The 143,489-nt window shown below is 48.2% G+C and overlaps 1 protein-coding gene across 1 annotated transcript; it reads left to right on the top strand.

The window, feature by feature from the left end:
- The first annotated feature begins 60,332 nt into the window (after positions 1–60,332).
- Positions 60,333–115,570, top strand: CAPN13 (calpain 13). Its single transcript, XM_062210173.1, has 21 exons — positions 60,333–60,530; positions 73,769–73,841; positions 74,837–74,952; positions 80,743–80,879; positions 85,940–86,114; positions 87,174–87,248; positions 91,589–91,674; positions 95,322–95,396; positions 96,777–96,922; positions 98,615–98,757; positions 102,652–102,663; positions 104,817–105,019; positions 106,061–106,097; positions 106,454–106,510; positions 109,544–109,601; positions 109,698–109,756; positions 110,798–110,866; positions 111,882–111,957; positions 113,963–114,091; positions 114,940–114,995; positions 115,544–115,570. The coding sequence occupies exons 1-21, from the start codon at positions 60,333–60,335 to the stop codon at positions 115,568–115,570; spliced, it is 2,007 nt and encodes a 668-aa protein (XP_062066157.1).
- Positions 115,571–143,489: the final 27,919 nt, after the last annotated feature.

Raw genomic sequence — 143,489 nt, 5'->3', positions numbered from 1 at the left:
TGTGTGTGTGTCTGTGTGTGTGTGTGTGTCACTCTGCCTTTCAACTAAATCTTAAAAAAAAAAAAAAGTGGTGAGGCATGAGAGCTCTCCCACCATTTGAGGGTAGGGCAGGAGTTCAGAGTGATGCCAGGATTGGGTAGTTACAGGGAGAGGGGCACTCTGACCACAGTCAGTAGGGAGAGGGACAGTGATGCTGGCGGACTGCTCACAGAGAACCACCTGATTTACTATCTAGAGTGAGCTCGTGGTGTCTGTATGCCCACTGACCCATGCATGTGGCATACTCCATAGTGTGAGCCATGGGGTCCCTGGGAGATCTGCTCCCAGCACTCAGAGTGTGGGTCTCTGCAGTCAGACCAGGCAGGTGCCCAGGAACCTAGTAACAACCTATAGCCTCTCTGCTCCATAGCCTCTGCACAGAACTCCCATAGTCACAGGATGCAGGGATCCATAACTGACTCTGGGAGCTGCCCCATCCTTGGCATGAGGTGCCTACCATTCCCAGAGTCAGAGCAGAGCACAGGAAATCGAATCTGGAGCTTTGGTGGGAGGAGAGCTGGGAAGAAATGTGTCTTCTCTTCAGGGATGCCCTGCCCCTGCTGGCTCCCCATTCTGGACTCAAATCTAGCAGGGGCTGTGGAATTCTCTCTCAGTGAAAACTGCCAGTGACGTGGGCCTCAACAGCCTCCTCTCACCTTGCCCTGGGAATATAGCCATTCCCAGCTGGGCTCTGGTCTCGGGAGTCTCTGGCCGTGTGCAGCTGGCTACTGCTGTCCTCTGTCCTTGCTACCACAGAGTCTCTGTTCTGTGTTCCCATTCTCCACTGACAGTTTGTCTCAATCAGTCCCCTGTGAACGAGGACCTTCCTTGGCTCTCCGGCATCTTTCTGTGGCTGAAGTCGGTGCGTCTTTCCACTAGTCGGCCATCTTGGCTCTTCCCCCAAAGTTTTTTCATAATACACATTTCCGTGAGTGTTTTGAAGAACACCACCCCACCACCACATAAAGCTTGCCACACACTGCCACACATACACATAAAGCTTGCTGTATCTTTCTGTTCTTACCGAGTGAAATCCATGGTATTTCCTCCAAGTCTTCTGGTAGTTTTCCAATGATACTTTATTATGGTCACATAATAATATGGAGTGTAAACGAACATAATCTATCCAGTTTGGGGCCACTGTAAACACCAGGAGCCAATTCAGTAATATCATATATCTATATGTGTGTTTCTATTTCTTTAGAAACCGTTACTTTTGTTTATGAGAGATACAGTTAAAGGTAGGATTGCTAGGTCAAAGTATATATGCATATTCCACTTTGACTATGACTTTGTCTAAATAAGATTGGAGTCGGCGAACTCAAAAGGCTTCCATAGCCTTAGCAATTCATGACAAAAACCTAGGGTGATTACTGACGCCATAAACAAAACTGTCAATTTGTTAAGTTCAATAACAGGAGTCACTGTGCACTTACTCCTCATGTAGGATCTCTGTCCTTAATGTGTTGTACAATGTGAATTAATGCTATAACCAGTACTCAAATAGTACTTTTCACTTTGTGTTTCTGGGTGGGTGCAAACTGTTGAAAGCTTTACTTAATATATACTAGATTTATCTTCTGTGCATAAAGATAATTGAAAATGAATCTTGATGTGAATGGAATGGGAGAGGGAGCGGGAGATGGGAGGGTTACGGATGGGAGGGAAGTTATAGGGGGGAAAAAGCCATTGTAATCCAAATGCTGTACTTTGGAAATTTATATTTATTAAATAAAAGTTTAAAAAAATTAAAGAAAAAAAGTATATATTCATAAACTTTGAATATCAGTAGGTATTACTTGCTTGCTTCCAACATTGCTGTAATTTCATGATTGTCCCAACCAGCAATGTTTGAGAGCATGCTTTAGTCCCCACATTCCTGCCAATAATAGATACGATAGTTCTTTTTGATTTTTCCCACTCTGGTGGGTACAAAAAGATCCCTCATTGTTATTTTAATTTGGATTTCTATGACTGTCAGTGACTTAAGCATATTTTGTGTCATTTGCATAAGCCCTCTACAAAATGTACTTTGATATAATTTGCTCTATTGTGAGTTATTTTTTCATCAATTTATAATTTCTCTTTGTAGTACAAAAATTAACCCCTTAACTACTATCTGGATTATAAACTTTTTCTTATAAATCTATTGTTCATCTACTACTTCTATTGCATACATATTTTTGCCAAAATACATAAACTGAATTTTTGTTGAGATACAATTCACATATCATAAAATTTCCCATTTTAATTTTGTACTATTCATTAGTTTTTAGAATATTCACAAGGTTGTGCAATCTTCACCACTAATTCCAGAAAACAGACTCATCACCCTGAGGAAACCCTGATACCCTTCCCCCAGCCCCAGAAAACTACACATTTGCTTTGTGTCTGTGCTTTTTCCTATTCTTGATCTTTCATAGGAATGGAATCATGTACTATGTGACCTTTGGTTTCTGCTGCATTCACTTAGCATAATGCTTTCATGATCCTTTCATGTTGTGGTATGTATCAAAATTTTATTCGTATTAATAACTGAATCATCTTCTGTTGACTAGAAGCACCATATATTGTTTATTCATTCATTAGTTGATGAACATCCAGGTGCTCTACTTTTTGATCTGTTGTGAATTTTGCTGCTGTAAACATTTGTTTACAGCTTTCTGTAGAAGCATAAATTATGTTCTTATATACCAAGGAGTAACATTGCTGGATCATGCATAAGTCTATGTTTAACTTTTGATAAACTGCCAGATTAGCCATTTTCTAAGCTGCTGCATGATTTTACGTTTCTAAGAGCAGTGAATGAGAGTTCCAGTTTCTCCATGCTTGTCATTGTTCATCTTTTTAAAAGTATAGTTGCCATTTTTTAAAAGATTTTTTAAAAATCTATTTTAAAGGCAGAGTTACAGAGGGAGGAGGAGAGAGACAGAGACAGAGAGATACCAATCTTCCATCAGCTGTTTCACTCCCTAAATGGCTACAACAACCAGGGCTGGACCAGGCTCAAGCTAGAAGCCAGGAACTTCTTCCCTGTCTCCCACGTGAGTGCAGGGGGCCCAAGCACTTGGGCCATCTTCCGTTGCTTTCCCAGGCTCATTAACAGGGAGCTGGATTGGAAGTGGATCAGTTAGAACTTGAACCATCACCCATATGGGAGGCTGGCATCACAGGCAGAGGCTTACCCTGCTCCACCACAATACCAGCACCACCATATTTTTTTTCTTTTTTTTTTTTCTTTTTTTGACAGGCAGAGTGGACAGTGAGAGAGAGACAGAGAGAAAGGTCTTCCTTTACCATTGGTTCACCTTCCAATGGCCGTTGTGTCCAGCGCACCGCGCTGACCAAAGCCAGGAGCCAGGTGCTTCTCCTGGTCTCCCATGCAGGTGCAGGGCCCAAGGACTTGGGCCATCCTCCACTGCACTCCCGGGCCACAGCAGAGAGCTGGACTGGAATAGGGGCAACCCGGACAGAATCCAGCACCCCAACCGGGACTAGAACCTGGTATGCCGGCGCCACAGGCGGAGGATTAGCCTATTGAGTTGTGGCGCCAGCCGCCCCACCATATTTTTATTAGACATTGTCTAATGGGCTTTCTTACAATGAGTTTGCTCTCAGAACATAAGCATTGTTAAAATTATTGTTAAGTAAAAGCCAAAATGAGAAAGGAAAAGGCTCGCATCAAGATCATTGTTATTGAGCATGTATATTTGGGCATGTTCACCAGTACTAGCCATCTGAGCTGTGGCAACAACCAAAGAACCATTATAAGAATTGAGGAGGAGACTGCTGGTATGGGAGAGGGTTGCTGCAAGCATGCATGGGTCTAGGATAAACTGAAAACTAACTATTATTGAGATACCACCATTGACATCTCTCTATGGAAATTTGATACAAGCAAGTATTATCTGACTATCATTGATTCCCCCAGGACACAGAGACTATCAAAAACATGAACACAGGCATACCTCAGACTGACTATGCTGTCCTGATTGTTGCTGTCAAAGCTGCTATTTCCAAGAACAGGCAGATCATGAGCTAGCACTTGTGGCTTACACCCTTGGTGTAAAACAACTAATTGTTGGTGTTAACAAAATGGATTCCACTGAGCCACCCTACAACCAGAAGAGATGTGGAGGAAATTGTTAACGATGTCAGCACCTAATTTAGAACATTGGCAACAACCCTAACACAGTAGCATTTGTGCCAATTTCTGTTTGGAATGATGACAACGTGCTGGAGCCAAGGACTAATATGCCTTGGTTCAAGAGTTAGAAAGCCACCTGCAAAGACGGCGGCAATGTCAGCAGAACCACACTGCTTGAAACCCTGGATTGCCCCTTCCCACTAACTTGTCCAATTGATTAAATTAGTGGCATTGGTGCTGTCCCTGTGGGCCAAGTGGAGACTGGTGTTCTCATACCTTGCATGGTGGGAATCTTTTTGGCTCTAGTCAATGTGACAAGTAAAGGCTGTTGAAATACAAAATGAAGCTTTAAATGAAGCTCTCCCTGGAGACAACGTGGGCTTCAATGTCAGGAATATATCCCTCAAAGATGGTTGTGGCAGCATTGCTGGAGACAGCAGCAACAACCCTCCAATAGAAAGTGTGTGTGTGTTGAAAGCTCTTCTGACAGTTCTCCTCTGGGTTATGCTGCAGTTTATAATAAGAGACAGTTGCTCTGGGTGTGATCAAAGCAGTTAACAAGAAACTCGCTGGTGCTGGCGAGGTCACCAAGTCTGCCCAGAAAGTTCAGAAAACTAAAGGAATATTATCTCTAACACCCTCTACCCAGTCTTAATCAGTGGTGGAAGAATGGTCCAAGAACGCTTTGTCTCAGTTGGTCATTTAGATTTTTTTGTTTTGTTTTGTTTTGTTTTTTATTTATTTATCTTTTGACAGGCAGAGTGGACAGTGAGAGAGAGACAGAGAGAAAGGTCTTCCTTTACTGTTGGTTCACCCTCCAATGGCCGCTGTGGCTGGCGCACTGCGCTGATCTGAAGCCAGGAGCCAGGTGCTTCTCCTGGTCTCCCATGGGGTGCAGGGCCCAAGGACTTGGGCCATCCTCCACTGCACTCCCGGGCCACAGCAGAGAGCTGGCCTGGAAGAGGGGCAACTGGGACAGAATCCGGCGCCCTGACCGGGACTAGAACCCAGTTTACTGGCGCCACAAGGCAGAGGATTAGCCTATTGAGCTGTGGTGCCGGCCGGTCATTTAGATTTAATAGTAAAAGAGGTTTTGGGCCCGTCATCGTGGCGTAGCAGGTAAGGCACTGCCTGGGCCATCAGCATCCCTTGTGAACATTCGTTTGTTTCCTGATTGCTCTGCTTCCAGTCCAGCTCTTTGATAATGGCCTTAGAAAAGGAATAGAGGATGATCCCAGTATTTGGGATCCTGCCACCCATGTGGGAGACCCGGATGAAGCTCCTGGCTCTTGACTTTGTCCTGGCCTGTTGGAACCATCTAGGGAGTAAATCAGCGGATGGAAGAGCTCGCTTGCTCACTCTCTCTGTTTTGTAAATAAATAATTAAATCTTCCAAAATAAATAAATAAATCTTTAAAAATAGTAAAATATGGATTAATGATAATAACAAATCATAAAACTCCAGAAAGAATGAATGTTGAGTGCACTGTGTGTGTGTGTGTGTGCATTTGAGAAAGAGAGACTGAGATTTAAATTATTAGTTACTAAAATCAGTACTTTTTACAACTTGACCTAAAATCTGACACAGAATTTTGAGACCCATTACAATAAAGTTTAATGAGAATAAATAAACAAGTGACTAAATGATCACTGGGTGTGCCCTGGTATCACAGTTTGGTTTTGATTCACATTTCCCTAATAACTAATCATGTTGAGCGTACTTATTGGCCACTTGTATATCTTTATAAAAGATACCTGTTCGATCTTCATCCATGTTAAAATAGTTATTAGTCTTTATTATTGGGTTGTAATACTTTATTTTATGGATAATAGACTCATCACATGTATGAATGCAAATATTTTCTCTCACTCTGAGTTTTATGCTTTCCTTCTTGTGAGTCTCCTTTGAAGCACCAAAGTTTATCATTTTGATGAAGAATAGTATAGCTACTTTTTGGTTGGCTGTGCTTTTGGGATCATAGTTAAGAAAGTATTATTTCATATACTAAATTGATCTTCTGTATACAAAGAGAATTGAAAATGAATCTTTACATGAATGGAAGGGGAAAGGGAGGGGGAGGGGGGAGGGTTGCGGGCGGGAGGGAAGTTATGGGAGGGGGGAAGCCATTGTAACCCACAAGCTATACTTTGGAAATTTATATTCATTAAATAAAAGTTTAATAAAAAAAAAATAAATAAATAAAAGACAGAAAAAAAAAATTCAGCCCACCAAAAAAAAAAAAAAAAAAAAAAAAAGAAAGTATTATTTCATCCAGGATCCTGAAGACGTGTATCTGCATTTTTTTTCCCCTAAGGAACTTAGAGTTCTAGCTTTTACATTCAGATCTGTGATCCACTGTGAGCTAACTTTTGTGTTCCTGGTATTAGGTGGGATTGCAGCTTCGTTCTTCTGCATGTGGATGTCCAGTTGGATCATTGGTTGTATGGACATTCTGCTCACACTTTGTTTTCTTGGCACCCTGATTGAAAATCAGTTGGCCAAAAACTTCTGGGTTTCTTTCTGGACTGTCACTTGTATCCCATGAAATAGAAGTGTGCAAAGCAGGCATCTTGATCTTGTTGCTGATTTCATGATAAAGATTTGGAGCTTTCAGTTTGAAGTGTTTTAGATACAGATTCTTATAGATGCCATTTATAAGACTGAGGAACTTTGCTTCTGTTACCAATTTGTTGCTGGCCTTTATCACTAAAGGATATTGAATTTTTTAAGTGCTTTTTCTGAATCTCTGGAGCTAATCATGTGGATTTTGTCCTTCATTCTATTAATATGACATATTGCATGATTTGATTTTTGTATGTTAAACGAAGCTTGCATTCTCAGAGATAGATACCATTAGGTCATGCGTGTTATCTTTTTTCTGTGGTGCTGAATTCAGTTTGATAGCATTTTGTTGGGAATTTTTGTTTCTACATTCAAAAGGGATATTGGTCTGTCATTTTACTGTGCCATCTTTCTCCAATTTTGTGTTTGGAACTCATTGGTTTGAATCCCACCCTTGTAGCCAGTTTTCATGGTCGGGGTCTGATGATAATTAACCAGCTCCCCCAGAAACAACTTCTCCTCCTTGTCCAGTTCACACAAAAGATGAGTCAAAATTTGTTTTAACAATGTTCTTACAAGATGGGACGCAGGAGGAAGCAGGTGGCATGGGCCAGACACAATCAAGGGGTCAGATGACCAAGTGACTGAGACAGTCTCCATCTGAGGACCATTTTCAGAGTTTGGGGGAGTCTCCCTTCTTTCTTATACCTGCGCTCAGTCTTGGTGCACGACCAAAGGGTTTCTTTCTTAAAAGAGTTTAAGCTATTTGTGTAAGGGTCAGCTTTAGTGTAGGTATTATCAAAACTGCGTATGTGTTGAGGTGGCCTTGTGTCCTGGAAATCCCTGGGCCATGTTGCATCATATGCTTAGTGATATATAGTATCAGTCCTGCAATATATTTGAGTAGGTCCTATGATCATTTTTAATCTTATAGCCACCATATTTCTCTTACAGACAGCCATGCCAGTATTGTCCTCACATAGGTCTCAGAATTAAGTGGCCTCTCCTCTTCTATTTTTGGAAAAGTTACAGGATTAATTAAAGAGATAAAGGGTTAATGCTGATTCTTTAACATTTTCTTATTTCACCAATCAGGCTTTTGACCTGGATTTTTCTTTGTGGGAAGGTTTTTCATTGCTAATTCAGTGTCTTTTTATAGTCTATTTGGAGTTTCTATTTCTCTTTGAGTCAGCTTCCATTGTGTGTACCTTTCTAGAAATGTTACTTAAACAAAGTTATTTAATTTGTTGTCTGCTGTGGTTTGAATGTGGCTTCTTCCTCAAGGGTTCACGAGTTGGAAGGTTTGTCCTCCTGGTGGTGGTATTGGGAAGTAGAATGGAAATTTTAAGAGGTGTGGCTAATGGGGGATCTGTAGGTCATTGGGGATTAGGGTAGTCATGTGACCTTGGGATAGTTTGTGTGAGAGAGTTGTTATGAGATGACAAGCCGGCCAGTCCCCAGTCTCTGTGGCTCTGTCTGATCTCTCACTTCTGCCTTCGTATATGATCTCTCTCTTTTGTTGTATGCTGCTGCCATGAAGCCAATGGCCATGAGGTGATGCAGCTGGGGAGATGTGTCTGAGACTATACCATGCTGTTAGAATTTCAGCCTCCAAAACCATGAACCAAAATAAATTCCTTTTCAAATTGCTCATTCTTAGGAATTTTATTATAGTAATAGACTATATTGGTCTATAATTGTTGTTAATATTCCTTGATTATCCTGTTTGTTTCTCTAAGGTCAATAGCTATATCCCCTTTTCACTCCTCATTTTATTTGTTTGAATCTTTCTCTTTCTTTTGATCTGTCTGGCTAAAGGGTAATCTATTTTGTTGACTTTTTCCCTGAAGAACCAATTTCTTGTTTAATTGATTTTTTTCTGTGTTTTTAAACTGTCTCCATTATTTCTATTCCCATCTTTATTGGTTATTTCCTTCCTTCTGCTCAATTTTCATAGTTTACTCTTCAATTTTTAGTTTCTTAAGGTGTAATTTTAGGTATTGATTAGAGGTCTTTATTTTTTAATATAGTACTTCATGGTTATACATTTTTCTATAAGCACTTCTTTTACTGTATCCAATACATTTTAGAAACCTGTTTTCATTTTCATTTTTTTCTTAAAGTATTTCCCTTATTTCTTCTTTGATCCATTGGTCATATGCATGTGTTGTTTAATTTCCACATATTTGTTTACTTCCTTTGCTCACTGATTTTTATTTCATTCCATTGTGGATGGAAAACATACTTGGGATGATTTAAATCTTTTCAAGTGTGTTGAGGCTTGTCCTATGGCCTTAAAAATTGTCAATCCTGAAGAATGTTCCACATGCCTTTGATAACAATGTGTACTCTCTTTTGGGTGGAATGTTCTATAGATGCCTGCTGGGTTTAGTTGGCATAGTGTTTAAGTATTCCGTTTCCTTGTTGATACTCTATCTGGTTCCTTTGATTATTGAAAGTAGGGTACTGAAGATTCCAACTATTATTAAAATCTCTGATTTTTCCTTTTAATTAATCATGTAATAGGACTACTTTTTAAAATCTGTTCTACCCATATCTGACTTTTGAATGGAGTTTACTAATTCATGTTTATTGTTTCATCTATTTTCATTTATTATAATTACAAATGAGATATGATTTATATCTACCTTATGGTTTCCATTTTGTGCATATATTCATCTTTTTAAATAACTTTTCTTTCATTATTGTTTACTTTTATGTTAAATAGATATTTTCTTATGTACTTTTTAGTTCCCTTGCTGATTTTTTACCAGTTATATTTTTAGTTATTTTCAATGTAGTTGCCCTGCTGGCTGCAGATGCTAGTTTGTGCTGTGCCTATAGGTTGTTGAGTTTTGTGACTATTGGGTGAGAGAAAGGGAGATAGAAACAGAGTAAGTGAACATGATGTAACACTTGCTATTCTTAAAAAATTTGGTCTCCTTTCTTGCATAATTGTACCCTAGATTTCTGCAAGCCTTTGGTTAATTTCCAGAGCTTTGAAAAAGTTAATTCTAACAATTTTATTGGTTTTCTTGGAAAGTCCTACTGATTTTCACGGATATCTTTTTTAATGCATAAGTTAATTTAAATGTGTATTTTTATATAAAGTGAACTTGTATATAGTCAAACATGTCTACACTTTGTTTTATTCATTCTGGATATGTACTTTTCATTAATAAAATCCCCCTTGCCTTAGACACTAACCTTCAAGTATGATACATAGAGATATAATTGCATATATTAATGATATGTTATATTTGTGTATATATAAGCATATAATACATTTATAATAAATGCAAAGGGAGGCATGTATGTATATATAAATATACATGTATGCATACATTTGATTTATTGATGCAATGGTACCTATTTATGTAATTGATATATAGTAAAATACTGGTATAATGGATTATCTTGATAGATTCTCTCATACTGAAAAACCCCTAGAGTAAAATCTGCTTAATCATAATATATTATTCTTTAGAATGTATTCAGATTCTATTTGCTTTATTTCATTTAGGATTTTATGCCCATGTGAATAAATGATACTGACATGTGGTTTTCTTTCTTTGTTTTCATCAGGTGTGGCTATTAGATTTATAAGGGGAGTTTTCTGTTTCTTGATATCCTCTGGAATAGTAAAGTAGCATTGTGATAGCTGATCCTAAGAAGTCAAACAACTCAGCTTTGAGGCCTGGTGGTATTTTAATGCTACCTCACTAATTGGGTTTTTGGTTTCTTCCCTAATAATTGATCCAATCAAGATTCCCATTCTTCTGAAATCTATTTTTTGTAAGATGTGATTTATTTGGAATTACTGCATTACCACTAGGTTTTAAACATTACTACTATACAATTCAGGCGTGTAAGGATGGCCTGTTTCTCCTTTTTAATCTTTTTTTTTTAAAGATTTATTTATTTGAAAGGCAGAGGCAGAGAGAAAAAGAGAGGTCTTCCATCTGCTGGTTCACTTCCTGTGACCGCAATGGCAGGAGCTGTGCCAATCCGAAGCCAGGAGCCAGAAGCTTCTTCCAGGTCTCCCTCGTGGGTGCAGGGGCCCAAGCACTTGGGCCATCTTCTGCTGCTTCCCCAGCAGAGAGCTGGATCAGAAGTGGAGCAGCTGCAATTCAAACCAGCACCCTTATGGCATGCTGGCACTGCTGGCAGTAGCTTTACCCGCTACGCCACAGCACCGGCCCCATCTCCTTTTTAATCTTGTCTTTATGCACTCTTTCATTGCCCTTAATTAGGCTTGTAAGAGGTTTGGCTATTCAGCTCATTTTCTCCAAGGATCAGATTTCTAATTTATTTATCCTATTTTTTAAATTTCTATTTCACTGATTCCAAAGAGAACATTAAAAGAGATTACTTACTAGCTAGCTACCAATGAAAAATATAAAACCTCATGCAAAAATAATATGAGACACAATAAAAGCAGTACTTTTAATTATTAAAGACAGGCAATGAAAAATAAAGGAAACAAGTGCTCATTTTAAACTAGGAAAAAAGCAGTAAAATAAGCCAAACAATCAGGAAAAATGAATCAACAAAGAGAAAAGTTGAAATGAAAGATATTTCAAAACCCAAGTCTTCTTTGAATATGTCTTTTCTTCCCAACTACAAGGTGTGCCTAGGGTGTGGCACCAGCAGCCATCCATGTCTTTTTCCCTATGGGCCTTTTACCCATCAGCTGATACTCTGACTCTCTACATGACCCCAAAACCATAATTGCCTGTAGTTCCCCAAATATGTTCTCTTCCTTGCCAGAATTTTATTGCACATACTGCTGCCACTCTTGAGAATGAATCCTGGCTTTTCCCACCTGGAAAACTCCTTTGTTTTTTAACAGATTTCTTTATTTGTTTAATCAAAAGGCAGAGTGAAAGAGAGAGAGACAGGGAGGGAGAGAGGGATCAATCTGCTGATTGACTTCCCAAGTGTCTGCAACAGTACTGGCTGAGCCAGGCCAAAGCCTCGAGTCTGCAATGTCATCCAGGTCTCCCACACGGCTGGCAGGCGCCCAAGTACTTGGGCCATCCTCTACTGTTTTCCAAGGCACATTAACAGGAAGTTCGATCAGAAGTGGAGCAGTTGGGACTTGAGATGGCATTCAATGTGGGATGGCTACATCACAGGTGCCAGCTTACCCCACTGCACCCCAGTCTGGGTCCCACTCTTTTTAATCTTTCAAAACCAATATTTATTTTAGATTGATTTTTTTTTATTTGAAGGAGAGAATGAGAGATAGACACACATATTTATGCACCTCTGTAGGAAGTTTCTCTTACTTCTCCACCAGATAAAAGCAACTTTGCTTCCTCAGGGTTATGTCTGTACCTTTGTGTTCTTAGTCCCTTTTTTCACCGAACTTGTGTCTGTCTCTCATAGAAGACTGTGCGCACTTTGAGGACATGAACTGTATCTTGCTTTTCCCTATAATGGCCCCAAATCAGTGCCTGGGATGTATTAGAGGATCAAAATGTCTTCATGTAATGAGTGACCGCAGGCCAGGGCTGTACTGTCCCAGTTACCCCAAGCCCCTTTTTTGCTAGAATTCTCCCTTAGAAAACAAGCATTGAGAACAACTTTCGCTTTTCAGGATTTTTGGCCTGTTGTACTCTTCGGCAAAATGTCTTCTGTTCCTTCCATGTCAAAGAAATGGATAAACTCATTGTTCTCAACAGCCTTCTTCTTTCTTTTTAAAAAGATTTACTTATTATATTATTTATTTGAAAGGCAGAGGCAGAGAGATAGGTCTTCCATCCACTGGTTCACGCAGGTGCAGGGTCCCGAGAACTTGAGCCATCTTCTGCTGCTTTCCCAGGCACATTAGCAGGGAGCTGGATTGGAAGTGTGGCAGCTGGGACTCAAACCAGTGCTCCTATGCGATGCTGGCACAGCAGGCCAGGGCTTTAACTCTCTGAGCCATAGTGACTGCAAACAACCTTCTTATCAATGAATAATTAAGCAGCTAACTCTTTTCCTGCTTTTTGTTGGTGTTCAGACCACATTTCCCTTGTCAAAATCCTTGCTCTTTTTACGTTCTCCCTTGATTCTAGGATATCTTTTTCTTGAGTAGATACTCTGAATTACTTTTAAAAAAATTTTTTTATTAAAGACTTATTTTTTATTTATTTAAAAGGCACAGTTACAGAGAGGCAGAGAGAGTGAGAGTGAGAGTGAGAGTGAGAGTGAGAGTGAGAGTGAGAGAGAGAGAGAGAGAGAGAGAGAGAGAGATCGATCTTCTATCTGCTGGTTCACTTCCCAAATGACCACAACAGCCAAGGCTGGGCCAGGCTGAAGCCAGGAGTCTGGACTTCTGGGTCTCCCACATGGCTGCAGGGGCCCAAGCACTTGGGCGTCCTCTGCTGCTTTCCTAGGCATATTACAGGGAGCTGGATCAGAAGTGGGGCAGCCTCGTCCTGGACTGGTGCCCATATGGAATGCTGTCATAGCTTTACCTGCTCTGCCACCATGTGTTCTGGATTTGTACCCCTCTGCATAACGTTCATTCGTGAGGCTCGGTGTCTCCATTCTTTTTTCTAAATGACCTCATGCACTTCCTTGGTTTCAGTGTGTGGTGCTGGATTGAAGACTCCAGTTCCTAGCCCCTACACTGAGCTTGCCTCATGAATTCCGAGTTGGCACTTGAAACCACCAGTTCACCAGATGTCCCACGGGGACCTCAAGTGCAACTGCGTGCTGCTGCTTCAGTGCCTTTTCCTTTCTGCGTCCTCTTGCTTCAAGAGCGGATGGGAGGCTGATGTTACGGTGCAGCAGGTTAAGCCACAGCTTGCAACACTAGCGTCCTATATAAGTGCCAGTTTCAGTCCTGGTTGCCCCATTTCTATTCCCAATCCCTGCTAAAACCCCTTGGAAGACCGTGGAAGATGACCCAAGTACGTGGGCCCCTGCCACCCACGTGGGAGTCTCAGATGGAGCCCTGGCTTTGGCCTGGCCCACCCTCAACCATTGGAGTCCTTTGGGAAGTGAACCAGGACACAGAATATTTCTGTGTGTGTGTGTGTGTGTCTTTCTCTCTCTGCCACTCTTTCTTTCAAATGAATAAGATAAAATTTAAAAATAAAAAGAGTAACTATTTCCCAAGCCACTCCACCTGTAAGTGGTATCACCTTCATCTGTCTCTTGCCCATTGCCCATGTTGCCAGATCTTGTTTGTGCCTCTGAAATGCCTTTCAGATCTCTTCCTCTGTCTTCCCATGGATCTGGCCCTACTTTCATTCTCCTCTTTTTCTTAGATTATTGTGATAACATGCTAATAGCTTTCTCAGCATTCAGAGTGTTTCCATCTTATATTTCTTTACTTGGCATTAGTTCTTGTTTTAGCTCTAAAATAAATCTGGTAATGTTTCCCCCAATTAAAAAAAAAAAAACCCTTGGTAACTCTACTACTTAAAAGATAAAATTCAGATTTCTTAACATGGCATTTAAGACCACCCACACTGTGTGGAGTTTATATCGTTTAAGTTCATGTCTAGTTTCTTCGCTCTTGCACCCCCTGCTGCAGGCACACGGGCATCTCCATTTTGTAAGCCTCTTACTGGTGTTTATGTTGAGCTGTCTGATCTCTGTCTATCTCTGTCTATTACTGCTGTGTCCATGGTGACCACAGATGTGTCTGGCAGGGAACAGGTGACAAACACTTTTCCGTTCTTCCTTGTTTTTGCTGTTCTCTTTACTTGGAGATGCTCTTTCCTTATTTTCTTGTTGGGAGTGTCTCTTCACTCATCACTGAAGACCGAGCCCAAATATCCCTTTCTCTATGAAGACTGACCTGCACACATCCTCCCCCAACTTGAATGATTTCCCATCTCTTACACCTAAAATATTGCCTTCAAAATGTCATTTTAACATCTTCTTACTGTGGTATAATTATTTGAATGTCTTATTTTGCTAGATTTGAACTCCCAGGGAGGAGGGGAATTAGTCTTCTTTGTGTGTTGTTTTTCTTTTCTTTTTTTTTTTAAAGATTTTTTTATTTATTTGAAAGTCAGAGCCACACAGAGAAAGAAGGAGAGGCAGAGAGAGAGACAGAGAGGTCTTCCATAGGCTGATTCACCCCCCAAGTGGCTGCAGTGGCTGGAGCCGCGCTGATCCAAAGCCAGAAACCAGGAACTTCTTCCATGTCTCCCATGCTGGTGCAGGGGACCAAGGACTTAGGACATCTCCTATTACTTTCCCAGGACATAGCAGAGAGCTGGATCGGAAGTGGAGCAGCCGGGACCCCAACTGGTGCCCATATGGGATGCCGGCACTGCAGGTGGTGGGTTTACCTGCTACACCACTGTGCCAGCCCCCTTCATGTGTAGTTTCAAACACTGAACCTCACAGGGCATAGCTAAGTTCTCAATAAATAGCCTAGCTGGAAGAAATTAGGGTCATACTTCTGGCTTTGGATGGTGTAAAATCTGTCTCCAATTCAGATGCAGCACCTCTCCTACCATGGACGTCTATTTGGAAGTCACCTGTCATTTGAATCACAGAAGCCTGGTATGTGGGAAAGGAAGGGGAACCAGGTGTCCCAGCTGAAGTGACTCACCCAAGACAATGCAGCAGGGACAGGAGGCGAGGCTAGGGCAAGGTCAGCTGCCTCTTTTAGGCCAGCATCTTGTCCATTTCCCTCCCCAGCCCCACCCCATTCTCTGCATCACCTTCAGTTATTTCCATAGAGGGGAACAGTGGAGAGCAAAATATTAGGGAGTGGGAGGGAATCCGTGAGTCAAGGGGTAATACCATAAGTGTGTGTGTGTGTGTGTGTGTCTATGTCTGGATCTTTCTCTGTGATTCTACTTAGGATCCTAGACTGCACTGAACTCCTGTCAGTTAGCAGTGAAGTCCATGACCTTGAAAGAAGCTGTGAGAAGAGAACTCACTGCTCCTGGCTGTTCCCAAGTAATTCACCTTCTAGAGAATGCCCAATACCTACCCAACCAGGGCTATGGCGCACTCGGCCATAGCAGAGTCCAGGGAGCCTTAAATGTCACTGTCAGCAGGAACCTAGATCCCTAAACATGATGGAGAAGAATTAGCCTGAGTCTTCATCTCACTTCATCTCCTTGGTAGACAACATCCCAGAGACAGCCTCTGGCCCCTGTCCTCCACTGGCCCACTGTGGCCCAGACATAGAGCAAAGAATAATTCAAAGGGATGTCAACTTTAAGCTATCCTCCAATATCAAATTAAAAACAAAACAAAACTGCTTAACCCTCAATGGACGTGGTTTTATTGTAATTGCTTGGAATTTGAATAGCGTGCCGTAACCATCCTCATAAATTGGACTTCTTTAGATTTATTAAGCTATTTATTGAATGGTGGGTAATAAACATTCAGGATTAACAGCTCTGCAACTGCTCTGTGCCTGTTACATACAGAGTTGCTAAACTCCCATAAAATAATTATGAATCAGTTACCATGCTGACAAACCATAATTGTCAAAAGTTCAGTGCAGACTCGGGGCCTTATTTAAAAGTTTGTTCTGGTTTGCAGCTTTGAATCTCATCTGCCTGACTGCAGGCTCTCTCTTTCCTCTCATTCTGCTTTCTCCCCATCCCTGCTCCCATCTCCCCTCCCACCCTTCCTTCCCCTTTCCTTTACTTGTAAGACACAGAGGTGGCATGGTCTGCAGGGAAGATCGGGGGTGTGGGTCTGAGACATGCGAGCTCTCTGTGGCCTCTGCCGTCCACGGCTTAGGAACACCGGGTGAGTCCCTTCCCTTAGTCTTCACCCTCAGCCACCAGTCTGGAGGGATGCACAGCAACAAGGAGACTTTAATTGAAAGATTTATTTATTTGAAGGGGAGAGTCACACACACACACACACACACAGAGAGAGAGAGAGAGAGAGAGAGAGAGAGAGAGTTTTTCAATATCTTTCATCTACTGTTTCACCACTCAAATGATCAGAATGGCTGGGGCTGGTACAAGCCAGAGGCAGGAGATTGGAATTCCACCCAGATCTTCCTTGTGGGTGTCAGGGTCCCAAGCACTTGGGCCATCCTTTGCTGTCTTCCCAGACACATTAGCAGAGAGCTGGATCCTAAGTGGAGTGGCTGGGACTTGAACCAGTGTGCTGCTATGGAATGCCAGCATTGCAGGTAGCAGCTTAGCTTGCTCTGTCATGATGCCAGTCTCACCAGGAGGCTGCTGACCACTTTGGGCCTCCTTCTCCTGGCCTGCTGGTGCTGCAAGCTGGGTAGACACCAGACCAGCACTCTCATACCCCTTCCCCTACCTAACTGCTCAGCAGAGCTGCCTGGGCCCACCGCCTGTCAACTTGATCACCATGATATCTTATTACCTGGGACCCTGGTATGACTTGGATTTTGATTCAAATGAGATGAATGTATTTCTTAACTGTATAAACTGTCCATAACACAAAAATTACCATTTGAACTATTGGAAGTGTGCATTTCGGTGGCAGTAAGTGCATCCAACGTGTTTGGCTGCCATCACCATCATTCATCTTGCAAAACATTTTCATCTTACAAAACTGAACCTCTCTACTCACTAAGTATTAACTCCCCACTTCTTCCTCTCCCTAGCTCCTAGCAAACACCCTTTTGTTTCTGTGTCTGTGATCTGGGATACACAGGATATGTAGTATTCCAGTAGTCCTTGAAGTATCATTCCTAAGTGGAATCATATGGTATTTGATTGCATATGACTTGTATATTTCACTTAGGGTGATGTCCTTGAGATTCATCCATGCTGGAACCTTGTCAGGTTTTTCTTCCAATTTTCTGTTGTACACAGAGACCACATTTTATGCATGCAGTTTTCCAAAGACAGACTTAATGCTGCCTCTGCCTTTGGCTGTTGTAAATAATGCTGCTGCAAACATGGCTGTGCACATATCTGCTCTACTCCCTGCTTTAATTCTAATATACTTGTAAGTGGAATTGTTGCATCATAAGATCATTCTCTATTTAATTTTTCAAGGAACTGCCATACTGTTGTCCATAGTGGTCAAAATATTTATATCTTTTCATTAGTTTTAAGGGTGATATATATGCTTTATGGACATATTGGGAAATATAGAAAAGTCTGTAGGAAACAAATAAGTCATAATACCACCATTTATATTTTGAAATATTCTGGGTGCTTGCACCATGGTGTAATGGATAAAGCCACTGCCTGCAGTGCTGGCATCCCATATGAGCGCCAATTAGAGTCCTGGCTGCTCCACTTCTGATTCAGCTCTCTGCTATGGCCTGGGAAGCAATGGAAGATGGCCCAAGTCCTTGGGCCCCTGCATCCACATGGGAAGACCTGGAAGAAGCTCCTGGCTCCTGGCTTCAGATTGTTCCAGCTGCAGCCATTGCAGCCATTTGGGGAGTGCACTAGCGGATAGAAGATTCTCTCTCTCTCTCTCTCTCTCTCTCTCTCTGCCTCTCTGTAACTCTGCCTTTCAAATAAATAAATCTCTAAATAAATTTTAAAAATAAAATATTCTGTACCATCTTCTTTCTTGCAACAACTACATTTATAGTTTTACCTGATTTTTTTCAAACAATTATTGAGATAGTTTTATTTATACAATATTTACTTTTTATTTAACACTGCATTATATACTGAAAGCATTTCTCACTATTGTTAAATATTGTGTGCTTGTGAATTGATACACAGTGTTCTAGTATATAAATGAGCTATTATTAGCCCAGTCAATAGAAGTCTCTCTTTTTTTTTTTTTTTTGGACAGGCAGAGTGGACAGTGAGAGAGAGACAGAGAGAAAGGTATTCCTTTGCCATTGGTTCACCCTCCAATGGCCGCTGCGGCCAGCACACCACGCTGATCCGATGGCAGGAGCCAGGTGCTTCTCCTGGTCTCCCATGGGGTGTAGGGCCCAAGCACTTGGGCCACCCTCCACTGCACTCCCGGGCCACAGCAGAGAGCTGGCCTGGAAGAGGGGCAACCGGGACAGAATGTGGCGCCCCGGCCGGGACTAGAACCCGGTGTGCTGGCGCCGCAAGGTGTAGGATTAGCCTAGTGAGCCGCGGCGCCGGATTAAAAGTCTCTTTTAAAATTTATACTTACTTAGAATTATCTTTAATTTACAGAAAAGTTGGATGATAATTATTAATATAAAAATAAATATCTGAATTTCAATTTTTTTAGATTTTCTAAAATTCAGAGCATCTATCTTGCACCCATGTCCCTTACCTCTTGAATTAAAAAACAAACCATTATTTTCAGTTTTAAGAAATACAGAGGAAAACCTAAAAGCAAAGGAAAATAACTTCTAATGTTTGTCTAAGATAATTATAGATTTTGTTTTGTGACTCCTAGTTGGTTGTTATTTGCTTTTTAAATTTTTGCTTAATTGATGTAAAAGTATCTGTACTTTTGTCTAATTATTATCCAACTGTGTGTGCATTTGCCATCCTTCAACTGGCATGGCTTTCGACCATGAGCCCAGGGGCGAGTATCATCATTCAGGATTGGTGTGGTTCGCGGAAGCAACGTGCTTCCCGTCGTCTGCGGGCAAGTGCTCTTTCTGAAAGGTCCTCCCCGTCCCTTCCCTGCCCTACCATTTCTTCTCCGAAATCATTGCCCCTGTGGCTCCCCTCCTCTTACAAGCTTTCCCTAGATGATCTTTTGACAACACCTCACCACCTAATCTCTTCCTAACCTAGGGAGCAGTTAAACACGCACACACACAGAGACACAGAACAGAAACAGGAGAACATTGCAGAGTGCATTCTACAAATGATCCTGAATGTGAGTCCTGAAATATCAACCTTCCTTCTGTTCGTGTTCTCCACAGCCAAGTTCTCAGGGCCGTCCTGCAACCACCTGGCATCATCACAGAGGGACACGGGAGGACGTGGAGATGGGAGCCGTGCAGGTTACCAGTGCTAGTTACATGTTCTTTCCTCAGGACCCAACATGGTTAAAACACACATTTTAGGGGCTGGCACTATGCTCACTCGGTTAATTCTCCGCCTGCGGTGCCAGCATCCCATATGGGCATCGGGTTCTAGTCCCGGTTGCTTCTCTTCCAGTCCAGCTCTCTGCTGTGGCCCGGGAGGGCAGTGGAGGATGGCCCAAGTGCTTGGGCACCTGCACCTGCATGGGAGACCAAAAAGAAGCACATGGCTCCTGGCTTCGGATCGGCATGGCTCTGGCTGTAGCGGCCATTTAGGGGTTGAACCAATGGAAGGAAGACCTTTCTCTCTGTCTCCCTCTCTCACTAACTCTGTCAAATAAAAAAGGAAAAAAGAAAAAAGGAAAAAAAAACATACATTTTAAGAGTCATTTTAGAAATGGAGTGTTGCCCTTTGGAAAATCTGAATACTAGATCTCTATCATAACGTAAGCAATCACTTTCCAAGCTGCATCCAAATTCAGTCCTGCAACGTCTTACAAAATCTCTTCAAATAAAAACTTTCCTCCAAAATGTTTTGAACAAATACATCACAGGCCTTGGAGTTACCAAGTTTAGACTGGGTCCTCTTTAAAAAAATCTGCTATTAATGTTGCTACAATCTTCATTTTCCCATAGAATTTTGAAACCCAGAGAAATCCCCTCTATCCTGTAGTCCTTACGCAATTTTATTATCTCAGGAACAGAAAAAACAACCACAGCTTTAAATTTTGCTGGTCCCGGAAGGATCAGGATCAAACTGTTGGTAGGGCCTGCTACGATGAATCTGGGAGCCGGACTTGGAAGCATGAATTTAAACAGTGAAGGCAACATCAACAACAAAATGCATCTCTATTTTTCAAAAGATTTATTTATTTATTTGAAAGGCAGAGTTACAGAGAAAGAGAAGCAAAGACAGATCTTCCATCTGCTGATTCACAGCCAAATGGCTGCAACAGCTCAGGCGATGCCAGGAGCTAGGAGTCTCTTTCAGGCCTCCCACATGTGTGCAGGGATCCAGGGAATTGGACCTCTTCCACTGCTTTCCCAGGCATATTAGCAGGGAGCTGAATTGGAAGTGGAGCAGCCGGAACTTGAACAGACACCCATCATGGGATGCTGGCATGGCAGGCTGTGGTTTAACCTACTGCACCACAGTGCTGGCCCCCAAAATGCATCTCTGCCAACCAAATCAGTATCTGTCAGAAATATCTGATATCTGGTGTTTGGGGGCTGCCATTGTGGCACAGAGGGTTACGCTGTGGCTTGGGATGTCCATATCCTGGATCAGAGTGCTGATTTGAGTCCCAGCTGTTCCACTTTTGATCCAGCTTCCTGCTAAGGTTCGTGGGAAGGCACAGATGACGACCCAAGTACAGTTTTTGTCTGAAAGTCTATTTTGTCTGATATGTTTAGCTGCTTGCTTTTGGTTTCCATTTGCAGAGAACACTTTTCCATCCATTCAACTTTAAGTCTGCATATGTCTTTTCTGGAGAAATACGTTTCTTGCAGGCAGCATACCATTGGGTCTGCCTTTTTTTTAAACTCATTCACTCAGTCTTTATCTTTTTTATTTTTTTAAGATTTTATTTGTTTGTTTGAGAGGTAGAGTTACAGACAGAGACAGAGAAAGGTCTTCCATCTGCTGGTTCACTCCCTCAGATGGCTACAATGTCTGGAGCTGGGCCAATCTGAAGCTAGGAGCTAGGAGCCAGGAGCTTCTTCCAGGTCTCCCATGCGAGTGCAGGAGCCCAAGCACTTGGGACGTCTTCCTCTGCCTTCCCAGGCCATTAGCAGGGAGCAGGATCAGAAGAAGAGCAGCCGGGACATGAACCAGTGCCTGTATGGGATGCCGGCACCAAAGGCAGAGGCTTAGCCTAGTACTCCACAGTCAGTACCAGTCTTTATCTTTTAATTGGGGAGGTTAGTCGTTAACATTCAAGGCTGCTGTTGGAAGTAGACTCAGTCCTGCCATTTTATTGATTTTGTTCTGCTGTCTTAAATATCTTTTGTTCCTTAGTGCTGCTCATCTTTGAGGTTGGGTGATTTCCTATAGTGATGAGCTTTCATTCTTCCCTGTTTCTCTTTAGAGTACCTGCTCTTCCAGGGGGTTTATGCTTCCTTGTGTTTGCATGGTGGTGGTTATCTGTATTTTGCTTCTTACATAAGGCTCCCTTCAGCATTTTTGTGAGGCTTCTCTGGTTTTTGATGACATATCCCAGAGGGCAATATGCCCTGTGCAGGAAAAGCTGAGTGTCTTGACCTGCTGTAAGGCCAGAGTTTGAATGAACTCCTGGATCCTGGAATCCAGGAGCTTCTAAGTTGCATACATGGTTTCCTTCAGATTCCTCTGAGCTGCTTCAGGGTGTGTGTCTAGGGTAGGAGAGAAGTGAGGGAAAATCTGATGGGGAAGCCCAAATTCATAAAAACAGATTTTAAAACTCAATACTGCAGTACTATTGAAACCATGGTTACATATACAAACACATAACACAAAAATTGACCACTCTAATGTAGTTTTTATCCATTACAGGTGTGAAGTGAGATCTTGTGTTTATGATTTACATTTCTCTAACGAATCATGATAAGCATCTTACTTTTGTGTGCTTATTTGCTATTTGCATACCTTCTTTGCAGAATAGCCAGTTCAAGTCTTTTGCCCATTTTTAAAACAGGAACTCGTTTTAATGAAATGTTGTTTATTTACCTGAGCTTCCAATTAAGTATCACTGGTTAAAAATATGAAAAAGCATATTTAAAACTGATTAATAATGTATTTCACCTAGCATCTTCTGTGCTGGGGCCCTTCAGCAGGGCTGAGCCAGCCATGATAGTACGGCTCTGCTTTACCCGCATGTGCCTCCCCTGGTGATAAACACCTATGATTCCACGTTGCTGTCAATCATCAGGGCTGATGTAGTGATGTGGTAATTTGCCAGCTAAGTCACTGTGTTTGACGGTGTGTTCACAGATGAGAACTTCAAGACACTTTCCTGGAGACAAAGGTATTTGAGGGGAAAAAAGGCAATTCCAATCCAGGGGTCCTTGCTGCTTTGTGGGTTACAAGATACAATGTGCAAGTCACAGAAGGAAAGGACAGGAAAGGAGGGTGACCTGATCTTCTTGTCTCCATGACTGGGCCTGGCCAGACCTCATCTCTGACAGCCAGGTGTCCTTGAACCTCTTCTTACTGATAAAGAACTCAAATGCTGAATGGAAGGAACTGCAGATAAACCTTGGTGCAAAAGAGGAAATGAACCTTTTCTAGCATTTGACCCATCACTTGCCTGACTTAAGCTCCTCTCCTGTCTCTCTTGCTAATATCCTCTGTCATAGAGTCAAACCAGTTTAGCTTGATGCCTTAGTTAATGGCACTTGGGAGCTTATTCAGGTCTCTGAATGATGCTTGTCTTTGAAAAATCAAGGAGGAATAGAGAAACATGTCCAATCCCACTTTTATGTTGACATTCTCACCTGAATTCTTCTCTCCTGGTCTGGAGCATCCTCTTTCCCCGAGCCAGGGAAGCCTCCTGGACACCTGCTCTTCCCAGGTTATGCCAAGCACAATGGCTGGTTCTCAGGTCATTGGCAATTGCTGAGATTACAATGTGCCCTTAATGATGCAGTTTGTCTATGAGTTTCCCAGTGTCAGGGTACAGGCTTGGCAAAAATTAGTGGCATGGATGACTTTGCTTCCTCCAAGAGGGTCAACATTGCAAACCCTTTGCCCGACAAACCCTCTGTGACTTTCTTGGTTGCTGTGGCAAAGCAGCTGAGGCCAAGGGGCCTGAACAACAGGGCCTGCTCCCTCTGACTGTGCTGGGCAGTAGCTGTTCCAGCCTCTCCCGGAGCTTCTGGGAGGAAGCCTGTGGCTGTGTTAACTCTGGTCTACACATGACATTCTCCTCTATGTGTATCTGCCTCCATAGATAAAGAAGCTGCTCCTTACAACATTCGTCATAGCAGACTAAGGCATACCCCAGAGGCCTCATCTTAACCTCCACAAAAACCTTATTTCCAGCTAAGGTCCCCTTCTGAGATTCTGTGAGTTAGATATCTAGCATTGGGGGAAGGCGGGATGCACTCGAGCCTGCCACACTTGCCAGCAGCAGGGACAGGATCTTGGATCTCTGGATTCCGACAGGTCAAGTGCTAGCACTTCAGTAACCTATCTGGGTTCCAGCTCTTACCCCGTAAAACACAAAGGGGTAGGACAAGGTGAACTCAAGACCTTTCTGGTCTCCAGTCTCTGAGATTTAAAACTGTTCTCTTACATCAAAATATACCCATTTGGTGCCCAATCCCTGTGGTCCTTGCTCCCCACTAAAAATTCTCTTAACAATGGGGTAAACATGTGAAAAACAATAGAACTGAAAGAGCAGGGGCCATCTGAGGTAGGGGGAGGTTACGAAGACAGATGAGGCTTACTGGGGTCCATGAAACCCCCTTCTCCACTACCCTGGGCCCCCACGTGCTATTTACAGTTTCTGATCCCCTAAGACATCCACATGCAGCCCTTTAGCCCCAGCCCTGGTGCCTGAGCCACAGTCTCCTCTCTTTATCTCCCCAGGGAAGCCACTTATGCAGAACAACCAATGTTGTCCCTGATGATAAAATTATCCTGCAAGGGCTGGGAAATCCACCCCACACAGCAGGCAGCCCTCCACTGACAGTGCGCTGGCAGCCAAGTTCTGCATGGTGATTAGCCCAAGTGTCTGGTTTCCAGCTCCACACACAGATGTTCTGAACCTGGCTGAGTGAGATGCACACCCAGCTTCCCGGCCCCACCAAGGCAGCCATCGTCTGTGGGAGACCCCAGTGGGAGGTCTCCTGTGCATGTCACTCCTGTGGGAGTGCATTCCCTGCCCCCCTTTCTTTCCTTACCCCATTCCCTGCTCATTGTAGGAAAGCTCAAAACTATAGAAACATGTAAAGAAGACATTTTTAAAAATCAGCCACAATCTTCCCATACAGAGGAAATTACAGGCACTTTTTCCTAGAATTTTCCAAACCATTGTGCTCCAGCATAGCTGAACTCCTGCTGTGTATATTATTTTGGGTCCCTCCTCTCCTTTTCTTTTTCCTGTTGTGCATTTGATATCCTCATGGTGTTTCACCAAGGCTCGGCTGTTGATCAGCCTGCCAGTGTGTGCTGTTGGCGATGCTGGCCACTCTCCTGGTAAAGCAGAAACCTACCAGGGGAGGCCTTTCACTCCTATGGATATTAGAGGGCGGGTGGGGGCATCTCACTTACTAGTGCAACACTTGTCTCAAATTCTAAACCTTTCTGCCAAGCCACTGCTTGAAGGAATATTGGCCAAGGCACTTCTTGGTACTTACAGGGAGAGAAGTGACAAACCTGAGATTCTAATCCAGGGCCCACCATCCTCAGGACTCTGTTAGCATCCCATTACCAGGACAAGTAGCAGGAATTATAGAGACGTAGCTCAGTTCTTCCCTAAGAATCCTTTAGGGCCAATGGGGGAAAAGAGCCCAAATGGAGCGGCTTGTATTCACACCAACCTCCAGCCTCCTGCATAGAGTGGTGTAATATTTGCATATAACCTACACACATCCTCCTGGGTATGTTAAATCATCTCTAGGTTATTTATAACACCTAACACAATATAAATGCTATGTAAATAGTTGTTAAACTGTATTGTTGAGGGAATAATTGGAAAAATTCTGTACATGTTCAGTACTGATGCACCTATCATAGGTCTAACTACATAGTACACAATTGAGATATAAATTGAACAAGACTCTGACAAGTGCTGGGGAGAGACCGAGGACCTTTGAAATGGGAGGAGGCCGCAGCAGGGTGTACCCACACATCACTGCTGTCTCTTAGATGAAGCATGGTGCTCCACGTGTGGCAAATTCAGGTTTTGCTCCGTGGAAACTTCTAGAGTTGTTTCTCCAAAAATTCTCAATCCACAGTTGATTGAATCCTCATACACAGAACTCATGGATACTGAGTCAACACCTGTAAGCTGTGTGGGGTACATAAAACATGAAGGTCTCATCTTCTGCAACTGCTTCACGCTGAACAGGGTGTTGTGTTGGCCCTGCCTACGACTGTCTGTCTGTCAGGGGTCTGGGGGTGTCCCCAGGTCCTGGATGCAGGGCCCTAGCAGGTGGTGGGTCCTCAGGGCAGAGAAATGTCTGAAGTGGCCTCATCTGGAGGAATTCAGTGTTGAAGGGGTTAATATCCACGTAACATCACCGTTTGGAAATGGATTTGCTGTATGCTGGAGGAGACAAACTGAATTTAAAGTTTAAAAGAGGAGGCCCAAAGTTAGGGCAAGGAGGAGAGAGATTAAGGGCATCACTTTGGGCAGAAGAGAAAATAGAAACTGAGTTTTCCACTCGGGGGTTTGAGGACCTAAGCTTATGGTCTCTGATTTCTTCCTAATCTTAGCCAACCTAATCTCACAAGGTGTTTCATTTCCACAAACCTTCTACAGCATTCTCCTATTTCCCCAGTAAGTTGTCTTATCCTTTCCTTTCTACGACAGAATGAGCCAATCTTTCTACTTTATGACAAAAATCTCATAGATACCTTTCTTCAGCCATATAAAAGTCTCCTGTTTATAACTTTCTATTTTTCTTTTTTTTAACTTTTATTTAATGAATATAAATTTCCAATGTACAGCTTATGGATTACAATGGCTTCCCCTTCCCATAACTTCCCTCCCACCCACAACCCTCCCCTCTCCCGCTCCCTCTTCCCTTCTATTCACATCAAGATTCATTTTCAATTCTCTTTATATATAGAAGATCAATTTGGTATATATTAAGTAAAGATTTCAACAGTTTGCACTCACCCAGAAACACAAAGTGAAACATACTGTTTGAGTACTAGTTATAGCATTAAATCACAATGTACAGCACATTAAGGACAGAGATCCCACATGAGGTGCAAGTGCACAGTGACTCCTGTTGTTGACCCAACAAATTGACACTCTAGTTTATGGCGCCAGAAACCACCCTAGGCTCTCGTCATGAAACTTTCTATTTTTCTATGCTATCTATTAGGTCTTTTAATTTACATTTTTTACATTTTGAAATAATCTTTTAGATATATCTAAATCAAGAGTAAAAGATTTTAGTAAAAGGAAAAATACACAGAATACAATGAATGCTGTATTTTTATCTGATTTTTTTTATTTTCCTAGCCAACAAATGCAGACTCACTATATGTTAATGATTCTAAACATATTTTTATTTTTTAAAAATTTTAAAACAGCTTGTCTATCAAGGATCTACTTATATTATGTGAACCAACAGGCACAACTTTGGCAGGAGATTTGTGATGTAACAGAATTCTATTAAATAAAAATAAATTCTATTATTTTTTCATTCATCCTAAGGGAGTACTGAGGCCATGCTCCATTTTCCTTTGATTGGTCAGGGTTGTCATGCTCTTTAAGAGTTTGCACTGGCCAAGTGGGGCTTCAGTCAACCTGGGGGCTACATCTGTGCCCTCGGCCTGGGATTCCCTGAAGCAAGACCCTATGAGATGATACTGATCGTCAGGGTGTTATTCCCTGGAGAAGCGAGTGACTTCATGACTCCAGTGATTGGAATCTTGTAGGGCCTGCTGTCCCGTTCCCTCAGTCCAGTGGGCTGCTTTTGTGCTATCAAAAAGCAGAGCAAGGATACCTTAGGCGGAGAGAGGGAGGGAGAGGGGCTAGGAGACTAGACTAGGGCTTGACGGTGCGTAGCATCTGCATTCCAGTCCCTGTTGAGGGGTTCAGATTCAACCCCACTATTCCTTGTTACTCCTCAGGCCTGCAGGAGTAGGGGGGCTGCCCACTCTGTCTACTACCTATTGGTAAAGGGATGAAGTGCAGCGTTTTGGGATTGGAGGAGAGGGGGCTTCAAACATCCTCTTTAAGGAAATCTCTGGCTTAGCTGGAGAGGTTTTCTGCATCAGGAGAGGATTTGACCCAGTTCGTGTTTGCACAGCTTTATCTTGCAACTGCATCTCCATTCCACAGCACAGTAAAGCATCCCCTGTACTTCTAATGAAAGCTAGGAAAGCCAGTAGCTTCTGCCATTAAGGACTTCCAGTCATGAAGCAGGAATAGAATCATTGATTTAGCCCTAGTGTGGCATCGGACGTAGCGCTAACGTGGTGTGCATACCTTGAAGCATGGGGATATGTATCTGCAAGATTCTGTTTTTAAGGAGGTCACAAGTTCCCCCTTGGGCAGCTGTAAGGACATCTACAGCTCTTCCACTTTGGAGAACTGCTTTAACAAGGTCAGCTCTCTGGCCAGAACTGGCAGCACCCAGTGAGCGCTGTGCACTCGGCTGACTACCTGAAAATGAACTGACGGGCTTCCTGGAGTTCATAATGGTTATTTCCAGACACATGAGCCAGCCTTGGGTGACAATGTCCAGATTTTTGAAACTTATGCCATTAGTCATTTTATTTCCTCTCCCAATTTTGAGTCACTGCTCCAAGTCCTATTTTTGCTTCTCAGGTATAAAGAGGTCAAAAGACTTCCTTAGCACCTTACCGTGGGTGCTGTATATAGATTCTAGCATTAGGTGTGAGAATATCAAGTATCATAACTAGTTAGCATCTGTCTTTTGAAATGGGGCCCCTCTCTAGAGCTTGTGGTTTTAGCAGGGTCTTTTGTGACAGTTCCTGTCACACAGAAGAACACTCCCTTCATAACCTCTTGGCTTTATCTAATTTGTTCAGGGTTGACACCAGTGACTCCATCTTGATTTTTATTCCCTCCTCAATACTCAAGATCTTTGTTGATCAGTCATCCTCTCCCTAGGTTATGTTTGTCCCCTGTGGCCAGGGTGGCTTTGACCTGATTGTTGATCCAGTTCCAGGTTGGAAAGGAAACATCTGATGACCGGGAGTCATTGTCAAAAACACTTTCAGCCACATTTGAGCAGCAAAGAGGTTTTGGTAGGAGCGGCCCTTAGGCCAACTTCACCTGGAGTGCATTGTTACATTTATTTTTATCTGTTGTGTAGATGTGAGTCATCCTCCCAAAGTGCCAGGCCAGCATGAGCTTCCTGGGAACGGGACTTCTGTAGACTTCTGACAGGTGATAGACACAAAGGCCCAAAGGAAAATGTATAATGAAACCAACAAGAAATACCAAATCAAGTTTGTGTCTTAAAATGAACAGACTTACATTTTTTTAAAGATTTATTTTTTTATTTATTTGAAAGAGTTACACAGAGAAGGAGAGGCAGAGAGAGAAAGAGAGAAAGAGAGAGAGGGAGGGAGGGAGGGAGGTCTTCCATTTGCTGGTTCACTCCCCAATTGGCTGCAATGGCTGGAGCTGCACCGATCCAAAGACAGAAGCCTGGAGCTGCTTCTGAGTCTCCTTGTGGGGCCCAAGGACTTGGGCCATCTTCTACTGCTTTCCCAGGCCATAGCAGAGAACTGGATTGGAAGTGGAGCAGCCAGGATTCGCACTGGCACCCATATGAGATGCCGGCAACACCATAGCACAGGGTCTTAGACTTAGATTTTAAAAGCAAGTGTATTTTAATTTATTGATTGTGTTATGTGAGTTATAAAATGTATATTACATATAATATAAAAATATAATATATATAATAATATGTAATAAAAAACTCAAAGTTAGGAAGTCAGTCCAAGGGCCTGCGCTGTGCTACAGTAGGCTAAGCCTTTGCTTGTGGCGCCAGCATCCCATATGGGTCCTGGTTCGTGTCCCAGATGCTCCTCTTCTGATCCAGCTCTTTGCTAATGGCCTGGGAAAGCAATGGAATATGGCCTAAGTGCTTGGGCCCAAGCACACTCTTGGGGACACCCAGAGGAAGTTCCTGGCCCCTGGATTCTGATTGGCCCAGCTCTGGCTGCTATGGCATTTGGGGAGTAAAGCAGGAGATGGAAGACCTCTCTCTGTGTCTCCTCTCTCTGTAGCTCTGCCTTTAAAATAAATAAAAATAAAATCTTTTTTTTAAAGTAAATCCAAGGCAGACTTAGATGTATTTTGAACTATAGTGCCTAAGTTTTTGAACTTTTAGGACCTACTAAGAAGTTACAACTTTCTGTATTCACTACCAGTTGTGCATAATTTTTTTACTCTGTCAGTGTTTCCATCTGTATGTTGTCAGGAGAACAGATTCTAAATGAACTCATGCAAACAGTCACATTGCCACGAAAAATGAAAAACTTCATAAAATGTTGTGAATTTTGGAGGAATTAAGTAGGGTGGGAAATGTTAGCACTTCATCTTTACCAAAACAGTGTAAACAATAGAAATCAGAAAAAATGTTTTCCTGAATCCAGAAGATGAAACAATTAGACATAGAGCTGATGACATTTTAAATAGCAGGTGCAGAAATGAATAGATTTCATCAATTCATTCAGCCTCATGTAACTCTTGTTTATCTCCATTTGTTTTTTTAAATTTTTATTTTTTAAAATATTTTTCCTTTGGAGTCCTGGAAAGTCATGCATTCCATCAGTCTTGAAGCAGTCAGAAATTTGTCACTTGGAAATATTTGTCAGAGTCTTCCATGAATTTTGATTGGAAATGTTTTCAGAGAAGAATCGGAACTGCGGATGACAAAAGACTTAAAATAGCCATCGCTGAAATTGTAAAACTCGGCAATTGAGAAGGAGAGACGGTTGTGTTTATCGCACACAGCATTTTAGAAAGCACCTGGACAGTTTTCATAACCTCTGTCCCGATTTGGCCTTTGGGCCCTGTGATGGGAAGGGCAGCCTAAAAGATCTTTGCAAAGCCACTGCGGGTGATGTGTCAAGACAAAAAGGGGATGAGTAGAGATACAGGGCTGAAAGGGGGGTCCAGGGAAGGAAGCAAGGGCAGAGCATGTGGCCCGGTGTCTGCTACGAACCCTGCTCTCTTACCCGCCACACCCAAGGTGACCGGAGGTTCAGCCATGGAGATGTCAAATCCAGGAGCTAGCGTGATCTCTGGGCTCTTTCCAGATACCAACCTTGAGTCGTCTTAGACCGGCTTTCCCAAGCAGTCAGGACGCAACAGATGGCAGAGAACACAGGGGAGTACCTTCAAGATTGCGACAGAGATAAGCGGAAGGAAAGTGTAGTAGCTAAGAGTTGTGTTGAAGGGCCCCGGCCTCTCATCCTGCAAGTTTATATTGGGCTATTCAAAGGAAAACTAGGCACTTCTTTTCTTAGGGTCTGGGGTTAAACTGCTCCCAATTTAAGATGATCATCCCATTTTTCAAAACATTCTGACTGAGGGATGAAAAATGACCCAGCTAGCTAAGGGTGACCGGTATAAACCCTTTTGGGGTATCCTACTGGAAGGGACACACTTGATTTAAGCAGATACCTGTTTAAATGGGGGCATCTTACTCACCAAAGGACACAACATTCTGGCTCCCTTGGCTAGGAAGAGAGCCTGACACTTCCTTGTTAAATGAGAAGGTCTCAGTGCTATGGTATAGCTGGTAAAGCCGCTGCCGGCAATGCCGGCATCCAATATGGACACCAGTTCATGCCCCAGCTGATCCACTTCCCATCCCAGCTCCCTGCTAATGGCCTGGGAAAAGCAGCCAACGATGACCCAGGGGAGCCACCCTGGCCCAGGATTGTCAGCAGCCCCCACCCAGGCAAGCCGTCCTCAGAGGGCCAGAGCCGGGAAACAGGCCCTCACCCCAACGGCAGTGGGTACAAGGCCTCTGGGAAGAGTTCTACAGAGAGTGACCCTGGCCAGGAACTCTGCATGGATGAGCTTCCCCTGCCTGTGGCTCCACACACTGGAGATCGGCTGCCCAAGCTCAGGGGATGCCCAAAGGTCACGGGAAGTGATCGACTGAGGCTGGCATCGTATGTCGTGAAAGAGTTCACCAAGGCAGTCAGAGTGAGCAGGGTTAGACTGATTAAGTGCACTGCAAAGGAGGATCGCCCGGGGCTCGCTGGCTGCTGCTGTGGGTTGCCAGGCAGCAGCGGGAAAGAAAGACCCAAAGCTGACAACTGCTACAAGTTCCAGATTAGAACGCGGGGGACCCACACCTGAGGCAGATTGCCACTCACCAGCCGCTTCTCCGTCACTAGTGATTTTCCTTATTGCTGGGGGTTTTCACTAGTGCTTCCTATCGTCAGGAGCCCTGGTGGTCTCCACAGTAACGAGCCGAGCAAGACATGAGTCAGGCTTGGTTGCGCAGAGGCAGTGTTTGCAACCGCATGGAGTGTTGTCTGATGATCGTCCTCTCAACATGTAAGTGCGGCTCCAGAATTGATGGAGATGGGTATCAACAGACTGCGTGTGCCCGTGCGCGTGCGCACACACACACACACACACACACACACTGCTCCTTAGCAATGTCTTATCATCGAGGGAGCCACTCACCGCACTCACCTCACTCACCTCAGCTTTGTGTGGCCCTAACTGGTAAATCTGAGCCATTCGGAAGTCTGATCTTCAGGGTTTGGCACTTCTCATTTCCTCCTCTACTTCCATGGTGAGGATGGTGCCAGCACCTCTATTCATGAAATTGTCTTGATAGCTAATGTGGTGGTGGGCAGTCAGCAGTCCCAGCAAGAGACCCAGGTGTATGTCTGCTGGTTCTGGCCCCAGGGCGCCCATCGTTTTCATTCTCCAAGCTCCCTAGCCTGCTGTCCCCTTTTCTTCTGGGATTTGCTTATCTACCCTGTTGGAGTTCCTTCAGGGCGGGCTAGAGATGGAGACAGGTCTCCTCAGGACACCCCTTTCTTGCTACTCTTCCAAGTGACCACACACTTCCTTTGGTTTCCTTGCCTAGCACCTTGGGGAGCAGAGAGGACACATTCCAGGAATGCACAGGAAGAAGCTGCACCTGGCTGACCTAGCTCTCCGGAGAGCCTCACAAATGAAACTGTCCCACCACAGCCCCCTGTGGATTTGGGGAGACACTGCCACCAGTGCCTGCTAGGACCTGCTTACCAACCCTTTGTCCCAAGCATCCCACCTCTTCCTCCCCAAAGTTCATACACCTCCAGTGTTGGGCATTTGGACATTTCTGTGCCAGGAGAACAATAAGAAGAAGATCATTTCCCCATCTGCCCCATGTCCTTCCTTTGTCCTGAAGCCATTCTACACCAACTCTACACTTCCGACCTGCACCTGTCCTCACCCTACCCATTCCATACTTTTCAGGAAGAGGGAAGGATGTATTTCTTAAGATATTGTATTTATTTGAAAGTCAGAGTGGAAGGGAGATGGAGAGGATGAGAGGGAGGGACAGGGAGAGGAGGTTAGAGGGCGGGGGTAGAGATCTTTTCTCTCCTTGTTCACTCCCCAAATGGCCAAAATGGCCATGGCTGAACCAGGCTGAAATCAGGAGTCAGGAACCCCATCTGGGTCTCCCTTGTGGGTGGCAGGCACCCACCTACTTGAGCCAACTTCCACCACTTTCCTAGGCACATTGGAATGGAGCTTGGTTAGAAGGAGAGCAGCCAGGACTTGATCCGGCACTCTGTTATGGAATGCCAGTGTCTCGAGTGTGGCTTAGCCCTCTGTGCCAGAACTCCAGGCCTAAGGAGGGATATTCACAAGGTTCTCTGAGTTACCTAGATCATGGTCACCAGGAGCACAGCTTACTCTAAGTGCCTTTCACCCCATCATCACGCACTGGTCTAAAACTTCTTGCCTCAGATTCCTGAGAATTTAAGCGCTAGAGAATGCAATCTAAGGAGGAGCCAGCCCCAAATACCCCACCCTGTGCTGCTGCTGCTTGAACGCACCTCCTGGTTTTCTTAAATGTCCACCCGTCGGATACTGGTCTAATTTCCCTGAACACAGGCACGGTCTACTGAGCACTCCCTGACTCCCTAACTCAGGAGGAAACATGTGCCTGTCCTTGCTTCTTTTCCATTCTTCAGACAGCTGATGGGCCAGAGGCTGTTGCTATTTCCATTTTGGTACAGAAGAAACAGGCTTAGAGTTAGGTGGCTTGTCCAAATGTCTCCCATAACGAGGCGGTGGGGCCAGGACAGCTTGACTGGCAAATACCAGTGCTTGTAAAGCCTCTCTTGAAGATTACATTCAACCTGTCACCCATCGTGCTGGATCTAAGGGCGTGACAAGACCTGTGCCACGAGTGTCCACAAGTGCATCTGCTGGAGGTCAGGTGCCTTGTCTCTTCTGCTTCCTGCAGTGCCTTCTTGGGCCTTCCAATTTCATTGCAGAGTCTCCCCTGAGGTCTCCCTCTAACTTGCAGGTTCTTTCCCTTTGTAAAGTAATTGTTCCAGCTCAAGAGAAATCGGTGATCTTTCTCTCCAGGACTCAAGTAATCTGCTTGATTTTGCAGCTTCACTAGAGCCCATGCAGAGTTATTGAGCACAGCGATGGGCCAGGGATCTGCTAGGAGCTCTTATGGTTTATGGCCTGGAAGTGGCTCATGAGCCAGTTGGGAAAGGATCAAGTATATGCTAGCCTCAGTGGGAGATTGCATAGTTCAAAGCTCCAGAGAGGATAAGAACCCAGGCTTTGAAGTCAGATTGGGCTGGGTTCAGATCTTGGTTGGCCACTTACCAGTTGTGTGATAATGAGCAAGTTACCTAACTTCTCAAAGCCACAATCACTTGTGGGTAATAGGGGGGAATGTGACAGCTCTCTTGTAGGGTTATGAGGAGGAAGCTAAATGATGTGTGTCATATGAAATGCTGACCCATGGCCCAGACGTAATACTTCATTAAGAAGTAATAATATAGTGGCAATTGCTAAGTTTTACAGGACATTTGCTGCTGGTAAGCAATAAGAGTAGCAGAGATTTTGAACAGGATCCTGAAAGGGGTTAGGGTTCCCTTGGGCAGAGCAGGGCAGTGAGAACGTCTAGTTGAAGGAGTAGCATAACTGAAGTCCTAGAAGCCCTGACGTATGTAACGCGTCTGTGGATGGTTGAGTTCTTCCATGGTGAGGGCTTGAGCACGCTGTGTGGGGGAGATGAGGTCTGAAGGAGAGGTGCTGGCTGCATGGCTTCACTGAGCACTGGGAGTTCACGTCTCTCCTTCCCAGGGTCCCACCCACCCCCACCCACCCATGGTTTGCACATGGCTTGTACCCCAGAGGTTCTTGTACTGGAAACTTGGTCCCCAGTTTGCCAGTGCCAAAAGGTAGTGGAAGCTGTAAGAGGTGGGGCTTCATGGACAGGAAGCAGATCACTGGGGGCCCTGCCCTCAGAGGGGATTCATGTCTACCTTGTGGGGATGGATCAGGTATCACAGGACTGGACTGGTGACCCTGACAGCGGGTTGTTAAAAAGGGGAGTTTGGTGTTCTTGGCTCACTCTTTGGCTGCTTTTCTTTTTGAAAATGTGCTCCTTCAGCTCACACCTGCTTATGGCCCCACTGTGATGCAGCCGAGGGGCCCTCGCCAGATGCTGCTACTGTTGGTACTTTGTAGCCACCAGAACTATGAGCCACACCGACTTCTTTGTAAAGTTCTCAGCCTCGTGCATTTTGCTATAACCACACACAATGGATGAAGCCAAGAGGTAACACCATGTTTTAAGTATTTTTATACTATAAAAACACTCTGAAAAGGAGAGAAAAGATTTCATATACTGTGGGACTATAAGCTGGGGTAGTCTTTTGGGAGACTATTTTAGCAAAAGGAAACAAAATCCCTTACAATGTACATAACCCTTGACCCAGGGATTTCATCTTAAGGAATTTCTCACAGGACATTCATTGGAACCATTTGGAAAGATTCAGGTATAAGAATTTGTGGTGGCCAAAAGTTAGAAATAATCTGAATGTCAAAAAATGCTGGATTGGTTAAACAACATTATACTCAAGCGCATTAAGAATCATAGTTTTAAAGTTTATACAATGATGTGGAAAAATGTTTATGATCTCTTTGTAAGTGAAAAAGGTAGGGTACAAAACAATATCTAGTATAAATCTCCATTTTATTCAAGTAAGTAAGGTAGTGGTGTGTGTGTGTGTGTGTGTGAAAAAGGGAGATAGAGACAGAGATGGAGAGAGAAATAGGGTGACTCTACAGAAACAGTGAATTGTTGAGAGACTTGAGGCACCTACCCTCCCACCCCTGCCTTCAGAGGTGTATAATTGTGTGAGCAGTTCACCTGGGAAGAGGGCCCAAGATGCAGTTTGGGAGTGGAAAAACTAGAGCTGGAGACAATAGAGATGGAGCAGCCCAGAGACCAGCATCTTGAGCAAGACAGAGCCTTCTTGGAGAAGGTAAAGGCTACTCTAACAATGATGCCCAGAGGGAGACAGAAGATGCCCTATGCCTCACCCAGAAGGTACCCTAGGGTTTTTCAGAAATCCTGGGGAGACTTTGTAGAGAAAAGTTCCAAGAGAGATAGGAATGGAAGTCCTCAGTTGACTTCTCACAGCTGGAATATTGGAGTTACATGTGGATATTTCTGAGAAGAAATAACAAAAGAAAACAGCAGTTACATCTCTGTGTATAAAATTATAGTTGTTGCTTTCAAAGGAGTTTTAAAATATTCAATGTTTCTGTTATAAATGTTTTATAATCAGGAACATCAGTCATTTTAAAACTGGCGCTGTGGCGTAGCAGGTAATGCCGCTGCCAGCAACACCAGCATCCCGTGTGGGTGCTGGTTCCTGTCCCAGCTGCTCCACTTCAGATCCAGCTTTGGCCCCTGCAACCCATGTGAGAGACTCAGATGAGGCTCCTGGCTCCTGGCTCTGGCCTGGCCCAGCCCTGCAATTGCAGCCATTTGAGGAGGGAACCAGCAGATGGAAGATCTCCCTCTCTCTCCTCACCCCCTTTGTAACTCCCACTTTCAAAGAACCAAATAAATAAATCTTTTTTTGTTGGTATCCTGCAGGCCAGAAGAAGAAATTGGAGAGCAGATGAACCTGAGCCTGACTTGGGCGGCTCATCCCATCCACATCGCGCTCCGTCACACAAGCTGAAGTTACAGAAGCTTCCAATGCACTCAGACTTTTTGGCAACCACAAACATCACCTCACTTTGTGGACGTTGCTGTTCCCACCCACAGGGGAATGCAACAGAACATAAACTCTGTGAGATGATTTGTTTAACTATGTGGCCAGCTCCTTGTTTGCCTGTTTACCCTGCTGCCACCATGCCAGTTCACATTTTACATGGACGTTTGGTTTCATCCCCTGTATCAACACTGGGTTTGTCTCCTTAGAGAGGAAAAGAGGATAAGGCTTTTGATGATTAGCCGCTCTGAGGACTGTTGACCTTGGGAGGACCCCGGAGGATAGGATGCAAAGGGCTGTCCAGGGGCCCCCTGGCCACAGGTCATACTCCGTTTCTTAACCTGCATGCCGGTAACTTGAGCTTCACATTGGGAATGCTCAACCAGGCTCTCCATGGGTTTTGTACTTTCTCATCATCCTACCATGCCGGTACTGCCTCTGCAGCCCTCCAGCCCGGCTCCCAGCATCCTCCACTTCTCAGAACTCCTTATTAAAGGCATTGTGTCCCCGATTTGGGGCCTCAAAGAGCCTTCCATTCCCTTCACAAGAGGAGTTTCCTTGATATTTGGGCTTATTTTTCATGTGCATCTCTTCCTAGAGCCTGCACCACTGGCTGGCTGTGTCCCCTTGGTCTCCTGCCCTGCGTCTATTGCCCGGCATGGGTAGTGGCCCAGGAAACGGTTAGTGAGGGAATGCTGGGGAGGAGAGAGGGCTGGGGAGGGAAGATGAGGAGGTGAGGAAGGGAAGAGAGGGAGGAGGAGGAGTCTGGTCTCAGACAGATCTGCGTGTTTTTGCAGCATGGCTAGAGGCTGGCAAGGCAGGCACTTAGGAGGCATTCACATGAATGAGTGAAGGGGCTCCCAAGGAAGATGGCCTTCCAGAAATGGCAGACTCAGATGGCTGGTAAGATGGCTTCAAGAACTGCAGCCCTGGTTCCTAAGAGGCGGCTGGGGACCCGGATTCTAATATGTGTGCGGTTTTCTTGTGACACATCAGAGCAATGTCACTGTCCTTCCTGAGCATCAGGGATGGCCTGGGCGCCGGCTGAGGGAGGGTGGGGGACAGCCACAGCCCAGTGCTGATGACCATGGTACCTACACTGTCAGTGCCCAAGGAGAACCGCAGCAGCCAAGGCTCAAGTGGCCGTGTAGACACAGGTGGTAGGCGTGGAGGCTGCAGCAGGCCTCAGCCACACAGCTGCCAGTGGATCGGTGAAGGAGACAGAGCCTCAGCGGCAGGGGAAGTCACGTGCTGCATCTGGGAGTGGTGGGATGTGAGAGGCTTGGCACGCTCCCTTGATAGCCGTGAGATTAACTTGAGGTGTGTCCGGCTTTATAATCCTGGGCTGGAATTCTCTGGAAAACACAGATCACTGAGAGTTCACTCCTGAAGGGCACACAGGAGGGAGAGCATGAAAGGGCCAAGGGTTCTTCAAAGTAAACAGCCCCCTGGAGCTGCGCAGAGCCCTCTCTACAGACCCCCATTGCTTTTTTAAAAAAAGTTTTGTTTTTTTTATTTACTTGAAGGGCAGAGTCACAGAAGAAGACAGAAAGTGAGAAATCTTCTATTTGCTGGTTCACCCTCCAAATGACCACAATGGCCTGGCTGGATCAGGCTGAAGCCAGGAGCCTGGAACTCCATCCAGATCTCCCATGCAGGTGGCACGGGCTCAAGTACTTGGTTGGGCTATCTTCCGCTGCTTCCTCAGGTGCATTAACAGAGAGTTGGGTTGGAAGTGGAGCAACCGGGATTGGAACCAGCACACTTATTGGATGCCAGTGTTGAAGGCGGCAACTTAACTCACTACAGTAGCAGCCACATACCAGCCACAGTACTAAGCCCCATAAGCCATTATTCTGCACAATTGTTACCGAAGTGACTCATTTCCAGGTACCAAACATTCCAATGGGAGATGGTTTCCTTTGAACCTAGTGCTCCCAATGGCTGCTCTAAGCAGACAATGTGTCTGCTCTTAGGGGAAAAAAAATTCTGCACTAGGAAGTGGAAATCCTCCAGATGGTTTTCCTCGAGGCTCCATGTCCTGGTAGGCTCATGGGGGAATGGCATTCTACATAACTCCCCAGCCATGTTTTTTTGTTCCAAAACTGACTTTCAAAGGCACTATTAGTAGAATGATTTTGTGCATGTTGCACAAGTATATGCTTATTTGTTCATTAGCTATATTTATATAATGGTGTGTATGTATTGTTTCCTGTATTTATAGTTGAAAGTTCTACTAGGGTATTCCCAGGGGTCCCACTTAATAAACATGAGGGAAGGGCCAGTACTGTGGCATAGTGGGCTAAGCCTCTGCCTGCGGTGCCAGCATCCCATATGGCCACTTGTTTATGTCCCACCTGCTGCACTGCCAATCCAGCTCTTTGCTAATGGCCTGAGAAAGCAGTGAAAGATGGCCCAAATGCTTGGGCTCCCGTACCCACTTGGGAGACCCATAGCAATCTCCTGGTTCCTGGCTTTAGTCCCGGTCATTGTGGCCATTTAGGGAGTGAACCAGCAGATGGATGACCTTTGTCTCTCCCTTTGTCTGTAGCTCTGCCTCTCAAATAAATAAAATCTTTTTAAAAATATGTGAGAGAGATGGGCAAGCAATGTGATCCTCACTTCACAGATAAGGAAACCAGGACTCAGAGAGAAGGGACTTGTCCAGGTCATAGAATCAAAACTCACAGAACTGGGATGAAAACGCGCTTCTAGTCAGGCAGGTGGCTCCCCCCTCACCCACCATGCCGTCTCCCAGGCTGGTCGCAGCCACACTGTGCAGGTGCACGTGTTCTTCTGTCCCTGTTACTATTCATCTACCCAGCACAATGTGGGGATGGATGAGTCCTAAGTGTTCCCACCAGTTCCACATTTCTCCTTGCTTTGCTGCCTTTATCCCTGCGTCCAACAGCACAGGGGAAACTAGGATGGCAGGAAGCGTTTGCTTCCTGTGCTTTATCTCTTTCTTCTGGATCTGCCAGCTGGGAGGCTGTAGAAACCTTCCCCAGATCTTACTATGCCCAAGGAGTAAGGGATTCTGCAACTAGGAGCTGACATCTTGGCACAGTGGGTTAAACTGCTGCTTGCCATGCCGTCATCCCATATTGGTGGGCTGGTTCAAGTACTGACTGCTCTGCTTCCAATCCAGCTTCCTGCTAGTGCAGCTGGGAAAGCAGCAGAAGATGGTCTAAGGACCTGGGCTTCTGCCACCCATGGAGGAGACCCAGATGGAGTTCCAGGCTCCTGGCTCTGACCTGCCCCAGCCCCAGCTACTGTGGCCATTTTGGTGGCGAACCAGCAGATGGAGGATCTCTCTCTCTCTCCCCTCTGCCCCCCATCACTCTACCTTTAAAATAAATCGATCATTAAAATGGATATTCTGCTCTCTTCTCTAGGAAGAAGATGGTGGCTTAAGAGAAATCATCTGATTCATGTGATAGAGTGGGCATGCTCGATGAGGGCCACAGGGCCACAGCGCTTTCCTGGGTGAGGATGGCACATGGAGGCAGGCTGCTACCCTGAGTCTTTTCTCAGCACATCCTGTGTGCTGAGGGAAAATACCAAATGCCTGAAGTGGGAGGAAAGTGAAGAAATGGAAAGATCTAGAACCATTGAAAACCACAAACAAGGCAGCCGAGAAGTCAGCAGTTCGAGGTCACAGGGGTGAAAGGGGAATCAGGGGTTATGGGGAGGCTCTGGGGATCTTGCTAATAAAAAATATCAATATCCTCTCTCTCTCCCTCTGAGAGTTGCTGGCGTCACTGTTTAACTAAGGTGGAGCATTAGCACCTGGTGTGCCCATATAAGGAGGCAGACACCAGCAGCTGCCAGCCCTGCAGGTCTACTGGCCGTTCTTCCCCGGAGACTGCCACACTCATCTGCCGGACCTCTCTCTCTGCCCGTCTCCATCCCGTGGAAGTGCTGCAGCTCAACCTGTGGGCCTGCTCAGTCCCGAGCCAGCTCCCGGCGGGAAGGCTGCTGTCGGCACCCAGCAGGCACACGTGTCTGGGAGTCAGGTACTGGCTGAGTGGTGGTCTCCAGGAGTTTGGGGTTAGGACAGTCCTCCAAACGCTGCTGGCCTCCCCATTGCCCTAGAGAGCTTCTTTAGCTCACAGCAGCTGAGGCCCCACCCCCAGAGGGATGTGGAAACTGGGGATGTGGAGGCAGATGGTCCAAGGATGGGCTCTAGGGAAAAACCAAGAGACGAGTTGACTTTCTAAGAGAAGCTCCTGTAAACTACGCAGTTGTAGTAGACAGGATGTCAGTCGTTGAGCTGCCTTTGCTATCTGCTCAAAGTGACAACCTGGAGGGCTATGTTGACTGTAAGGGACACCCTGATGGTGGCCATCCTGTCCTCTTGGTTCACTGATGTATGGCCTCTGACATGTAGTAGGTGTTTAAAAAATATTTGCTCAAAGGAGTAATGAGTCCCACCCTTTGTTTTCTAATTATTCAGCTTAACAGTTATATGAGAGACATTGAAAAAATATGAGTTAATCACAAGAGCCAGGTCGCTGTCACTTCAGAGGGTTGGGTGGTCCCTACACCCCACCAGCTGTGTCACTGTCTTGTTCCTGTGTTTCTGCAGCTGTTGAACCTGCGTGACCTCTGAGATAGGATGCTGTTCTCAGGGAGACAGTTCTAGCTGGTTAACTTGACCCCAAACTAACCAGATTAGAGCAATGGTGGTGTTTCCCCTCTGTAGTTCCAGCTGGCTTGTGAGCTACCAGCTGCCTTGTTTGTCCTGGGTCACACACAGAACACTGTTAACCCCCAAGTGGTGTTCGCTGGGTCTTTAGTCAGCAGATTCTCTGGAGCTCTCCCACCCTGTACCCAGCTTGACAGAACCTGTATGTTTTTCTTTGCAGGGGTATGGGGCGGGGGACAGGTAGCAGCTGCAGAGAGCCTTATGTATTTGTATCCTTGCATTGATTGATGAGTAGACAGTAATCTACATATTATATAGGTAAGAGTTACATGTAGTATCCGCTCATTACCCCTAATGTGTAGATGGAAAGCTGACTTACTGCCAAGTTCATGCCAGATGCAAATGACAGAGCTAGGGTGCTGTTGTGCCTGGTACTCTGTCTTGTCCCTTGGTTACCTAGTTATATGCAGGGATCCACTTGGAAGAATGCCTTAGAAGAAAAGCTGCTAACAAATACAGAAATTAGTGACTCACCTGCTACCCTGAGGGCATGCCTGATGTCAAGTTTTGTGTTAGCATGTGGCTTCAGGCTTGTTTCTGAACATTGCGTGGTCCTAGTTTCCTCTTCACTAAATGTGATAGTAACAGTACCTGCCTCATCCAGTTACTGAAAAGCTGAAATGTGATAGTGTATTTTAGTAGTGACTTGCACATGAAAAGTGCCCAAGAAATTTTAATTATTGCTGTTGATATTATTTCAGTCTGGGTTCTCTATAAAACAAAGCCCGAAGCAGAACAGCAGTGCTAGTACACTCACTTATCGGGGTGGGTACAAAACCAAGGCAGTGAGAGAAAAGCACAGAGAATGGGAGCTGTGCAAGGTGATGGTCACTCCACAAAGACAAGGCCAGCCACCTGGGTCAAAGCAGGGCACTCGCCGACTAGCTTTACAGAAAACATTGTGTCTGTGTTCTTCAGTAAGAGGGTGGAGAGGGAATTTATCAACCAGTTCCTCCTCGTGTCTCCTATCTCTTCTTGTTCAAGGTTTGCCCCATGGGGAGTTGGCTCTCCCACCCTGCTTCCTGGCTTGTGTTATCTGACCCCTTTGGCAGTCACCAGGAATTCCAGATCCTAATCCTGAGGTTTGGCACGAATCTGAGTCCACATGTGGTCACTTCCTTGGCTGGGGGAACCGAGAGTCCCAGAGACAGGTGTGGCTAAGGGAAATTGAGGCAGTGCCTAGATAGGTTCAATAAAGACCAAAGTATCATTGTTAATATTCTCTGGACATGGTGCAAGACTCTTGATTCCTGGATCACCTCCTTTTCCCATAAGAAAGCCAGGAAGAGGTCTTCAAGTGGTCCATCCCACCACTGCTCAATCTTTGGAAGAAGTCAGGGTGAGCACATCTCAACACCTCAAAGCTTAGCCTGGTGAGAAAGCCTAAGACCATGCAGATGTCTAGAACAGAATCCAGAGAAGATTGTTAATTTCTTACCAGCCCTGGAACTCAATTTATTTTCTTTCTTTTTAAGATTTATTTTATTTATTTGAAAGGCAGAGTTACAGTCAGATATACAGAGAGAGAGAGAGAGAGAGAGATCTTCCATCTGCTGATTCACTCCATGAATGGCTTCAATGGCCAGGGCTGGGCCTGGCCAAAGCCGGGAGCCAAAAGCTTCATTCAGGTGTCCCATGTGGGAGCAGGGGCCCAAGCACTTGGGTCATCTTCCACTGCTTTCCCAGACCATTAGCAGGGAGCCGGATCATAAATAGAACATCCGAGAATTGAACCAGTGCCCGTATGGGATACCGGCATTGTAGGCAGAGGCTTAACCCATTACACTACAATGCCAGCTCTGTTTCTTGAACAAGTATTTTCTAAATCAGGATACCCAGAACATGAATTCTGGTCATTGTTGCTGGGAACTCATTGACTTAAAGTTTCTTTGATCAAATATTTGAAGAAATGTTTCCTCCTACTTTCTCTCCTTGGAGACTCATGATTCAGATTTGTACATAAAGGCCCTGAGAAGACCAAAACAAAGGAATCGGTTGACCTGAGAACACCAACACTTTTCAGAACCACTGGTTGGAAGCACTGACCGGGGTCCTAGTGGCTCTGTGCTCAGTCTCTCTCTGTCTTGATCCCTGAGTTCTCAGGGGACCTTCCTTGACTATGCTCTACTTTTTGCTTTGCACAAACCTTTCTGAAAAGGAAAAAAGATATATATTGTGATATCATGGGAGGCTGCATGGTGCATGGGAAGCTCACTAATCTGCAAAGTCAACAACCAGGAAAGCTCAGCCAAGCCTTGCTTCCTTGTCTTCATAATGAAAACAGTTGAATAAGGCCACCTCAAAGGAACTCCCAGCCCCTTGCAACCTGGGATGTTCAGATAAAAGGGAGCAAAGAGTGCCCCTTACCCTCCTTACCTCATCCTGAGGCTGTGGCTCAGACAACGGGTTGCTTCTACATTATTGGACCAAAAGAGGGCCAGGCCTCTGGGGTCAACATCCTTGTCCACCAAATAAGCCCTCATGGACCTTTGAAACTGAGAGTGGCCATGACCTTGAAAGGAACAGCCCTTCCACCGGCACTGTGCCCTTGGCTGAAGGCTGGGTCAGCCCTGCCATGCCCACCTCCTCTGCCTGTGGTTCAGGACCTGCCAGAAACTCCCGCTCAGCTCAAGGACTAAGCTAGATCCCATCATGCCTGTGCACCAGAGATGCACAGAGCTGTTGTCTCCATCATTAATGAGCGCACATCTGCCTACAGGAGCTGCAGCATCTGCCTCCCAAGGGCATGAGGCAGGAGAGGTCATGGACTCCCAAGCCATGGGAAGGGGGGCCCCGGTCCTCTTAGTCAACTACTCTGTCTTCTCCCCAGTCTAATCCGTGGCCAGGGGCTGCTGCCGACCTGCTGAACTTCCTCATTAAGCTTCATCTCCCATAGCCCCAGCTTCCTCTCGGGAACTGAAGAGGCTTTCAGATGGCATTGCCTGTGGGACACACGCAGGCCAGAGGCTTTCTGAATAGGCTGGTTGCTGTGACCGGTGGCCCAGCCTGGGTACCTTGCTTTAGCCCAGAGGCTGTCTCCCTCTGCACTGCCTTGGAACACTTGCCTGCTCCCTCAGCCAGGTCACATTCCCCAAGTGGGCTTAGGACTTGCCCGTGGCTCACTGACTGCCTCACCTGTTCTGGAATGCAGTCCAGGTAGGGGGGAGGTCAGAGGGTTCTCATGACTGCATGCCCGTCTCTCCTCACCCTGCTCTTCTCTGCTCCCCTTCTGATTCTCTCGCTGCCGCTCACACTGGCACTCACATTGACACAGTTGTGCTTGAAGTTCACGCTCTTTTGGGCTGCTCTTTCACATAGGTACTACAGAAAATTCTTGGTTTTTTTGTTTTCTTTTTGAGATGCAGAGAGATAGTTGGGAGGAGGGGAGGAAGAGAGAGAGAAATGGATTGATCCCGTCTGCTGCTTCACTCCCCAGATGCTCTCAATGTCTGCTGTGCCAGGCTGAAGCAATGAGCCAGGAACCGATGGAGTTCTCCCATGTGGGTGTCAGGGACCCAACTTCTTGGGCCATCACTGCTGCCTCCCAGGGTGTGCACTTAGCAGGAAGCTGGAGTCTGGAATAGAGCCAGGATGGAACCAGGCACTCCAATATGTGGTAATGGGATACAGGCATCCCACAGGCAGCTTAACACAGGCCCAGTGCCTGCCCCTAATTCTTGTATTTGAAGACTTTCCCCTCCTGAGTACACACACTCTCCCTGTTCCCAGAGATGTGACCTTATGTGTTGCATAGAAGCTTTCTTTCAGAAAAAAATCTCAGAACAAGGAAGTTGAGCTGGGCCTCCCTGGGAGCCACTGTCATGTATCCCTGAGCTGCCGAGGGAGGGGGGAGATGGCTGCTGGGCTGCTGGCACTTCTGGCTCTCTCTCCCCACCCCTGCCACATCCAGGCTGCAGTAGGAAGAGCCATTGGCAAAGCTGGAACCAGGCTCCCAGTCCAAGGTTGGACCCATTGCCTCTGTGACCTCCACCTGGCCAGAGATGCCCAAAGTGACCAGACTGGGATGCCTGAGGTCACAGCCAGAGGCCCAGTGCTGGCCCTGCCATCCTTGTCTCTCCCCTGTGCCATGGCCAGAGGCAGTGCTCTGGGGTGGGGATCTTCTGAGAGCTCCACCTGGAAGTCACAGCGGTTGCATCTCTGTCTTCCAGCTGTGCGTTGGTAGCCACATCTGAGGGTAGGCGCACGTGGTGATTGTGGCCCATGGGGTGCTGGAAGCACGTGAGAATGGGTCTCCTCGCTGGCTCTCATCATCTCTGCGTCTCGGCCTCTCCTCCGTCCTCTGCCTCAGTCTCTGTCTCCACTGACTGCTGTCCCTGGCTTGCTCTCTCTGTCTCTCAGCCTCTCTGGTTGAGACTCCCTGCCATCCTGCCTTTCTCTGTGTGGTTCCTCTGTCTTTGTCCCAGCCATTGTCTATTTTTCTTTGTCTCCCATAAATTGAAACCTGAGACAGTAGGCTAAGAGCAAATCCTTTAAGAACAAATGGATTATCTAAATGAGTCCTCAGCTACAAATAACCTTTTAAAAAAGAAAGAAAAATATTAGTAAAAAGGACCCCAGGGCCTGTTCTCTTGGTGAATGCCTTTGGGAAGTAAGCAGCTTGGAGCCTGGTCCGGACTGTGGTCTCTCTATCTGAACAAGGGACCTGTGTGACCCAATTTAACTTGATCATGGCAGGCCCCAACCTCCTAAACCTAATCCGATTCCAAGAAAACATGAATCTGCTAAGTGGGAAGCACATCCCTTCTTCATGGGTGAAAAAATAAATCTATGCCCAGAAATATTAAATGTCGGTGTTTCTGAGACACATATAGTTCTAGAACCCAGAAGTGTCCAGAGGCTACAACGGACAGTCTGCTGGAGAGCTATAGACCTGGGAAGAGTGCTCTGTGTTGGGTGTAGGCTGCAGCGGAAGGTAGACTCAAGACTTGTAGAACCCAGAAAGAGTGTTCTACTGGCTGTGGAGTCCGCTGGAGATGTGTGGGACCCAGAGTGCTCTGCCATGTCCACGGACTGCACTGGATGGTCTCCCAGAGAGCTTTCTGTGCCTTTAGCATCATCGGATGATACATTTCAAAGACCTTTGAGGAGGGGTAAGGAGAATCCACCTAAATGTCATTAAAAGGAATAAAACGGTCAGTGGGTTCCTGTGTTACTGTCTGCCCAACAGTACCTTTTAGGGTGCATAAGTCCCTTAGTCTGAGTTCAACACATGAAGCAGTACAGTGGATAAGTCCAGCCTCTCCTTGTTCCAGATGGGGAGATGGAGGCTAGAGGAGGGAGCGACTTGTCCACGGCTCAGAGACTTTAGTGGAGTGGCACAGATCCCTGCTGCCAGGCAGGTGTTCTCTGTCACCACCTGGGGTGTCCAGGGAGCTCTGAGTCCCCTTAGGCCACGAGTCCCAGAAAGAAGAGGGGAGGGTGGGGTGCCCTGACTGTGGAGCCCAGTGGGTAAAGGGTGGGGTATCCTGACTGTGGAGCCCAGTGGGTAGCATCTGGATCTCTGCTGCCAAGCTGCCTCTCTCGGGGCAATTGGCCTCCAGCTGAGCCCAGCCACCAGCAGGAGGTGGATGGCTGTGTCCTGGGTGCTTATTTCCTTGGCACCTGCTCTAGGCCTGGGGAGCTTCACAGCTTTCTAAGTCAGAAACCACGAGAGGGGCTTCTCTCACTTCTCTCTCTCCCGTGGCCCTTTGTGGCTTCTTTCAGAGGGTGAGGAGCACTCACTTGCCCTCCACCCTCTCAGCCCAATTAAGCAGGAAGCAGGTGCCCCCAGTTGGGGATAGTGACAATGCCCTGCTTTCAGGCCAGATCAGCAGCCCTGAAGCTGGGGGTAGGACAGCAGTCTACTCCAAGCACAGCCCAAGCTTCTCCTGTTTGCTCATGAGCCTGAATTTCCCCTTCTGCAAGCTGAGCTGTGCATAGTCTTCCCCTGAGGCTGGCCTTTCTCAGGGCCATGAACCTCCTAAAGGGCTTTCAGGCCACAAAGCCCGATTCAGAAGCAGGGACGGGTGTTAAATTCCACCTGTGAAATCTGACACTGCTGTCTGTTCTTACACTCAGACCCTCTCACACAGCTGTGCTTTGGAATTAGCCCTGTGGGAGCCTGCGTGGTGGCATAGCGGATAGAGTCACTGCCTGCAACCCCAGCATCCCGTATTGGTGCTGGTTCGAGTCCTGGCTGCTCCACTTCCAATCCAGCTCCCTGCTAATGCCCTGGAAAAAGCATCGGAAGATGGCCCAAGTAGGTAGGCCCCTACACCCATGTGGGAGACCCAGAAGAAACTTCTGGCTTCAGCCTGGCCCAGCCTTGGCCATTGCAGCCATCAGTCTCTCCCTCCACCCCTTCTCTCTGTAGCTCTGACTTTCAAATAAATAAACAGGAAATAGGCCTTTCATATTCTCCCAGCTTGGGTTAGATTCGTACATGAACAAAATGCTCTCTCTGTCTCTTGCCTCTCTCTTTGCCTACTGCTTCCCTCCTTCTCTCCCATCCATTTCTCCCCCACCCCCTTCTCTCTCCCCAAAGCCCTGAAGTGCGCTGAGGCGAAAGTGGTTTTGCTCAAGTTTCTTTACACAAAAGAGCAGTTAAGTGCCTTATTCGCTCCACTTGAGTGGACAAATGCTTCTCCACGTGTTGAGCAGTGTAATTAAACATGTATGCGCGAGAGGGCCAGGGCCCCTTCCCTCACCCCCCTTCCCCGCTCCTTGTCGGCAGAGAGAGTGGCAGGCCCAGGCTTCAGGCTCTGATAGTTTTCATTTGAGCTGTGGAATTGTAATGGGTGTTGCAGGAACACTGTGGTGGGAAATGGATCGCTCCTCGTGCAGGGTGTGGGCACCGCTTCAAATGAGTATTTGTTAAGGGGAAGCCATCCCTTGTCATGTGCTGCTACATTACATCAGATTTATGTCCATTGTTTGGAAAAGCACCAGCCAGGAGAGAGCTGTGTGCATCAGTTCTGGGTGGGGAACGATTGAACGCAGTTTCCTGTCTCTTAGCTAATTGAAAGCAAAATGCAAACAAAATCTCCCTGGGCCATCAGGGCAGACCCTGTCTCTGTCTGTGTGGGGCTCATGGAAACTGCTCTTTTGGATCCAGTGCCTGGCAGGAAGTGGCTCAGTGGTCTGGTGGTTGAAAATGTGAGGCTGAAGAAGAGCAACCTTGGGGGGAGAGCCCAGCAGACCCGAGGTGCCCAGGCCTGCCCCATTCAGGGGCTGTCCGGGGCCACTCTTGACAACCAACCTCCCCTATGTGGCTATTTCCATGGAATGGTGCTCTTGTCTGACTTGTCCTCAGTAATTGTGCCCTCAGCTGCTCCTTTGTCTACGTTGTCCAATGGGGCAGCCACTTGCTGCTTGTGGATATTTGCACTAAGATGCAAACAAATGAAAATGGGATAAAAATTGGATTTCAACTTCTTGGTCACAAGGAGTGTGTCGAGAATCAGTAGTCACCTCTGGCCAGTGGATACTGAAGTGGACTGTGTAGATTTGGATGTTTCTAGGCTCACAGAAAGGTCTTTTGCAAAACTCTTGAATCAAAATCTCTCTCACTCTCACTCTCTTTGGTAAAAGTACCAGCTAAAATCTGTTTTTCTTCACAGGAGCAAAACCTTGGGGGTCAGATAAACAAGGAGACATAGGGTTACAGAGCCCATTTTGGGACTAGAGATGGTTAAATCCCAGCTATTTCTGGGATTATTCTGGAAAAGCTGCAAGGGTGGGGTCTGATGTAGACCTCTTAGTCTACCTTCCTTCCAGTTAGCATCTCTATGGTGCCAATTCTGTTTCCCAGAGGGCTTTTCCACGCTCCTTGTCCTCCTCAGTGGACAGCCCCCCACCAGTATGGCACATGTGGCCAGTTAGAAAAAGTCACCACCTCCAGGTGGATAGGAATGCGTACCAGGAGAGCCTGCTGGTGAGCGGGGGTGCTTGCCGCTGCGGCCAGGTACTGACACTCAAACACCCATCTCCGGACACCACGGATGGTGTCAATGTGCCCCTAGAATTGAACACAGAAGACCGCTGGGGTCAATCAACAGCAGCTTTGTGCAGCAACATCTTACTGCCAAGGAGACAGTTTGGATTGGATGGAATCTTTCTTAGTTTTGCCTCCTTTTCAACAGGAAGTCAAGTAAGGCATACTTACAAAATGGAATTTACCCAAGGCAGACCCCACTCCTGGGACGTCCACAGTTAACTTTCTGCTGGGAAGGCGGATTTTCAGTTTCCTCTGTGAAATTTCATCTTCTTGTTTTTTTTTTTTTTTTAGATTGATTTATTTATTTGAAAGTCAGAGTTACACAGAGAGAGGAGAGGTAGAAAGAGAGAGAGAGAGAAAGAGAGAAAGAGGTCTTCCATCCACTGGTTCACTCCCCAATTGGCTGCAATGGCCAGAGCTGTGCCAATCCAAAGTCAGGAGCCAGAAACTTCTTCTGAGTCTCCCATGTGGGTGCAGGGGCCCAAGGACTTGGGCCATCTTCCACTGCTTCCTAGGCCACAGCAGAGAGCTGGATCAGAAATGGAGCAGCCAGGTCTCGAACCGACACCCATATGGGATGCTGGTACTTCAGGCCAGGACATTAACCTGCTGTGCCACACTGCCGGCCCCCATCTTCTTGGTTTTGAGGTCATTTAGAATCTTAATTCTACCATCTGTTGGTTAATAGTTACTCCTGTATTTTAATTATTCAAAATGCTGAAAGACTTGAAAAGGATCTTCATTTTCATTTCAACATCTTCTTCCACAATGGAGATAAAATGTTGAACAGAACAGGACAAGGGACAGAGCTCTGTGACTGTTACAGTGCGATGGTTCCAGGATAAGTCAGAATCATTAATCTATCATCTCTGGGTCAAGTAGAAAATTCTATTTACTGCACTATCACTTACTATGCTACAGTGCACTGCTGTACTACATGTTATCCAACCCATCCTGTTTTACCATATTACAGGTAGAGGACATAGGAGCTAAATTTAAAAAAAGAAAAAGAAATGTCTGTGTGTATCAGTATTGCTGCAAAGATAGTTTTGTAAAACTTTTTTAAAAGCAAATGTTTTACATATTTTTGTCTTTCTCCAAAGTAGGGATTCTATTTATAGGTGTGAGTAGGGAGGAGAAATGGAGGGAAATTAAATACTTGGCTTTAAGGAAATTATTACCTGTTTTTAGAAATACCAGCATTATTTCCTAATAAACACTTTAAAATACCTCTTTGCAATTCCATCACAGAATTTGGCTATGAATACCAGGCTTCTTAAAAATATTATTTAGAACTATAAAAAAATTTAAATCAGTGTTTTAGAATAATGTGAATCACAAATGTTCTATTTTTTAGAAAGACAATGTTTCTTCTATTAAGTTCCTATAACAATTAACACATGAGAGTAGGTGTTTAGCCCCGCCATTAAGATGCCCTCATCCCATATTGGAGTACCTGGCTTTGTGCCTGGCTCCAGTTTCTGTCTCCAGTTTCCTGCTAATACAATCCTGTTAAGTAGTAGTGATAGCTCAAGTAATTGTGTTCCTGACTGCTCTATGGGACACCTGGATTGTGTTCTTGGCTCCCACCTTTGGCCAACACACTCATCCATTGTGGGCACTTGAGGAGTGAGCGAGCAGATACGGATGCTTGCTCTTTAATAAATAAATAAATATCTGAAAATAAAGATGAACATTTGGCTCGGCTTCTAAAAGTTAAACTGATAATTGTTGGTAATACATTTCTATCCGTGTGAAGTGGAGGGTATCTGTTCATCAGTAGACCCTGTAAAAACGAAGAGGATAAACCTGAGTGGGAGAAGATACTGGTAACACAACCAACGAAAGACAAATGTCCAGAGTAGGTGAAGAATTCCTACAAATCAATAAATAAAAGACAACACAGTGGACAAATGGGTGTAAGATATAAGTATTCATTTCACCAGAGAGGGAACGGTGAATGGGGAAGAAACATATTGAAAGATACTCAATCTTCACAGTAATCAGGGAAACAAATTAAGACCACAGGGAGCTGCCCTTTCCACTCTAGATGGGAACAAATAAGAAGCTTGCCAATACCAAGGGTGAATGAGGATTTACTGCAATGGGAGCTCTTATAGCGCTGGTGAGGTTGAAAACTGGTACAGCCTTGAAAACTATTTTGGGATACTTGGTGAGGCAGAGTCTGTGGAAATTTCATTTCCCTGGAAATTTCATTCCCGGGAATGTGACCTAGAAAACAGCAGGTGTGCCCAAGAACATTTATAGCATGATTTTTCAATAAAACACAGGAGAAGATTATTAAACATCCAAGGACAGGAGATAACCAGTTGTACAGAAGAGGAAGTGAGTGAAATCTAGCTACTTATTAACCCGGTGGGGTTAAAAAAAAGTTGCTGATGCATAAGTTGTATATTTAACTTTTAGGCAACTTTAGTTGTAACTGACTTACAATAACTGAATGTAACCTGTATACCTTGGTGAATTTTTTTTTTTTTTTTTTGACAGACAGAGTTAGACAGTGAGAGAGAGAGACAGAGAGAACGGTCTTCCTTTTTTCCATTGGTTCACCCCCCAAGTGGCCGCTACAGCCGGCACGCTGCGCCAATCCAAAGCCAGGAACCAGGTGCTTCTCCTGGTCTCCCATGGCACTTGAGCCATCCTCCACTGAACTCCCAGGCCACAGCAGAGAGCTGGATAATTCAGAGAGGAATTCCGGGAATTGCTCCTGGAAGAGGAGCAACCGGGACAGAACCAGCGCCCCATGACTTGGTGAGTTTTTACACATGTGAAACATCACCATACTCAATAAATATCTCTACCACCTCCAAAGGTTTTCTTATAACTCTTTTTAATGCATTCCCACTTGTGAGTAACCACAGAATTTTTGTCATGGTACATTGATTTGCATTTCTAAGATTTTATATAAATAGGACGATATGCTGTGTACTGTTTTGATTGGTTTCTCTCGGTATTTTGTTTTTTTGAGATTTATTCATGTTGTGTCTATCAATAATTCATTCCTTTTTATTACTGAGTAGTGCTTTATTTTATGGTTATATTATGTCACAATGTGTATATTCATTCACCTTTTCATAGACTTTGGGTTGTTTCCAGTTTTTGCTGTTAAGTGGAAGCCTGTGTTGAGCTTTTATCTACACAGCTTTGCATGAACATAGCACTTTCATTTCTCCTGGGTGAATTCTTGGGACTGGAATGGCTGGATCATATGGTATGTGGATGTTTAACTTTTTAGGAAATGTTTAAGACATTTTTAAAGAGAAGTTTAGGAAAACTTATTGCCACTGTTTACTGATGTGTCTGTACCATTTTGTGTATCCACCACGATATTGTGAAGGTTCTGGCTGTTTTATTTTCTCACAAATACTCAGTCTTTCTAATTTTAGGCTTTCTAAAGTTTTTAGTGACTTTTCAGTATGTAATTAATTTCCGTATCACTGGTGACTTATGATTTGGGACATGTTTTCATGTTGATCATTGTCTGTACTTACATGTTCTTTGGTAAAGTATCCATTCAGATCTTTTGATCATTTTCATGGATTATTTTTCACTCATTATTTATCTCTTCTTTATATATTCTTAATACAAGTCCTTTGTCTGATATATGTGCCATGGACATTTTCTCCTGATCTGGATTTTCTTGTTTTCTTAATGGTATCTCTTTAACCTTGCTAAGGCCTAAGTTACCTTCCTCTGCTTTTTTTCCTAGTAAGGCTTGTAAATTTTTCTGTGCTTTTTTGTAAAGATTTATGTTTTTGTTTATTTGTGAGGCAAAATTGGAGAGAGGGAGAGACAGAGAGAGAGAGATCTTCCATCCTCTGGTTCATTCCCCAAATGGTCCCAATGACCAGGGCTGGGCCAGGCCAAAGCCAGGAGCCAGGAGTTTCTTCTGGGCCTCCCTCGTGGGTGCTAGGGGCCCAAGGACTTGGGCCATCTTCTGTTGCTTTCCTTGCCTATTAGCAGGGAGCTGGATCGGAAGTGGAGCAGCCAGGTCTGTAATTGGTTCCTTTGTGGGGTGTGGGTATCTCAGGCAGAGGCTTAACCTGCTATGCCACAATGCCAGCCCCCAACTTTTTATGTGTTATCAAATACATTTCTACTTATCTCAATTGTGCAAATGTTTTCTCCAATGTTGTCTTTTGAAATGTAATTTTAAGATTTACCTTTAGGTCTATGATCCTTTGCATTTGCGTGTATGGTGTAACATGTAGTCCAGGTTTGTTTTCTCTTTTCCATATGGCTAGCTTGTTGATACACTTTTTTTTTTTTTTTTTTGACAGGCAGAGTGGACAGTGAGAGAGAGAGAGAGACAGAGAGAAAGGTCTTCCTTTTGCCATTGGTTCACCCAATGGCTGGCGTGCTGAGGCCAACGCACAGCGCTGATCAAAAAGCAGGAGCCAGGTGCTTCTCCTGGTCTCCCATGTGGACTTGGGCCATCCTCCACTGCACTCCCTGGCCACAGCAGAGAGCTGGCCTGGAAGAGGGGCAACCAGGACAAAATCCCGCGCCCAGACCGGGATTAGAACCCGGTGTGCTGGTGCCGCAGGCGGAGGATTAGCCTAGTGAGCCGCAGCGCCGGCCATTGATACACTTTTATTGGAAGACTTATTTCCCCATGGAGCTGCCTTGGAACCTTTGTATTAGTTCACATAACTGACCATACACGTGTCTGGATTCTGCACTCTGCTCCATCAATCTACCTGTCTATCTGTTTGCCCTTATTATAGATTTATAGCATGTATTAAAACCCAATTAATTAAGTCTTCCAGTATTTTTCTTCTCTTGAAAATTTGGGCTATTTTAGGTCCTTTTCATTTAGATGTTAATTTTAGCATCAGCTTATTGATTTCTAATAAAAAGAATATGCTGGAGTTTTGGTTAGTTTCATGTTGTTGAAATGCTGTGGGTAAATAAATCTGGGGGGACTTGTCGTCTGGTCATTAGTGAACCTTTTAATCTGATATTTCTCTCCATTTATTTAGGTTTTCTTCAGTTTCTTTCATCAAAGATTTGTTGTTTTTTATGTAGAGATCTTTTGTTAGATATATTCCTATGTCGTTTTTTTCTAAGTGCTACTATTTTCCTGTTGTTTCCTACTGTTTACTGCTATGATAAGAAATAAAAGCTGTTTTTGGTATTAACCTTGTATTTGTGACCTTGCTAAGTTTAATTATTATTTGTAGTAGTTGCTTTGAGGATCTCCCACCATCAAGATGTTAAAGGAGGGGCCACTTTTTCTCCTTTCTGATCTTTTGGCCTTTTATCTTTATTGCATGGGCTAGGACCTTCAGTACTGTGGTTAATGTAGTGACAAGGGTGTCATCGCCACCTTCATTCTGACCACAAAGAGAAGAAAATACACTCTTCCATTATTAAGCATGATGTTACCTGTAGGTTTTTTTACAGGTGCCCTGCATCCATTTAAGAGCATTACCTACTGTTTCTAGTTTTCTCTGAGTTTTTTGTTTGTTTTTGTTTTTTAAATCATAAATATATGTCTTTGTAGCCCTTCAATGTGGTGAATTGCAAACCAGTCTTCCATTCCTGGGACAAACTTAACTTAGTCATGATAAAATATCTATTTGTTTTCTTACATTATTGGATTTCATTTGCTAAAATTTTGTCAAGGGTTTTTGCATCCCTTTGTATTCACTGGAGAATATTGGTCTCTAATTCTTTTTCAGGGGGTGAATTTCTTTATGAGGTTTTGTTAGTATGGTGCTGAACCGATAAAATAAACTCAGCAGTGTCTGTTTCTCTTCTACTCTATTTTCTGAAGACTGTTATGTGAAATCAGTGTTAGTTTGTCTTTGAAAGTATCATACATTTCACCAGTGAGATTTTGTGAGCCTGGGGGTTTCTTTTTGAGAAAACCTTTGATTAGCAAATTGAGATTCTTTGCTGGGTATAGGATTATTCAGTTTATGTTTCTTCTTATACCAACTTTGGTAAGTACATTTATATAGCTCATCAATTTTTTAGCATTGGATTGTATGTAGTATTTTGCTGTTAGTCTTTAATGTCTTCAGGATGCATGATGACAACTGTTTTATCAATGATGATAGTGATATTTGCTCTCTCTCTTTAGATCTTTTTGGCTTGACTGGGAGAGTATGTCCATTTTGTTGACAGATTTTTACTTTTCCTGTTTCCTCCATGGTCTATTTTATTAAGTTCTGCCCTTGTATTTGTTATTTGCTTCTTATTTTGAGTTTTTTTTTTAAATATGACTTATGACATCATCGTTCATTCATGAGTTATTTGGGGTTTTCTTAAATATCCTATTGCTATGAAATCCAGCCTGTGCATTTCATGTAGAAGAACAACTGGGAAGAAGGGGGAAGGTGAGGTAATAATGCCCTTACCCTGTGCCCAGGCAGGTGTGATTTAGATTCAGCTGTGCCTATGTTTTTACAACTGTTCATTTTCAGGGTGGAGTAGGGGGGAGAAATGCAAGGAATTATAGGACAAGATTAGAACCAGAAAAGTAACTAATAATTGGTGTTTTTGTCTAAGGCTTCATAGCTTACATCTCCTGTATATTTTCTCATTGGGTTTTTCCATCAAGCATCCTTGGCAAAAGAAGAAACTTAGGTGCTCGGTGCTCAGGAAATTCCCTGGGGATCAGAGAGCTATGAAGGGGCAGCATGAGGACTGGAGGCTGGATATCCCGAAGTCATGTTACTTCTGTGAGTCTTTTCTATAGTATGTAACCATCCTCCAACCAAAGGGCTTGCCAGTCCTGTGTGTGAAACCCTGGAAGTGAACTTAAGTTTCTTCAAGGAGGACTTCGAGCTTCTTGTGAATCCCCGTAGAGAGTGATCAATACGAAATGTTTCCCCACAACAATTCGGCCACATAAGCTGTTGGTTATGATGCACGTCGCGAAGCTACTGCTCCATGGGACACACCAGGGAAGAACTGCCATGACATTCATTCTGACAGCACCTGCCAGCAGTGCATTGAGTATCTGTTATGTGCCAGGTTTGGCGCCAGGTACTGGCAGACCAAAAATACTGTGGAGCCCCATTAGTAGGCTGTTCCCCAGCGATGACATGAGCAGTTCAAAGAGAAAGGGAGAGCCTGGTACGTGGGAGGCGTGCGCGTTTGTGTGTGTGTGGGGGGGGGGGGGGGGGCTTGTCGAGCAAGCTTCCCCTGCCTGCCTTCCCTTTTCTCCACCAAGATTCATCTCTCAGTTGATGATGCTGTGGCACAGCGGGCTAAGCCACCGCTTACAATGCCAGCATCCCACGTAAGCACCAGTTCTAGTCCCGGCTGCTGCACTTCCAATCCAGCTCCCTGCTGATGCATCTGGGAGAGCAGCAGCAGGAGGCTCAAATGGAAGATGAAAGTAGATGGAAGATATGTCTGTCTCTCTCCCTTTACCTCTGCCCACCCTCAACTCTGCCTTTCAAATAAATAAATCTTATAAAAAAAAAAAGATAAAGATTCTCCCCTCAGAGGTGCCCACCTCCTCCAGCATTAGATGCATTCCTGTGGCTGGTCCCCACAGCCTTTCTGTTCCCCCTGGGCCTGGGCAGGCCAGTCATGAGTGGCGAGCAGCAGCAGAGCTGAGGACACAGGTCTGGCCGCCTGTGTCCTCTGCCGGCCTCTCTGAGCCTAGCCTGTCCTTGGGTGTGAGCACATCCTCCTCTTGGGGCTTTTGGGTCTCTGCACATTCTCTCCACACCCAAAATAATTGCATCACATGGATAACTGGTATTAACTGACCACTGTCCATTTACCTATCCATGTGATAGGCATCTTACAAGTGTGGTTTCCTCTGCACCTCATAGCAACCCTATGACGTGTGTACCACCTCTGTCATCTCCACTTCATCAATGAGGAAAGTAAATCTTAGAATGGGAGTTCCAGGGGCGGGCACTGTGGTGCAGTGGGTTAAAGCCCTGGCCTGAAGCACCGGCATCCCATATGGGCGCCGGTTCTAGTCCCAGCTGCTCCTCTTCCCATCCAGCTCTCTACTATGGCCTGGGAAAGCAGTAGAAGATGGCTCAAGTCCTTGGGTCCCTACATCTGTGTGGGAGACCCAGAAGAAGCTCCTGGCTTCAGATCAGCCCAGCTCCAACCCTTGCGGCCATCTGGGGAATGAACCAGCCGATGGAAGACCTCTCTCTCTGTCTACCTCTCTCTGTTACTCTGTCTTTCAAATAAATAAAATAAATCTTAAAAAAAAGAATGGGAGTTCCTGAAGTCACTACCCCGGCATAAGCAGTGGGGTTCTGCAGGTGGGCTGGGAGCCAGTTGTTTTTTGTTTTTTTTTTAAAAGATTTATTTATTTATTTGAAAGTCAAAGTTTTTTAAAGATTTATTTTTTAATTTGAAAGTCAAAGTTATACAGAGAGAGAAGGAGGGGCAGAGAGAGAATCCGCTGGCTCACTCCCAATTGGCTGCAACGGCCAGAGCTGCTCTGATCCGAAGCCAGGATCCAGAAGCTTCTTCCGGGTTTCCCATGCAGGTGCACACGGGTACAGGGGCCCAAGGACTTGGGCCATCTTCTAGCTGTCCCAGGCCATAGCAGAGAGCTGGATCAGAAGTGGAGCAGCCGGAACTCGAATGGGTGCCCATTTGGGATGCCAGCACTGCGGGCAGTGGCTTTACCTGCTATGCCACAGCCCCGGCCCCCAAGGGGGCCAGTTTTATGATGCTGATGGAGATGTGAAGAAGTCTTTAGACGTTCATTTTCTCCATACAAGTAAGGGCTGCTTGCTAGAATCCCAGATTGTGTTGTTAACGGTAACCTGTTTGATCTTCATAAACTAAAATTAGCTCACCACATGAGTTGATCTTATGTGCTAATATTTCACAGAGAGGTGGGAAGTTTGGCAAAGCTGTCCCTGAACACACACAGAGAGCTAGTAAACCTACAATTTTCACAACTCTTCATTACCAGGTGTTACTGCCTTTGCCTTGAGTTGTCAATTTCTGTCACTGTTTTCTTGCTCTTGAATGATGTCTGGCTGTTACTTCAGCTTCATCACTGTTTATTTAATTTGTTGTGGGCTTAACCCTATTGCAAATGGTAAGACATATTGGATATTTTGGCTTGCTATTTTACAAGAACTATGTTGAAGAAATGTGTATATCATGTTGAGTAAAAACCAAATGAAATTGTGTATATTTAACCATTTTTTACCTTAGGTTAAACCATAAAAAACTGACTATATTTAACCAAAATTACGTACAAATATGACAATTTTGTATTGTTCCATCTACTAGTTCAAATATAAATTATTCATATCCTGTTTGTAAGACAATTGTATGTACAATTCCCCCCAAATTACATTTCATTGGTAATATTCTAATCTGTGAAATCTAAACAATTTGCCACATACAGCCACTTAGCTGTAAGAAAATTGCCAAGTTATTGTAAGTTTGCTTACAATCCTGATCGTAAGCTGATATTCTTTTCCTACAAATTACTTGCTTAGGTTTGCGTCACATTCCTGATCACCTGATTCCTTTTCCTGTTTGAGATGGGGAGGGGTGAGACACACAGACGCTGGGGTCTTTTGTGCCACCTAAGCAGACTGGCAAAGAAGCTGTAAAAGCAGCAACTTAGGGTCTGAGGAGGTTTTCAAGCCCCACAACTGGTAAGCGTGGATTCTGCATTGAGACCCAGGCCAGCTCACAGGTGCAGGATCTGATATATATATTGGCAGACATTACCATCCTTATGGTGGCCTGAATGAAACACCTCAGGCTTCCTCGACTTCGTTTTAGGGAAATTAGGGCATGCACATTCATTGAATGCCGACTGTATGCGTGTTCTTTTAGGTCAAACCTCATGGAACACAACTAGCCCTGCAAGGGTGGGCTGATCAGTCCACACAGGTGGAGATGTAGCTGTCCAGGTTCAAGGACTAGCTCATTATTGTAGTCTTGATGGACATGGAAAGCAAACTTCAAAACCACGTGACCGTTCTCCACCATGTCTTGTCTTTTATTTCTTCCCCCCTCCTTGCCATATTCAATTTACCAACTAATCCTCTTGGTTCCACCTGAAGTCTCTCTCCCCTCTGCCATGTTCACTGTCCACTCTCTATCATTGTCTGTCCCATGGACAAGAGCAGCAGCCTCCTCACTTCTATCTCTTCTCATCCTCTCCACCTGGCTCCCAACTTGCTCCCTACATCACCACTGGACATCAGATCTGATCCATCTAATCAGACCTTACCTCTTCAGACCCTGCTTGCAGGATGTAAAACCCTTCAGAATCCAACTCTAACCCATATTGCTGGCCATCTCTTCCAAAGTCCCTGCCATTAGCTCCCCCTGCCCCCTGCCCCACAAAACCAACAAAGCCTCCAGTCACTCTACATTCTGTCCAGTGCTCCAAGACCTTTCCAGCCCAACTGCTGGACCTCCATACACTGACCACTCAGGGTGCCCATAGGCACTTTGTAAAAAGGTCTATCCATTCTGTGCCTGGCAATTTCCTCTTCCTGGAAGGCACAATTCAAAGGTCACTGCCAGTGAGAGAGTCATTCAGAGTGCCATGCAATTCACAGCTCCTCCTCTTTACTCCACCGGACTTTGTACACGTTTTCAGTTGAACTCTTCCTGTTGGATGATATATATAGTTGTTGAAATGTCTTCTATCTTTCCCACTTGATAATGAGTCTCTAGGGGATAAAGATCATGTTGTATTTATAGTTGGATTGCCAGTATTCCAGAGCACGCCTGGCACAGATCAATGCTCAACCAGTGTCCATTAAATGTGTCAGTGGCCCGGTAGGCTCTCAGGTACACTGGAACACACAGTGAAGCTGTTCAGTACAGCCGACTGAATGCTGATCTGGAGTAAGAATATTGAATTCTACCTGAGGCTTGCCTACCCACTGGCCACGTCCTCAGGAACAGCGTGGATCTGGCTCTCAGTCCTCCCACTTGTAAATGGAGGGAGGGTAGTGGACATCTGAGTACCCTTATAGGACTCAGGGCTGATGATCCAAATGACTTGACAGCTCACTCCAGAAAATATCCCTTTTCTCACCAGAAAGAAACCATCTCCGAAGTTTAACAAGGGAGTCATGGCGCAAAACTCCAGGCCTGTGGCGGAGTCTTCCATCATCAAGTTCAAGGACCAGGACTTCAGCTCCTTGCGGGATCATTGCTTAAGCAGGCACCAGCTCTTTGAGGATGAGACATTCCCTGCCACGGCTTCTTCCATAGGCCAGAAGTTGCTCCAGGGAAAGAACCTGTCCAGACTGAAGTGGAAGCGGCCACACGTGAGTGAAACCCCAAGAACACACCCAGCTCTGGGACCCTTGGTGCACCTGCCTTGGTGCCTCCCACTAAAAGGAGGAAGGCCTCAGAATGAAACTGGCCTGGTCCCTCTGCTACAGCGGTCAGTGGTGTATGCACTCGGGGGGATGGGGAGACTGTAATGAAAACAGGACCTGGGGACCCTTGAGCTGTACGTAACCCAGTTCTAACAAACTACATCATTATGTTGAGTGAGCACATCACTAGGTTAAAATGCCTGTTTTCTCACCAGAAAAATGGGAAACCCCAGTTATGAATATTATAGTAGTTGGTCTATAGGTATAGTAGTTGGTCTATAGAGTCTCTTCCACCCCCATTATTGGGTCCATTTATCAGTCTGCCATCCTTTATTCTCTTCAGATATCAATAACTGTATGTCCTTTTCTGTGTCCCTGTCTGAATTTCCTCCCAGGGAATATATCATATCAGTCATTCATACTGTTGGATGAATTTCAGTGCTTGCCCCACCTCTCTTTTATATTCACATGTTTAATCTTGTAGAAGCTTGATCACCTATGAAAGAATTTCAGACACCAGCCATCAAATTAAGGAGATATAGCAGGGCAATGTTCAAACCAGCCTCATTCCCACTCCAGCAGATGTCCACTACTAGTTCTGTCTAGAAGCAAAGGGAGGCCTGATGATTTTTCTAGAACAATCTCAATTTTAGGGTGTGAAGCTCCATGGGATATTTATCAGCTGACTCATCATGGCTATAATCTCCTCAGGATTACTGTTGAGGCAAAAGATTAAGAACCACTGTGAGGGTTCTGAAACCCATTGCTGCTGTTGGTGCTTCTGCAAACTGATGGCAGAACCCAGAACAAGGGAAAATAGTATAAGATCCAGTAAGTTAATGAATCTAATATCAGCAGCCATCACTAAACACTGACCAACCCACAAGCACTCTACTGAGCACTTTCAATATGGCCAGGTGAGGTTAAACAGAAAAGGAACATTCTGGCTGTGGATACATAGTGGATATCTGCCCCAGGGAAAAGCTGACGGCATCCAGCTGTACGGATGCCTTTTCCCTGCATCTAGACAGATGTGTAGCTTAGGGGAAGGGAAGCGTTCATGGGGATGAGGTTAGGCTTGAGGAGCTGCTTAAAGGAAGATGTGGGTATTTCAGCCTCCTAGGGTCTTTCTCATTATCCATCCGCAGTAAATCTCCACCAAGGACTTCATTCTTCTGACCTTCACCTCTCAAGGAGAGCTGAGGCAGGAACTCTATTTAAAGACATTCTGAAGGGTCATTTTTTTTCTTTGTTATTTTCAGAAGCTGAGATTCTTTTGGAGAGTGTCCTTTCTTTTCACCTCATAAGGTGCTGAGCAATAGATGTGAGACTTTACAAGAATAGTGTTGAGGAATTTATAACATTTCTATTTCGAAAGAGCTGAGAGTTCCTTCTTATCTGATTCCAGCAACATCTCAACTTGTGATGTCTTTGGGGGACAAGGAGACACTGAGGCAAACAGAATCAAAATGATTCACAAAAATTCATGCAAGGAATCCAGACTAGAGGCAGCCATGGTCACAGGTGTTTTCTTATTACTGACCTTGTCCAGAAGTTTACCTGAATTCTGCCAGGGACTCATTTTGCAGGGTAGACTCCTGACCACACACGCTGTTCTTTTCCTCACATGGTACTTGAGTGCGTAAAAGGGAGTCTGCTAGGATTTGGATGAATGAATACATGAGTGAGTGAACAAATGAATGAATGACTCTGAGCCTTTCCCCTTAAATGTGACGTTCCCTTGTGTCTCTTATCATAGCTGGCAACATGAATATTTTCGTAGACCTTTTAAGGACTTTTGGTGTGTCCTCTCTTCCTTTATCTCCTCTATTTGCTCCCAATTTTATAGGAAGGTGAATTGGGGCTCAGCCAGGTGATAAGACTTGCCCAGGTGACATGGGTAGGGAAGGGAAGGGTCCAGAATTGAAATTCAGACTCCTGACTCCACATACTGTATTCTTGCTCACATGGACTTGAATGCATAATGGGGACTCAGCTAGGATTTGGGTGAATGAGTTCATGAGTGAAAGAACACTTGAATGAATGACCCTGAGTTGTGAGATGCAACTTTCCAGCTTGTGTGTGCATTAGAGAAAACTTGGGTTGCCCTCTTTTCTAGGCAGGATGGCAGAGGAATAAACCAATGTGTTCAACCCTTCAACACTGTGATGACCCTGACAGCCATAGTTGTAACTGTGGTCACAAACAGCCCGAGACAGGAACCAGAGCCAGCCTTGTCCAATCCTTGTTGTGATGGCCAACACTCACAGAGCTTGCTTTTAGAATCTCTGATTTATTGAATCCTTGTGGTAACTCTATGATGTGGTACTTTTACTAACCTCAGTTTGCAGGTGAGAAGCAGAACCAGAGAGTAGAGCACTGCCTGAAGTCACATAATTAGACAGAGGCAGAACTGGGGTTTGAACCTGGAGTGTGGCTCCAAGACCTTAACTCCAACACCACACTATATATTGCCCATACCCTTCCCATAAGGCCTCATTGTTAGCTTATGTCAAGGACTGGAATCCTGCTTGCCCCTAATAATATTTTATGCACCAATAAAATACCCAACATCATGTGGGTAACCGGGAATCATTCTCTCTGTAAAGTATTTCTCTGTATATTCTGGATCTCTAATTTTTAGGTAAAACAGAACAAGTATTAAAATGGCATCTCTACCTTATATGATTATTTTAAGGTATAATGAGTGTACTACTTAGGACAGTGTCTAGCACATAGTTAGCACTTACTAAACACTAGCTGTTGTTACTGTGATTAAATTGGGATAATGTCCTCAGAGGCTGTTCCCTGGGATTTTTGGGCTTCCAGAAGCATCTCAGCTTCAGCCAATTTCAAGAAACTCTCAAGAACAAATGTGAGTCACAGCATACCATTTGAGGAAAAAATGGGGTGCTAGCAGGGAGTTTGGAAAATAACCCTCTTGTCATTCTGCTTCCTGTCACTGCTTTCTAGAAAACGCCTCCCAATTTACCTTTTTTCTCAGTGCCTGTCCAGAGTTTAGTTGGCACTGCTTAAATTTCAACTATATAAGGGCTTCCCGTGCTATGTCCGCATTCTAGGTTTTTCTAGACAGTAGGGGAACTCTGTAGGTCTAGTCAACTACTAAACCATCAAGGGCATCATTATGCCCTTCTGTATTGATGAAAATTTCTTCTTTACTGTTCATTACTATAGCCTCTAGTCACCTGTGACTGTCATACACTTGAAATGCACCTGATAAAACTTAGAGATGGAAGTTTTAATTTGAATAATCACATATGGCTTACAGCTACCATATAGGGCAGAGCAGAATGGTAGATGGAGATCTTCACAACAATCACCAAAGTATGTCATACTGAGGGGCTGAAGTTTCACTTTGGTTCCCATTCTACAGAGAAAAGCACTTCATTCCTCAGCTGCAGAATGGGCTTGAGGCTGGCACTGTGGCACAGTGGGGAAGCCACCACCTAGGACACCAACCTCCCATGTGGATGCAGGTTGAGTCCCGGCTGCTCTACTCCCTGCTAATGCACCTGGGAAAGCCATGGAATATGGGCCAAGTGTTTGGGCCTCTGCACCTAAATGAGAAACCCAGAGGAAGCTCCTGGCTTCAGTCTGGTCCACCCCAGTTCCAGCCATTGTGATCGGATGGACGTTTCCTCTGTCTCTCCCTCTCCCTCTCCCTCTCTGTAACTCTTCCTTTTAAATAAATAATAAATCTTTTTTTTTTCAAAAAGGATATACCCAGCTGGCACCACGGCTCAATAGGCTAATCATCCGCCTTGTGGTGCTGGCATACTGGGTTCTAGTCCCAGTCGGGGCACCAGATTCTGTCCCGGTTGCCCCTCTTCCAGTCCAGCTCTCTGCTGTGGCCAGGGAGTGCAGTGGAGGATGGCCCAAGTGCTTGGGCCCTGCACCCCATGGGAGACCAGGAGAAGCACCTGGCTCCTGCCTTTGGATCAGCGCAGTGCGCCGGCCACAGCTCGCCGGCCGTGGCGGCCATTGGAGGGTGAACCAACAGCAAAAGGAAGACCTTTCTCTCTGTCTCTCTCTCTCACTGTCCACTCTGCCTGTCAAAAAAAAAAAAAAAAAAGGATATACCCATTAAAAGTAAATACATAAGTAAAAATAATAATGAAAAGAATGGGCTCATGGCCAAAGCACATTGCCTGATACATGCTCAGAGCTCAGCATATAAGCCCTTGTGCTGCCTGTGGCCACCCCAGAGCCAAACATCTCCTACTCAGACGACAACGGTCATCTTCACGCAGCCAGAGCAGTGTCTGAAAGGATCATCTCAGAACCATACTTTCTTCAGAGAAGGAATAGGTAGAAATATGAGTGTAGATGATGAAGATGGACCACAGGACAGTAACAGAAGTGACAGACAGTGACACGCCAATAGCATTGCCATCAAGCCAAAGGACTTTGATGCCAACACATTAAAGCCCACTAGTGAAAATGGAAAAGGGAGTGAGGTTGCCCCTTGTCCCTGCCTAAACCGTGGCCGTCGTCTGAAAGGGCGGAATGCCAAGGCGGATGATATACACACCATTCCCCAGCCACAAGCAGCAGTCTGCAGGTGAGCACAAGACTTTGAGGGGAATGCAGGGATAGGCGAATGCTGTCACATTGTAAATGACACTCCCGGGATGACTGGGGGAGAGCAGCTGGCCTGCTGCCACTCCAGAGAGGATATGTTCTTTGTTGTTGTTGTTGTTTAATTTTAAAAATCTTACTAGAGAGAGGGAGCAGTCTCCTACTCATGAGTTCACTTCCCAGATGCCTGCAACAGCTCCATGCCAAAGCCAAGAGTGGGAGCTAAATCAGGGTTTCCACCTGGATGACAGGGACTCAACCACTTGAGCACTACCTGCTGCCTCCCCAGGTGCACATTAGCAGGGAGCTAGAATCAGGGGTAGAGCTGTACTCAAACCCAGTCACTCCCAATATGCAACACAGGCATCCCAAGCAGCAGCATCTTAACCATTGCACCCGATACCTACCCCCAGAGAGCATTTCCTTTTCTTGAGGTTTATTTATTTATTTATTTGAAAGTCAGAGTTACAGAGAGACAGATTCTTCCATCCACTGATTCCCTTCCTTTTTTTTTTTTTTTTTTTTTGGACAGGCAGAGTTAGTTAGAGAGAAACAGAGAGAAAGGTCTTCCTTCCATTGGTTCACCCCCAAAATGGCCACTATGGCCGGCGCACTGCGCCGATCCCAAGCCAGGAGCTTCCTCCCAGTCTCCCACACGGGTGCAGGGTCCAAGCACTTGGGCCATCCTCCACTGCCTTTCCAGGCCACAGCAGAGAGCCGGACTGGAAGAGGAGCAACCGGGACAGAATCCAGCACCCCAACCGGGACTAGAACCCGGGGTGCTGGCGCTGCAGGCGGAGGATTAGCCTAGTGAGCCACAGCACCAGCATCAATGATTCCCTCCCAAAATGGCTGCAAAAGCCAGGGCAAGGCCAGACCAAAACCAGGAGCCAGGAGCCAGAAGCTTCTTTTGGGTCTCTCAGGGGTGCAGGGGTCTAAGCACTTGGGCCATCCTCTGCTGCTTTCCCAGGTGCATCAGCAGGGAGCTGGATCACAAATGGAGCAGCCAGGGCTCACACTGGTTCCAATATGGATGCTAGCACCACAGGCAGCAGCCTTACCCACTACACCGCAGCGTCAGCTCCCAGAGAGAGGGTATTTTCTCAGATAGGAGCTCTTACATCACATGAACTTTTTTTTCCACATGAACTTCTAAGACTCCATAATCAAAACCAAGTTACCAAGAGTATTTTTTAAAGATTTTATTCATTTATTTGAGAGGTAGAGTTACAGACCGTGAGAGGGAGAGACCGAGAAAAAGGTCTTCCTTCCGTTGATTCACTGCCCAAATGGCTGCAACAACCGAAGCTGCGCTGATCTGAAACCAGGAGCCAGGAGCTTCCTCCTGGTCTTTCACGTGGGTGCAGGGGCTCAAGCACTTGGGCCATCCTCCACTGCCTTCCCGGGTCACAGCAGAGAGCTGGATCAGAAGAGGAGCAGCCGGGACTAGAACCAGTGCCCATATGGGATGCCAGTGCCACAGGCGGAGGATTAACCTGCACCGTGGCACCAGCCCCACCAAGAGTATTTAGTTTAACTACTGCTGTTGGCTTTGGCATTACTCAGAGTTCTCCAGAGAAACAGAATCAATAACACATACTCTACTGAGAAGTATCTCATAAATATGCATGAGATATATTTATATATGTATAATATAAATTTATATTTATATTTACACATAGAACAAACATGTTTATTATTAATAAATAGGTCAACAGGTATAGTGATTGTATATACCTATCCTATTATATATCCTAAAACATACACCATATGAGACATACATATATATGTGTGTGTATATACACACACACACACACACACACCAATGATAGTATAAGGATTCATTATGAGGGATTGGCTCATGGAGTGATGAAGGCTGAGAAGTCTCACAGCCCCCAGTCTGCAATGCTGAGGCTCACAAAGCCAGTGGTGTCTGAGTCGGAGACCTGAGAATCAGGAGAGCCGACCACATGGTTCAAGTCCACGGGCAGCAGTCTGGGCTCTCAGTCCAAGCAGGCAGGCAGACAAGAGGCCACTCTCCTTTCCCCACCCCTTGTTCTGTGTCGGCCCTCACAGTGGGGAAGGCAATCTGTCATGCTGAGTCCTCCAATCCAAATACCAGTCTGGGAGCCCTCTCGCAGACGTCCCCAGCAGTACCGCTCAGCCAGTCAGACCTCCTGTCATCCAGCTGCGTTGGCACACCAAATTAACCCGCAGCTTCCGTCAGTAGCTATGGTGGTGCTAGTGCTCACAGGCCCGGGCCTTCTTATAGAAGCAGAAACAGTTAAAGCTGAGAAGATTTTCACTGGTTGTGTGGCCAGAGGCTGAGAGCAGACTCTGGGATCCCTCGCCTGCTTCCTGTGTGACCTGGAACCAATCACTCAATGTCTCTGAACCTGCTGCCTCTCTCAGGCTGGGCTCAGAACCACCCGAGGCCCCGGGGTCCATCCTGGACTCCCCCTCCGACTGGCCTGCCAAGTGGAAGCTCTGGGAGGTGAGGCCAGGCTGTCTCCATGTCTGCTGATGCTGAGTCACCGCTAGGGTGGAGGCTGTGCCGCTTCCGTGTGGTTCTGCTGAGTCAGATCTAGGCCCTTATCATGCTGACATCACTGCCCCGGAGGGCCTGGCCCTCCTGAGACTCGGGACCTGCCCGGAGAGAGAGCATCGCTGTCTGTCTGCCACTGCTGGCTTTGCTCAGCAAGTCAGCCTGGCAGGCTCAGGTGTCCTGGGGTGATTTCCAGCCCTTCCTGGCTCCCAACTCTGGATTATCTGTGACAACTCTGGAGCCTGGGTGGGGAAGGAACAGGCAGCCTGAGGCCAGCAGACAGGTGCTGGTTTTGTGCCCAGCCTGGTACACAGGATTCCTGTGTTGCTCCAAGCACTTGAGGTTGACTGTTGCTTTGTGGTTTGAAATACTCAGCATCTAATTTTTATCACATTAGAAAAATCTGTTCTTAATTAGCTAAAATTTTTATTTTTTTAAAGATTCATTTATTTGAAAGAGTTACAGAGAGGGAGAGACAGAGAAGAGAGAGATATCTTCCATCTGCTGGTATACTCCCTAGAGGGCCACAGTGGCTGGGGCTGAGCCAGACCAAAGCTAGGAGCTTCATCTGGGCCTCCCATGTGGGTGCAGGAGCCTACACACCTGTGCCATCTTCCACTGCTTTTCCTAGGCCATTAGCAGGGAGCTGGGTTGGAAGTGGAGCAGCCAGGACATAAACCAGAGCCCAGATGGGGTACTGGCATCACAGGTGGTAGCTTTACCTGCTACAACATAATGCCAGACCCTAAAATTTATATTTTTTTAAACTTTAACTATTATCATCTTGGAAAATCACAAAAAGCTATTGTGTATTTATCAGATGCCTTCATAGCATCTTATTGAAAGGATACAAATTTCCCCCCTTTGGTTCATGTAAATACAACTTCCTGTCGTTTGATGCATTGATATGAAACCATACATGTGTTCTTCATTTCTAGAGCAAATCTTATTGGTCAAAATCAGTGTGGAGTGTGTGTGTGTGTGTTTTCTCTCAGGTTTGGCCTCAAGGCTGTGCTGGTTTCTTTAATGGTAGCAAGATCTTTTTTAACACTGACACTATAGGGACCAACATTGTGGCACAGTAGGTTAAGCTACCACCTGTGATGCCAGCATCACAGTGCTGGTTGGAGACCTGGCTGCTCTGCTTCCAATCTAGCTCCCTGCTAATGCACCTGGGAAAGCAGCAGCAGATGACCCAAGTTCATGGACCCCTACCACCCAGGTGAGAGACCTGGATGGAGTTCCAGGCTCCTGGCTTCAGCCTGGCACAGCCCTGGCCATTGTAGTCATTTGGGAAGTGAACCAGCAGATGGAAGATCAATCTCTTTTTCTCCCTCTCCATGTCTCTTTCCCTCTCACTTTCCCTCACTCTCTGTAACTCTACCTTTCGAATAAAATCTTTTTTTTATTTTATTTTTATTTATTTATTTTTTTGACAGGCAGAGTGGACAGTGAGAGAGAGAGACAGAGAGAAAGGTCTTCCTTTTGCCATTGGTTCACCCTCCAATGGCCGCCGCGGCCGGTGCGCTGCAGCTGGCGTACCGCGCTGATCTGAAGGCAGGAGCCAAGTGCTTATCCTGGTCTCCCATGAGGTGCAGGGCCCAAGTACTTGGGCCATCCTCCACTGCGCTCCCTGGCCACAGCAGAGAGCTGGCCTGGAAGAGGGGCAACCGGGACAGAATCCGGAGCCCCGACCGGGACTAGAACCCGGTGTGCCGGCGCCGCAAGGCGGAGGATTAGACTGTTGAGCCACAGCGCCGGCTGAATAAAATCTTAAAAAGAAAAAAAAAAATACTGAAACTATAAATGCTATAGGAATGGTCTCTCCCCTGAAAGATTGAGATAACTCAGCAGGACAATTGCAGAACTCCTAGAAATCTGCCACAGGTGTATTAGGAGAAACTTGGTAACTTGAAAAAACCAGGGGCAGTGTTTGGCATAGGTTGGGAGGCCACTTTGGACGGCCACATCCGCCATCAGAGTGCCAGGGTTCCAGTCCTGGCTCTGCTCCCGGTTCCTAATGAAGCACATGCTGGGAGGCAGCAGGTGATGGGTGGGAATTCTAACATTCCCAGGGTGAACTTACCTTCGGCTTGGTCCAACCCTGGCTGTTGTGGGCATTTAGACAGTGAACCAGTGAATGGAAATCTCTGTATCTGTCTCTTTGCCTTTCAAATTAAATGATTTTAAAATAATAATAATGAAATATTACCCCAAGGTGATTGATTTTTTTTCAGGTAATTTAGTAATTTGAGACATTTTCAGTCATTTTAAATTTTGTCAGAAAGTCATCAGTATTTTTAAAATAACTAGCATAGAATTTTATATTTATATATATATTTTATATACATAAATTTTTATATATTATATATTTTATATATATTATATATATCATATTTTTATATTTCTTTCTTAAAAATATTTGTTTGGGGCTGGCACTGTGGCATAGTGGGTATAGCCACCACCTGAAGTGCCAGCATCCCATATGGGCACTGATTCAAGTCCCAGCTGCTCCACTTCTGATCCAGCTCTCTGCTATGGCCTGCGAAAACAGTAGAAGATGGCCCAGGTCCTTGGGCCCCTGCACCTGTGTGGGAGACCTAGAAGAAGCTCCTGGCTCCTGGCTTTGGATCGGCACAGCTCTGGCCCTTGTGGCCTTCTTGGGGTGAGCCAGCGGATAGAAGACCTCTCTCTCTGTCTCTACCTCTGCCTTCTCTATAACTCTGCTTTTCAAATAAATAAATAAATCTTTTTTAAAAAAGTATTTGTTTATAAGTGAGACAGAGATTTCCTATCTGCTGATTCACTCCCCAATGCCCACAAGGGCTGGGGCTGGGGGAGGCCAAAGCCAGGAACTGGGAATTCAACCCAGGTCTCCCACATGGGCAGTGTTACAGAATATCCCTTGCGAAAGGAATTGTTGAACCCCCACAGCTGGGTCTGCTTGCCCAATGTGTAGTAAGCCAATTACTGATGCCAGAGTGGGAAAAGAAAGCAGAGCACGGATCCAGGCTGAATTCCTGGGCTCCCTGGAGGGTCAGAGGTAGGAATTCTTACAGGTTGAAGGCGGGACCGAGAGGAGCGCATTCAGCTCATGTGTGGGTGTCGGTGGTCGCTGGTACTTGAGGCCCTCCTCGGTCGGTCAGCGATAGTGTGTTCTCAAGGGGATTCTGATGATGGCAAAGTGGACTCTGGTCCATCTAGGGGCTGTATTAAGTGGTGCTGACTATTTGCTCAGGGCCTGGAGTTCCTGAAAAAGAAGCCCCTGGAGACAAGACGGAGCATCCAGATGTTATCCCTAGGGGAGAGGTCTGTGCCCTCCTCTGTCCAGGACCCCGGAACTCACAGAGCCGACTGCACCGCTCCCTCAGTACGGAGAGCTTAGTCTAGTAGGCAGTTGACTTGCATTCACAAAAGCTGGGCAATGAAACGATGCTAGAGGAGGGAGGCCAGGACCCTGCGAGGGTACTAGGGCCTGGTGCTGTCCCCATCTGCATCCCAGGGCAGTGGGCAGGGGCTCAGTACCTGAGCCATCACCTGCTGCCTCCCAGCATCTTCACACCAGGAGGCCAGGATCAGGAGCTGTACAGAGAACCAAATCCAGGGACTCCAATGTAGGAAACCAATGTCTGAACCGCTAGGCTAAAGGCTCACCACGTTTTTAATTTTCTGAGGCCTCGTGTAAATTTCTGATTTTATGTGTGTTCCTCTGCCATGTTTGGCAAAAGTTGGGTCTATGTAGACACCCTCCCCTGAGCAGAACAATTTACTTACGTTATTTTCTGGCCTTTTTTCTGGTTGAGTTTAGAATTCGCTAATTGTGCTTTTCATTGCTTCCTTCCTCCTGTTTCATGAGGCTGTGTTGGTGGTGGTGTTTTCTTTTCTTTCCCATATCTAAGAGTTGGCTGCCTAATTCGTGTTTATATTCTATCATGTTTAATAATGACTGCGCCCGAGACTCTGGCTTGGCCTGTGGGGGCAGCCTTTTTCATTCTGCAGATATTACAAAAGAACAGCATCAATATTTATTGGGCACGGACTCTGTCAGCTGCTGTGCTAACCTCTGCACTTTCTGCTCCTCGTTCGCAGAGCGGCAGGTCTGGTTCTCCTCCGCTGCAGGGGATAATCCTGGCATCAAGCAGCTGGCCCTTGCCATGGTGGCTCTATCACGTGTTTCTCCCACCTGGGTGCACCTGTTCTGTGTTCATGGCCATTTTTCCTGGAAGGATACTGAGGCTTAGCCAAGCAGAGCGGAGAGCTCCAGGCTCAAGGTCTTGCGGGGAGAACTGTCATGGCAGAATCCACACCAGTTTGTCTGCCGGGGCTCTCCAAGTGTGCCCACCATGAGGAAGGGGCCCCAGCCTGTGGAAGTCCCATGAGAGGAGGGCTCTGGGTGTCCCTGCTCATGGCAGCAGCCTCCTTTAAGAGCTCCAACTCCTTTTATAGTATGGAAAAAGTGCGATGGAGTGGGGGGTGGGGTGGCACACTTGAGACACTGAGGTGCCAGCACCCCGTATCAGAGTGCTGGGATTCGAGTGCCATCTCTGTCCCTCTGCTGCTCCCAGCTTCCACTCGTGAGTCTGAGAAGACCAACATGGAGTTCTGGGCTCCTGGCTTTGGCCTGACAGCCCTGACTGTTGGGGAGTGAAGCAGCAGGTGGAAGATATTCATTCTCTCTCTCTCTCTCTCTCTCTCTCTCTCTCTCTCTCTCTGCCTTTAAAATAAAAATAAACAAAACTTCATTTCAAAAGCTCTTAGGGTGCCCCCAAGGTGTTTTAAAACTGGCTCCGTGGCCCCAGCACACTGCCAGACTCACTCAGGCAGGGCTTTCTTCCCTGCTGGCTTGTGTTGGAGGAGACACGGTTCTGCCCAGCCTTGGCTCGGGCCACGCGACCCCCACCTTGCAGGCCTGGGCCTGAGTGTGTCCCGCCTGGCATCTGACGGGCTGGAGTCTGTTGGGGAAGGGAAGCAGTGCAGGGGGAGGATGCCCTCAGCTGGGTGAGGTATACACTTCTGTTTGTCCCGGAGTCTGCACCTCCACCAGGAGACTGGCAGCTCAGGCAGGGCTGGCAGGTGCTCCTGGACACATGACTCTGTACACTGATTGCTATAGAGCCAAAGAATACATTTACAGCCCTGCCCCATACCCTGGGAACTTGCTTGTCAATATGAGAAGAAATGACACAGGCAAAATTACCAAGCTATGCAACTTGTACCACAGAACTGCAGGCAGAGCTGCACTGAGAGGTAGCTGAGACTAACACCGAGGGCTCCTGGTGCACACAAACCTCGAGGCCTGGCTGTGGCTGGGACGTGAGACAGACCCTGGCACAGTGTGCCTTGAAAGTGCGTGCGGGCCCCCTGCAGGAACTCTCACGTCAGCTCAGAGTCCCCCAAATTCTGCCAGACACTGCTGCTCTCTGGAATCCTTCACCCCGCCTCACCCCGCCTCACCCCGCCCTTTCTGTGGCTGGCAGGTGCTTTGTGTGTTGGAGGTCAGGGAAGAATTAGACACTGAGTAAACAGCACTTGAGACAAGGGCCCAGGCACCTTCCGGTCTCAGTCTGAGTTAGCCGCATCTGAGCAGTGGGCAAAGAACTGAGCAATCACACGCTGTGTCCCATGTGGCATAAGGCTGGATTTGAACCTGGAGTCCAGAATGCCTAAGCTTCGGTATGAGCTGGTCTGGTACTGTATTATATTTAGAAATGTCTCCTCTAATACAGATATCCCATTCCGTTTTGTCCATTTGCAACCTCTTAATAAAATGCTGGTTTGTGGAGGACTATTTGCTACAGGAAGCTTGAATCCTCATTTACGTTATCCTCATGCAGTTTGTGTGATTATTATTGCCTTTGATTCCTGACTTCCTAGTAGCAGGAAAAGCTGAAGAACAAAGGGAAGGTTCCAAACTCTGATTTTCAGTACTCACCTAAGAATTAACCTCGGTCCCTCAAAGACAAAGGGAATGATGTTTTAGGAACCCCCCCTGGGACATAGAGGACGAAGGATGCTATAGTGTTTCTTCCTCTTTCCTAAGGATTTGTCAGCGGGCCCCCCTCACTTCATCCTGGAAGGTGTAAGCAGATTTGACATCCACCAAGGAGAAGCCGGTAAGTAGTCAGCATTTCCCTGGGAAGCCACTGTATCTTGGACCAAGTAGATAGATGCCCATCTGTACACCAGCCCATAATCCCCCATCTGGGCTTCTCCTGCCTGGAGAGATGATCTCTCCGTGGGCATCTTTGTGGCATGAAATGTCATGGCAAGGATTGATTGTGTTGAAAGTGTGGGAGGGAAGGGCTCCCATGACATCCAAAGAGGAACTCATGACCACAGTCCTCAGCAGGGAAGAGGAGAGAGATCCGGTGAGGGCTACCTGGTTCCCAGCATGCACAGGGGCTGAGCAAACTGAGCAGAGAAAAATAGAAATCTGGCTACTGCAATTGCATGGAACACTCTTGTCCCTGATGTTGGCAGCCAAATTTGCTATAACGTTAGCCCTGGGTGCCTATGGCCAAAAGAGAATCAGGATTATGTGGGCTCCTCAGCTTCACCCCAGGACTGGCTGGGGCATCTTCGCCCCATCTTCTCTCACTGTCAGCTACCACCGCTGCCACGAACACCACCAGCCCTTTCCCCATCTTGCTCAGAACTGACCATTGAATCCTTCCCCCAGTGCTCTTTCAAAGGGTAAAAAACCACTACATCCATAATCCAAAAATCCAAAATTCAAAACGCTCTTAAATCCAGACTTTTTGGGGGCTGGCATAATGCCACAGTGGAAAATTCCACACCTAACGTGATGGGTTGCAGTAAGATGCAGCTGCACTACAGATGCTGTATAGCATTGCCTTCAGGCTGTGTCTGAGGTACCTAGGGAAGAAAAGGGTGTTTCGTGTTTAGACATGAGGCCCATCCGCAGGATATTTTCTTTGGGATATGCAAATGTTCCAGCATCCCAAACCTAGACATTTCTGCTTCCAGGCATTGCAGATACGGGATTGAGAAGGAGTTGTGCAGACCCTGGAGACAGGGACCTGTGAAATCCTGGGGAGGGGCTTCCAGGTGTGGCCAGTCAGCTTCCCGTGGCTTTACTCTTTTCCAGGAGACTGCTGGTTCCTGGCAGCGCTGGGCTCCTTGACCCAGAACCCACAGTGTCTGCAGAAGATCCTGCTACACCAGAGCTTTTCTCACCAGTATGCGGGGATTTTCTGCTTCCGGGTATGTATACCGCTTCCTGCACGACCAGGTTCCCTGGGAGCACAGGGAAGTGGCGAGAGGCAGGGCAAGTCTCAAGGCCTGGCAGCTGGAGAGAGGAGTTGGGGAAGTCCCGCCTCTACAAGGGACTGGCGTTTATGATCTGACAGCGCATGGGAAAGGCGAGAGTCGAGATGTTTTCATGCAAATAAAGAGAAATGGCAGAAACAATTAGCAAGAGGAAAGAGCTGTCGGTCAAGAACCCTGCAGCCAGCACTGAGCATTTGTCTCCAAGTCTATTCCCGTGCCATAGCGTGTTCTGTCGATTACAGGGGCTTTCTATGAAGCTGCCACACCTCCCTGGCTGAGTTTCCCTTCGCTATTCATTACTCTGTTCTCAAAAAGATCTTCCCAATTCTTGCACATTTATTTTTTCATGAGCATTAAAAAACCCTTTTGTCTAATTAAAAAGAAGCACCATTATGATGCAGAATGGAAGAGCCTTAAATTTATGTATTAATTTGGAAAAAATTACTGTTTTATTATTTTAATTATTCCTTTCCAGAAACATGGTATATCTTTATATGTATTCAGAACTAGTTTTATGCCCTTCTATAAAATGTTACGGTTATGTTTTCATATTGGTGCTGTGCCATTCTTTGTAAATTTATTCTCAAATATTTTACGATTTTGTACCGAATGCGAATGAGGTTTTATTCCTCTCATTTCTAGCTTGATGTTGCTGGAAAATAGAAAAGCTACTACTTATGTATTTAACTCTATCCAGCTACCTTACCAATTTTTTTATTAGTTCTTCTTTTTTTCTTTACCTGATAATATCTGTAAGTAAAGATAATTCTGTCTCTCATTTTAATATTTGTAAAACCTATTTTGTTCCTTTGTCACATGGCAAAGAACCTCAGTATTCTATTTTTTCTTTTAAAGATTTATTATTTATGTGAAAGACAGTTACGAGAGAGGGAAAGACAGAGTGAGAGATCTTCCATCTACTGATTCACCCCCCAGAGGCAGCTGCAGCCAGAACTGGGCCAGGCTGAAGCCAGGAGCCAGGAGCTTCTTCCAGGTTTCCTACATGGGTGGCAGGGTCCCAAGCACATGAGCCACCTGCTGCTGCTTTTCCCAGGCCATAGCAGGGAGCTGGATCAGAAGTGGAGCAATGAGCACTTGAACCCGTACCCATATGGGATGCCGGCCTTGCAGGCACCACAATGCCTGCCTTCTCTGGCTTTTAGTAACATACTTTCTTGATATTCTGTTCTTTCCACATACTGTTGAATTCAATGTGCTGGAAGTGCTGTTAGAATTTTTACCTATATCATGCATGAAATTGGTTTCTAAGTGATGTTATTTTTATCACGTTTGAATTACACTAGTTTTAAAAAATGAACTGATTATGCATGACTTTTTAAATATGAAGTAATTTGAATAACAGTTGCTAATCCCTGATTATCTGTTCTGTGAAAGTAAGATTGACCATTGTTGAAGGCCTACCTACTCTTCAAATGTGATTTCTTTAACTCTCTCAGAGTATTCAGCTATGGGTCTGCCTAAGCCTCTTATTTCTACTGGAATGAGTTCTTGAAATTTATGCTTTATGAGAAAAAACTCCACTGTTTCTTCTGTATTTCCAAATGTACTGCCATAGAGTTGCACGTACAATTTTCAGAGGTTTCATTCCATCTTGTAATCTATGGCTAAGCCTGCCATCTCAGTCACAGTGCTAGATTTTTATTTTTCCAGTTTTCTTAATCCAACCAATTGATATAACTAATTTTTTTTTAGCAAATTAACTTTGGGTTTTCATTTTTCTTATTTTTTTGAAATTTTTTCCTAAATAATTAAATTTAATTTTATTTTTAATCTCATGTTCTCCTTGTTAATTTTTATTGTTTGTTTATTTCCTGAAATTGCACATTTAACATCCTTAGTTTTTTCTCAGTAATATAAGGCTCATAATTTATCTCTGAGATCTTACCTGTTGCCGTCGATTTCAATATAAATGACTTCCTTTTATCAATGTTAAGATGTTGTGTTCTTAGTTTCATTTTTTTCTTTCACATGGTGGTTGTTTCTTTAATGTTTATTTCATTTTCTAGTGATTAAGTTTGCAGAGAGTAATATTCCAGTTGCTGGGTTTTCATTTTATTAAATTATGGTAAGAGAATATAATTTATACAGTGTCTGTCTCCGTCTGGGGAAATTACTGTTATTTGTATTTATGGCTGCATCCAGGACAGCTCCTGTAAGTGGTCCACTCGTTTGTCAGTTTCTTGTAGGGAATCAGTGCGTGTTCTGACTTGCAGTTGGCATCACCTGTGCTGCCTGTTTTGTCTCAGCCTCATTTGCCTGCTTGCTGTACCAAGATCTGAAACAGAGAAAGCTGCCCCTTGTAGCTTTTCTCTGAAGACCCCTGATGCTTCCAGACCTTCCGGCCAGCCTCTGCCTGTGGTCTTCTTTGCTGGTCAAGGGGTTATGATCTTGTCGTCTTCTTGTCGGCGTCGTAAAGCTTGCGTAGGGTCCCCACCTGCTGCTCTTACCTTGTTTTGGCCACGAGTTCATGTTCTCCTGCTGTCATCTTGGCACCTCGCCCTCATACTTCCCTTCCACCCTTGGCTGACCCTTTGCCATCGCTGTCATTTTCCCAGTGTGATAAGTGTGTCTCTTATACATAAGTATGTAAAAAGAAACTGAAAAGTCATCAGCCGCCACTGTTTCTTCCCTTTCCTCCTTGTCTTAACATTTTTCCTCTAACGTCTCCTCCATGGAGAGAAGCAAGACCTTCAATCACCTCCTCAGACGACAGGAAGTTTCACTGGCTCACCCTCGAGAACAGGGTCACACTCAGGCTTACCATTCTGGGATCCCATTCCTTTTCCTCGGAAATCTGTAAGCATTGCCCCACTGTCTTGTAGTATCTAACGGTGCAGAAGAGAGATCCAGAGTTACTCTGTTCTCCTGGCTTACAGCACAGGCCTCCTGGCTGCATGTCTGTAAGAGATGCTCTCGCTCTCTCTCTCTCTCTCTCTCTCTCTGTGTGTGTGTGTGTCTGTCTGTCTTTATGGAGTTCAGGAGATTCTCTAGACTCTATCTGGATATATATCTTCTAAAAACTCATCTCATGGGGCCAGTGCTTTGGTGTAGCAGGTAAAGCTGCTGCCTGCAGTGCTGGCGTCCCATATGGGTATTAGTTTGAGTCTCAGCTGCTAATGGCCTGGCAAAAGCAGCAACAGGTGCCCCAAGTGCTTAGGCCGCTGCACCCACATGGAAAACCCAGAGGAAGCTCCTGGCTCCTGGCTTCAACCGGCCCAGCCCTGACTGTTGCTGCCATTTGGGGAGTGAACCAATGGATAGAAGACCTGTCTCTCTCTGTCTCTGTCTGTCTCTCTATCTCTCTCTCTCTCTAACTCTGCCTTTCAAATAAATAAATAAATAACTTTTTTTTACAAAAAGAAAGAAAAAGTAAACAAACTCATCTCACCAGAATTCAGCATTTTCGATCTGAAGACCTGCCTCCTGCTCAGCCAGGTTTCCGTGCCTTTATTCTGGGCTTCCGCCTTCATCATGTTCTCGCTTCCTGCATGCCAACATGTGCACCCTGATCTTCCAACAGGTGCCCGGGTGCTGCTGCTGCTGCTGGTCCAAGGACCACACTGAAAGGCTGAAAGGCTCCAGGGCTAAGCTGTGTCCGAGTCTGTCCCGGGGCTGCCAGCATCAGAGGGAGTTAGGGAGGTGGTTGGGACAAGCTAAGGCCCAGGTGGGACACACTGTGCTCTTCCGCATGTGGTCCTGCAGGAGCGGCTGTGGTGCTGGCCTCTGCGACCTCCTCTTGTCCCTGTGTGCTCTGGCCCTGCTTCCAGAAAGGACCCAGTTCCCAGTGCACCTCAAAAGCTCTGTCAAAAACGCTACTGACTTCCTTATCAGACCCTTGGGTAAAAGATGGCACCAGCATGGTTCTTGGAGGCTACAGGCGTTGTCCAAATGCCAGCCCTCCTCACCCAGAGCCAGGAACCAGGACACACAGGTCAGTGGTCTCATTCTTGGCCACAGTCAGATCCACTGCACCCTATCTGGGAATGGAACTCTTACATGTGCTCCCTTTGCGTAGACAGAGCAAGCCTGGCCCCTGTTATCAGGGAGGAGAAGAGAGGGGAGGAAACTTTTAGAGGAAAACCCACCGCAAGTGCTCTTCAAGCCAGGACTCTCTCCCTCTTCCTCTCTCTGTCGCTGTCCCTGTCCCTATCCTCCTCCCTCCCCCACATTGTTTTTTTAAATTTCCTTGAGTATATTCTACTAGAATGGCAAAGCATTTTCCTACATAAAACATTATCATTTTCCCATTACTTCAAAGCAATCCAATAAATAACTTTACAGTAAAAGGGCCTGAATGAACTCATTCTTGATGGCCAACTGTGCACCAGATAGCATCCTGGGTGCTGGACATCCCAGCTGTTAAAGACACGGTCCCCCTTCTCAACACCGGGCTCTCACCCTGACAATCTCAGCCGACTCTGCCGCGGCCCTTGGCCCAGCTCCTACTCTTACAACCAACCGACAGATGCAGAAGCTGAGTCACAGAGAATCAAGCGTCTTGCTCGGCATCTGGTGTTTGGATGATAAGAGGCAAAACCAGAATCCAGCACAGTCCCATCAATGACACTGTCTACTGTACGTTGCTTCACAATTCAACAGGAAGTCCAGATGGTTCTTCCAGGACCCCACTTTGTAGGAGCTGTGGCCAGGCTTTCGGGTGATCTCCCTCCCAATGCCGTCCCCGTGACCTCAACCTCCCCCTACCTCCGCACCTGCCCAGAGAATGTTGAGTCCACGGCTCTGCCATGAGCTCCTTTAGAGCAATGGCTCATTAGTGACAGTGATATCTTCACGGCTGTCTCCGCTGACATTGCCAGCTCTTCTCTGGAAGTGTGTCCTCAGCGGGACACACAACCTGGCCTCTGGGGAGTGCGACTGTGGCGAAGGCCATGTGGATGAGAGGCCACATCCACCCAGGACTCCGGAGCCCACCTGGCGCAGACTTGCCTTCCCCTTTTCTGATGCCCAGTCCTGAAGCCAGCGCAGGGGAGGCCAATAAAGGGGCACAAGAGGCTGCTTTGTCATGCATTTCCCTCACGGGCAGTGCCTCCGGGTGACCCACCCAGAGCTGCACTCTAAGGTTGAAAGCAGTCTGTTCCAGTGAGGGGCACCTGCTTCACCAGTGCTCTTAGCAGTGGCAATGCCACCCAGTCTCATGTCTCAGCTGTGACAATAGGGCCAGCGGGTGGAAGGCAGGCCACAGGGAGGCTGTCACTCTTGTCCTTCCCAAACCGGGCAGGTCGTTTTGCCTCCAGTCCCCCACCCCCATGCCTGCACAGTCCCCCATGGCCTGGGGGTGTCTTCCCTAGATGCTTGCTACTAGATGCTTGCACTCCACCTCCTCCCTCCAGTCTCCAGCTCCTCATGGCCATCCTGCTCCTCCCCGCCCCCTGTGGTTGGCACGCGCTCCCCGTCTGCCCTATGCGTGCATCTCGGTGCTCTCGGAGGACTTGCCTGTTAGGCCACAGCGAGTAGCGAAGCTGAACTAGAACCCAAGGCTCTTCCGCCCTGCCTGTACTTTCCTTGCTACCTTGGCCGAGGGCTCACTCTCTCCCTCTGTCTTCTGCCCAGCAGCCCGGATGGCATCTCCTTCTGGGTGAAGTTGGTGTGGTTTTCTCCTGGGGGGAGTTGATGGTGCATCCATGGTGTTGGGGTGCAGGAGCTTCCCCACCTCCTCTGAGGCGTCTGCCTGTCTCTCTCCAGTTCTGGCAGTGTGGCTGCTGGGTGGAAGTGGTGGTGGATGACCGCCTGCCTGTCATGGACAAGGCCTGCCTCTTCGTGCGTCCTCGCCAAGGCAACCAAGAGTTCTGGCCCTGCCTGCTGGAGAAAGCCTATGCCAAGTAAGTAAGGCGCCCTCAGCCCAGACTTCCCACGCTGGCCCTGCTGGCTCAGTATCTCACCCTGCCAGGCGCTCTCGGCCAGCTGGCCCTGCAGCTCCCCACGGCTCTCCCGAATGTGAGCAGTGCCCCTCGCGGCATCAGAGCCTTTGCCACCTGGCTGAGCATCCTCTGTGAACAGTCACCACCTCGAGGGTCAGCACTGGGGCCACCAAGAGAGGCCAGAGGCACTGAAGAAAGGGGCAGCACTGCAGTGGCCAGATAGAGATGCACAGACAATGTTACTGCCAGGCTGGCGTGTGACTGCAAGTGGAACTCAGTTATCTCCAGTAGTCAAGGTGTATGTGAATACAAAATCCTCCTGGGTTCAAGTCCGCTGTATAAAATAGCATGGAGTTCCAATATAACCCACATGTCGCCTCTCTCATACTCTACATCATCCCTACATTACTTAAGGGTACCTAATAGAATGGAAATGCTATGAGTAGTTGTTACCCTGTATTGTTCAGGAAACAATCACAAGGAAAACAATGTCCATGCATGTTCCATCTAGAGGGAGTTTAAGAAGCCGTTTTTGATCTGCTATTGCTTGAAATGGCAGACACAGAGCCAGCAGATAGGAAGGCGCACCGTGCAGCCTCCTGTTCATGTCGGATAACAGGACAGGACAGAGCGGTAACCAGTCCCGGCTTTCCGACTCACACAGAGTGAGGCTGAGGCTGCAGGGAGCACTGGCACGGAGTGAGGCCTGGGAGGGTGGGCGCCGTCTCACAGAGGCGGAGATGTGTGGGAAGAGGAAGCCTCGGGAATGGGACTGATCCACGCGAAGCCACGGGGTGGGACAGGTCACGCTGGGGCAGGGATTCAGCCGCTACCTGCTGCTGCTGGCGAGCTCCAGGGTTTAGAAGCATCCCAGGTCACACGTGTTGCCTAGACGTCTGGGATTCCTCGTGTTCAACAGATGTCCGCTGAGTGCTTAGCCATACGCAGCACTGAGCATAGCATTGGGGCAGACACTCCCGGGGGATGTGTGCATGCATGTGTGTACATGTGTGTACGTATGTGCACATGTGGGTGTGACGTGTGTACATGTGTGTACAGGTATGTGCATGTGGGGGGGTGGGATGGAATGCTGTCATAGAGACCCACACAGGTGATGAAGAGATGCTGAGCCCTTCCACAGTCAGCAGAGTGTAGATTAAAAGAGGACCGAGGCATCCTGCTTCCCCTAGCAGAACCCCCACCGAGCCTGGGGGCCTCATGGCCTCTCCCCGAAGCCCCAAAGCCCTGTGTCTCTGGATTCTGCTGCCCCCTAGCCCAGTCTGTGCTCATGGGATTGCTGTACCAAGCGGCGAGTCAGACTGGGCAAGCTCAGGTCAGAGCCCCGTGGTTCCAGTAGACTGTGGCCAGGGCCAAGAGGCTAGTGAGCCAGTGGCCTGTGGAAGGGAACATCTCCCTCAGAGGGGGGCTGGGTGGCAGGCAGGCACTGTGAAGGACCCATCAGGGCAGAGAGATCATGGCCAAGCACCACACAGAGTAACATCCTTGGAGAGAGAGTCAGAAGTTGCACAGGTCACTGTTTCCAGCCCCTGCTTTCCCATAATGAGAAAGCTGAGCCCCCAGACAGCGACGGGGCACAGGCGTGGGCAGTCAGCCTGAATCCACCAAGCCTCCACTCACGTGCCTGGGAACAACACTGACGGCGGCTGCAGCCCTGGTGAGGGTGGCCCCGTGCCCCATGGGGTTTTGACAGCACCACCAGCCACCGTGGTCCCTGTCCCAGAAGTCATAATATCGAGAGTAAGGGGCCCGAGACCTTCCCTGGGTTCTTTCCTTTGAGGCAACTTGAGTGTCAAGTTCACTCTCACTTCCAGTGTCAGGAAGAGCTGACCACTGGCTTTGAGAATGAGGCCCTGAGAACAGCCAAGGTCGCTGAACCTGTGCACGTGTGTGGGGAGGTTAATTGACTCCTCAGCGGTGGACACAGACACGGCCGTTAGCTTTGCAGTGTGGGTTCAGCCTGCATCACTCAGGCCCTGCTTCTCACTTCTGGAGAAGGGGCAGCTTGGTGGTTCACTGGAGAATGAGAAAATCTTTGGAATAAAAGGATGACTTTGACCCCATTTTGTTAACAACTGACCTAAAGCACTCATTCAGCTTGAAAAGAAATGGAAAAGTGGACAGGGCATCCGCATGGCCCAGCCTCAAGGAATCCAGCAGGGGATAAAGCCATCCAGCTCTCTGGAAGCTGTCCCCCATATGTCCCAAGAGGGAGCTGCAGCACGCAGGGGTGGATCCAATGCAACTCGGGACAGCCCGGCAGAGCCGCACGGGCCTCCAGCGGCCCGGAACCTTACCTTCCTCTGTGAAAGACCCAAGACTCGGGATCAGGGAGGTGAGCCGACTCACCCAGGGTCACGCAGTATTTGATGCCAAGCTGGTCAGGTGCTTTCCCACCATTCCTTGATCATTCTGTCCTACTGAGAAGGGCTTCTTGGTTTGCTTCCTTTGGAACTCGGCGTCTGGCACATGGGGAGCCAGCACAGACATGGAGGTCCCATCTGTTCCCCTGCAGGTGTGTTCTTTTGCCCCACTGGTGTGGGCAGCACTCACATGAACACCTGGACCTTACCTGCTCAGTTGTCCTCCTGCTTGGGGAGCGTGGACATGAATTAGCCGAGTCTGTTGAATGTGGGGGAGAGAAGAGCTTGCATGGGGATTTTTGTAAACGCCCTCCCCCGAGGTTGGAACATCGAGAGGAGAGTGGGCATGAGACTAGGTTGGCTGCACATCCACCCACCCGGATAATCTGCAGAGCACAACTGCAGTACCACACCCTGCTGGCCACCCCTGCCCTCGATCCCAGCACTGGCCCCTGCTGGCTGCTCCTGCCCTGGATCTCTGCACTGCACCCTGCTGGCCACCCCTGCCCTGGCTCCCAGCACTGCCCCCTGCTGGCCGCCCCTGCCCTGGATCCCAGCACTGCCCCCTGCTGGCCGCCCCTGCCCTGGATCTCTGCACTCCTCCCTCTTCTTCATCATGGCTGGGCCCACGCTCTCCACAAATCAGGCTGAAGCAAAAGACGAGGACCAGGTTTTCTCAAAATTCCCCGCTTCAGGTGGCAAGGGATGGTGACAGCTGTGGAAAGCACAGCTCTCTCTGCTGTGCCTGCTGTCAGCCAAGGGGGCTAAGAGTAGTTGCCTGGCTCCCAAAGCGCTAGCAGGACAGAGAACTCGTGTTTATACAGCGGAGGGAGTGAGAGCTCCTTGTCCACACGCCAGCTACTGCTGCAATGGGTGTTATGGGAACTGTGGATAGACAGAAGGCGCCAAAGACACGGGCAGGGAGCTAGTGGGCCATGCGGGGTGGGGTCATTCCCATTGGCTGTGGTAACTGCAGAATTATGTGTGTACAAGACCCTGCAGGAGGCCCAGACCCTAAGGCAGTGTCTATGATGGGGTGATGGGGGGATAGTGCCCATGGCTGCTTCCAGGCAGGCCTCTGGGTGTGTCCCCAGGAAGGGGCTGACACAGTGAGCAGCAGGTTGTATTGGTGGGCTCTAGAGTGGTTCCAGAACCCCAGTCCTTGTGAATGTCCAGTACCCTCAGCAAAGCCTTCAGTTTTCTAATTTCAGAAACACACACACGGAGAGAGAGAGAGATTTCCCAAATACTGATTCACTCCCCAAATGTGCACATACACGTGTGTGTGTGTGGGTGTGTGTGTGTGTGAGTGAGTGATGGAGGCTGAACTGTGGCTGAAGCCAGGAGCTGAGAACTCAGCCCTAATCTCCCACATGGGCGGCAGGAACCCAATTACTTGAATCCTCACCCCTGCCCAGGGCGTACATAGCAGGAAGCTGGGGGTGGATCCCTGTACTCTAATGTGGAGCTCGTGTACCTTAACTGCTAGGCTAAACGCCTACTGCAGCACTATGGATTGAGGACCAGGAACTGGAATCCGGGAGCATCAAGGAAGTGGAGCAGTGAGACCCAGCGGGGCATAAGCGTGGCTAACCAGAGGCTCTGCTGTCGGCGGAGTCAGTGCTCCTGCAATCAGAGCCTAGTGCCAGCCATAACCTGAGTCGGAAGGAAGGAGAGACAGGACGCTAAGGTCTGCAACCAGCCCTAAACAAGTTGGTAGAAATCTGTCACGTGGTACTTGCTGTGACCACGCCCCTTTGTCCTGTGCAACCTTGGCTTTCTTTAATAAAACACTTCCTAGGGCTGGTGCTATGGTGTAACAGGTGAAGCTGCTGCCCGTGACACACCAGCATTCCACGCAGGCTCTGGTTCATGTCCCAACTGCTCCTGTTCTGATCCAGCTGCCTGTTAATGGCCTGGGAAAAGCAGAGGAAGATGGCTCACATGCGTGGGCCCCTGCCACCCACGTGGGAGCTCCTGGCTTTAGTCTGACTCCGCCCTGGCTGTGGCGGCCATCTGGGGAGCGAATCAACAGATAGAAGATCTCTCTGTCTCTCCCTCTCTGTGTGTAACTTTTACTTTCAAACAAATAAGTGAATCTGAAAAATAAAAATCAAAAGGCACCAGGGCTGGTGACTGGGAGTCCTTGGAGGGCAGAAGTGGGGTCCTGCTCATGTTTTAACGTACACCCTGCCTGGTGTCTGGCACACAGTGAGAGCTTAACACTGCCACCAATCAGAGCAGGAAGCTGTAGATGCTCACTGTAATAGCATCCAGTATTGGTGTGCATGATGCTCAGCAAACCCCATGAGGCCGAGCAGCTCACCCCAGGTCCCGCAGCTAAGCCTGTGGCGAGGCTGGGGCTCGACCCCTGGCCTGTGACTCTAGCACCTGTACTGCCCACCTCCACACAACGCTGTGCTCGTGGGATTGTCTAGTTCCGGAAGGCCAAGGAAGCGAGGCAGGGAGGCAGCAGACTGCTGGAGTCCCAGCTGGATGCGTGGCAGGGGTGGCTGTGCTCCAAGCGGATCAGTAGTTCCTCGCCCACGAAACATGCAGAGTCAGGGCAGCCTCCTCCCTCCCCAGAGACGGTCAAAGTGGCAAAGGCAGCCCCAGGATAATCCGACTTCCCCCTCCCAGGCTACGTGGATCCTATTCCCAGCTGCACTACGGCCACCTCCCTGACGCCCTGGTGGACCTCACGGGAGGAGTAGTCACCGCCGTCAGCCTGCACTCGTCCCCTTCTGACCTGGTGAGGGCAGTGAAGATGGCAGCCAGGGCAGGCTCCCTGATGACCTGCGCCACGCGGAAGGGGGTGAGTCGGCTGCAAAGCTGGGACCTGCTGCTTCCTTGCGACCAGGAGCGGTAGATTCCCAGGTGACTGTCGGGGGCGGGGGGGGGGGAGGGGGGGAGGGCATCTACTGGGGAAGGGAGCTGCAGCTGCTGCCGCTGCCACAGGTGGCTCTTTTGGATTTTGTCTTGAGTTTCCGTCGAGCCCTGTGCTCTCTGATTCTTGCTGGCCCCAATGGGAGGGCAAGAGGCGCACCTCCACGTTATCTGAGTCTGTCTGAGTTACCTGGCTCCCTGTGCAGGGGGACCATTCTCACACTCTTTTTTTTTTTTTTTTTTTTTTTTTTGGACAGGCAGAGTGGATAGTGAGAGAGAGAGACAGAGAGAAGGGTCTTCCTTTTTGCCGTTGGTTCACCCCTCAATGGCCGCTGCGGCCAGCGCATCGTGCTGATCCGAAGCCAGGAGCCAGGTGCTTCTCCTGGTCTCCCATGCGGGTGCAGGGCCCAAGGACTTGGGCCATCCTCCACTGCACTCCCGGGCCACAGCAGAGAGCTGGACTGGAAGAGGGGCAACCAGGACAGAAGCCAGAGCCCCGACCAGGACTAGAACCCGGTGTGCCGTTGCCACAAGGTGGAGGATTAGCCTGTTAAGCCACGGCGCCGGCCCCATTCTCACACTCTTTACACATGTGGGCCTTGAGTCACATGTTCCTGATCCCAAATGCCACCAGAAACCCGGGATGCACTCAGAACCCAGTTACAGCACAAGGAGGGGGATTCCTGGCCCCTGTAAATGGCCCAGCAGGCACACTCTGTGCAGTGTCTCCCTGATGGCCAGTGGTTGGCCTAGCAAGCAAGATCTCAGGTCTCTGTGGGGTACCTTTAGCAAGCCATGGGTGGTTCTCCTGGGGCTGGACCTACCTGGAACCTCCACACCCAATGGCCTTCCAACTCCACCTCTCTAGAAGAGAATTCTAGGCACCGACACCTTCCCCAGTGAGCTGGGGGGACCCAGCTGGCTCTGCCCTTCTCTGAATTGAGTGTTCCACATCTGTGAGAAGTTTACCTTGCTTTCTCCCCTGCAGCCAACAGATGAGGCCCAGGTGATGGGGAACGGGCTGGTGGATCAGCACGCCTACACGGTGACCGGGGCTGAGCAGGTAAGGCTGGCCACAGGCCTGGTGTCTCTGCACTGGGCTCAGCTCAGTGTTCTCCCTCTACCTGGGAGCCAGCACAAAGGCCCCCAGCAAAGCTGCCAAGAGCCTTTATCACGTGCACTCCCCTGGTACCCAGTACAGCCAGCCTGGAGTCCTCTGTCTGTCCAGAGTTCCAGGCACCCACGCCCCACCTGTCCGAGGAAGCTACCTGAGACACACTGTCCTTGAGCTGACTCAGGTCAGGATGTCAGTGTGGCTGCAAGATTCAACCCCAGAGAGGAGGAGCTGACTGCCCCACTAGTGGACTCTGGAGGGGAGTTTGCCCTGAAAGGGGTTTCTTTGTAATGTACAAGCTGAACCACTATGGTGAAGACCACTCCAAATAACAGGCGCTTAAACAAGACAGAGGTCACTACTCCCTCGGGGAGGCAGGTGATCCAGAGCTCATAGGGGGCTCTGCCTTCCTCGGTTCGGAACTGCCATCTGGGAGTCCAAAGCCAGCTCCTCCCAACCCCCTTCTCTCCCAGGCAGTGCGGGAGAAAGAGGCCAGGGCACACTCGTTCATCCGTGTCGGGGCACGGACCATTTCCTCTCACTGCCCACGAGTCTGGCCATAGTCCCATGGCCCCACCAAGGCCAGGGGTCTTCTAGCTGGACCACCACATGCCTGGAGGAACCTCTGTCTCTGTGCAAAAGAAGGAGGACATTGCTGGAGGGCACCCTTGCCCTGGAAGGGAGAACTGACTTGGAATGGACATAAGTCTAAGGAGGTCAGTGGGTGGAGTTGGGCCTGGAAGACTCTGATGAAGTCCCGCCTCCTCCATCCACTAATGCAGAAGCTGAGGCCTGCCCAGAGAGATGTCTTTCACTGGGATCCAGAGACAGCACCTGTGACACGGCTGGTGCAGCCGCCACAGCTCCTCACCTCTCATCTAAACATCTCCCATCTCTATTTTTCTAGCACTCTTTACATCTAATGATAATTTGTAAACTGAAAGAGGCAGAGTCTAACCCCCAGGACACATTTCCCACAGGTTTATAGAGCAAGGAATGCAGAGTATCAGGTTCTATCCCATGCTTGCACCACCTCCCTCTGCATCAGTCTCTCCCCTGGCCAATGACCTGAGGCCAGTTGCTCCATTGGTGGAGAATGTCCCAATTCATAAAATGGGGACAATATCTCCTGTCTCCCTAGTGCCCCCTCTGGGGTATGTCCCTACTGTCTCCAGTAGGCATCTAATGCATACTTGTTAGATCAATGAATAGGAGCACCGGCATGAATGAATGGGTGTGTTGCCCTTGGCTGTGAAGGTGACCCTGCTGACCGACCATCCCAGAACATATGTGAGGAACTCAAATGTCGTTTCCTGCCAGCGAGAAAGAGCTTCCTCTGATACACGCAGCCCAGAAGAGACCCTGGTCGTGACATCACCTGACTCCCTGCCTCTGAACTGTGCAACATTCCCTCTGCCCCTCCAAGGGCCTTCCCTGAGGTCTCCTTGATGGCAGGCAATGTCACCATCACCACTAGGCACGTATGGACATGCCTGTCCCACAGCTCCCCTGTCCCAGACATGGCCACGTCTGGGGACAGAGAATAGACTTTATGTCATGTGCCAGTTTTGCTCAGTTGTCAGCGCTGCCTGGATTACCAGGCTCACCAGTTTGTGGCTCTGCCCCCAGACTGCAGAAAGAGAGCTGTGACCAATGGGAAACGCCTGTGTTGGGCTGGGACCAAGGGAGTCGTGGTACCCACACTGACTATTTGCCACCCTTGGACAAAGCACTTTATAAACATTGAGACAGCCTTTCTGTCTCCTCTGAATACAGGGGCGATGGGGCTTGTGTAGCCAGAGGTCTCACTGGATGTGAGTGTGTGCAGGGGGTGGCTAGAGGTGGGCAGTGTGGCTGTGACTGCCGGGCCACAGAGCAGCAATGAAAATGCCTCAGCTGGTGGGGGCCGCTGCTGATCCCATCCACGGCCCATATGCTTTGCGACACGCACAGTGACTTGTTTTTACGGCACACTGAGCGATCTGATCAGAACACCTCTGCTGGGACAAGAGGTGATCAAGACCGCGTGTCCCATGTGGTCCATTCCCCGCAGCTGCCGTTCTCCAGCGTGTGCTCTGAGGACAGACAGACTGGCTGTGTCCTCTGTAGAAACAGGTTTCCAAGGACACTGGACAAGTGCAGCTTGCATAGCCCCTTTTTGGAAATTCATGGAGTGTGTTAGCTTCTAAAAGGTTCTGAGAGAGTCTGCATTAACCACACAGGTACTGCTTGGATTTCTTCCTACGAAAAACTGTTAATGGTCAGTGGAAATGGTATTCAAGAGAACATATCTGAGGAACCGCTAGTCTAGGTTTAGATAACCTGGGCCGCCTGTTGGCCTTTTCTGAGAGCTGCCTTGGGATAAGAGTATGGTCAGTAGCCAAGGAAGAAGCACATGAGCCAGCCCATTCTCATCCATAGCAATGACCTTGGCCTTGAGGGTGACCCCGGTGCTCCCTGGCCAAGGCCAACATGCTTCTCAGTAGGGTATCGTCATGAAGGCATGACATAGTCATACAAGGGCCCGAGAGTGAGAAGGTTGGAGCGCTGACCCACAAGTGCTGAGATTAAATGAGCCTGTGAATGTAGAAAGCTTTGTAATCTGCTCATCCTTCCTCCAGGCGGGACACAGCCAGGAAGATAAATGAAGCTGGCATTCTTTCTTATGCACCTAACTCGGTCAGCAACTCCCCTGGGCGAGGGGGTGAGTGTTATCTGCATGCCTCATTGAGCCCTGGCCTCAGCCCCTTTGAGTCTCTGGCTGATTTTCTTCCCCATGCTAACTGAGCCCCCTCACCCTCCACTGTGCACAGAGGGTGGCTGTAAAACTCCTTGGGCCACAGGGCAATTGTTTCTCATGTCCCTGGCCCAGGGGCTCCATCAGATGCTGGTAGTTAATAATTAACTCTGTGCAAGGCTCAGAGTGCCTGGAGGGGCACAGAGAGGGGTGAGAAGCCTGGGTTTGTGCCACTGAGAGCCAGAGCACCTTCCACTGCAGTGCCAGCCAGAGACAGGGAGCAGAGAAGGACAGCAACAGATGAGCTCCCGAGTGCTTAAGTGACCGTGCTGCTCCTTTATGGTGATGACCTAGAGTTCATCCAAGAACCTAGCCCAGTGGCTCCAGTGTCATATTCAAGGTCAAGGTCACAGGCATACCCAAGAATGGATCTTCACCCATATACAATTCCAACATTAAGAGCCCAGAGTTGGGGAACAGACAACTGGAATCACTGCTCTGCCCCTGCCACTTGCCCTGTGTCCTTGGGAAAGTGCCTAAACTCTGATGCTCATTGCCACCTCTGCAAGGAAGGGACAAAGGACCTAACACACTAGTGGGTGGCTGGCTTGGAGCACTGCCTCCCCACAGGGGTTCTCTTCCACGTTGATTGTGGTTTTCTCAGTCTCCCCTGCCTCAGAATCAGCAGGCAAGCTCGGTCCCTTCTCTCACCCCTGCGGGTCTCTGTTGCTCAGACAACATTGACACAAAGCAGTATCATGGCTGTGACTCAGTGGCATTTCAATGCTCTTGCTGGGCTGAGGGCTGCTGGTTCCTGGGACGTGGGCTCAAGGGCCCGCCCTTGTTTGCTTGTAGCTTTCCTGTGTGTGGGTAGAATGGAACAAAGGGGCAATCTTGGCCTCTGCAGTGACTGATGATGAGCTTCCCAGGGGCAGATAACCGGGAGAAAAGTTTACATCATTGTGGGCCACCTGCTCGCAGACAGAGACATCTGGTTAGTGCTGGGATGCAGAATGAGGAGGGCTAGCCTTGGGCTATAGCTCTCAGGCTATCCCACTCTAAATCATATCAGCCTCTTCTACCCTCCCATCTCACTCCAGTGCCATGGAAATGGTGCCGTAGCTCCTAATGGGCTGGGAGCCAGGAAACAGGCTGTGTCTATGGAATAGAGATGCTGCCTGTGACAGGGCTTGGCAGGCCCTGGGAACCCATAAAGATCTCTCCTATGCAGCCTGAAGCAACATCACTGCCATTTATCTGCTGTTGCCTCTCAGCTCGCCCAGGGTTCTGGGTGCAGTCATAGGGGTGCTGAAGTGGCACCTGCCCTTGTGAAGGGCCAACAGAGATGGGCAAGTTTCTCCCCTCTCTCATCCCAACACCACGCAGGCATCAGAGACATGGTGGCTTGTTTGCTTTCATTTTTCTTCCTTGGGCTGCAGCCAGCTGAGGTCTGAGGTTAAATTCATCCTTGCAAGTAAAAGGCAGCTGTGCTCAGATTCCCTCTGCTCTGACTTGCACTGGAGAGCCCTGACCACTTCTCTGTTCTTTGCAGATCCAGTACAGGGGAGGCCAGGAAGGACTCATTCGCCTGTGGAACCCCTGGGGCAACACGGAGTGGAGAGGGCGCTGGAGGGATGGGTATGGCTTCTGGAAACTTCTCCCCATTCTTCCCTGAGAGGCCAGTATGGAGGGGACACCCTGCCCACATGGGCAGCATCTCTCTCGCTGACTGTGGGTTTTACCATAGATCTGTCTGGTTCACACCTGGTATGGCTGTCACTCTAACTCAAGCTCCCATGATGCCATTCACTGAGTACCTATTAGACACCTATTGTATTCTCTGTATTAAGTGCCCTGTGTTTGGGGGAGGGGGTGCTGTGGGATATATACAGTTGACAAGAGCCAGTGTCTCTCCTCCAGTTGGCCATGGTCTGGAGCCATGAACCCACATACCTAAAATTAGCACAGAGGGCTGGAGGCAGGGCAGGAGCCAAGCCCTCATTTGACCAGAGAGATGGAGAAAAGGAACGCCATCTTTTGATGGGATCCCATGGGATTCTGGTACGGAGGAGGCTGCATCATCAAGATGGAGAAGGCTTCCTATGTAGGGGGTGGGGAAACAGAGGCAGGGGTCTGGACAACCTTCTGCCCAGGGGACTGCAATCCTCAGTCCTGCCTGCTGACTTGGACTCCCACTGTCCTGGGTGCTGGAATAGTGCCTTGCTCACTGTGGGAGTGGATGCTCTCAGTGCCCTTAAGTAGGCCCCAGCAGGGGCCAGAAGAGTGGTGCCGGCATTCCCCAAAGAGCCAGGCTGGCCCTTCACCATTGCCATTGGGGTTGATCCCTGGTCCCCCACCCCCTTGCTGACCGAGAAGGAGAAGGTGGCCCTGGGAAAGACAGAGGGGCGGCACCAGGCTACTTGTTCTTCCCAGCATTCCCTGGGGCCCAGCCCCATGGTGGCTCTGCAGGTCTGTGTAGACCAATAGAAAGAGCCATGGTTCAGTGGCCACCAGCAGCATTGCTGGGGAGGGGAACGTGATCGGAAAGGAAATGAAATGCATCCAAAACAATAGGAGGACAGGGCCCAGCAGGAGTGAAAATCAATACAGTGAGGACAGTGAGTTCCCAAAGGAGACGCAGAGCCAACCAGGGCTCTAGGCCCAGGTCCAGGCTGCAGACTCTGGCTGGCCTGATGCTCTCAGATATGCTGTGCAGTGGTCGCTGATTCCAGGTGAGCCTGAGCAGCTGGTGTGTGCCTGGCACATGTGGGCACTCTGCACATGTGAGATGAATGCAGGACTGGGGTGAGGGAGAAAGAAGCGAAGGGAAGCAAAGCAGAGTGATGGGTTACAGTAGCCCTGGCTGTGGCCTCAGGTGCCCCTGAAGAGTAGATCCAGGCTCCTGCCCATCCCTGCCCCAAGAAGGGGAATGAACTTGTGAACTCCAAACTAAGCCAGCTTGGTCACCCCTCTTCCCTCTGATCCCTCTATTCCTCCCCCTTCCCTAGGGAAATCCTAATAGCCTCTATCCTTTCCCAGTTCTCATTCCCATTCCTTACCCCAAGCTGCCCAGTACAGCCTGAGGTTGAATTCCTGATGTGGATTTGGCTGGGGGGGGGGGGGGTGGGAATGGAGAGAGGGCGAAAGGCAGTGACATTCCCTGGGGGAGGGTGGGAGGAGGCACAAACCCACCTGAGCTGATGGTTCACTCATGTCTCCAACTAAGCATCAAGTCCTCTGTGAACCTAGCAAAGGCACTCGGGAGTAGGCAAGGAGAACCCTGGGTGCCCCTGGGTGGGAGGGGACGTGCAGGACAGGACACAGGCCAGCCTGATGAAGAGGAAGGTAAGAGAAGGAGTATGGGGAGCTGGGCTTGGGGTGCCCGATGCCTGCATGGGAACTTGGATTTGTAACCTACAGGTGTGGGCATTGCTGGGGGGCTTTTGAGCAGGGGAGAGGTGTGTGCAGGCCAGGGCTTGGGCAATGGATGCAGGAGCGGCAGCAGCACCAAGTCTATAGGTCACTGCATGGTTGAGTGGCGAGGGCCACCCACTTCCACCAGAAGCCAGGCTGGAAGGCAGCCATGGGGCCCGCAAATCACTGTCTGCACTGTCTGCAGGTGGGCAATTTCTTCCCTGCTTTTTAGGAGCAGAGATGGATGGAGCGCGCCGGATGGTCTTGTGCCAGCCGTAATTGAAATTTCACTCACACACACTTAAAGGCAAACTTGCATGAATCAATAGCATATTGATTTACACTACATTTATTTTCCCTTACACACTGCAGAAAATGTAATTATCCCTTAATTATGAAATTGCCATTTTACAATAACACATCTGACTGCCTCAGCCTGCAGCCGGAAGCCGGAGTGGTGGCCCCTGCCTTGTCGTCCTGGTGGGGAGGTGACCCGGGTTCTCCATGCAAGCCCTTTCAGGAGAAGGAGCTCATTAAATGTTTTATGCCGCTGGGCTGCTTGCCCGTGAGCATGGCTCCACTCTGAAAAGCGGGCAGACAGAGGGGCAGCTCCTCCCTTCTGCCTGTTGGGGGTCTCCTCATCCACAGACCCTAGGACTAGCTTCTGGAATAGCAGGGGTATTCACAAAGTGTCTGGAAAATGCACATTATTACACAGTTCTTTTACTTCCATTTTTCCCATGAACTTTTAGAATTATCCCTCATACCTCATTCCAGCATTAGCCAGAGAAGAAGGCAAACAACAGCTCACTTGCCTGCTGTGTCAAACACACGTGTTAAACACCTGGGATGAGATGGTGGCCAAGAGAGCCCACTGACCTCATGGCACTGGGAGCTCAGTGGGGGGCAGCATCAAAGAAACCAGCAGCAGGGTGCATTTTGCCAAGATAGGAGTGGTGCAGGGGGCTATGGGAGCTCAAAGGCACCGTAACAACCCTGTGTAGGGAGCAGGTAGGTGCACCGGGCCAAGAAAGTCATCCTAGGGGAAGTGTCCTCTAAGAGGAAAGATGAGGAAGAGACAATGGGCTCCACCGCTGAGGGAAGGAATGTTCCAGGTGGAGGAAGCATCATGATGAAAGCCGAGATGGTGGGAAAGGAGGGATTTCTAAGGAAATGAATTCAGCCATTATCACTGGAGTACAGAATCCAGGGTGGGAAGAGGAGAGGAAGTGGGAGATGGCCCAGGGAGACCTGGAAGGTAGGAAGAAACCAAGGCTCTCCTTAAGGAACTGGAATGTCACCCTGAGAGCAGGGGAATGACATCCCGTGACTATCCTATTGCTGTCGTTGCAAGGAGTGGATAAGAAAGTGGCCAAGACTGAGTGCAGGGAGGCTAGTCGGAAGTCCAGCAGGGAGATGAATGTAGTCTGAACTAGGGTAACCCCAGGAGGGCTGGAAATTGGTGGATGGCTTTGAGAGCAGTTGAGGAGGTGGAATCAACCAGTGACTAATGTGTGGTGACTGTCTGGACGTGGGAAACAGGAGTGAGAGTTACCCCCTGCTACTGCCACTCACGCAGTAGGTGGAGGAAGTAGATGAGTGTGGTCTGAGACAGGTGACTTGAAGTATCTACGGAGGTGTGGGGTGGACTGTAGAGCCATCCAGAGTTCACCGGCAAGGATCAGGCTGGGGACAGGTGTTTGGAAGTCATCAGCATACAGAGAATGACTTACTCCTGTCCCCAGGTAGATGACACTCCACCTGCTCCCTGGGACTAGTGGCGGCCTATGCAAAGCAGCCCTGCTGGCAACACCTGGATGAGATCAAACACTCTGCATAGGTCACACTAATGATTGTCTCTCCATGCTCAGGTCTCAAGAGTGGCAGGAAACCCACGATCAGCGGAAAAGCCAGCTATATGAGAACAGGGAAGATGGCGAGTTTTGGTATTTACCCTTCTTTACTACATAAAAATCCCTACTTTAGAAAGATGGACAGTACCTGTAAAGACACAACTTTAGAGTGAGATTTCCATGTCCTTTCCTTGTGTGTGAAGGTTATTTTAGTTACGAAATATTGTACCTTCAAGGACATTTTAATGGTCAAAAGGAATATTGGTACCAAAGGTTTCCTAGCAACTAGGAGGCATGGTTGTCACACCTCTGTCTACTGTGCGAACCACCCTGGCACTCCGCAGTCTCCCTGGTGTGATGTGCCAAACAGCAGCAGGAGGCCACTGCCCAGCTCTGGCTCTGAGTACAGGGGTAGACATCGGCAACACCACCCAGAAGTCAGGCAGGGATGGATGGTCTAAAACCACATTCTTGGCCAGCTGCTCATTTCTTTAATTAGAGGACAAGATGGACATTTATTTTAATAAATCTTTTTTTAAAGATTTATTCATTTATTTGAAAGGTAGAATTACAGAGAAACAGAGCCAGAGAGGGAGAGGGAAAGGGAGAGGGAGAGGGAGAGGGGGAGGGGGAGGGAGAGGTCTTCCATCTGCTCGTTCACTCCCCAATGGCCACAACGGCCAGAGCTGCGTTAACCCAACGCCAGGAGCCAGGAGCTGCTTCTGGGTCTCCCACGTGGATGCAGGGACCCAAGGACTTGGGTCATCTTCCACTGCTTTCCCAGGCCATAGCAGAGAACTGGATTAGAAATGGAGCAGCCAGGACTCAAACCAGTGCCCATATGGAATGCCGGCACTGCAGGCAGAAGCTTAGCCTGCCATGCCACAGCGCTGGTCCCAAGATGGACATTTCTTAGAGGGCTTGTTTGGTTTATTTATTGGCCTATCTAAATGAAATTGTGAATGTGTGAAAAGGAGCCCGGATCTGAATAATTAAGACTCAGAGGGACAAATGTGAGTTAGAAGGAAAGATATTCCAGTATCCCTGGTGTAACCACAGAACGAGGTGAGGTTTTCAGTGTGGAATGAGCTTTATTCTGAGAAAGACCTCAACAGTGATGTTCGCAAGAGGCTCTAGAGAAAGCCAATGCTTGCAGCAGCATGTAGGGCCTGTAAGCAAAGAGAACCTGGTAGTCGTTGTGGCCTGGAGAGGGCTGGGAATTGGTTAAGGAGATGGTAGTGCCAAGAGACGTGCAGAATTGAGGGTCTGACCCTGCCCTTGTCCTGCCGGCCACTGAACAGAAGGGTCTTGGAGGGGAGTGAGCCTGTGTCAGACTCAGGGCTTCAGGTAGGACAGAGGTAAGTCAATGGCTACTTCAGCTGGCACAGAAAAGGTACAGTAAAGGGGTGGAATCTGCCCCTGGGACACACCAGTGGTCATTTGCTGATACTGATGTGTATCTGTTTTTAACAGGATGTCATGTCAAGATTTCCAGGAGAACTTCACCTGCTTATACATATGCAACCAAATTCCAATCACCCTGGACCAAGGAAATATGTCCAATGAAAGATGGTCTCAAATGATATTTAAGAATCAAGTGATTCTAGGAAACACTGCAGGTATTCCTGGTATTGGTGGTCATTCTAGCATGGAAGCTATCAGCCCTGGCCTTGGCCTGGCTTCAGCTCTCTTTGGGCCTTGATTCTGGATAGACCATCACCCTGGAGCTGAAATGAGGGAATTTTACAGCCACTGCTTCTCCAAGGAAAATGACTGCTGATGGGGAGTGGGTAGCAGAAGCTCCAGTGAGCATCCTCTGGCCCATCATGGTCTGCCTCTGTCCATACCAACTCTCCTGGAAGAGGGGCAGGCTCTCTGCTTCTCGGTGAATGTTCAGGCAGTGGACAGAGCTGTGGAAAGAACACAGGACAGAAGTGAGAGCCTAGATTAAACTATTGTCATTGCCGTGTGTTAGCAATGTGTTAGATGTGGGTACATCTGACCTCTGGGTCCTCAGCCCCCTGGCTGTTAACATGGAACTAGAAATCCCCATGAGCCCTCTTGAACCCACATGCACCACCCGCCCACTGGTGAGAGGATGTGTGAGTCCCTGGGCCCTGTTTTGGTTGGTGAGCTCACAGAGGTAGGTCCCTTTGAGTCTATCCCTCGGCTCCTCTGAGATGAATCTTATTGATCTTGAGTCTGGGAGAGTCACATCCCCTCACTCTACATCCTGCTCGCTGTTTGTGACGTTGATAAGTGAAACAGCTCCCTGTAGACAAATATGAGTGTGCCTGTCTACCCTTGATAAAAGAAGCCGTAAATATATTTGTGTGTGTGTGCGTGTGAATGTGCATGCCTGCATAGCTGTGTATGTTGGCACCGAGACACACGCATTCTCTTTAATGGCTGCCTTGTCAGAATGGTTTGCTTGAATGATTCCATAGTCAGGGTGACCTTTTCCGCCTCCAGCTGTAGTGCTCACTGTGCTGCTCACAACCTCATCACCAGGCGGTCATTCTTAGGTGGCTAACTTACTAACTCACCTCCCTGAGCTGCACCTGTCTGCCTGTGAGACCCAAGTCTCCTTCCATGGATGTAATGCATGTCGTTGAACTAACCAAAATTACACACTGTGGCCATTTTTAGTAATAGCTGACAAGGGAGAGAAGAAAGGAAGCCTTGATCAAGTACCTGTTAGGTGCAGTTTAACGCCCCCCCTTACTCAAGGGGAGCAGGAAGCCCATGGCCACGTCCTTGGCAGCTTCCCATTCCCCTGTCAGAGCTTCCTGGGTGAGACCAGACCCTCTGATGTGTGTTCGCTCATCTCTCTTATCTTCATTCCTCCATGCATTTGAATCTAATGGTGTCCACAATGGTCCTCTCTCTTGCTCTGGCTGCCGTGAGCATGCTTGGGCAGAAGAGAACCCTAACCTAGCACCTCCCGTTTGATCTTCCTCTGTCTCTATTGGTGCTTGAGTGACTGATGCCATTTCAAGGCTCTGGTGGTTACCCCTAATGCCTTAGCACCCAAGGGCTTTCTCATTCCACTTATTGTTAGAAAATAACCCTTGGCTTTACAGGTTGAGAAATGTTTTTGCCACGCTGAGACTATACTCTATCACCCTGCATTTGAGGCTTAGAAAATAAACTTGTACCCCAACAAGTAACTGTAAAGACCAGACCCAGACCTTAGGTCCCCAAATTCAGAGCTTATAACCCAACCCCACAGGAATCTTGAACTTGGTGATTGACCCAACTGGGAGCCCCAGGAGTGAAGCTGAGATCAATAACATCTCTTTCCCATACAGGAGGACCTCAGAGGGACACTCACTATCTCTTTTCTGTGCAAGAGCCCATGGGAGGCAGCAATGTCGTTGTGTCCCTCACCGTCAGGCCACAAAGTTTGAAGGCAGAAGATGACCAGTTTCCTCTACACTTCCAGGTCTTCAAGGTAAGGCAGCTTGCCTCAGGGCTTTCCCTTGGGGACACTTCTCCCAGCTGGGGAGAGCCTCCTGCCAGGCTGGGAGATTTGAATGCCTCACATCATGGAAATTAAGCTCACAGTGGCCATCACGTTCATCTGGTCCAACTCTACATTTGCAAGATAACCTAGGACCTAAGGGAGATTAGACGTCCCCATGTTGGTGATGGGACACACACCTTCCTGGGCCACTTGCAGCACTTCCTGTTTTGCTGTAGAAGCTAATGCCTGTTGCTCAGAAAGGAGTCTGGTTCAAGCCCGGTTACTGCAGCAATGCAGATTCCTGGGCCCACCGTAGGCCTCGTGAAGCAGAATCTGCAAGGACAGAGCGTGAAAATCTGCACTCTTAAGAATTCCCTTGGGCTAGTTATGCTCAGTAAAGTTTGAGAATCATTGACTTCTCTAATAATCATTGACTAAGCAAATCCTGGACATAAATGCAGACGGTGCATTTTTCTCTTATGTGTTGACCAAAATGCAGCCATAGCTGGGATGTGGCCTGTGAGCAGCTGTTCGGCCACTTGCCCAAGGCCAGGTCTTTCTGTCTCTCTTTGTGGACTCCCAACCAACTTCTTAGCTGCAGAGGTGCCATCTGCCCCTCAGCACGCCAACACATACAGTGTGTGAGTAGGAGACACAGTAACCTGCTTTGTACAACATCATTTAAAAGGGAAAAAAGCTACAAAAGGAAATTTGATGCCTCTGCTTCCTCCCTCTGCCCCAAATAATTCAGCACACCCAAAGAAAGGGGAATTGGTTCTCAAGTCGTTCTCTGCACTAATGGGGGTCATTTAAAAGCTGCCACCACCAAACACTAGGATTTCCCCTGCTCATGTTGAAGAAAGTAAGGCCCAGGGAGGTGATGACATAGAGTTAATAGCAAAGCTGGGGGTGGAGCCCAGATGTCCACCACGCCTTAGTCAAGCATACCAGTTGCCCTTGTGAGTGCCAGGGATGCCCAAGTCCCATCACCAGACCAGACTACTGACGACAGCATCTCTGGGAATGACTTCAGTCCTGCTCACTGGGAGTAAGGCAGAATTTGGGCCTCAGCTCATTTAGGGGCAGGCAGGATCCCTGGCTACTGTGCTCCTGGCTGAACAGTTGTGTGCACTGATGAGAAGGCCTCACAGCAATAGTGCGTACAAGCGTGATCACATTCATAGTTTCAACACCCGGTTAACTCCACTGTTGGAGATACAGAAGCTAAAGTTCAGGGAATGAGAATGAGCTAGCCAACGTGCTACGTTGGAGCTAATGGGGAGGTTTGAGCCCAAGACCAGTGGTCCCAGGTCCAGGGCTCTAAGCTGGACTTAGGCCCTTGCCTTTCTCTTGATACCCAAGGCTCCAAGGGAAACCAAGATCCTGATTCAGGAAAAGGGAGAGAGTAGCACTGGGTGGTAAGAATTCAGTAGAACTTGTTGGGGTTCAGCACAGTACCTTTAGGGTGTCCCAAACCTGCTGAGGCTATCAAAGGACATCTCCCAAGAATGAGTTGTAGAGATTTTTTTTTAAAAAATGTTATTTGAGAGTCAAAGTTACACAGAGAGAAGGAGAGTCAGGGAGGGGGAGGGAGAGAGAATGGTCTTCCATCTGCTGGATCTCTCCCCAAATGGCCACAACAGCCAGAGTTGTCTCAAAGTCAGGAGCCAGGAGATTCTTCTAGGTCTCCCATACAGGTGCAGGTGCCCAAGAACTTGAGCCATCCTCTACTTCTTTCCTGGGCACATTAGCAGGGAGCTGGATTGGAAGTAGGGCAGCTGGGACTTGAACTGGGTACCCAGCACCCATACAGGATGCTGGTGTGGCAGGCAGAGGCTTTACCCTCTATGCCACAGTGCCAGCCCTGGACATTTTCATCCCACTCTGGCACCAGAACACCCTTCCACTGTGGGGGAATTGGAGAGAGGCAGGGTCCATCCTCCACTGCAGCAGCTGAAGAGGACAGGCATTCCCTTTACCCAGACCTTGGATGCCAAAGGTGTACACTTGTGACCCAGGTTGGTCCAGTTAGGTGCTCCCCCATCCCCACCATGACCTACCTGCCCCCAACCCACTCACATACACTCTGCCACTCAGAGCTTTTCCTCCTGAAGAATTAAATGAAAGAGGTGGGTACAGACTAGAATTCCTGGCAGCAAATCTTTGAGCCTCACAGCAGCAAAGCAGGGCAGTCCCTACGATGGTGTCCATCCATGTAGCCAGCTCACCTGGCACCTGCCCACCTCCAAGCTGTGCTGTTCAGATTCCCATGGACATGAGAAGCTACACCCTTCCAAGAAATGCTTTCTGGCCCATGCCAGCTGGGGTTGTTTATGGTGTTCTCAGCCAAGAAGCCCTCCTGATTCAGATGCCTTCTAAGAGAATCCTCATCCCCAGTGTCCCTCAACTCTCAGCTCTGTGCAGATAAAAGTTTGGACCAAAAGCAAGGATTTGGGAAGGGCAGGGAAGACATTAAGGCACTTGGTCCTCCCACCCAGGATGGAGTAAGCCAGGGCTCTAGGTAAACCAGGAACAATAGGTCAGCTGAGTCTTCCATTTCTGACATGGGTCAGAAGCCCAGAGAGGGTCCCAGGACAGCTCTGATGCACAGCCCCTGGGTCTGCTATTTACGTGGTCATCTGTGAGTCCAGGACCTCTGAGCTGGGCAATACAACATGATTTGTCCGAAGACTTTACAGTTCAGGGGCCCTAGCCAGGAGGTAATCACACTCACTTTTAGGATGCTAGCAAGACCTCTTCTCTACTTTTCAGCTAGATTTGCGTTATTTCTCACTTGCCCAGCTTGCAACACCAGGATCTCAAATCTTGACTTAAACAACAAAGACAGCTCCAGAAACACTTGGGTTCCAGCAGGCCCTGTACGTAGCAGCAGCCAAGCTCTCAGGAGTCCCTTGAGCTCTCAGGGTGTTTGTGGCACAGGGCTGACCCAGCAAAAACAGCACTGCTGCCCTGGCATGGGCCTGTGGCTCCCTGCTTGCTATGGGAGCTCTGCTCTGCCTTACACCAACATGCCGGACATGCGTGGTGTAAGAACAGGGAGGGAGAAGACAGGATGGTGGGAAGGGACAGGAGTGGACAAGCCATGTAATCCTCACCCCAAATCTCCTCCCCGATTCTGGGGCTTTCCAGCCTCCTCTCACATCCCCCTTGGCCTCCAGAGAAGAACGAGCAAACCAAGCAGTCTGTCCACATGGGTGGGCCCCAGGATCAACAGTGGAAAAGAACCAAATCCCAGTGTCATGGCAGCAGGACTGAGTGACAAAGTCGCATGGCTTGTTGTGTGTCCCCAACTCCACTGAGCTTCACTTTCCATGTCCATAGACCTGGATCCTAGGGTCTGCTGGCAGGATTTTTGTGAACGGCATGTCCCATACAAGTGCTTCACAAAATGCAGAGCGGCTTGGAACCGGTGCTTCCTTTGACTACACAGAAAGACCAGCATTTGGGTATTTCCCCATAGACGTGCGTGCGCTCCTGACTGCTGGGCATCCTAGAACAAATACCCGTCACCTTACGGTGGTCCAATGGAAAGACGTTGTCTTCTCACTGGAGCTCCCAAAGTTGGGGAGTTTACACTGGGCCCGAGTTCTGTCTTATCTGCAGGCCCCATCAGTGCTATCAGCGTTGTTAGGAGCGGTAGGCACGCCTCAGATACTTCCCCCCCTGGTCTCCTGCTTGCTGTTGCCTGCAGCTGAGTCGGCTTCCTTTCTTACAACTCTGCACAGGGGGTCAGTAATCATCCTCATTCCGTCCAGGGGTACCAGGGAACAGGCTGACACAGGAGGAGAAGAGATGCAGGGCCGCTTGGCTTTCTGGTTCGGTCCAGGTCCCTGAACCTGTCTTTCTTCCTCTCGTCCACAGGTGGACTCTCAGGTATGGCTCGCCGGCACCCTCCCTGGGCTTCCCATGCCTTGGCCGCTGTCTGTTGGTAAAGTGCTCTTCCTGTTCCAGCACCCAGGGCCTTCCTGCATTCGGTGGCTGCAAATGCAGCCTTGCTTTGTCTCACATCAGATACTTAGGACCCCCAGACAGGTCAGCTCAGTGGGGAAACACTGAGCTGCCCTGGTCTGAAGGTTGGATCCCCTGCACTGCTCCCTTGTTTAGCATTCAAGAGGGGCTGGACCCATTTGCAAGCATTTGCCACCGGTAGAGGGGTGAGCTTGATGCATCCAATCCCATCTCACTAACGACGAGAGCAGCACAAAGTGGGGGCCTCAGGAGCATCCTTTGCCCCCTGCGCTAGTCAGCCCCACAAAGCCGCCACCCACAGAATGCGTGCTCTCCAAAGGCAGCCTCAGGGAATGTCCTCCAACTCCACTCACAAGCAAATCCCCCTCCTCCGAAACGGGTGACCTGGCTCAGTGTCAGTGAAAAGTGACTTAGAACTATTAGGAAGGACCAGAAGGTCAGACAGATTCTGCAAAGTCCGTGCTCACAGCACTCAGCTCTGTCCATGGAGAGGAGCTGTGTGGTGCCCTCACTGCCAAGTGGGCAGGTGTGGTGGGGGCACATCTGCCTGGCTACTGAAGACAGGTGTGGGGAGCAGGATGTGGCCACGGTCAGCTGAGCGTGGCTGCGGCATTTCCAGGCCTTCCCGACAGAGGTCAGAGCAGGGAGTCTCGGTGCAGGGGAGAGTCAGAAGTTCAGGCAGAGAGCTGATAACAAGGAGGCCTGCCTGGAAGCTGTGTCCCAGCTGCAGGCAGGGGTTAGGATCCTGCTCTGGCCCTTGGTGCCCCAGCCTGGGAAGGGAAATATCTGGAAGGGCTTTGAGAGGAGCAGTCAGGTGTGAGGAGTGGTCAGCACCCCATTCCCAGCTCTGGGGGACACTGTGGAGACTTGGACCAGGAAGGCACACGCCCATCCCTAGAACAACATAAACAGGTCAGTGCACAACTAGTCCTGTGCTAACTTGATGTCTGGGGGAGGGGTCCCCTGAGCCCTGGACCAAGGCCTCCCCTCTCTCTCCACACTCTATTTCTCCCTGCCACTGAGGAACCTGGACAGGGCTCTGAGTGTCCAGTGGCGGGAGGAGGGCAGTGAGCAGGGCCATCTTCACCTTCTAGATGGTGGGCCGTGTGCTGCCTGCCCGCACCCTCACACACAATCAACCCAGGGACTCCGGGCATGGCTGACCCTCTGGGGAAGGGCTGGTGGGTGCCAACATTGCTTTGTCAGGAGGGTCCAAGTGAGTCAGGTTCCTGAACCCACTGGGAACTGCAGGTTCCATCAGCAGGATGGCCTTGGAGGAGCTACTGAACCCCCTGCTGTGCACCTGGGGGACTGGCTCCTGGCTCACCTGGGAGACGGCCCTGTCCCTGCCGTGTACACAGCAGCTCTCTCCTTCCCCCTTCAAGCAGAGCTCGTAAATAATCATTTCATGCTGTGTAACCATTCTAGATGGAATCTTCAGGCTCGACTATAGTAGGGAAAATTTGTTTAGTAAGGGATTTTTATTATGTAATATGACTGTGACATCCGGTAATGGGAACTGCATTATATTTATTGTTTTATCTCTAAGAAAAATATTGAAATAAAAGGAAAGTCATCAGGGCCTATTATTTTCCAATGAGAAGGAATCTCAGGGCCTCACTGCAGGTAAACCAGAGGAAGTGAAAAGAATCCTACTGTGCCACGTTATCGCAGCCTGGGGTGTTTTGTGACAGGTTCAGAAGAGAAGGGAAAGACCCAAGGGGAAAAGAAAAAACCTCGGTACTAGACAAGGCGACCAGTTTTCCTGGAAGTCATCTCTCTCTCTAAGCTGAGAAAGGAAGCCCAGAAGCCAATGTGACCTCAGGCTCAGCGAGACAAAACTGTGTGTTGTACTTCTCTGCATTCATTGTCGAGGGGCCGCCCAAACAGAGCAGCCTCAACTGTGCTGTGTGAGAGTTCAGACGAAGATGGCCTCCATTGTCAGTGTCTTTGGCGGTGTTCTGGGTGAACAGAGAAGGATCTAGAAGGTGGAGGAGGGAGGGATCCTTTCCTGGTGGCTGGAGAGAGTTTTCTCATGATGATCCTGTGTCTTCCAGTTCCGGGAGTTCCAGGAGAGATTGCCGCCCACCTTTTTTTCCCCATTCAGAAACGCTGCCCAGGGTGTAGACTGTGAAACCAAGTGTAACCTGACAAGGTTCCTACACCTGAACCCTGGGACCTACGTCGTGGTCCCCTCCACACATCGAGAAGAAGCCGAGTTCCTGCTCCGAATCTTCCTGAAAGTGCCGGATGGTGACAGGTACAGGGCTTGCGGCATCCTGCACGTTTGCTTCTGCTTTATTGTCTGAGGTTCACCGTGCCATGCTGCGCTGTGCCCTCTGTGTGGCGCTAGTGTGTGCTGTGTCGGAGGGCCTCGCTATTGAGAGACTATGGAGAGACACGGTAAAGGGGGGTGACAAGGCCTAGGAACGGATGACCCTACCACCAGTAGGGGGCACTGCTGCTGGATGTAACACTCGCTGCAGAGACAGCAGACTGGAGGGGACTGCTTCCAGCGAGAGAGGGGGAACACTGCTCCTTGGAGGAAACAGCACTTGAGCTACTCCCCACAGGAAAGTGAAAATTAATGGCTTAAAGGGGAGGGCCACGCAAGTGGAAGACAAAGCCCAAACAGGATGGAAGGGGGTGAGCATGGGGCTTTTTAAAGAGTTGAGTGGTGGCAGCCATGCGTATGGGAAGGTGGTTTGTGGCACGTGTGTCAAGTTGTCTAGAGTTGGGGATATATTGGGGAGACATATCAGGGAGATATATCAGGAGGGCTTTAAAGATGGATGAGTCCAGCCATGAAGGGTCCTGAATGCAAAGTCATTGGGTCAAAAGTGGGATCGACAAGAACTCGCTCTGCTGGGCACCTTGTCCCCTCTTGGGGCTGAGGATGACACCGCTATGGCCATGCTGGGCATTATAATAGCATGGGGGAGGCCTTCTCAGCCCTGCGTGCCAGCAGGCATCACACTGCCAGTTGGTGGTGGAACATAAGACACAGCCTCTCTGCCCTGGTGGCATTGGAGGTTACTGTGCCACGTGTATCTGGTTGTGAAAGACACCATTCACCAGTGACTGGAAGACCAGACCACAGTCACTCCCGAGGCTGGACACAAGGCCATGGTGCTTGACTGCCTGTGAACTGCCATAGCGGTCCACGTCCCAGCCAGCAGTGCTGAAGACTCCACTCAAGTCCTTGGCACAGATACCCAGTGCCCTTGGCTGCCCTCCATAGTCAGGTGACCTTTGAATAGTGAGCTGGCCATTTCCATCACACAGTCTCCTGTTTTTCCAGGAACTTCAGCAGTGATTTCAACCTCAAAGCACTGCAGGTAGGTGTGCAGCAAAGTTTAGCTATTGAGTGTCTCTGCCCACATCCCATCTCCAGGAGATTGTCTCCTTCATTGCCTTACCCATGACCATGAAAACAGAGACACCATAATGAGCCAAAGAGGGCTTGAAGTGGAAGGGGCGAGACAGAGGAGAGGGGTTAGGGGAGGAGACCAGGCCCCCAGGGCCAGGCTGGACACAATAGCCTTCCTTCTACAACCTTTGATTGATTTCTCATCCCCCGAAGGGTTTCTCCACTTGTCTGACCTCTATCTCAGATCTAGGTGGGGTGGTTGTGTCCTTGTTGGTGGCCACCTTCCCCACAAGCTTAACGTTGACTGTTTTCCCTTTGGTCCAGGAAAGTGTATCAGAGGAAGCCTCCCCAGAAGTCGTTTTCCACAGATACACTCAGCAGGTACCGTATCTAGTGCTGAGGGTCTTTTGGAGGATTGGGGAGGGAGGGAGCTGAGGAAGGAAGACTTCTCCCAGGCCCTCATCAGAATTCAAGGAGGAAAAGCAAGGTGACAGATCATTCTATTAGCCCCTCTCTCTCCTTGGATTGGCTACAGATCGTCTCTAACTGCCAAGCTCTGTAGAGAAGTGGCGTCCTCATTGGGATGGCATCCATATGGAACTTAGAACTTGGGAAGGGAGGGGATAATTATAGGAGGTATATAGGAAGTGTATTGCCTGTTGAATCTTTAAACAAGCAGCTGGCGCTGTCTCTTGAAATTCTTCCTTCTCCCACTTGGCCACCTCTACACCAACCTGGCATCGCTCTTCCTCGGTGCTGGCCAGCTGCAGAGAGCACCAATGGCACGCTTCCTGCCAAGCCACCTATGTGCACGCAGGATTTGCCTAATGGTTTAATAAACTGTTATAAAGAACTCCCTGACTTGTCAGGTTAAAAGCAGCTGCCAAGGGCTCTGCATGATGGGCCTTTACCGTCGTTAATCATGTTGGCATGGGAAGTGGAAAGCGATACAGATGACCACGTGCACCTGCTGCCTTGGTGCAGCCAGAGGCCAAGGACAAGAATGCATTTTCATTCCCAGTGCTAAATGGGTAGTGGTAACCTGGAGGCAGCCTGGGCCCAGCAAGGAGGCAAAAGGAGAAATGAAAAGTGTGACCGGACATAGAGGAGGCCAGTGCAAAGTATGACGACTTTGGACCCCTGGGATCCAGACTTATTTTGAAAGATGGAGTCCAGACATGGACTCAGGCACTTTGCCTGATGCACAACAAGGCTAGACAGGATGACTGTCTCCAGCCTGTGAGCTTCAGAAGGCAGAGATGACATCATATGTATTGCTTGTCCCCAACTCCAAACACTGTCCTTGGCCAGAAGAGGTGCTCAATCATTTCTGTGGAATTGAATTAAGACGGATTGGCTCCCCCAGAGAGGTGTCCAGGCCAAGGTTAGCTTCCCAGAGATGGTCAGCAGGGCCTCATTAGAATGCCTGAGTCCTTGTTTCCTTCAGGGCAGGTGGGAAATTCTCACACGTGGCCCGTGCACCTGCATCTCTAAAATAAGCTACCATTTGTCATGTGATGACATGGTACAGATTCCCTAATCACAGCTTTCCTACCCAGTAGCCAAATGCCTCCTCATAGATGGTGACTGGGAGCCCCCGAGGGGCCTTTGTGGGAATGAGAAGATGCAGGTGCAGCACTGTGCCAAGGGACACAGCTGGAAGTGGATCCCAGCCCTCCTTTTCAGCCCACTGGGGGGACGGTCTTGAACTGGTCCTACTTGGCTTCATTCTGCATAATCTGTAGGCTATCCTCAGAGGCTGTGTTCTCCACAGCAAGTTTAAAGCAAAAATATTCATCCAGGAATTCACAATGTCCTCTCCCCTAATCTCTTATATGAGTTTAACTTATGAACTAATACTACAGTGTGTTCTTACCACTCCTAATACTTCTTCCGTTAGCCATAGTGTGGTGTAGCACTCCAACCAGGTTCTGCCTGCGGGCAAGGAAGCACACACTGGGATTCTTGGAGAGGCTAGGTCCTTCCTTCTATCCATCATTTAATTGCCAAGCACTGAGAACACTCAGAGTGCTATGCTAAGACTTGTTAAAAGATTTACTTATTTATTTGATGGGGGGAGAGGGAGAGAAGAGGTCAGGGGAGAGAGAAAGAGAATGACTTCCATTTTCTGGTTAACTTCCCAGATGGCTACAGTGAAGCCTGTGTTTCCCACATGGGTGTCAGGGGCCTAAACATCTGCTGCTGCTTTCCCAGGCACATGAGCAGGGAGCTGAATCAGAAAAGGAGCAGCTAAGATGACTACTGGCACTTCAACATGGGATGCCAACCTTGCAAGCTGCAGCTTAACCTCCTGTGCCACACGTTAAGCTTTGGGAATACCCAAGCACTGGCCCTTGGGTATCATACATCTTGGTGGTACAGGCAAACATGCAATTTTTGGGGAATTATTTAAGCAGCTATCATCTCCATTCCCTGTCATCTCCATTTCAACTCATCACCCCTCATTTCCTCCAATACTTTGGTTGGTTACTACGAGTAGTGTCCAGGTCAGAGTGATCCTGAGGGGTCTGGCTTAGAGCTGAAGGACCCCATAAGGAAAGATGATGGGGCTGCTATATCCAGTTGCAAGTGGTGAGGGCGACCCTAAGAGTTGGAAGGGACAGTGTGTCTGTTGCCTTTGAGGTGCTGGCTCTCATGAAAACTCCCAGGAGGCACCTCACCCTCCCTCACCCAGAGTCACTCTACAAGACCACCAATGTCAGCTCCCTAGGCAAAGGCTTCCCCAGGTGACAGTGTCACATCCTCCTCTCAGCTCTTGCCAGGACGTGAGAAACGGCCACAGGAGCACGTAGAACAACCTAGCCTCTAGAACGTCATCGAAGATGCTGCCCATCGAGCTGTTCACGGCCCCCAACAAAAAACTGAGAGCAGCTAACTCCTGCAGAGCTCAGGCCAGGAGAGGTTTCTCTCTCCTGCAGCCTCCGTTGCTTCCTGAGTTTAATCCAAGGAAAACCATGCCAGCTCCCTCTTTGCATCAGCTGCTGGGAAGACCAGTAATGTGCTCAGGCGCAGCCACCTCCCCATAGCCCAAATGTCCAGTATTTTTAACTCCATGCCCACCGAGGCACACACCGTAGTCGTATTTTCTCAGTGTGTTTCTGGAGGCAGAGGGGAAGCACACAACAGCCCTTATTCGAGGGGCTCCAAGCACCTGGGACAGGGAGGCGGGAGCACCCACTGCTTGCAGTCCAGGAGTGAATGGAGAGAGAAATGCAAGATGCCAAATGCCGGGGTGACTGGCACCACAGGTGTTCAGGGGAAGGCTTTGAGACAAAGGCTGCCAGGCCCAAGGTGGGTGGGAAGTGAGTGTTTAGAGTGAGAGGGCTCCACTGTTAGGCAGGTGTGCCTGCTGGGTCCCAGCTGTGCTGATGCCCACTCTCTCGATTGCACCAGGGGCTGGACGTGGATGCTACCCAGCTGCAGAGCCTCCTCAACCAGGAGCTCCTGTCAGGTATGGTCATCCCAAGGACCTTCTGCGCCCAGCCTGACCCCACCGCCCCCCTGCCCCCTCAGACCAGCATTTCCAGCCTTCCTGTTCTCTCTCCAGGACCTGCGGGGGACACGTTCTCCTTGGATGAGTGCCGCAGCATTGTGGCTCTGATGGATGTATCCTTTGCCATTCAGAGCCCATGCATTCTGAGAGCTTCCCCGGGGGCCCAATTCGGGCTCACCCAGGAGCTGGGGTTTTGTGGATTCTCTGCTAGCTCATTAACCCTCTGGACCAACCACAGCCCCCGCCCCTGTTTCTGCTAATACACTGCATTGGCAGGTGCAGGAAGTGGCTACAAGTGGCAGGACCAAGCATCAAGGCCCAGGCTACTGACTCTGGTCCCAAGCTGTGCTCTCCAGTGAGCCGTTCTGCCTCTGTCCTCCCCGTCTCCCACAGGCAGGAGAGACGGGCTCTGCACATGGCTCTCCCCACACCCCACTGGCCCATGTGCTGTCTCCTGGGAGAGACAGATCACCCAGCTAGCACACTGTTAACAAGGCTTGATTGGCAACACAAGGGCGGCCACTGTAGAACAAGAGGCTTCTCGATGAAATGATAAATCAGGCCCTGTCTCCGCTGGCTGTGGTGGGAGCGCTGGGAGACACACAGCAATTTCCTGGCCTGGGCAGCCGACAGCCTGGGGCCGGACCCAAGCAAAGCAAATGGGTCTTTGCTAGCCTCCCTCCTCCCCACTTGCCAACTTCCCTTCCTGTTTCTCAGAGGGCTTCATCAGTTGTCGTTGAACCCATCTTACGGGGTGTCCAGGGCTGGCTTTACCCTGGGGAGTGTTCCTTGCACACACCTCTCACTGCGGCTTTCAGAGCGACAACCCCTATGCTCCCCTGCCGGGGACCCCACCTTGACCAGTGAAGGCCATCTCCTGGGCTCCTGTCTTCCCCGATGCCAGCAGCATTGGCCTCCCTTTCTCAAGGCTTTCTTCTCCTTCCAGCTGTTCATCTTTCTCTGGAAAACCAGTCTAAGCCCGTTTGCTCCCAGAATCAGAGGGAGCTCGCTGGCACGGGGCCATGCCCTCGTGACGCCATACTCAGGGGGTTATTGCTGATGGATGGAGTGCTTGGGATTCAGCCTCCTTGGCCGTACCAGCGGCCCCTCTGCTCTTTGCACACTGGACTGGTTAACCCTTAACTCCCCATCAGTTGAAAGTGAACGGACGGCTTGACCAAGAGGAGTTTGCGAGACTGTGGCGGCGCCTTGTCCACTACCAGGTGCGAGCAGGTTCTCCATGACTGACAGTCCTGTTCCTTCCGGTTCAGCTGGGGGCACAGACCTGCACTGGGGTTAAGTGGTGCAAACAGAGGGATTCTTGCCCCTGCCCTCCTAGACAGCACCCATTTTGTTTGAGGAGGTGTGCCAGCAGCGTGAGAGGGTGTAGGCACTGCCCGATCAAGTGGCAGGATGACAGAGGAGAGCCAGGTCACTGGGGACTCTGGGCCTGCCAGTCAGCTGCACCTAGTCCCTGACCTGGGGCTGTTCGGCTTCTGTAATGGCTGTCAAGTCTGCCCTCCCCGCCTTTAGATTTCAGGTCCTCCAGGGCAGGGCTCCCTCAGATTCACCTTCCCCAGGCCCATGCAACAGTGAGCTGGTTCAGAGACCACCTTCTGCACTGCACGTGCACTGGGCATGGGGAGGCGGTTCTAACCTGTTTTCAGTAGGGGCTACACAGTGCTCACTCCTGTGCAAGCCCCGCTCCTAAGCACTTTCTAGAGATTTGCTCCTTTAGTCCTTGCGAAAAGGCTGGAAGTAGGCATCGTCATTTGCCCTGTGCTTCTGATTAGGAAACTGGGGTCTCAAAAGAGCTACAGTGTGCCCAAGGCTACACAGCTGTGGGAAGTTGAGCTGGGGTTTCCATCAGCGCAGTTTGGTTATAAAGTCTGCTGTTTATCGCGACACCGTGCAAACTCTTCAGAGAGCCCCACACCTCCCTTGAAGTCAGCAAATTGCCCTTGGTGTCAGGGGTCATGTCAGTGTTGGAAAGGGGGAGTGGAATGGGGAGCAGCTGGGGAGCCAAGGAGCCGCAGTCCCGGGCATGGCCAGGTGTAGCCACTCCTGCCTTCCCCAGCCAGCTGCTCTGCTGCCCCGCCTGCCTCTGCTCTGGCTCCACCCCAGCCTTGGTGAGCAGCCTCCCCAACCCCAGGGGGATGGAGAGATTTCTGGGAACTGCCCCAGTGCTGGACGCCTCTGGGTGCTCACATGAGCTTCTTGCTTCGTTTTCCGTTTCAGCATGTTTTCCAGAAACTCCAACAGAGCTCTGGAGTTCTCCGGAGCTCAGACCTGTGGAAGGTCATAGAGAATACAGGTAAGGCAGGGGCCCTTTCAGCTGTGAGACCGGGGGCATGGGGGTGGCGTGTGTGATGTGCACACTGGTAGCCGCTGTAGGCAAGGCGGGCGCAGTCATTCTGGGAAGTCAGGAGAGAGGTGATCCTGCCGCTCTCCCCCTCCCCTGTTCACTCGGGCCTCGGTGGGCCTCCGTGACTTGGGCATCACCCCTCCTGCCCCTGCCCGAGTCTTCATGAGCCAGTCACTTTCCCCAGCTACCTTTCTCCCAGTAAAGCTCTGACTGTGAGAAAAGAGCCCTGGGTGATTGATACCCTACCAGGAACACAGCTCGCCTTGCAGAAGCTCGCATCTCAGGACCTGGGCCATGGGGGTTAAATACCCAGAAGCAGGTTCATGATCTCTCTTCCCTCTCTTCACTGAGGGCTTAGGCTAAATTAAAGCACACGGCATCTGTCTGCTTCAAGGAGGCGAAGCTTCCAGGCCTGGGATGATGACAATAAAGCAGAGGGTGCACAGGTGCTTCATAGTTCACCAAGAACTCCTCATCACGTCATCCCACCTGATTATCTGAAACCTGGGCAGGGCAGGGACCACCACCTGTAAAACCAGGGCCCCCAGGTTAGCACTGGGAGACAGTCTCCATAATTCTCCCTCCAGTGACACCTGGCCGGGACATGGGCTAGGAAGACAGGGCAGCTGGTGCCCACGTGAGCACCGACCCGCCCTCCAATCTGTCATAACCTGGGGCGACTGTGCTCGAAGCTGAGCATGCTGCGGTATCCCCTGCAGGGCTCGTTAAAACTCACGTGGCTGAGCCTCGCGCAGCGTTTCTGAGGCATGAGCCCAGAGGGACTGAGCAGCTGCTTTCCTAACAAGCTCCCCGGTGATGCTTCTGCCCCGTCCTGGGAATCATACGTTGAGAACCGCTGAAGAGTCAGAGCAAAGTCTGTAACAGAGACCTCACTAATGGCTCCAGAATAATAAAAAGGAGAAAAGAGAAGTTCAAGTTCAGCTGAAAAGGCTTCAGGGTCAGGCAGGTCACAGTCACGTAAGGGGGGTGACCTCTGAAGGTGGCCAGCGGGAGAGTGTGCGTGCTCTGCCTACAGGCATCCAAGTTCACGTCTTTCTGACTCTGCTGGCAAGACCAGTCCTGCCTCCAGCAGGCTCAGCCCCTGGAGGGTCGTGTGACTTCCAGGGTCAGCTGAGCTGCAGGCCCCACCACTGGCCGGTCTTCTGGAAGTGCGAGGTAGCCGGGCCAGAGCGAGCCAGGTGCTGATCTCCTGCCCACCAGAGGGAGCACCATCTGAGCCTTGGCTCCGCTCTGAGGCCCAGCCCTTCTCTGGCGGAGGGCCCTCCTCCCAGGCCCTCTTTCACCCCCACCCCCCATCAGCTTCCCTCATACAGACCTGGAGACTGCCATGGTTGGGGTAGGGGGAGGCCGGGCAGAGGCAGGGCTGGAAGTGAACCCCACCGCCCTGACAACATGCACACAGCATCTGAGTGCTCTGAAGGTTGCTTTGTCCCCAGAAGAGGGGTTGATTGGAGGGCGGGTCGGTGCTCACGTGGGCACCAGCTGCCCTGTCTTCCTAGCCCATGTCCTGGCCAGGTGTCACTGGAGGGAGAATTATGGAGACTGTCTCCCCGTGCTAACCTGGGGGCCCTGGTTTTACAGGTGGCGGTCCCTGCCCTGCCCAGGTTTCAGATAATCAGGTGGGATGACGTGATGAGGAGTTCTTGGTGAACTATGAAGCACCTGTGCACCCTCTGCTTTATTGTCATCATCCCAGGCCTGGAAGCTTCGCCTCCTTGAAGCAGACAGATGCTGTGTGCTTTAATTTAGCCCTAAGCCCTAAGTCCGGTCTCTGGCCAGATTCGAGAACTGTGTCCCTGGGGCCTGGCAGCCACCAGGGGAGAAGAGACACCGAGCTGGAGAGGGGAGAGAGACTGCTGGGCGCCCAAACCTCACAAGGCAGAGGGCCACCCCCACGGCTCCCCCGACTCACCAGCTCACCCTGGGGCCCCAGACTTCCTCACAGGGGTCTCCATCAGCAGGGAGCTGCTGCATCGCATGACCCTGCGGTACAGCGACAGCTCCGGCAGCATCAGCTTCCCCAGCCTGGTCTGCTTTCTGATGCGCCTGGAAACCATGGCAAGTAAGTGTCCCCAACACCCTGGGTGACCAACGAATACAGCAGAGGGCCAGGGATGCTGGATGCTCCAGTCCTGGACAGGGCCTCAGGAGGGGGTGGGCTTGGTCCAGTGTCAGCAGTGGCATCTCCAGCCTGGCAACTGTCCCCTTGGGCTCCCGGCACATTCCCCTTGCCCGGGCTTCTCTTTCCTCTCTGAGGTCGGTGTGGCTCCCTGTGCACCCTTGGCAGGTTGTGTTGCTAGCCGCACCTGCTCTCTCCTCGGGCAGGGAAGGCTCTGGCCTCTGCTCAGGAATCTCCCACACAAGTGACCAGGTGGGGCTGGGAGGTCTTTCCCCAGGCTCAGCGCTTGCCCCCGCGGTGGAGGCAGAGGGTTTGACATCTTCCAGCAACCTGAGCTCCTGTGTTAAATGGAAACTTCTGTGAAGCCCCAGGCCATGGTGCAGCTCAACATGGAGCTGTTGGGACTGAGCGGGAGGGGGAGGGGCTCAAAGTGTTTGCAAGTCCTTTTTCTTCTGATCCCGCCCAGCTGGGAGGCGCCTCTGCAAACCTAGGCTCTGGGTGGGCACTTGGGCCCCAGCCTTGCTCTCAGCGAGTCCTCAGTGGACGAGGGAGCTCCCCATGCTGCATCGGGGCAAGCATACACAGGGCTGAAGGTGTGGTCACGGAGCAGCAAGGGCCAGAGCAGCCCTGGAGGGAGGAGAAGAGTCCCAGATGCCCCACGTGCAGAGGGAACAGGAGGGAGGAGAGGGCGGGAGCCAGCGGCGCTCTGCAGAGCAGGGCTGTTGCACGTGTGGTCACGTGGCCACAGTCTTCACCTGAGCCCTGCCCGACTCCCTCCTGCTTTGTCCCAGAGACTTTCCGTAACCTCTCCAAGGATGGAAAAGGACTGTACCTGACAGAAATGGAGGTGAGCTGTCTCCCCAGCCCCAGGGACGGACCGCAGCCCCCCGGGGCCACCTCTGCGGATCGGACTCCAGGGGTAGTTTTCTCCCTGAGGATAAGGGATCATCCATCAGCAACAGCCAGGCTGCTGGCCCCCGGCCTCCAATTACTGCCTTTGTATATTGCCAGCTGCCAGGCTGCTGGAGGATCTTGGCAGAGAGATTTTATTTTTTTTCCAATAGCTTAATAAAGCAGAGCATTATGTGGGAGTCATAAATCCAAGGGGAAACTCAGGAACAGCCACGGAGCTCACTGTACATGAAACTGACTCCCATTGAATTGTAGACCCTCCCAACTGGCCAGCTGGTCGACCTCCGATGTACCTGGCTTCTCAGAGAGGAGCAGAAGATGTATGTGACAGGGGTGCTGAGATCTCCGCTTGGGTTGAAATTAGCTAGAAAGGGGTGATGAGACTGGGCTGAGGTCTCCCAAGGGAGGAGGGTGGCATTCCCTACTCTGGGCTTGGCTAACGAGATGAAGGACTTGGTTGTAACCATGATGCTTATTTCCCAGTGGATGAACCTGGTCATGTACAGTTGAGGCAAGGCGGAGAGAAGACTGCATGGTCCAGGTAAGACATGGTAGTGTTGGAATCCCCTCCTCCTTCTAGGTACCATGCCCCTTCTCCTCCCTCTCTGGGAAGGCTAAAACCTTATCTGTGTGAGTCAGCGCTCAGCTGCTCAGGGCTCTTGAATTTCAAGGCCAGTGCTGCAGATGTCTGTGCCGTGCAGACCAGGGGGCATTCATGGAAGGAAGCAGCCTAATAGTAATGAGTGGGGATTTAGAAGTCTTACCTGAAGCTCCAAAGACAGAGGGGCATCACTCATGCCAGGCCAGGCAGGGGAGGCAGTGCAGATAGAACGGTGTGCAGCAATAGAGACAGGTCATGCAGAGGGGAGCACCAGGTCTGGTACTACCTCCACCACTGCCTCACCGTACAGTGGACCGATCACATCCATCTGTAGGCATCTGTGTTCACACATCTGGTATGAGTGTACTGAAGAATTAGCACGCTCTCTCATTTTCTCCACATTGGTTTGCGTGGGATACACCCTACAATTACGTAGTCCACACTGCTCCCCTGCAGTAGTAGAAGCCCCAACAGACTCTTCTAGGCTCCTCTGTGACTGAGGAACCCAGTAGTGCATGCTCTCCCCTGTTGGACATCTCCAGGTGTTGGATGTTCCTTGTGGGGCAACACCTGCTTCCAGGGAACACTCTACCCATGCCTCTAGCTCCACCCTCAGGACCACCGTAGAATCACAGACAGGATGTGCCAGGCCTTCAGATACTGAGGATGTCTTTGCTGCCTCCCCAAAAGCCTTCCTTCCCCAGTGGTCCCTGTTGGTTCTCACTTGGGACCTGCTGGAGACCTTATGTCTGCGACAGTGTACCCTCTCCACACAGCAGACCTGCGATCTATAACCTCTGAAACGTGAATGTATTTCTAAACATTTATTGACCCTCCCAAGCATGTATTTTTTTTTTTAAGATTCATTTACCTATTTGTTAGAGTGACAGAGATGGAGGGACAGAGAGAGACAGTGATCGTCCATCTGTCGGTTCACTCCCCCGGTGCCCACAACAGCCAAGGCTGAGCTGGCACACCTTTCCATCTTCCACGCAGATGGCAGGGACCCAAGCACTTGGACCATGATCCACTGCTTTTCCAGGCACTTTTCTCAGGAGCTGGATTTGGAAGCAGAGCCACCAGGACTCACACCAGCACTCCTGATGTGATACACGGGTGTCACAAGCTGTGCCGTTGTGCTGGTCCCCCCAGTCATGTGCTTGGAATCTGGAGACAGCGTCTCCATGAGGAGATAATATTTTAGCGTAAACACTTCCTGATAAATTCGTGGTGCTTCCTGTTAGTAAACATCACAGAGATCATAGTTAATTCGATTCCATTCTATTTTCTTAGGTTCCTCTTTTACTCCTTCTTTACAACAGGATATTTAACCACTTCTAAGTTTTTGTGCCTATTAAAATATGCATGATTTGTAGACTCAAGAATGACTCCTCAATTATATCTTTAAGCTAACTTGGCACACAGGTCCCGAAAGTGTGAACTTTTGCAATGGCTGGATTCTCTCTCATCAGCTTTTTCTCTATATGGGAGGCCAGTTCCCTGTTAATGAATTTTTCCAGCTTTTCTGTTTTGAAGGCTGCATAAGGAGGAAGTAGAAGATTCAAGCTATGGGTGTTTTGGTCCCCTCCCAGTGCTGCCCTCAGGTGCCTGCCTTAATCACCAGGCTCTGGCTCTATCCTACTAAAGCACAGCCTTTCATTCTTGGCTGGTGGGTTGCTCAGCAGAATTGGAAGCAGGAGGGTGAGGAACTTCCATCTCCCCATCTGCAAGCTCACCTTCATCTATAACCAGTCCCCCTTTCCCTGTGGTGTCAGAGAGCAGGTCCCTAGGAGGGTATTGTGCATCTCATTACCTTCCACCTTCACAAGGGTCTGAATGAATTCTCCCCTCTGTCTTCTGAATACGAAATCCATCTCTCTCTCTCTCTCTCCTGGAGTCTTTCAATTCCCTTTGAGCATGTCTACTTTTCAAAGTTCTTCAAGCTCATATTGCCCTTGTAGCTACAACTCCATCTCTCTTCTCCCATTATACACAAACTTCATTGGAGAGCTGATTGTGTCCTCGCTCTCACCTCCAACTCTCCCTTGGGTCTACTTCAGTTTGATGTTCTTCATCATCATCATCACCCTCCTTTTCCTCTTCCTCCTCCTCCATCTTCTTCATCTTCATCATCATCTTCCTCCTCCTCCTCTCTATCTCCCTCTTTCAGACATTTGTACTGGTTCCCAGTCTGAGTTTCCTATACCCCCTCATAGCCCTGAAATCAACTCTGGCAGCCAGGGTGTAAATTTAAAACTCCAAATGCAATCATTGCATTTCACAGGTTAAAACCCTTCAATGTCTCCCCATTGCTATGTATGAAAAATCTGGAGTCTTCAGTGTGGACCGCAAGATTGAGCAGCATCTCCCACCTGCCTGCCTGTTGGCCTGCACCTGCGCCCCTCTGCCGAGCTCCACTCCCACCACAGGAGTGTGTCTTTATTTCCATCTGTTTTCCATGCTTTGCCCAGCCTCGGGTCCTTGACCCCACTCTGCTCTGCCCTGGGTTTTAGTCACCAGAGATCCTTCATGTTCTAGCACAATTTAATCCCCATAATATTTACCCACATTTCATCCTTCCCCAATCATCACATTCGACACGCCTGTTGTGTGCTTCCGGCATCCTTCTGTGTGTGTGTGTAGAGTTATTGAAATATTATTCACATAGCATGGAGTTTACCCATTTAATGGATGGAGCTGAGTGGAGTTTAGTGTGGTCACAGGTTGCACAACTGTCTGCACAGCATAATTTTAGAACATTTTCACCACCACAAGAAGTCTGTTAGCACGCTCCTTTCGCGTGGAGCCATCACTCCCCCATTTTCATCCCACGCTCTAGTCCCAGGGAACCACCACTGTGCCTTCTAAATCCATGAGTTAGTCTGTTCTGGACATGGCCTATACATGGAACCATGTACTATATGGTCCTTTGGGACTGGCTGCTTTCACTTAACATCATGTTCTCAAGGTTCCTCCGTGCTGTAGTGTGGGTTAACAGGTTATTCCTTTTTGGTGCCAAGTGGTATTTCGTTGAGGCTGTACCATATTTTATTCTTGTTCATTAATTGGTGGACATTTAGTTCATGCCTCATTCTGTTTTCCTGATCCAGGTGTGAAAGTTTATATGTCAGCTTTGGGGCATACAGGTGTTTTCATGTTATTTGGGTATGTATCCAGGCTTTGAGGAACTGCTTGCAAAGCCAGCTGTACTATCTGACGTTTCTACCAGCAGTGGATGAAGGTTCCAATTTCTCCACACCTTTGTCAACTCTTGTTACTGTTTGTCTGTATATCATGGCCATCCTGAAGAGTATGGAGTGGTATTTTACTGTGGATTTGATTGGAATTCCCATACTGCTTATTGCCTATTAGTGTATCTTCTTTGGAGGAATATGTGCTCAAATCCTTTGTCCATTTTTAAATTGGGTTGTGTGTCTTTCTGATACTGAGTTGTGTTCTTTTGATGTTCTAGCTCCCAGTCCCTTATCATACATGTGACTGACAATTTTTTTTTCAGTTCTTTTGGTGATATCATGTGCAGCTCTTGAGTTTGTAATTTTGATGAAGTCCAACTTGTCTACTTAAAAAAAAAATCTCATCTATACTTTTAGTAGTGTGTCTAAGAAATTACCCTAATATGCTGTTGATAGGGATGTACATGGGCACAACAGTTATGAAAAACAGTATGGGTATTCCTCAGAAAACTAAAAATGTGATCCGCTAACGCACTACTGGGAATATATCCAAAGGAAATGAAGTCAGTACAGGAAGGCGATACCTGCACTCCCATGTTTATAGCAGCTCAGGGCACAGTGGCAAAGATATGGAATAAAGATAAGGAATCAACCTACATGTCCATCAACTGAAGACTGGATAAAGAAAATATGTATATACACACAATGGAGTATTACTTAGCCATAAAAAAGGATGAAATCCTGACACTTGCAGCAAAATGGATGGAACTGGACAAATCCCACATTTTCTGTTATTTGTGGTAGTTGATATATAAACAGAGTATAAAAGCTGTGAAGATATCATGTCATTTGGTATTTAGTTATAAATACTGCTTCACTGAATCACCATGTAAACATTAATACACTCTTCTTTCCCCACATTAAAAAAAAACTATGATAATTGATTTTTAAAAAGATATTATTGCATAACCCCAAATCACAAGTAGTTACTCCTTTGTTCTACTAGAAGTTTTGTAGTTTAGCTCTTATCCCCAGGCCTGATTTATTTTGAGGTGACTTTTGTTCATGGTATAAGACAGGGGTCTGACATCATTGTTTTGCATTCAGATACTCAGCTGTCCCAGCACCATTTGTTGAAAAAAAGTTATTTTCCCCCATTGTATTGCCTTGGCACTCGTTTAAAAAATAAATGTGTCCTAATGTAAGGATTTTGTCTGTCCTTATTCTAGCATCACATGTGTTGTTTTCTCTGGTTTTCTAGTAACTTTCAGATTCCTTTATTTTTCCAGTTTATTTTGGCTATTCTGGGTTCCATGCATTCACATACATGTTTCATTTTTTAGGATCAACTTGTCACTTACTACAAAAAACTGTGTTGGGGGGGGCTGAGATTTTGATAGAGATCACATTAAATTTATAAATTAACTTGGGAAACATTGATGGCTTCACACTGTGAAAGTCCTTTGATCCATGAACATGGGATGTTTATCCACTTTAAAAAAAAAAAACTCTAGTCTTTGATAATGTTTTTGGTTTTCAGTGTAGAATCTTGTACTTCCATTGAATTTACTCTTGAAGATTTCATTATTTTTATACTGTTATAAATGGAATTATTTCCTTAATTTCATTTCCAGATTATTCATTGCTAGTGTTTAGAAATAAAATTGATTTTTGTCTATTGATCTGATATCCTGTAACATTACTAAGCTCATTGATTAGTTCAAATATTTTATTGGATTCCTTAGAATTTCATATATACAAACTCGTGTCATCTGCAAATGGATATAATTTTATTTCATCTTTTCCAATTTGAATGCCTTTTACTCTTTCTCTGCCCTTATTATCCTAAGTATGATGTCAACTGAGAGTTTTTCCTAGATAGCATTTATCATATTGAGGACATTCTCTTGTATTTGTAGTTGGCTGAGTTAACACACTTCAAATTACTGTTTGATGTCTGTATCCCTGGCTAGACTGTGAGCCTACAAGTCCCTTTCTTATTGATATCTCCTTAGTAAAAAATCAAAGTGCCTTCATAGAGAAATTATTCCATAAAACCATTTCCCAAATGACTGAATTAAATTATTTATTCAGCTTTGTATCTTCTTCTGTTTTGCTCTCATCCTAACTTTTACAAATATTATTTTATACCCAAGTTTCCCCAATTTTTCTATTTCTATTTTTCTGTTTCTCTATTTTCTTCCCTCTTGGGGTACTGGGAAGCAGATGGTTAAGATTATCTTGTTACTATCTGTAACGTGTCAGAATCTATTCTCTTATGAAGACCACTATCTGACCTGTTTGCCCTCGTATTTGTGAGACCTTCTTTGCTGTGCTTGGTTCACATGTAAGCTCTGCTGATTCACAGTCAGAGTTACTTTCTTCCAGGATTTCCATCACTCTCAGGCAGCAAAGAGACTTGCACTGTTGGCCAGCATTCAATCCAAAGAATTCCCTCTCCTCATTTTTGGTCCTCTGTCAAAGAAAATGTCACTGGAACAAATTAAGGCTTGTCTTGGGAGCTAAGGGAGTCGTGTTACCGGGGTTATTGGAACCGCATCACTAGTCTACTTTGCTTCTGGGTCATTCCCTACAAACTACGAAGACAGGTCTTTGACCTGCCCTTGGACTCACTGGGCAAGCTGGGGTATGCGTCCATTGTGAGAAGACTTCTCTCTGGGTCTCATCCTCAACCCATCTTCTCCTCTCTGACTTGGTAGCTTGGGAAATGGGTAGGTGCAACTAGGCTGAACAACCCATCCTCTTCTCCCGTTGAATTCCATTTCTTCCTGAACAAAGCACCATTGCCACATTGAAGGTACTACTGATGTTAAAACATCAAGATCATAATTTTTAAAATGCTAACAGTGCATTAGTATGTGCTCCTCAGATACTAGAAGCTGTGCTGGTCTATATTGATTACAGTCTAGAGGTTTAATGTACTGCCAGCTCCATACTGTTGAGAGTTTGGCTGATATCATCCACAACCACGTTTACCTACTATTCATTCAGCAGTGGAGTGCCTTACTCCAACAAAAGTCATGTTTTAACAATTTCCCATTACACAGAAATAAAGTCTCTGGAGGAAAGGACCACCTTCTCCTAACCTATATGAAGGTAAAATATGGGCCACAGTGGTCTTGATCTTGCTGATCACCAACAGTAGATTTTTCTAGAGTGCACCTGCCTCTATCCCAATACATCCATCTCTCCCACTCTTTGGACCAGAGAAATTCTTTGAGACACTGGAGTCAACTTTGGGTTGAAGACTGACACCATGGGGCAGACAAGACTGTCAGAAGTTTGAGTCAAACTCCTGTGCAGGTTGAGTTGAGGGCTGGAGTCTGGACTTTCCATTGGCAGTGTGAAAACCCCCAACCCCATTAGCAAACCCAGAGCTAGTGGTTACAGGCGAGGCCAGGGTGTCCAGCCTTCTGGGGCTGGTGTTGGAACAGAAGGGTAACCAACTGAGAGAATGACACTTACACTCTAAGGATGTAAATCAGGAAGGGAACAGCTGGAAACCAGGAAATTCATGGCCCAACAGTAGAGGCAGGAGAGGAATGTGAGGAGCAGGCTGTTCCGAGGGGTGATATCTGGGAAAATGGAACCAATCGTTTATCAGTTTGCTTAATGATAGGAAAAATACTGCTCATAAGGGTTTTGAAATTCTGATGCAGAGTGTTGAAAGAATTATTAAGATAACGAAAGACTATGCAGGCAAAAAAATGAGGTAATTTTTAACTTGTGGAAGAACAAAGAATTATGAAAGAAAAGCAGTGTGATCCTACACTATTTCTTCACTCAGCGAACAGTACATACATAATTGTAATAAAATAAAAATTAGATATTGATTTAACAAAAATGGGATACAAGTACATAAGGAGAATGGAGCGAGAAAAGATACAGATATGAAACTAGGTGAAGAGCACCCTAGCCCCATCTTCCATCATAAAAATCAATAGGCATTGAAAATCGACATGTCAAATATTAGCTGTGTAAGCATCTTATTTAGAAAAAAATGGAGGCAGCACATCAGAAGACAGAGAGAAATTTAGAGCAGGAATGGGACAGAGGAGTTCTGTTTTACCTTCATACCTTGTAATACTATCTGAGTTTTTCGATTATGTACATTAGACTAACATTTTAGTAAGTAATAAGTAAACTAGCAAATAGCCAGAGACAAGATTTTATCACTCAAGAGAGGAGGGAAGGAGAGAGGAAACAAGAGCCAGGGCTGCTTTTGTACACCAGGGACAGGGAAGTTAGCTGATTATAGTTACAGAAAAGTAGCATCTGTATGAGAGACATCACCCTAACCCAGCCCCATGCACCTGAGAAAAGCCACACTGGGGCGGAAGTCCACAGTCAGCGCCTTGGAGCCTGGCTCAGGCAGAGGAGCCGTTGTTACAGCTGCCCCTGGCCTCGCCCCTGTCCCTGGCCTAGGGGATGGGAGGAGTGCCTGCTCCTGACTTCCCCTCCACGCTGTTGCTGGTCCTCAAGGTGCACGAATTGCCTGTGGCTTGGGCTCGGGTTGGAGCCAGGGCAGAGCCGCTGGGGAGATGTCCTCCAAGGAATCCTGAGGAAGGGGGTGGGGACGTTCCCACTCCCTGGGGGACCTTTGGCGTGGTGGCCCGGTCAGCCTTGCAGTAGGAGTGCAGAAGGCTGTGCTCCCTGTGCCCCGGGATTGTCCAGAGCGGCCTCGGTGGTCCCTCAAAGGAAGTTTCTGCACTCACCCTGTGCCTTCTGCACGGGAATGTCCGTGTCTGTCTCCAGGACGCACCCCCAGTGAGCGCTTGAGAAGCTGGCTCTCCAGGGGTCTCCGTGGTCCCCTGTGGCTGTGAGGCCGCTAAACTGGCCCCATAAAGCAGTGACCTTCCAGGGCTGTGGGCTTCATCTTTGGCCAGGTCCGACTCCGGCAAGCCCAAGGCCGCCTGGCAGGTCATCTGAGCATTTCGGGACAACAGCCTGGACTCCCTAGACAATGACACAGGAAATAGCCCTCTGTGTGTGAGAAAGGAGGGGAGAAGCTCCAGTCATCCCCCCCCCCCCATCAGTTATATCCATTTCTTGGGAGAGCCAGAATGAGCCAGTTTGCCCTCGGGGAGCTGTGGGTGACACCTGACTGGGGCCATTAGCAGGTAATCACACTCTCGTCAGCAAGTAACACAAGCAGACTTAGCACCCACCCCCGGTGGACATGTGGTGCACACAATGCATTGGAAAGGATGCCATCCTGTCATTTGCAACAGCACAGGTGGACCTGGGGGACATCGTGCTGAGTGGAGTGAACCGAGCTCAAAAAGACCAGTACTGCGTGACGTCACTCATCTGTGGAAACTAAAAAAGCTGATCTCATAGAAGCTGAGAGTAGAATGGGGGTCACCAGAGGCTGGGGCAGTGGGGGAGGGGAGGAGTGGGCGAAGACGGTCCGTGGGCACTAAGTTACCGAGAGATAGGGGCAGGAACTGCTGCTGTGCTGTCACACAGTGGGGTGACTGTCGCTAACAACAGTGCGTTATGTGGTTCAAAAAAGCTAGAAGAAAATATATTGGATGTTTTTGCAACAAGGAAATGATAAATGTTTGCGACGTGAGATGTGCTTGCCCTGATTTGAACATTATACAATGTCTGTATGCATTGAAACATCCCGTGGTATCCCATAAATATGTATAATTGTTATGTCAATTACCTTTTTTATTTAAAAAAAGAAATCACTCTCCCCAGTGTCTGAATCCTGATTGTTTCACAGCAAAGTGGCTAAACAAGACGTGTTTTCCATGGAGGCCCCTCCGTGACAAGAGAGGTCTGGGGTGGCTCGGCAATACAGCGGGGGAGGGGGGTCAGCCAGCACGGCAGGTGGCGCTCGGCCCCGTCAGCCACACAGTGGTCAGCAGGCTCTGAAGGTCATGGTCCCGGCGGGCAGAAGAGGTTCCCGAGAATGACCAGGTCAGACCCGGCTCGGGAGACTTCGCAGTTTTGGAGGTGATTTCTGGAAGCATCTGCCGAGTGGGGGAATCCCTGCAAATGCGTGGGCCAAAAGGGCAGGACCATGGGGACCTTCCTGTGTGGCGCTCTCTGAGCAGAGGGCGTCAGGGGGTGTCGCAGTGCGCACAGCCACACCAGGAACAAGGTCAGCGTTCTGAAGTGGGTCGTCTGGAGTACGCACAACAAGCACAGCCATCCGACCGGCAGCCACTGGGGCGGCAGCCAAGTGTGCATGATCCCATCCTCACAGAGCCGAGTCCCTCTTGTTTGGCTTTGAAATGGCCAGAGGGTCGGACTCCCAGCAAAGCCTGGACCAGGCCACTTTGTCTCCCGGCCCCCTGCTTGGCGAGCCAGGATACGTGACCACGCTCCTTCTGGGGCCTGGGATACCAGCAGGCAAGGAAGGCCTCAGGTCAGTGGCAAGCGGCCCAGGGATTGGGCCAGGCCCCGTCTATGCCAGTTGAATCCACATCCATGAGGCAGAGCAGTTCCCTGCCTCCCAGAGCCTCCCTCGTGAAATGCATCTGGGACTCCCTCCTGCCCAGGGGAGAGCCCAGGCCCCCAGCCGCTGCCACACTGCAGAGCTCTGGAATGGAGTGTGAGGGGTGCAGGGGGCCTAACGGCAGTAGCCAGCCCAGAGGGAAAAGCAAAGTGGAGGGACAGGAGGAAAGGCCAGCAGATGGCGCTGGAGTGGGAGGAGGAAGAAAACAGAGACAGACCAGTGGGACACTGGCTGGAATGACGTTGACAGAAAGGGAGAGATGGAGAGCAAAAGATCAAAAGAGAAGGAAGCAGAAGAGCCTCCGTGGGTGCTGCTGGGAGTGTCGGCGATGGCACCCAGGCTGTGAAATCCATGCCCCATGGAAATGTTGACTTGTCCAGCTCCTCTAACCTCAACCCTCTGGGCCTGCAGCTCTCCAATTTTATTGTGCACCTGAAATGAAATGATTTAAGATATCCTCAGGGGCCGGCGCTGTGGCGTGATGGATCAAGCTGCTGCCTGCAGTGTAGACATCCCATAAGGGTGTCAGTTCCTGTCCCAGCTGCTCCGCTTCTGATCCAGCTTCCTGCTAATGACTTGGGAAAAGCTTCAGAGGATGGCCCGAGTATTTGGGCCCCTACCACCCACGTGGGAGACCTGGGTGAAGCTCCTGGCCCTTGGCTTTGGGCTGGTCTAGCCCTGGCCATTGTAGCCTTTTGGGGAATGAACCAGTGGATGGAAGATCTCTCTGTCTCTCCCTCCCTCCCTCTCTCTCTCTCTCACTCTGACTTTCAAATAAATCTTTTTCAAAAAATCTTCACGAGTTCTAGTTCAGAGAGCCGGTCTGGGAATCTGCCTTGCTACAAGCTCCCAGAGCAGGCGTGTGCCTCAGTGAAGTTCCGGGGATCACTGCTCCTGCACCCCCATGGACAAGGGCAGTTTGGGCTGCAGCATCCAGGATAACTTTGCAAGACACAAAACAAGGGTAAGGCCTGCCCTTTGGAGGCCTCGCCACACCCCAAATCCCTTCCTTCCTTGCAGCTCCCGAAGAACCAATGTCCTGGCTGGTTTTCCCCTCTGAACAAGCTAATTGAGCAGTAATCCTAGAAGAATCCATCACTCTGACAAGGTTGATTAACCAAGCCCGGAGTGCTGGACATCCCGGCAGAATGGTCGATGCCGAGCTAGGCCGCGGGATACAGCTGTCAGAGGAGATGGGTGTACAGGGGGACAGTGGCCCAACTTTGTACCAGTGCAGGACGGAGGAGGGCAAGGGGGCCTGTTTTGGGACCGCATTGCCTGGCGCATCTCTAACAAGATTCTGGACTGTTCTGAGAGCAGCAAGTTCCCACAGAGGGTATCTAGAGCTCTGAGCCACTCTGGACGGTGGGCAGAGGACCAACCCAGGCTGACACGTCTTTCTCTTCTGCACTATGGCTCTTATGTTACACACCGCTCCGTTTCCTAAAAGGATTTACTTTCTTCAGCCCTTGGACGATCTTCCCTTGGACCAAGGAGAATGCGATAAAACACTGCCCCCTGGTGGTCACCGCTGTTGCAGCTTCAGATCATCCACCTTCCAAAGGTTCTGGCCAGTGTGGCGCCTCTGTCAGCCCAGCCCGAGTTCCCACCATTGGATCCCTCCTGTCTCTGTGACTGACTCCTCACCTCACTTCTGCCAGTGTTTGAATAAAGAGTGCAAGCACTCTGGACCAAGAGGAAGCAAACAGTCCCCACGCTGTGGTCCCCACACACCCTGATTTGCTCACTGCCGTGTGGTGTCATCCTAGGTGTTTAAAAGTTTCCAGTTGTGTTCAGCCACAGCGTCTCCACCAACGAAGAGAACGGACTGAGCACGGGTAGTATAACGATAGGACTACCCAGAGCCCTGAGCAAGGACCCTGGCTTCTACGCTTCAAGTCCTGTTTCTGCCTCCAGCCGGCTGTGTGTCCTCGGGGGAAGTGACCTTCTGTGGCTGGGCTGCCGTCTCTAAAAATGAAAGGCCTGGACTGATGCATCTCTCAGATCACAAAGTTGGGGAGCCAGGTCCTAACAGATTCTGATCTAATCTCAGCCAACATGGGGGGGGGGGGGCAGCAATGAGGAGCCAGAAAGAGCCCCAGCAATGCAGCAACTGGGAACAACACTCCTGGGGCCGCCGGCTAACAGAGCTCTCTTCCCTCAGCCTGGGAGGTGCTGCTTCTCTCTGAAGTTTGTGACAAATGTAATGTATTGGCGAGAGCCAGCACTGACATGGCCCGAGGGAGGACAGTGTATGGCGCAAATCACAGTGGTGCGACACTGCCACCCAGTGGCCATCTCCACTAATCACATCCCAGCCCTGCCCCAACACTGCAGACCAGGAGCCTACATCAAGTCCAGTCCTCCTGTGGTTAAACTGGCAACACCAAATCAACCCCGAGTGCGATCGCAGCCCTGCTGCCGCTTCTCCATCTCACCCTGGTCAGCTTCTTCCATTGTCACTGGGCCTGAGCCACTCTCTCGTCCTCTAACACCGGACATGACTTACAGTTTACGGTCAGAGGTTCTAGGCCCGCATGGAAGGCAGGAGAGCCCTACGAAGTAGAGCAGCACAGGGTTCAGCACAGGGGCTGGGGGTACCACCCACAGGGTCATTCATTTCTGTCCACGCAGCCAGAAAGCAGGACCCAGGGTTCGGCCACTGACCACAGCCATTCTAAGCCAACCCAGCGGTGGCCAAGGTCGGGGAGAAGAAAGAGAGGCAGTCCAACAGAAGCCTTCTTTGCTAGTTTCTTGTTGAGGGCAGTGTGGTCAGCAGGTTTTGCCATTTGGGGTACCAGGGTCTTACCTACGCGTGGGGTCCATAGTGTTTGTGTGGATCTGAAGAACAGTGCAGATGGGTTCCTTTAACTAAGCTTACTCTCTACGTATGCAAAGCACGGACAGGGGAGTGTGAGCTGAGGCTCCAGAACCTTCCCCAGGGCCCAGGGACTGATCTTGGCGGAGGACAGTCAAGTGTGTGTCGAGTGTGTTGGGACTTCCCTGAGCCCCCCAGTATTCTTCTCCTGGGAGAGCTGGGCTCCCGCCTCTTGGCCATGTTCCCCATCACCAGCGTTTGTTCTGTTTACTCACACGTCTCACACCGCAAGATTCCTATAGAAACCTTGGTGCCTTCCCCCTTGCAAACTGCAGAGATGCCCGAGGCAACCGTGTGGATTTCCTCCACTCTCACCCCTCCGAGCCTTCCCCAAGCCATTGCTCAAGAATAGTCATGGATAAGACCCAGGATCCCTTGAGGAGCCAAGTCATTTGTTCACACTGGGGATGCAATTTCTGGGGTTGCCATGGTTTCGGGTGGTGCATGGGCATTTCCCTTGTCACTGAATAATGTATGCAAACAGACTCATCCAGAAGTGGGGAAAAGGAGGAGAACAGCCATTTTTAAACACAACATAGTAAGATCTAGTAGGCAAACAAGCAATCACACTGGCCAGTTGAACATGGACAGTGCAAAAGAGGGACAGGCATTTAGGTTGGCTGTTAACCTGCTGGCCAGGACACATGCATTCCACAGTGGAGGACCAGGGTTCAATTCCCAGCTCCAGTCCCAGCTCCCGACTCCAGCTTCCTGCTAATGCGGATCCTTGGAGATAATAGTGATGGCTCAAGTAACTAACAGGGCTCCTGCCACCCATGAGAGACCTAGACTGAGTTGGTGGCTCCTGGCTTCAGTGCTCTCACTGTTGTAGGCTGTCTGGGGATTGAACCAGCTAATGGTGGTGTTCGTGCTCACCGGCTCCCTCCTGCCTTCCTCCATCACTCTCTCCTGCCTCCCTCCATCACCCTCTCCCTCTCCCTCTCCCTCTCCATCACCTTCCCCCTCTCCCTCCCCTCCCCCTCCCCCTCTCCCTCAAATGACCTTTTAAAAAGAAGGAAGTGTCACATAAGGAATTATAAACTGGTAAGAGGTGTTTACGTTCTAAAAGTAGCAAGAGAGGACTCTACAGACTACAGGAATAGTAAACTCAGCACGCAGCTGTCACCCCAGTAGCTGAGGGTGCTACCCCAGGGAAGTACTGAGAACTTAACAGGATTCAGATCTTGTTGGAACAAGTATAGCTGCAGGCCGCTGGATAGTGGAGCAGCCCATGGCGGTGCCATGGATTGGAGCCAGGGCCCAAGGGGCCCCCTGCTGGATGCCTGCAACACCCATTGGAGAGGGCAACCTGCAGGCTCCTCTGTCTCATCATAGGAAGAAAAAGGGAGCCAGGGGCCATGGGAGGGTCTCTTTCCTTGGTTGGCCTTTAGCACCCTCTACTGTCGAGTGCTAATCTTGCACTGGTGGGCACAGGTGCTGTGTTTACACAGGGTTCAGGTCCATTATTATGAAATAATACACAGAAGACCTGAGTAGTAACAAGAGCATGGACTCCATGCCAGCTCCGTGCCAGGCTGTACGTCATGTTCCTCTTGCATCCCATAATCTCATCTATTATTCTTTGAACAGGATGAAGACACTTGATGTTAGAAGTAACATGAGGGCCGGTGCTGTGGCTCAATAGGCTAATCCTCCGCCTGTGGTGCCGGCACACCGGGTTCTAGTCCTGGTTGTGGTGCCAGATTCTATCCTGGTTGCTCCTCTTCCAGGCCAGCTCTCTGCTGTGGCCCCAGAGTGCAGTGGAGGATGGCCCAAGTCCTTGGGCCCTGCACCCTCATGGGAGACCAGGAGAAGCACCTGGCTCCTGGCTTCAGATAAGTGCAGTGTGCTGGCCACAGCACTCCGGCCGCAGTGGCCATTGGGGGTTGAACCAATGGAAAAGGAAGACCTTTCTCTCTGTCTCTCTCTCTCTCTCTCACTGTCCACTCTGCCTGTCAGAAAAAAAAGAAGAAGAAGAAGTAGAAGTAACGTGAGAGGACAGGAAACCGCTGTGTGGCTGGGCTGGGCTGTGGGTGACTCCTGGGGCCTGGTGTGGCTCCCGCAGCAGGCTCACATTGCTTGGCCCTGCAGAGGACTGAGGACGGTAAGATTCCATTCTCTCCCTCTCCGGCCCCACATCGCTGCTTTTTATTACTAATTTAGTTTTTATTAAAACAAAGGGAACATATTTCATGTGGTTCATAGACAGAATTCTAAGAAATAACGATACTTCCCTCCCTCTCTGCATCCCTCCTGCTTGCTTGCTTGCTACCTTGCTTTTGAATTTTTGCAATAACATTTTAAATTTACTTCATAGTCAGAGGCTTAACTCAGTAAATGGTTCAACAAGTAAAAAGTAAAAAGACCGCTGTTCAGCAGGAGTATAGACAAGGAGTATAGACAAGTATAAACAGTAATCAAATCCCAAAATGTGAATTTCACTGTATATGTTGACTATCACAAATCAGAGAAAAGGTGGTACTTGTCATTGTGGGTCTGACCTATTTCACTAAGCATAATGTTCTGCAGATGCATCAATTTCTTGAAAAAGACAGGATTTTATTTTTTATGGCTGAGTAGTGTCCTGTTGTGTGTATATACCACAATTTCTTTACCTAGTCATCACTTGGTAGACTTCCAGGTAGATTCCATATCTTAGGTGTTGTGAATTGAGCTGCCATAAATATGGGGGACAGGTAACTCTTTCATTTATGGATTTAATTTCCTTTGAGTATATTCCCAGGAGTGGGATGGCTGGATCATATGATAGATCTATCTTTAGGTAGCTGTATTGTCTTCCATAATGATTATACCAATTCACATTCCCACCAACAGCATATTAGGGTGCCTTTTCTCCCACTACACCAGCATTTGTTGCTTTTTGACTTTTGGATGATAGCCATTCTAACTGGGGGGTGACTTCTCATCATCATTTTGCTGATACCTAGTGATCCTGAGCATTTTTCTTATGTGTGTTGGCCATTTGTATTTCATCCTTCAAAAAATGCGTGTCTATGTCCTCTGCCCATTTCTTAACTGGATTGTTTGTTTTGTTGTTAAGTTTCTTGAGTGCCTAATATCTTCTGGATATTAATATTTTATCAGATGCTTAGTTAATAAATATTTTTTCTAATTCTGTCAGTTGCCTTTTCACCTTGTTGAATGTTTCCTTTGCTGTGCAGAAGCTTCTTAGCTTCGTGTAATCCCATTGTCCATTTTTGCTTTTATTGCCTGTGTATTTGAGGTCTCATTTAAGAAGTCTTTGCCTATGTCAATGTCTTAAAAAATAGTAATTTGAAAGCTTCAGGTCTTAGGTTTAGATCCTTGATTTTTGTAAAGGGGTTAAGGTAGGGGTCTTGTTTCATACTTCATGCAGAGATCCAATTTTCCCATTTGTTGAAGAGACTACCCTTTCTCCAGAGAGTGATTTTAACTCATTTGTCAAAGATTAGTTGGTTGTAGATGTGTGTATTAGTTCCTGGGATGTATACTCTGTTCCATTGGTCCACATGTCTATTTTTGTGCCAGTATCAGGTTCTTTTGATTATAACAGTCTTATAGCATGTCTTGAAATCTGACATTGTGATGTCTCCTGCTTTGTTTTTATATTTTTTATGATAATTTTGGCTATTTGGGATTTCTTGTGTTTCCATGTGAATTTAGGGTCATTCTATTCTAGATCCGAGAAGAATTTTCTTGGTGTTTTGATTGGGAGCACATTGAATCTATAAATCCCTTTGAGTAGTGTGGACATTTTGGTGATACTAATTCTTCTCATCCACAAATGTGGAAGATTTTTCCATTTTTTGTGTCTTACATTTCTTTCCTTAATGTTTTCTCATTGTAGAAATGTTTCCCATTCTTCACTAAATTTATCCAAGATATTTAATATTTTTGTAGCTATTTTGAATGGAACTGATTTCATAAGTTCTCTCTCAACCATTGAATTGTTACTCTTTTATGAATTCCAGTAGTTGCCTAGTGGAGATTTTTGGTTTCCCTGTATATAGGATCATGTCATCTCCAAATAGGGATAATTTACCTCCTCCTTTCCAGTTTACATCTCTTTGATTTTTCCTTGCCCAATGACTCTAGCTAAAACTTCCAGAACTAGATTGAATAATAATCATGAGAGTAGGTATTCTTGTCTGGTCCAGGATTCAGTGGAAATGCCTCCAGCTGTTTCCCTACAATATGATGGCAGCTGTGAGTTTGTCATATATTGCCTTGACTGTGTTGTGTTGAGGTGTGTTCCTTCTGTGCCCAATTTTTAAAGGTTTTTTATATGAGGTATGTTGTGTTTTATCAAATACTTTTTGACAGGCAGAGTGGGCAGTGAGAGAGAGAGACAGAGAGAAAGGTCTTCCTTTTCCGTTGGTTCACCTCCAAATGGCCGCTGCGTCCGGAGCTCTGCGGCCGGCACACTGTGCTGATCCGAAGCCAGGAGCCAGGTGCTTCTCCTGGTCTCCCATGCGGGTGCAGGGCCCAAGCATTTGGGCCATCCTCCACTGCACTCCGGGGCCACAGCAGAGAGCTGGATTGGAAGAGGAGCAACCGGGACAGAATCCAGCGCCCTGACCAGGACTAGAACCCAGTGTGCCAGTGCCACAGGCAGAGGATTAGCCTATTGAGCCATGGTGCCGGCCTCCAGATACTTTCTATGCATCTATTGAGATTATCATATGATCTCTATTCTTCATTTTGTTAATGTGATGTATCACATTTATTGATTTGTGTGTGTTGAACCATCCCCACATTCCTAGGATAAATTCTAGTTGTATGTGTCCAGATATCCAATTCTTCTAGATTTTCCAATTTTATGACAGATAGCTGTTTGTAATACTTCATGATGATTCTTTTTATTTCTGGGTATCAGATGTAGCATCTCCTTTTTCATCTCTGATTTTATTAATGTGAGTCTACTCCCTTTTTTGTTAGTTGGGCCAAGGGTTTATCAATTTTGTTTATTTTTTAAAAAAAAACTAGCTCTTCATTTCACTGATTTTGTATGTTTTTGTTATTTCAATTTTGTTTATTTCTACTTTAAATTGTATTCTTTGTTTCCTCATACTGATTTTGGCTTTGGTTTGTTCTTCTTTTTCGAGGTCCTTAATAGGCATTTCCAATTTCTTGATGTAAGCACTGATTGCTATAAGCTTTCTTCTTAACACTGCTTTGGCAGTATCCCATAAGTGTTGATGTGTTGTGTTGTCATTTTCATTCATTTCAAGAATTTTTTGTTTGTCCCTGTGATTTATTTTATGACCCACTGTTCCTTCAGCAACATGTTCTGTCTCCAGGGGGGCTGTATATGTATAGAGTTTCTTATGTTGTTCATTTCCAACTTTATTCCATTGTGGTCAGAAACATACATGGTATGACTTAATGTATTTAAGTTGCCAAGACTTGTTTTATGGCCTAGTACGTGGCCTGTGCTACAGAATGTTTCATACACTGATGAAAAGAAAGCACATTCTGCAGCTATGGGGTGAAATGTTCTGTATATATCTATTAGCTCCATGTGGTCAATAATGTAGATTAGTTCTGTTGTTTCTTTGTTGATTTTTTTTTATCTGCATGATCTATCCATTGTTGAAAGTGGTGTATACATGACAGTTTTATTGTATTGGAGCATATGTCCCCATTAACATTAGTTTTAAATAGCTGGGTGCCCTAACATTGATTCATATACATTTATTATAATCACACCTTCCTATTGAATTGATCCCTTACTAATTATATAATTGCCTTATTTGTCAATTTTAAACAGTTTTTGTCTTAAAGTCTATTTTGTCTAGTATGAGAATAGCTACTCCTGCTCAATTTTATTTCCATTTTCCATTTTTTTATTTCTAAGGAATATCTGTTTTCATCCTTTCCCTTTCAGTCTGTGTTTATTAGTGAGGTATGTTTCTTATAGTCAGCATATAGATGGGTTTGTTCTTTAATCTATCCGTTAAGCCAGTCTATATCTTTTGAGAATTTAATCTATTATATTCAAGGTTGTTATTGATAAGTAATAACTTGGTCCTCCATTTTCCATGAATATTCCTATTGTTTGTTTTGGATCTCCTTTGTTCTCTTACTAGGGGGTTTTCTGCCTTCATGTTCTTTCATCGTGCTGATTATGTTTCTCTGTTTCTGTGTGTAGTAGCACATTCTTAAGTATCATTTGTAAGGCTGGCTGAGTGGTGACAAAATCTTCAATTTTTTTTTCACCTTGGAAGGTTTTTATTTCACCTTTTTTTTTCTGACAGGCAGAATGGACAGTGAGAGAGAGAGACAGAGAGAAAAGTCTTCCTTTTTGCCGTTGGTTCTCCCTCCAATGGCCACCGCAGCCGGTGCGCTGCGGCCGGCACACCGCGTTGATCCGAAGGCAGGAGCCAGGTGCTTCTCCTGGTCTCCCATGGGGTGCAGGGACCAAGCACTTGGGCTATCCTCCACTGCACTCCTGGGCCAGGAAGAAGGGCAACTGGGACAGAATCCGGCACCCCGACCGGGACTAGAACCCGGTGTGCCGGTGCCGTAAGGCGAAGGATTAGCCTGTTGAGCTACGGCACCAGCCCTCACCTTCATTTTTAAAAGACAGCTTTCCTGGGTAAAGTATTCCAAGTTGACAGTTTTTTCTTTTAGTATTTGGGATATAGTTTTCCATTCTCTCCTGGACTATGGGGTTTTTGTTGAGAAATCTGCTACCAGTCCAATGGAGATCCTTTAAAGGTATCTGGCATTTCTCTCTTTCACATTTTACAATATTTTCTTCATGTTCTACTTTTGAAAGTTTTACTATAATGTGTCATGGTGAATATTTTTCTGCTCATGCCTATTTGGGGTTCTATGTGTTCCCTGAATTTGGATATCCATATCTTTCTACAAATCGGAGGAATTTTCTACTGTTATTTCCATGAATACATTTTCTAAGCCATTCTACTTTTCCATACCTCCAGGAACTACTAGGACACATATATTTGGTCACATTAGGGTATTCCATGGATTGTGACACTGTTTTCAGTTTTTCTAATTTTCTCTTCTTTTTTTTTTTGTCTGAGATACTTTAAAAACTTGTCTTCTAGATAGTATATTCTTATTTCTGCCTCACTGAATCTGTTGTTAAGGCTTTCCATTTTCTTATTTGACATATTGAATTCATTTCTAATATCTTGGTTTAATTTTTATTCAAGATTTCTATCTCCCTGCAGAATTCCTCATCCATGTCACGTGCAGATTTCCTTATTTCATGGAACTGCTTCTTTGTGTTTTTGAGTAATTTTAGAATCACTCTTTTGAACTTTTCAGGCATTTCATCCACCTCCCATTATTTCATTTCATAGCCCAATACTAATGCATTATTATTATTGTGTTCCTTTCAGGGACTCATATTGTCTTCCTTGTTCATTTGCTTGTGTTTCTACCTTGATTTTTACACATCTGGGAGCTCATTTGTTCGTGTCACCTCTGAAGGCTGTGTTCTTGGAATTGTGCCTCTGTAGCTTGGACGAATGCCTGTGGCTCACAGCAGCTATTCAGGGTTGTGTGCTGGTAGGGCTAGGGATCTTTGGCCAGCATTTGTGGCTGGGGCACGGGTCCAGAATGACACCCAAGTTGGGTATGGCAGGTCTTCTGTCATCAGTGGCGGGGACATGTTGATGTTGGCTAGTGTGTTCACAGCCTCAGCCCTTCTCTGTGCCAAGGTGAACCAGGGACTTACTGCCCAGAGTGAGCTCACAGTGCCTGTGCACACTGCCCATTCAGGTGCATGAACTGAACATAGCCCCTGTGCCCCATAGCATGAGCACTGCACCCTCTACAGGGTCCCTCTGTGGCGCTCAGGGAATTCTGACTGTGCAAGGACCCAGAAACCAAGTCATACTACGCCCTTCTCAGTCCCAAGGCCTGTGCAGAATTCGCAGTCCCAGGATTCCCACAGCCACCGGGTCCTGGGGATCCCTTCTCTGCCCTGTGACCTTCCCTGTCCCTGGACCAAGCCTCCTGACGGAAGTCGGTTGGAGCCCCACCTCGGCAAACTGAGTCTGGCAAATGGCTGGGGGCAGGGGAGGGAAGAAAGGTGGCCTCCCTTCGTGGAGCTAACTGGATGCCCTGTCACCCGCCAGCTCCCAATGCTGGACTCAAAGTCAGGGGGGGCTGCAGCATCCTCTCTTGGACAGAATCCCAGTGGTGCAGGCTGGGCGCCGCCCTCCTGCTTGCCTTTGGAAGGTGGGTTTCCTGGCCGGCTGCAGGAATCACTGGTAGCATGCTGCTGGCTGCTGAATTTCTGTCCACTGCCCACCCTTCTCCATGGAGTCTCTACTGTTCTGTAGGTTGTCCACTGAAAATGTCTCTCCAACGGTGCCCTGAGGAGCTGGTCCTTTTGTTTTCCTGGTATCTTCCAGTGGCTAAAATCAGTGTGTCTTCTCCCTCCCCCTCAGCTATGTTGGACCTCCCATTTGGATTCCTCCTCCCTGTTAAGCTACACGACCCTTCCCGGCCTTTGTTCACAGACTTTGTTCATAGACAGTGAGGCAGATGCCCCGTGGGTATTCTAGGGTAGTGATTCCCAAACCAAAGTCACCGTGGAAGCCTTGTGAAATCATTGCCTGGGCCTGCTTCTGGAGATTCCAGTTTAGTACATTTGGGGATGGAGCACCCTGGAGTCTGCATGTCAGCACAGCCCTCCGAAGTCTCTGATAGACTCCATCAGAGGAGCATCCATTCCCACTGGCTGGCAGTGGACGGTGAGGAGCTGCCCACCTTTGGTGGGTGCAGGAGTGAGGCTTCAGGCTAACTCCTTTCGGCTCCAGCTCCGCATGGGGAGGGCAGTCCTGACACCTGGCTTCCCAAACACAAATCCAGTAGGTGTATGGGTCTGCTTTACAGCTGATGCGGTTGTGGTGGGTCCAGTAGAGGCTTGCTAGGGCTCTACATGTCCAGCTGGAAGATTGGAGATCTGGGCCTTGAGACCCATGGCCTCTTGTCTCACGGCCTTTTTTTTTTTTTTAAGATTTTTTTATTTATTTGAAAGACAGAGATACAGATAGGCAAAGGGAGAGGGAGAGAGAGAAAGGAGGAGGAGGAGAGAGAGGTCTTTGATCTGCTGGTTCACCCCCCAGATGGCCGCAGCGGCCAGTGCTGCACCGACCAAAAGCCAGGAGCTTCTTCCAGGTCTCCCATGTGGGTGCAGGGACCCAAGGACTTAGGCCATCTTCTACTGCTTTCCCAGGCCATAGCAGAGAGCTGGATGGGAAGAGGGGCAGCCTGGAGTTGAACCGGTGCCCATGTGGGATGCTGGCACTACAGGCAGTGGCTTTACCCACTATGCCACAGCGCCAGCCCCATCTCACAGTCTCTTTAGGCACTTTCTGGACTGGCGATATTTCAGAGCCAGGGCATGCCAGAGGTCTTCCCATCTGGCTTAGGAGCAAGAGCCACCAGCTTTTGAGCACCTGTTGTGTGATGGCGATTATGCTTTGTTAGCTCAGTCTTTAAACCCCTGTGTAAGGATTAGCACCACAACCAAAGCACCAGATGAAGAGATCGAGGCTCTGCCCAAGGCCATGCAGACACAAGGAGTGGAGTGTGGGTTGACCACGTGCTTTGCCCTGGAACAGGTGAACTTGGGAGAGAGGAACAGCCTGACCCAGGCAGGCGACCCGCTCAGGGAGAATCAGACCAGTCCCAAGAGGGGCTGAGCGTTTGCTGCCCTGGGAAGCTGACCGAGGCAGGGAGATCTCGCTCAGTGCTGCCTGCCGGGATGGTCAGAGCTAGGCAGGAGATGCCAGAAATGTCCCAGCACAGAGAAGAGGGTGCTGATCCCAGGCCCCAGCCCTACGCAGACACCTGGGGGTGACAGTGAGCGAGGTTGGGGGAACATGGTGACCCAGATCCACAGGGTCATAGTCATCATCACCCTATCAAGATTATGATATCTGATCAACTTTGATGTAAAACAGCCTCAGGGATGGGGAAATGTGGAAATGTCTCGAGTGCCAGCCTGTTTAACCCCGTCCACTTTCCCACGTGATGCTGCTCAACCAGGGCACTGTGCAAGAAAGCTGGTGGGTGCCAGCCTCGTGAGTGCAAAGCAGAAGTTAGACACATCTGTGGTCCCCGCAAGAGTACAAGGCCCCCAGGGGGCTGCTCTGCCTTGCTCAGGCGAGTCTCCAGAGACCAGCTTGTGCAGGTCATGTCGCAGGCTGTCAGGGGGAAGCCCTGTGGCCTGCTGCAGATTCAGGCAGAGGCAAGCTCAGATCCTTGCCACCTCCTGCTGTGTGATCTTGACCTTCACCTCTGGGCCAAGCTGCCATTCTCTGCAAAATGCACATTTAAATACGTTGCGTCTTGGTGCAGACATTTGGCCGAGCAGTTAAGGCACCTGTGAGAACACCTGTGTTCCACAGCAGAGTGCCTGAGTCCCAGCTCCACTTCCAATTCCAGCTTCCTGCAAACATGCGCCCTGGGAGGCAGCTGAGGATGGCAAAGTCATTGAGTCCCTGCTCCCAGGTGGAGGTGCACATGGAGTTCCTGGATCCAGGGTTCCCCTGACACAGCCTTGGTTATTGTGGGCATTTGGGAATGAACCAGCAGATGAGAGTGTGCTCTCTCTCGCTCTCGCTCTCTCTCTCTCTCTCTGTAAATTTGTTAATTAACTAATTGACTTGTAGAAGTTTTAAAACATTGACTCTTGTCAAAACCCACAGAATGAGCAACACCCAGAGTGAGTCACAGTATAAACCATGCACTTTGAGGGATGGTGATGTGCCCATGTAAATTCATTGACTGCACCAGAGGCCCCGCTCTGGCAGGGGAGGCGGGTGGCGGAAGGGGCTGTGGAAACAGGGCGGGGTATAAGGGAACACTCTGCACTTGCACCTCAATGTTGCTATGCTATGTGCCTGGGGAACATCTTCCCTCTCTGTGTCTGTCTCCCCAGACCTGATTCCTGCTTCCTCCTTTCATCGAATACTTTGCTGAGAGCCAACTTTAAGCTAGATGATCTCCAAAGCCCTTCCCCTTGGGATATAATTTCTAAGCAAAGGAGTTTAAATAAACTGGAAGAAATATAAAAGGAACACACTGTCGCAGTACAAAGTCGAGCACGGAAGGGTGTCCTCGTCCTGGCTCCCAGCACTGGTGCGTCCCTCCCGGGCCTTGCCTTTGGAATCTGCGTATCTGTAGGTTCTGGGAACATAAGTGCTTCTCTGCAAAGTGCTTGGCTATCTTTAAAGACCTCACTCCAGTATCTGTTCAGGGCCAGTCGATCTCCATTCTCAAGCAAAAGGAGGGTCCGTATGAAGCCAGGAGCCACGCGGGAGCTTCCTCCACGGCAGCTCTCCCCAGCTGTGCCCGCCCTCCCTGCTAGGCCCCGCCCCTAACCCCCCCGTAGGAGGATGCATTTGAGGACGTGGAACAGGTGTGAGCCCTGGCTCTGCTGTGCACTTGCTGTGTGACCCGGGACGTCCCCTAACACAGCTGAATTTTCTCCTCTATCTACATCGGCCCGACAGGGTTGTTGTAAGGAATAAGAAAAATAGCACAAGTAGTGTCTCTGGCCACACAAATGTGTAAGAAGTCACCAGGCATCTCACCCATAAATGAGAAACCCGTGTGAAATATTGGGTCCCTGCCTAGGTCAGAATCCTCCATGCACTGTCGTCTCGTGCTGGTTGCCTTTCAAAGCGGCCACCAGGTGGCAGCCACGGGCCACGCAACTAGAGCCTTGGCTGTCACCGTGGAATGCTGGCAGGATCCGCAGGGACAGCTAACCACAGGGCTAGGTGAACAGGAAGCACTTACCACAAGCACCTTATTTTAATCCTGAGGACCTTGTAGGAAGCTGTAGAGGAAGACAGGTGGGCTGGGGTGGGGAGAGGAACCCCTGTGGGATTGAGCGACAATCAAGGCCAGTCCCTGCTGTCGGTCAGTGGGGCTCCTGCCCTGTGCTGGGGCCTCTTGCGTCCTCAGGACACAGAGGAGCGCATGCAGCCCGTGCAGGGAGGGGCCGGATTGCCTTCCCACAGAGCCCAGGCTCCTGGGAGTGGCCTATCAGCCCCAGCTCTGCGTGAGGCCCAGCCTGGGCTCTCCGGAGGGGCACTGGGGACCCCGGGGGAAGCACGCAGCCCGTGTCTCATGGTCTCCTTCTGCCTCATCCGGCCAGGCGTCTTCTGATCCCCAAGTAATCTCTGGCACCGGCAGCCTCAGTGATTTGTGGAATCCTCGGTTAATCCCCCTCTTGCTCGGCTCCTGAGCAATTGCATCTGCTGCTCGGTGGCTTCTAATCCCATCATCCCCAAATGTCCCTGGGGAGCCTCTATGGCTGCGTGTCAGACGTGTGTCCCTGCTGGGGCCGCTCAGGCCTGTGGGACCGGGCCAGAGCCTGGCCGAGCCCGAGCTGGGCCCACTGCTCCTCTCTCCTCTTTTTCTCCGTCCTGTGAGTCTCGCTTGCAGGCAGGCCCAGGAGGAGCCTTGGGTCTGGTGGGGCGTGCTGGCCAGAGCAGGGGATCCCCCAGCCTCTGCCCTTCCACACGGATTGGCTCTCAGCGGCTGCACCTGTGCACAGTGAAAACCTCTGTCTCCTCTGTTAAATGGGGTAACAGGGATCCTGTGTCACGGGGAGGCTGAGGGTTTACCAAGCCAGACAGGCAAGGGGTTCACAGCAGGCCCGGTGCATCACGGGCAATTAGGGTTCACTGGCTGTGGGTGGCCAGGAGTCTCCACCTGCGCCTCCAAGCCTCAGCGACTGCTTCTGCCCCCTGTGTCCCACCCCTGGAGGGTGGGCCCTGGAGGGAGAGCAGTTCCTCCCAGAGCCTTGAGGGACACGTGGGGGGTGGGGGACAGCTCCTCAGCAGGGTGCGCCCCCTGCAGGCAGTGCACGTTCTGGGGGCTCCCTGTCATCCCCACTCCTGGCCAGGGAGGAAGGTATCCCGAGACTGCAGCTGTCGGGAGGGGTGCTGTGTCGAAGGCAGAATGAGGCATGGCCACCACTGTGTGTGTGGCTCCGTCTCTCGAGAGATGTGAGAGTACAGGCCAGGGAGGAAGGCGCTCAGGAGCAGGCCTGGCCCAGCCCCCAGCCAGGACAGAGAGGGCCCCATGGTGTGTCCAGGAAGGTAGGCTATCAGGTTAGCAAGGAGCCACAAGTTCTGGAATGTTCTGTGTGGGCAAAGGTGTAGGAAACAGGCACTGGTGTGCGTTGTAGGGGCAAGATAGCCCCTGTGGAGGGCAGGTTGGCAACATCTGTATCACAAGTGGGTGCATGTCAGGCCCATAAATTCCATGAGTAAAGGAGTTTATGTTACAGGTTATCTCTGCAGAAGGGGAGCGACCTTGCAGCTCTGGTTGCAAGCAGTGTACAGGGCAGCAGACAGCCTGGATGTCGGTCACAGAGGATGGTCACATAAATAGTACGCCCATGCAGGGAGATCCTCCACAGGCATTATAATGAGAAACTCCTGATCCTGATCAGAAAACATCTCCAAAACAGATATAGCTACTTCAACAAGTTCATGGGATGAATGGAATTGAAAGTTTATCTTCGTGTAAAATTGTTGAAATGATACATGCAAGAGGCCTTCAAATAATTCATAAAAAGTATATGATGTTGGGCTGGTGCTGTAGCTTAGGGAGTCAAGCTGCCATCTGCAGTGCCAGCATCCCATATGGGCACCAGTTCAAGTCCCAGCTATTCCACTTCCAATCCAGCTCTCTGCTGTGGCCTGGGAAAGCAGTGGAAGATGATCCAAATGCTTGGGTTCCTGCACACATGTGGGAGACTTAGAAGAAGCTCCTGGCTCCTGACTTCAGATCAGCGCAGCTCTGACCGTTGTAGCCATCTGGGGAGTAAACTAGTGGATGAAAGGCCTTTCTTTCTTTCTTTCTTTCTTTCTTTCTTTCTTTCTTTCTTTCTTTCTTTCTTTCTCTCTCTCTCTCTCTCTCTCTCTCCCTCCCTCCCTCCCTCCCTCCCTCCCTCCCTCCCTCCCTCCCTTCCTCTCCCTCTCCCTCCCTGCCTCTACCTCTGCCTTTCTGTAACTCTGCCTTTCAAATACATAAATAAATCTTTTTTAAAAAACTTATATAATGAAAAACTATGCATGCAAATCAAAAAATGCACCAAAATAAATGTATAACTTAATTTCATTTCCATGAAATTTTTGAAGTACCCTCATGTGTTGCTAGTTGAAAAAGGGGTAAGGCAACAGAAGAGTGTAGGAGGCATGCTGTTGTTTGTGTAAAACTAAGTGGCGAGGATATGAGGGATTTTCTTGTAATTGTGCAAAAGATTTCTAGAAGGATGACAAGAAACTAGTAGCACTGGCATCCTGCATAGAGAATGGAGAGGAGGGGCATTCAAATAGTTTACCGTGCAGCCTTTTGAATTTTGAGTCATTTGACAACACAAGCTACTCAAAACTTAAATTTAAAAATGTTTAAGAGCAACGATTAACAAGAAAACTATTGCATGAAATGAAATTTAAGATTTTACCTGCTCACAGCATGATTGATATTGTCAATGAATCAAAAAACGTCAGGACAAAAAAGAAAAAATCCATTTTTAAAGATTAGTTAAAATTGCTTCACAAAATAAGCTTGCAGACTTTTAAACTTTGAGTCATTGGGACTTCTGCCTCCTGCTCAGGGCACAAAAAGCCACAAAGAGCGTGGCTCCTGGGTGGGAAAGACAAGCCAAATAATCTCCAGAATGACAACTTGTCTTGAACTTACCAGAGAACTGGGATTGCCAGCAACCGGCTAAGGCAAAATCCGAGAAAAACAGGCATCTCCAAAGAGAGGCCGAGCACAAGCACTTTCTTACATGCTACGTTCCATACAAGCTAGAGAGAATCCAGCCCAGATTTTTAACTAATCACTTCGGGCCACATATGGGGTCCACATGGTTGTTCGGTAGCTGCAGACTGACCAGAAATGCACCTACAGTCTCCTCTCCATGCACCACGCTGGGTGCTCACAAAACAAAGTGGGTGATGTTGGGTGGCCTGAGCAAATCTCTCCCCTCAGGTCTGGGCCAGGGAGCAGAGCTGCAGGAAAAGCACAAAGTTCTAGAAAGATCCTTCTCCTTGCATCCTCTATGGGAAAAGATGTAAATCCCTGGAAAAGAGCAAAACCTTGTTGTCCATAGGGCATAGGTGGAGACACACTCAGCTTGGAGAAGGCAAGAGTGAAAACCCCAACCCCTGGATGAGGGCCAAAGTACCTGCAGACCAATGGAGGCTCCTCCAGCCAGGGGAGGAGCGAGGTCCCTGAAGCATCCCCACCCT

Source organism: Lepus europaeus, chromosome 13, assembly GCF_033115175.1.
Source record: "Lepus europaeus isolate LE1 chromosome 13, mLepTim1.pri, whole genome shotgun sequence".
Lineage (NCBI taxonomy): Eukaryota > Metazoa > Chordata > Mammalia > Lagomorpha > Leporidae > Lepus > Lepus europaeus.
Note: the sequence above shows the minus strand (reverse complement) of the source record. Positions and strands in the feature narration are given on the sequence as shown.

Bases quoted from the DNA above. Each gene is read 5' to 3' on its own strand.
- CAPN13 (XM_062210173.1), top strand. From the start codon at position 60,333: ATGGCGCAAAACTCCAGGCCTGTGGCGGAGTCTTCCATCATCAAGTTC. The intron at 91,675-95,321 runs GTATGGCTTCTG...CTCCATGCTCAG, and splicing joins AGAGGGCGCTGGAGGGATGG to GTCTCAAGAGTGGCAGGAAA. The intron at 109,602-109,697 runs GTATGGTCATCC...TTCTCTCTCCAG, and splicing joins CAACCAGGAGCTCCTGTCAG to GACCTGCGGGGGACACGTTC.